Below are 124530 nucleotides of genomic sequence, written 5' to 3' on the forward strand. Positions count from 1 at the left end.
AGGAGTATTAGAGCACAGTGCCGGGCCCTCACAAGCCTCTGGTTACAGCCTCTAGGGAGCGGGCATGTCCGCCTATGCTCCCCACCTGTGGGCGAGGGCTTTCTCTGCTACTACGGGGAAGCGCTTTGTAGGGGGGGATTGGAATCACACAACACAAGGCAATTGGTTGGAGCTATTAGTAACCTTAAACCATATGACCTGTGACTAAGGTCCTGTGCCGATTCCCACTGATGCAGAAAAAAAACATGCACGCAGTTTAAATTTATAAAGACCTTTGTCGCACATTCAAAAGTGAGAGATAATGCCCCTTTTTTTGTTAATGTATGCACTGTCACAGGAGAGGCAAGGCATTCAGAGGACAGAGCTTTTAGGCTCATCTGCCTGGGCTCTCAACCAGCGAGCCTGCCCACACACACACACACACACACACACACACACACACACACACACACACACACACACACACACACACACACACACACACACACACACACACACACACACACACACACACACACACACACATATACTCAACAGCACTCTGACTAATGCTGCTACGCACACATACAAAGCACAGTCAAGAGGTCTGAGACACAGACAGTTATGCAAGCCGCATTTCCATTTCATTTACCTATGTACGCATTTACGCACTGAAATTCAAGAAGGTGATAGAAGTTAATTAAATCCGGGGGAGGAACAACGAAGTGCTTTATTATCATGCCTGTAATTTGAATAATTCACTATTTGAAGAGGTGCATTAAATGAAATGAAATTCATTAGGTCTGTGTGTGTGTGTGTGTGTGTGTGAGAGAGAGAGAGAGAGAGAGAGAGAGAGAGAGAAAGATCCTTTTGTACAGAGGTCAGACTCCTGTTATATCACAGCCTTGCATAAACAACTTGTATAAATCCCTCAGTGGGAATTTTTTGCTTTTCTGTGTTTTTTTTTGTTTTTTTTTAAACCTCCTACTGAAATCCTGTAAAAGTCATGTGTTTACACTGAGCAGGGATCATTTTATTAATGCTGTGTTTTTCTTCTGAGGTTTCCATTCCAGATGATGGACATCTGAGAATGTTTAGAGCGAGGCCCTGGGTATGCGAGTCAAATTAAAGGTGATGTGAATACTGAGATTGATTATTAAGATTGCTGAAAATTAAGATGATTAATTACGAATGATTAAAGTTACACTTGATGTTTGATGGCACTGTAACAATTAGATTTCATAATTACTGCTTTCTGGCTGGCATGCTGTCTTACATCTCCAACAGTTCCTGATTCGTTCCAGGATTTCCACCATGTTCTCCGGTTTTCTTCCCATTGTCTAAGCCCTACAATGTACATCAAAGCTGAAGACCAACAAAGAAAACCCAGCTTACCATCCTGTTTTCTCAACCCCTTCCTCAAGCCTATATGAACAATACCAAGACATTTCTGACCTTTTGGGCTATGGATCAAACCACATTTGCAAAATTTCAAAGTAGATCTGAGCATTCTGGAACAGATACACTTCTGTATATTCCTCCCCTGGAACTTAAAAAAAAAAAAAAAAAACTAAAATAGTTTTAGACCTAACAAGAAACAAACAAAAAAAAATCTGAAACCCACCAAAATGACTTTCAACAATAACTCTTCTACATTAGAGAAATATATCCATCACATACTGCTATATATACAGATGGATCAAAATCTGAATCATCTGCATTTGTGATCAACCACCAAAAAAAGCAATGTTCATCCCCAACCACAACTCAATTTTTACAGCAGAGGCAAACGCTATCGTCATAGCACTGGACTTCATAAAGACTAAGCAACAGAAAAACTTTCTGATAATTACAGATTCAAAATCTGATTCAGAATCAGATTCAGATCCTTCAAGCAATGTCATCCCTAAAAAATTATCATCTAATGGTTGTAAAGATTGTTTGCAAATTGCTGGATCTGGAGACCCAAAATTGTAAGGTCTACTTCTGCTGGGTACCTGGACACTGTGTAATCCCGGGAAATGAAGAAGCAGACACTGCTGCAATAGAAGCACTATCAGCTGATTTAAAAAATTGTCCAATATCTCCCACTGACCTAAAACCCATAATAAACTTGTACATTAACAACAAATGGCAAACCACTGCATGAATGGGACTGATGCACCATGAACAAACTCCATGAAATCAGCCCCATTGTTGGCAAAATCAACATTTCTCTGTTTTCAAATCGCTGGGACCAGATCGTCCACACCCGCTGTCGAATAGACCACTCCAGGATGACGCACAAGTTTTTAATATTAGGAGAAGACTCGCCAACATTTACCTTTTGCCAGAATCCATTATCCTTGAAACATGTTTTATTAGACTGCACTGGTCTTAACCCTGTGAGAAACCTTTTTTATACAGTCAACACGCTGGAAGGAATTACCTAACGCAATTTTAGAATTTTTAGGAAAAATAGATTTTAAAAACTTTATATAGAGTTCCTTACACATTTCTCGCCATGGAAGTGGCCATAGAAGTTGGCATGCTGTTAAAAAGCAAACAAACAAACAAACAAATTCCCACTGTCTAAAAACTGAGCCAAAAGCCACATTGCACCTAGGTGTGAATTTGTGTGGGGTCATTCCATCTGACATGGTCCAATAATTGCAAAGTTATTTGCGTGACCATTTTTAATTTCTCAATTTTTTTGAGCGATTAACTATATGTATTGGCATTGCAAATTCACCAGTTTTATTTTACTTGGTTAAACTGCGACAGCCATCTTTGTGTCATGGCGCACATTTTGGTTATACAGCTGTTTACGGTACCCTCAGTATCTCAGCCTCAGTCCTAGCTCCTGATCTCTACAGCACATTACAAGGTACATACACATATATAAACATTTTGTACATTCTTGTTCCTTAGACTTGCAACTTACAAAGTGTAAGTTGTATAACAGACTTACAAAATGTAATGCTTAAGATTGCACACAGTTCCACGTTTAGGGTCAATTTATAATGGGAAGGGTTCAAATCTCAGTCTAAAATTTTTTAGGGGTTACCTAAATAATTGTAGTGTGCATGCAGAGCATTTCAGGTTTGAGACTTCTCTTATATTTTTATGTGCGTGAGAGAGTGCAAAATTCCACTCATTTTCGGGTTGAATATCTCTGGTGGGGGACCAGATACAAACCTAAAATTTTCATTGAAATACCTCCTCTATGGTAACATTCTGCTGTAAATTTTTGAGTTTGAGATTCCACTGGCTACAGAGCTGGCCTAGTAGAAGTCTGGGGAAAAGTCTACTTTATTCATGCATTTTGAGAAAAGAACAGATGGTAATATAATCATAACAAATAATTAAAAGGAATAGTATTTCACATTAATTGTGTGATAAATGTATGAAAGAATTACATTTTGTAGTTGAATTGCATCAATCCATTCATCAACATTGTGTTCAGGGGGACACAATGTTCCTTTCTTTTTCCCTTTTTTGTAAAAAAACAAAACAAAAACAAAACAATGCAGAGAAACCCAGAGGGACAATATATATCAGCTTTCACGACAGCTCGGCTTTCACGTCCATATTTGAGATGTCAAAGTCAATTTGCGGGAATCCCTGCATAAATTTAAGAAATGTGCCAAAATATCATGGCCATGATAGGTTTCCTACAAACTGTGTTATCCAAAATTTTTTCACTCATTCTTTTTTTTTTTTTAAACACCTTGCAACATCATTTTGAATATTTGCAAAACAAGATTTGTTAAATAAGCATTTACCAGTGGTAGAAGCTAGAAAACATTCATCTTCTGTCTGATCAGAACCATGTGGGAACGTCAGATGTCAGTGATTGACAGTGGCATGTCTCCTAACAACACATCAAGTGCTAGTTCTAGAAAAGTGCATAGGAAAGACATTTTTGCTTTTACGGCATGAACGTAGTGTGTTGAATGTTTAGAAGAAGAAGAAGAAAGCCTTTATTGTCATATGAATTGTTATTCTTTGCATATCCCAGCTTGTTAGGAAATTGGGGTCAGAGTGCAGGGTCAGCCGTGATACAGAGAGGGTTAAGGGCCTGACAATGTCAGCTTGGAGGTGCTGGATTTGAACTTTTGTACATATTTCTAGCAGAAAGCAGTAAAGTAAGGTAAATTGTGTACTCCATTGCTGTTTTGCCTTTTGTCAGCTAGTTCAAAAGACTGCACTGATCAAAAGCATGGCACTGCAGCACACAAAGTGCACATGTCATAGCTGGATTTAAAAAATGAGCTTTACTTTCCATTCATTTCCCTTTCTACGACCACACAGCAGCGAGATTAGCCTTTAGCTGGTGAAGCTTGGTAAAATCAGATTAACTTTGATGTATTTTTCTGTTTATTCATTTGTGAGATTTTATCACACAAACATGAGTAACATCATCGGAAACTGTAGTCTCTTTATTTCAGTGTGCCCAAGTATAAATAATAAGTATTATAAATATTAAGGGTGGTAAAATACATTACAGCTCGTCTATCTTTTATCAGTACTAAGTGTAGATCATGAATATCCAGGCTGAAAACATATTTTACATATAAACCAAACAAATATATAAACATATAAACATAGTCAAGCCTTTTGCGAATAGTTTTTTTCTTAGGTGAAGGAGCAGACCTAGAGGGCTCATAGGCATAGAGTGTTGTGGTGAACTGGGGTATTTGGATGCCCCCACACACACAATTTCACACATTCCCCCAGGTTTGTTGATGGTGTCCCGGGGTGCCCTCATGTCTGTGTTACCTTCTGGCTCTCCCTTTTAGTTATACTGTCATAGCTAGTCTTGCCGGATTCCCAGCTTGCACTCACGCAATGTACATTGTCCTTAAACTTACGACACAATAAGCATACCTAATAATCTCTCCCTCTCTTTCCATCTCTCTCCCTCTCTCTTTCTGTCAAGCTACAAATGATACTCCTGAGATGCCAGTGATCGTGACTCCTTCTGCATCCTGATGAATCTCCATCCTGATGAATCTCCATCCTGATGCATTACTTCTGGTTGGAGTTCTCATCAATTGGAAGTCACATGTTGCTGCTGAGGATGGCCCCACATGGTGCAGTCTAAAGATCATTGAGATTGCTGAGGATGGTACCACTTAGTATTTGCACATTTATAGGGATTTATTTATAATCGCACTATCTAATGTCACCCAGATGAGGATGGGTTCCCTTTTGAGTCTGGTTCCTGTCAAGGTTTCTTCCTCATATCGTCTCAGGGAGTTTTTCCTTGCCATCATCGCTTCTGGCTTGCTCATTAGGGACAAAATCTATATTATGAATTTATATATTCTGTAAATCTGTTTTGGGACAATGTCCATTGTTAAAAGTGCTATACAAATAAAACTGAATTGAATTGTCATCCCATTGATTGTAATCACCTGACGCTATTTTCACCTTCAAATTAACTGCTAATCCTAGAGATTCACATACTTTTGCCACTCACAGATATGTAATATTGGATTATTTGCCTTAATAAATAAATGACCCAGAATAATATTTTGTCTCATTTGTTTGTCAACTTTTAGAACTTTTAGGTTGCTGATGCTGATGTTTAGGTCATATTTATGCAGAAATATAGAAAGCTCTAAACAAAATTTTCAAGCACCATTTGTTCTTTTTGTTAATTCAATCGAAGTAACAGTTTCTTTCTTTGTCTGTCCAAACAGTGCACGAGTCCATCAAGACCATGTTTGCAATTAGATATATAGCTGTGAAATTGACATCATCTGTGTCATCATACTGTAGATAGTAAAAAAGAACCCTTTAATTTCAGTGGTTGAGGTAAAATGGGAGCCGTGGTATTTTGGTAGTCTGTACTCGATTTGTCCAGAGGAAATTCAGAATTCTCTCTGCAGAAAAACAAAACAACAATGTTCTTTCTTTTGCAGTGAGAGGTAAATTGACCACAGAACTCACTTTATGCTGGTCCTGGATCCAGAGCTTCTGGGAACACTTGGTGTGAGGCCCGAATACATACTGGATGGGATAGCGGCACCATAATGTTGTACATATTTAATACACATTTGTATTATGTACATGTTTAATAGTATTATGTACGTGTTTAATAATTTAGTCATTATTTGTCATAGAGACTAGATAGCTTGTCAAAGAAATCTATGCATTAATGGGAAACAAGCAAAAAAAAAAAAATATATATCATGATGGCAAATTTTCTTTATTTTAAAAGTTTTTATTCATTAGTTGGACTAAGCAGAAGGTCCACAGCTTTCAAAACAAGACCTTTTGACTAAGCATTTTGATATCCAATCCCTACACCATTCAGCAACAGGCTTGTGTGCATTAAGAGTCTATACAGGAGAGTTTTTTTTGTGATTGTTGCGGCCCAAAGTGCTTAATTTTACTGCGGCTTCTTTTCAAAATTTGCGATTCAACTAGTGGAAGCTTTTTGTGCTTTTTTTGTATTTTCAGAAAACTTTCGCAGTGATGTTTGTTGGTAAATGAGACCTTTCAGCTGTACTTCCATTTGACTCACGTGAATCGAAGCGGGCTTTGGCTGAATGCACGTTGTGATGATGTCACATGATGCGTCTTGGCCCAAATCTACGGAAAATCATTGGTGATTTTGAAAAATTGCAAGCTTCTTAGAAGAAAAACTATTCAGGAACTCCATTTGACATAACATGAGCTGTTTCTGAAGAATCCTCACTCACTTTTAAAATTAGCCAAATCCTTTAAGTGATTAAAATGGAACACAAATAGGAGGCCATCAAGAAGCCATAGCAATGTTGGATAAATGAACTTTATTCACATCTCATACATATATTTTCATTATATGCATATATTCATATAAAAATACAGAATACAGTAGACTGTCACCCAGATATCACATCACCTGGGCCACAATTACTTATTTGCTTTTGGCACCCTGACTATCTTCCTTGACTAAGAGCCTTCTTACTGCATGACAGTCCAAATGTGCAGGAACAGGGATTTTACTGCAGATGATGTGTGCCACATGAGTTTCTCTTCTCGTTCCTGTGAATCTACGAAGGACTTTACCTCTTGTCCAGACATGAGGATTTGTCCTGGATGAAATGTTCTTATACATATGTGGCAGAAATAAGTCTCAGATTCATGACAGCCCTCAATAAGTCCGTGGCATGTCACATATCTCATGCTGTCCACAGGTTCGAGGTCAGAGGCTCTTAGGTGGGTCGATTTAAAAAAAGAAAAAAAAGAGGATGCCATCATATAAGGTTTCACAGCTTAGGCCTATCTCCACACCAACAAAATGAAAATAATATGCAATAACAACTGTAAAAACGTCTATGATGATTAGTGTTCTGGTAAAACTATTCTTCTTAACGTGTTACATGTGGTTGTGTTGTTTTTTTTTATAATTTTTTTTCCACAGTTGCAAAGAACAATGAAACCACATTCATGCATTGCTCCTGAATGTGACTTGTTAACATTTTTTTTGTCTGATGAGACACACACATACACACTCACATACACACACACACACACAAACACAGGCGTTAACATCAAAACTAAGCCAAGTGAAACACAACATGACACTTCTCAAACAACATGCGCATACACACTTCTAAGGTTTTTTTTCTACAACTATAAAAAGCAGTATTGCAAAATTTCTAAACATATTTCACGTCCGATGGGTAAATAGTTCGCACGCAACCTTGTCGTCCTAATTCCATTACTGATATAGAAGTCAATACGTTGATTAGTTCTGGTGAAAGAGGGTAGTTTTAAAAATGTATACAAAAAGAAACAGTTTTGAGTTGCTGCCGTAATGAATATAAGGCTGTAAACGTTCAATAACGGACAGATTTCAATTTCAGACTTCCTGGTGTTGTTCCAGGCCGTCCTTGAGAGGAAACTTAGTTGTCATGTATGGGGATCAGGAGAACAGATTTTTACATTTATAAGTTATTATAAAAGTGGCAAAAATGCATTGAAGCAGCAGCTCAGGTCATTCCCACACAGATCATTACAACCAATGAGAGAACGCAGGATCATTCTGGGTATGAAGAAAAATATAACAAATCACAGAGCTGCATCTGAAATGTGTTAAAGTGTAGTATGTTGTCGATAGCTGTTACAAAATCAATATGTACAGATTAGTTCTGAGGATGAGAATAAGAACAGAAAAGAGCATGCACATTTCTGGCATTCATGAACAGACAACAGCATGCTGGAGATGAGTCATACTGAGCCTGAAGCTAGGAGCAAACTTGAGAGGAGCAAACTGAAACACTGTTTGGTAACACTTGACTTCAAGGGTTTACATAACTAACATTATTTACAGGCTTTATAAGCCAGAAGCAATATTTATGGTTAATATTCATCTGAAGGTGGCTCATTTTCAAGAATAATTCAAATCGCAGGTTTATAATGAATTCATTCTAATAATTATTGTTTCCAAAGTAACAACTCAATCACAGGCGGACGCACTACGTAATCTAGGGCGAACGAATTACGAAAACGTCTTGCTGTTCAACAAAGAACAGTGTGTCATCGCCGACATGATGAAGTTACATTAATGTAAGCTTTACGGAAGGAGTCTCCAGTGTCGGCGCTCATATTCAGGAAGGAGGACTTTACGCTTTTTGCGGTGTCTCGGTAACATGGTGTTTTTTGTCTTTATGCACAGAAGACTGGCTGTTGAGTTAACAATTCTTTGTAGACATTCCACAATGTTAAATGTAGCTATAATTTGTTAAAAAGCTCAAAAAATGCTAATTAAAAAAAAAAAATCTGAAAATTGTAATCGTCAGCACAAAACCCCGACATAAAACATTTTTGGAGGTGATGTAAAAGGAAAATGATTAACTTTCTGCAATTTTGTTGATTATTTTTCCTGAAAGAGCATATCCCCCCCGAGTTTTTTTTTTAGTCCTTACTAGGGCTGCAACAAAAAAAAAAACGATAAAATCGACAATAATTGATCATTAAATTAATTGACACCAAATTTCATTATGGATTAATTGGGTCTGTGACGTCACTTCACAATGGTGAAATGGTGTAAAACGCATTTCTGCGCACATCTGAGAAATAGCGGAGGTCACAGAGTGAGCTGCTGCGGGAAAAGTGCACAATCCAGATCGTCCAAAACATGAGAATGTTTTATATTAAGCACTTCAAACAAACCCGTAAGTGTATTAACGTGGCTTGTCGTGTCAGATGCTGTGGCAGATGTGTGTGCTGTTTAATGTGTTCCAGACATGTTTTCTTCAGAGGAGAAATTACATTTTTACATTTATATCCTTATCTGTAAATGTTAGAAATTCACGTCAGTATTTCCATTTGACAAAAATGCTCGTCCTGACAGCAAGCGAGTCTCCGTTAAACCTCACTCAAACAGCGTGCAATAGAAAGGAAGCACAATAACTCTGACTAAAATATTCATTTTGATCAAATATGTTGATCTATATTTAGCGATATTTAGAAACAAAAGTAATGGTGTTTTTATGAGAGCAGTAACTGTAATGGGTTTATAACATGTAATTGTATATAAATGTAAGAAATGTCATACATTTACAGAATAAAGTAACATGTTACTATGTTCAGATGAGTGAATGTGTGTGTTACTGCAGAACATCTCTTACCAGTTAGTACTTAGTTTGTGCTTTTGCTTTTCTTTTTTACCATTTTAATATAGTGATTTAACTTCTGCTTTAAAGCTTGTGGACAATCAGTTGTTTTTTTGTTATCAAAATATAATGTTAATATATATATATATATATATATATATATATATATATATATATATATAAAATCCTTTGCACAATGTATAGCTTAGCCCACATAGATACATTTAATACCTTTTTTATAACCTTCAATTTGCACAATGTTTGAAGGACAACATTGGGCAGAATGTGAAATAATGTTTTTTTTCTCTCGAAAAAATACAGAAAATAAAAAATGGCCTTTTAATCCAACTAATCAATTAATCAAAGAAATAAGTGACTATAAAAATAATCGTTAGTTGCAGCCCTAGTCCTTACTCATGCCTTACTCCACCCACAAGTAAAACTCAATGTGCATTTAACAAACATTGTATAATTCACGTTGTACCTACTATTAGTCTTATAGATGGAGAATATATATATATATATATATATATGGTCTGGATTAGAACAAAATGGTTGTCTGGGACTCGAAAGATTCGACTTGTGGTCCTTGGTGAACCAAATGATTTGACTCACTGATTTGATTTGATTAGTATTAGTTAAGGGAACCTTGATGTTAAGTGTTACACAGTGTTTTAATGAATGCTCTGCTATCGCACGCTCATGCACACGTACACACAGACTCTCCAGGATCAGTGTAATTGGGACTTGCTTTAACAAAAGGCACAGGATTAAAAAAGTTAAATCCTAATTTAAGATATCAGATACATGGCCTTTTGTGAAATGTTCCGAGCGAAAAGATACAGCTGCATGTGATATTGAACTATAGTAAAAAATGTAAATTACTTCTGCATTTAGTTTTTGTGGCGCAGAAATATACACATGCCTTGTTTTTTTTGAGAACTGGATCAGCTATTAATAACATTTATTAAAATGTAATAACATAAATTATAAACTATTAGGAAACAGAATATGTTGATCAATATGTTGATTGTCCTGTAAGACTGGCAGCCATTAAAGTTTATCTATGATATTTAAAATATCACACTAGTGTGTGAAACTGAATTGAAAGTTGAAGTGAATCTTGGGTTGAACTCATGATTCACAACAATGTGACTCTTGTAAGGCTAGCTGATGCATCTGTAATGAATTCTGTAAATGGAGTGAACAGGTTTTAAAAGTAAGAAAGATTAGATAATAATTAAATGGCCCGAGGCCTAGCATTAGTGTGACAACTGCAGTTTAAGTAGCACGGGATTCAAGCGTAGCACTTCTACGATCATCTCATTCACTACTCATGAAGGAGCAGCAAAAAAATTAAAAAATAAAAATCTTTCACTTTTATAACATTCTGAGAAACAAATAAATAAATTAAGTCCATACCACCAGTTAAGCGACATTAATACAACGATACACAATTCAGATGATACAACAAGAATAATTTTTTTGCTGTTATGGATTAGAACAAGTAGGATGCCCAAAGCTCAGACGCAAAGAGCGAGAGGACTCTACAAAACAAGAAACAGGAGGGAAGAGGACGAGATGTAGTCGGTTCTGCCTTCCGTTCTTCTTCGCGTTCGATCCGGCTCGTTCTGTTCACATCAAAACCAGAACTAACACTCTTCAGGTGGATCTGACGGGGGGGTTATTTGCACCACTTTCCTCCTGTACGATCTCCATGCATGGATCACAGTCAAGCCATCGATAAGCCATCAATCCTCTGAAGGAACAACGATCACAAACACCCCTCCTCCTCCTCCTCCTCCACCCTCCTACCACAGAAAAGGTCTGACCATTGTTCTAAGAAACATCATCGTAACTCTTCAGTTCTTCGTTGGAGATCAGTACTTGTCCCTCATAGCTGAGAGAATAGGAAGTTGCATGTGTGGATCTCGAGTTGCTGCCTTTTCGTCTGCTGTACAATCTGTAAAAAGGGATGGATACCGTGAGAACCTGGGAACATACTGTATATTGAGTGTGAAGCGATTAATATCTTTAAACCAATCTCACCGGTGGTGATGCAGACAATCAGATTGAGTTACACTGTGCAGATGTTTAATCGTTTGCTGCATGAACACACAAAAAAAGTTAAATTTTTTTTTTATTTCTTACTTCACTCCTTGCATTCACACTAACGTTATTTTTCTTAAAGTGCATGTGGGCTGACGTTTCTTAGTTCCCTTCTTACAACTTTAGTTCCTAGCTGCAATTAGTTCCCATTTACTGTTTTAAAAAAAACATATAACCATAACGTATAATGTTACAAAGAGAAATCAAATTTGGAAGGAAGTAGCAGAGATTGTCAGTACCCCCGATGAGTGTATGCAGCTGGTACAGTCTCTCAGTTAACTTGCTTTGCTAATCGAATCTGAGAATGACGCTAGCATACAGTAGAAGCCAAACACATAATGCAAGATTAAACATTCACATTGTGTTTAATTTGTGTTTACTACTAAAGCATAGCTACTAATGTTATTCATCAGAACTACAAAAAAAAAAGCCACACAGGCCACGCCCACAAAAGACACATTACAAGCGATTATGAGAGACCTGTGCCCTGTGAGTGTGAGTGTAAGGGTTACACTGTAGAGCTAATTCATAAAGTCAATTACTTTTCAGATATTTCATCATCTAAGGGTGGTGCGCTGGGCTCGGCTCCGATAAACAGCGGCGGGGCTTCTGTACTACTCTGCGCCGATGGGGTGTTTCTTCTAGATTTCACCTGTGTGATGAAAACAGACAGGAAGTCAACCATGTTATCGATTACGGGGGAAAAAATTTGGGATTTAGGACAGAAACTCACACACCTTCCAGACGAGCAGCAACACGGCAACGACGGCGGGAATGAAAAGGAGCGAAAAGAGACTCCTCTTCACAATTGGTGGAAAGGTCATCGGCTTCATGAAGCCTGTAGACAAAGTGGATTCACACTGGTGAGAAGATGTCGTTTAATTTCCTATAACAGCAGCTCTGACAGTAGTGCATATCACAGGTTTATATCAATGCACTTGTTCTAAAACATAATTTTTTCTACAGTAGCTAATTCTATAGTAAAGACACGCCACATAAGTGGATTTTTAAAACCTTTAATCGTTGATTTTTTTAGGTTTTCTGTAAGGAGATATTTAACATTTATGAAAGAGTCTCCAGTGTCAGCACTTTGTAACAGAGGTAAAGCATGTCGCGGTTTCTTCAAGAAGGGGAAAGCAACCTCGCGACAACATGACTGTTTATAGCTCCTACAACAGGAAGTAACTTGTTTTGTGGACGTAAACTGGAACTAAGAATAGATAAAAAACATGACGTTCTTTTTACTAAAACATATTGTGTAACTGCTGTGGTATAAAGAGACTAAAACGCTTCACAACGAGCTGTTTTAAGACAACCCTGAATCCACTTTATCATACCACCCCGTTGTTGATTATTTTCAGCAAACAGCAAAAGCATGGATTGTTTTATTCCTTATTTTGCTGATTCACATAGAGTCCAAGTTTACCCTGTTAGATCTCTCAAGTGGTTTGGATGTCAATAAAGTCTGTTTTTCCCCCCACAAATGACAAAACCACATTTCACTTGTTCTCTGTTTTGCCTCAATTATATTATATGCCTCAGTTTGTTCCTTTAATGAGCATTATTCACTCTATTATGTGAACAAATGATAAACTTCATCATTAATACAGCATTGGGAATATTAAGAAAGTAACAAAGTAAGGAATAATGCTTGTGGGCATGCTGTTATAGGAAAATAATCCACGTTGGCTCGTCAGAACAATGCATCTTACAGTATTTTATAGCCTCTTATACAAAATTGATTTGCCAACAATTGCCATTTTTATTTACTAATGAGTGAATTTTTATCCATTTATGGTTGTTCTTATGTTACCAAGAACTCCTCAGTGCCATGTAATGGAGTCGGAGACCGTTAAGAGCTTTATTTAAAGAGAGGCAGGTAGACAAATCTAAACAATGGGCAAACACATAGTCAGAAAACAAGCGAGGGGTCAGGCGATCGGCAATCAGGCAGAAACAGGGCATAAACGAGAATCAGAAACAGGCAGACGAAAACAAGATCCAAAACCATGGAATGAGAAACACAGTGATCAAAGGCTTGGTACGAGTCTGGCGGAAAACACAGAAACACACAGAACTTCACCCCGAACAAAGACACACGAGGTGTTTCAATACTAAACGTAATCTAAGGGGATAACACAAAACAGCTGGGATGTATTAGGAAATAACCGATAACATAACAGGGGTGGAGACAGAACAGAAACCAAAACAAAACTTGTAACAGTAAATAAAGTCAATGACAACCGGAGGCGTGTGCCATCATGCTTCGGCAGTTCACGCTGTATGCTCCGGCACTCAGTGAGAGGGGAAATCCGTGACACTCAGTTGTCTGAAAACTCAAAGTAGCTCACAAAACGCTGACTTTCACAAAGCGCTCACACTGGAGACTCCTTCCATAAATGTTAAATAAACATCTCCTTACAGAAGACCTCACAATATCAAGGATTAGATGTTTTGGGTCCCTGTGAATGAGCTATTACCATAGAAACGATAACGTATTACAACAGAAATGAGAATCAGAAAGCAGAATTCAACACCGTTATAAAGTAACATTTGTTTTAAATGTTAATGAAATACTCCAGCATTGATTAATGGTTTATTCAATCCAACACTAAAAATCCACATCAATTTAGTTACTCAATGTTCCAAAAACTCTTAGATATTAATTACAAGTTTTAGGGATTTTTAAAAAAAAACAAAACACATGATATTCAGCCTCAGTTCTGAATTTTCCTGAATTTCACCAGTTAACAACCTTTTTTACTCAGTGACAGGATGAACAGTGGTTAATGAAAGTGTTTATTATCAGCTTATTTGGTTTATTATTTAACCAAAAAAAAGTTAATTACTTTGTTAATGTTACTGATGGTGTCAATATCTCTTGGGGAAAAAAGGAGATTGATGAAGTGGAAACATGACATATCTCTTTGGAGAGCCCAAAGGACTGACCTTAACCTTGCAAATGGCCAAGCAAACAAAGTAAATCTGTAGCCAAGAGAGTTTGACATCAACACACTGGCACTTGGCTTTGCCTGAACAGTTTTTACCAGAGTTACACATCTGGAGAGCATATAGAGTTGAGCAAGTAATTTGAAGTAAAATAAAACTAATAAATAATAATAAATGTGTTGTAGTCACAAGTTTATTATCTAGTGGGGGTCAAAAACAACACACTGATGTTATGGGCACAAGTTCAAAATTCCTGAACCCCCTGCGATGCATATTTGTGGAAATGACCACAATAAGTTAGAATAACGTCAATAAAAATCAAAATCAAATGAACTCTTTCAGTTTTGGGTGATTCCTCACCTTCGCTTTGGTTTGTGTTCTCAATAGATGAGCTACCTGGAGGGAGAGAGAGAGAGAGAGAGAGAGAGAGAGAGAGCGAGAGAAAAGAAAGGGTGGAGCGTTAATACACTTAGATGAAAAACACTTCACTGAAAGAAGAGTCCATCACGGCCCCCTTTTCTTTCCGTCCCAACAAAAGATTCCATGTGTCTGCTTTCTGAGAGAATGAATCTGTGCTTGGGAAGATCTGAAGATTGCTCGGCTGTCACCGCACTGACAATTGTGCGTCGGCTCTTTTCTTCTTTTCATGCCGTCCGCCAGGGAACATCTTGTGGTTTTCGGCTTTGGCGCTAAAATGGCACTGACAAAAAAAAAAAAAAAAAGAAAAAAAAAGAAAAAACAAAACCCCCGCATGGAACCGTTCATGTATCCTGTGGATTTCTTTGTAAAGGTGGCTATGCACAGGACAGTGTGTACACATCACCCCAGGGGGGAGTGCTAATTTATGACAATTTAGTAAAATTTACTCGTCCTATGGAGCTCTTATTGTTACATAATCTTTGCATGTATCAGGATCAGTATCTGCATTCAGATTGAACCCCAAAGTGGGCGTGGCCTAAAAAGAAAAGGGGATTTATTTCCTTCAGGTATTGTTTTTGAATCCTCCCTCTGTGTCCCTAGAAACAGTGGAAAATAACTCGGAGAGAGAAATCCCAGTAAATTCAGGCTCTGACAGTTCCTCAGACTCAGCTACATCACTGTAGTGTGTAATTTATCTCAACTAAAGATGTGCTTGCTGTTTTTTTTGTTTTTCTATGTGCAATAATTTATGTAACATTTTTTTGGTTATATTTCCTGGAAACTAGCCTAAATGTAACCATTGTGACCCTGACCAGGCAGTTATTAAAGATGAATAAGTTAATGCTGTAAATGCATCACATTAGCGTTAATGAACGTTAGTGAACATTAATGATTGTTAATTTATGCTGCGATCTTCATATCTGATATTTTTTCCAGTCCTATGGGATCCAATCCTGATAAAGATTGCTAGTCTCAATCAGATACTTTGTGAAACTTTCCCACAAAAAAACTCCAAAAACAAACAACCTATACAAAACAAAAAAAAAACACAATAGTCCACCTCCTATTTGTATCTGTAATTGTATTTGTTTACAATTCTGCTCATTATGAATAATAGATTTGTATTTGGTTACATCATTAACACAATCTCTAATCTAATGCCAAATCAAAATCTCCTCACCGCCTTGCGAATGTTGCTGTGTCGGCGCCGCTGTTGCTGTAGTTGTCGTTACTTTCGTTTTAATCGTCGTTGGGCATGGTGGAGGTTCGCAGTCTTCTACTTCTCTCGAAGAATTGGCTGTGTTGAAAAAGTCTTCTACAAATTTGAAATAGCGTGGCGTGAGCCATTTCTCCTCTCTGTAGTGGCACTGAAACTCCAGCATGGAATTCTCCTGAAAAACCAAAGAAAAATTAACCCGAACCACCAAAAAAAAAATAAATAAATAAAACAAAGAAAAAGAAAAATAATAAACCACAATTTAAGCTAAAGAAAAAAAAATGAGAGTGAGATGCGAAAGACACACAAATCCTCGACAGTGAATGCTTTTGGTGTTGCTAAGAATAAATGCAATCTCACGTAGCAATTGTAATTGGAATCATGTGGCAAAGTCTCTAGCTTTCAGCCTCTTCACTATTTGGTGGTGAATTCTTTTGTGATGTGCTTTGAAGAAGCAAAAATGTTTCTGAAACTTGAGCCAAGTTGGAAGGCAAGCAGTATTTTTGCGGCTGATTTTAATATATGGAGAATAACGCACCGAACATTGGGGCTTGTCTAGCTTTACTCTCTGTCTCACATTCTGAAGGTGTATGCCATCTTGTTCTCTGCAGCAATTTATCAAACTTTCTCAGACTTCTCATGAAATCATTTAGAATAGCCAATGTTGCACGTCAAAGGATTTCCCAACTTCAAGACAATCAGCAACATCTCAACATGTTTTCTCTACGGGTCTAAATATGAAAACAGCTAATGGCCTGGAAATAAGCAGGAAATAAAAGATACATCCATTTGTTCCTAAGGCTGCTTTGTCACTTACGAACACTGTCGGTCTATAATTACTTATTTTAAAATTTGAGGGAAATATGGCTCTGCTAAATCTGTTTCCGAGGTGTAGCTGGGGGTAGTTGGAATTTTAAGGTTGAACTTAACTGAAATATTTGATAACAAATGCTCTGCATGTTTCGCGAAGTAATTACAATATAACCACGTTCGTTAAAAAGTCCGACAAAGTCATCATTATGACTCCTCCATATGTATATTCCTCCACAGACCTGAAACAAACATTAGTTTATTTCATTGTGTTTTATTAAGAATGGCTGTGGCGAGAAACAGGATTAACCAATCAGGATCCTATAATTTCGGTTTGTATTTCTGTTGGGAAAGCTATTACCCAGCTAGCTACACTATCTTTACAATTCAGTAAGCTCTCCACCCTGGTCAGAGCCACAGATCTGGAGTGTTTCCTGAGAAAGTTGGAGGCAAGGCTGGAGAATTCACCCTGTATGGGACTGAAGTAAATCTCAGGGCACCATGCACACACACACTCACACACTCATTGACACCGAAGTTTAGCATAGCCAATCCACCTACTGCAATGTTTTCAGACTCTTCTAATCAGTGGCATCTGCGAAGCAGAAAAACCTGTCCTTCTTAAGTAGCAACACCTGCATGTCACACCAAAGACAACAATGTTCTTAAGGTAAATGTGCACGGTGCTCTCTGCAAAGATGCAGCGTACTGATAGTCCTTTGTACTCATGTAAGAGACTAATTAAAGCGGCTGTCCAACATGAACAAAAAACCAAACATCTAGCTTGCATTTCTGCAAGCTTTAATACCGTATATGTCGAAAATACAAAAAAAAAAAGCATTTGAGTCAACAACACAAATTTCACGAAATATGTCAAAACATGCATGACACAGCCACTTTGGGGATTCTCAAGAATCTGAGAACATTTTTCAGGATTTGCAAGAAGCAAAGGTTAAAACTGGATGATCTGGTGTAAACTTTAAGCCAGAGATTGGTCAGATGATTGATTAATTCTCAAGGTTTCTTCCGCATATCATCTTAGGGAGTTTTTCCTTGCTCAATAGGGGTAGAAGAATAATAAGAAGAAGCCTTTATTTGTCACGTATACCATTACAGCACAGTAAAATTCTTTTTTCACATACTCCAGCTTGTTAGGATGCTGGGGTCAGAGCACATGGTCAGCCATGATAAAGTGTCCCTGGAGCAGAGAGGGTTAAGGGCTTTGCTCAAAGCCCCAAAAGTAGCAGCTTGGTGGAGCTGGGGCTTGAATCCCCGACCTTCTGATCCCAGTAACATTTTTAAAAGTTTTTTGATGGAGAAGAATCTGGGCTCAGTGCCGGATGATTAACAGTCCAGCTAATGCCCCTGCTAACAGCTCATTCACAGCGACTTCAATGTTGCATGCATCACATAAACTGATTTTAAAAACGTGTGTAATCACTGATATAGTGAAGTTTTCTGTACTGAGATATTTATGTAACATTTATGGAAGGAGTCTCCATTTTCCGTGCTTGGTAACAGTTAGAGTTCTTTAACTAATTCTCCCTCCCTCATTGTGTTTTATTCCTTACTTATCTCATCTTATCAGACATACAGTACATGATATATAACATAGAAATTCACCTTAAGTGAAATGATGAGTTTATATGTTGCATGTTAAATAATCAATATAACAGTGAAATAACAACTCACCAAGTCATGTCCAATGATATATCGCATCTCTTTCAACATTTGGACAAACGTTTCTATGTAATCTTTGTTGGAGGAAATATTCCCAAACTTCTGGGACAGGTCTTTTAAGCTCTCCTCCAAGTGGAATACGTTGAGCTTCACCCAGCACATACCACTCTGGAGGAAAAAAACCCCAAAACAAAACAAAAACAAAGCAACATTTTCCCACATTAGCACACAGTTTTATTAGGAAGTTGACTATACCATAGTGATGAGATATATAGTCATAAGATACTATACTAACATGATATTATAATAATATGGTAGGGGTTGGCGATATGACCAAAATATCACATCACGATCCTAACACATGAAATGTATCATGAAATATATTTTTATATTTAAGTGTTAAATAAGTGTTACTGTATCTATTAAGTTTGAGATATATCGCCCAGCCCTATCACTTGCTCCATTCTTTAACAGCGGACAACATTTATTTTTGTTTGACATGTATAACGTTAAATTTTTTGTCTAGAAATTTTCCATTTCTGTTGTGTCCTTTTACACAAGTGCATTCATATTAGCACACAAAAAAGAAAACATCTAAATGACTTACCACTTCTTTAGGCAAATATTGTACAGTGATCTTGTAGTCTTTCGGAATATTCTGTTTCTGGTGGAAAGAAGAAAATACAGTATAAACCTGCCAGTGTGTTTTATAACAATCAGCTTCCTTCTGGAAAGGAAGGAAGTTCTGGAGAATAAGGGCAGAACACACACCCAAACACTCCAGCAGGAACAACGCTCCCAAACGAAACAATTTCTTAAAGCAGCCACAAAAATGTTTACAGCTTCCATCAGTGGGTCTGAGAGGTTTTTACTGCAAATGTTAATGACATTAGTGCTGTATTTATTATGTATTATTTATACTTAGTATAACGGGAAGAACAACCATTAGCAAGTATTAGCTTAAACCAGACTGTTAAATGCTAATCACTGAAAAAGATTTAGCTTGTGCTTTTAAGCTAATGGAGAATCTATAGACGGCAGTAGTGATAATCATTATTCCTTCTTCATAGTCTCCACAACTAATTCTAAATTAATACAACTTTCTGACTGACTCATGACTGACAGTTAAGCTAATATGAGCCTAGCATGATTTAGCTAGCTAAGTTAGTTCTCCAGTGCACCATTCTGTCATCTGCTGTCAGATTTGATGATGATCACGGCATAAGAAAAGTAAGCACTAATATCATGTATTTCTGCACCGTTGAACTGTGAAGAAAATAATATTTTATTCCATATCGAAAACTTACAGCTATTTACAGATATTACGTGAGCTTGGCTAAACTTGTATAATGGACTAGCTTACTATAATGGCTTTATGCATTTCATTATTTTGAGTCTAACCGTGTTTATATTCAACATTTAATGCATTAACACAAAATTAACCGAGTGACCAAGGACTTATTGTGATTGAAATCTGAAAGAAAAGGCTGTTTTCTTTAAAAATGAATAAATGCTATTTAGCCTATAACTGTGATTTCAGTGTTAAGCCAATTATTATTAAGCAGATTATCATATTGGTCCTTATCATGAAGACCAAGTTGATTTAGGTGTTTTTTCAAATTAATAAATTATATATTATACATATTGCTTACAGTAACATTAAACGTTCATTAATATTTAGTTTGCCAACAGCCCATTTCTTGGTCGGAGTGTTGAAATGTAATCATTTAGAAGGTCAGGGGAGAAAAAATTTAACACTAAGAACAAAACAATTGAGACACAAGACAGGACAAAAGGAGAGACAATGCGAAAAGAGACTGTCTGCACTTTTTTTTTTTAAAGCATGTTCAACTTCTGGTTTCTAGAAATACTGAATACTGTTTTAAGCGCAAGTCTGGTACAAATGCAAAATACACAAAAATGCTTATCTTGGGTCAGTCCAATCCACTATTTAAAGAAAAAATATCTATCCAAAATTTCAAATGATTTTTTTAACGTGTCCACCTGTGGGCATAAAGATGTGAATTTTATAAATCCCACTGAAAATCACTGACTTTTAAACTTTTAAAAGTTTTTAAAATTGGAAAGTTAAACTTTCCAATTCAGTGCTTTAATCCCTTAAAAGCTCCACAGATGACAGTTCAGCTCCCTGTCTGTCACAATCTCCTGTATTGATGCAAAAAAACGAACGAGCACACAATAGGATAGCGATCACTAATCTCTTTGAAGCTCGAAAAAAGTGAATTCCCCCACCACTATCCACATAGCCCCCCACCCCCCACCCCCCTGGGCCATGAGCGGACCCGATTGAACGTTTAACTCTTACCAGTAATGAAATTTTCTTGATGTCATCTGTTATGGGATTTCCGATTTCACTCGAATAGGCAGCAACTGTGATGTAAAGCAACAAATGGACACAGGTACGTATCCAAATCTAAAAAAGACAACCACAAAAAAGAGGATATATTTAGACAAAAATGATAGTTATACACTGAAATATAAGAATCCGTATCTCTGCACTGCACAAAATTTAAGATGCATCAGTCATTTATATTATGGAACTCGTTTTTGCTGCCAATATTGCTGCTATACTTGTGCTGTTAGACTACGCAATAATTTACAGTTTACAGCCCATGTTCTATATATTTATTGTCCTGTGTATTTATTGTTCTGTTCAGTGTATTTTTGGTCTTGCACTCGTCTTACACTGTATTAGCACTTTATGTCGACCTGCATGCTATTCTGTGTTGCACCTTGGTCCTGAAGAAATGACATTTTGTTCCAGTACATACAAGCTAGGGCTGGACGATATGACAAAAATATTATATCACAATACTTAAGGACATTTCTATCTTACATGATGAGTATCATGAAATATAATTTAGTTAACTGTCTGCAAAACAATAGTAAAATAAACAAACAAAAAAAAGAGTTAAACTGGATTTGAAAATTAGGGAAAAAAACACATCAAATCAAGGGTTTCTATTCAGTACCATTTAATTTGTAATTATTAAAAACGTTAAAAAAAATACATCACCATACCAACGATATCTCAGAAAAGTACAGCAAGTAATCATTTATCATGATACCGATATTAAATCGAGATATCACCCAGCCTTAATACAAGCTACACAGAGGAAAGACAATAAAATTTCTTTGATTACGTGCACAATTTTGCTCATTTTGGCTTTCCCTCTAAAGGCTTTCCCTCTAAAGGCTTTCCCTCTAAAGGTTTTTTTTAAGCTGAAATTTCAACATAGACCTTTAACCATTAACCTTGAGATAAAAATATTTTTTTAACTTCATGAGAGAGCTTGGTTATGGAGGAAGTGAGGGTAGGGAACTCTACATTTCAAGTGCCACTTCAACACAAGAGTTGTTTTTTTTATCAATAAAATAGACAACAATACATTCATTATGTTTGGTATTATTTTGTCCTTGTCCTTGTCAAAGCTTGGTGTGAATGCAACCCTATTTCTGTAAGATCGCATTTAATTCAAACTAAAATTACTGTGTATATACTCTTAGGGAAAAAAAATACTATATAAAAAAGTGTACCTTTCCTTGTTTTCTTGGTAACATTAAGCATACGTCTTTTGTACCTTTAATATTCGGACTTATTGATCATTTTTATTTCACCAGCATAGTTACAAACACCGAGATTAAAAAATATATATATTTTACAAGGTAAAGACGTCAACATTCAGACACAAGAAATCACACTTAAAACATTGCTGCAGAACAAGTGAAGACATGAGCATATGTACTGAACAAATAGCTTTAAATCGGATAATGTGATTAATTTCACTTGCTTTAGATGCTTCTGCAAGTCATTCCATAATGATGGGATGGTATAACTTCAAACTTATGGAAATTCAGTTCAATAAGATAAAAAACAACAAACAAAAAAGCAGCCTTCATTCTTTTTACCTTGAGATGTGGATATAGTGTTTATATATCATATCTAGCTTATTCATAGACACCTTCAGTAGAACTGTAGCTGGAAATGCATCGTTTGATACTGCTATTCTAGGTAACAGTTTTTTGAATCCTTACCCACTTCTTCACGTAATCAGGAAGTAAACAGATCTATGGTTCTGATCTTGTCATTTTTGTCATGCCTCTCTGCTCATGCAATGTCAAATATGCTGTGAGTTTTACTGATTTAATGTAAAATTAATCTATGACACCTGCAAAACCTGAATGCTGTAAATAATATCTGATCCTGAATGGTCCTAACAAAGTCATGAGCATGTTGACTCTACAAGTTTGTGTAAACTTACAAGTTTGTGTCTTTACATCAAATCCCTCAGAGAAAACATTTTAAATCATGATCTAGAAATAGTAATGAACATTGAAATTATTGAACATTTCCTTTCTTTGTTTTGTCAGCGTGGTCTCAGACTTTTTTTGATCCCACTGTATTTACTGAATTTATTAACGTAGAAGTCAAGCACATAAAATAATCACAATTTAGTTATCTAATATTGCTCTATTTTTAATAAGGCTTTTAGCAAGGTTAAATTGGTATCCATAATCATTAAGTTTTGCAGTTTGACCGTTTCTCATTACAAAGGACGTTTAAATTTATTTATTTATTTTTTAACAAATTCTGTAATTACAACATGTTTCTGAATCACCTGGAATGGAAATTCTGATATTATTTTCTTTAATTAGGCCATGTAAACCCAAACTATAATGTATACCAGACTTTTCCCCCTGAGGAGTGAAAAAAAATAATTCAAAATTCACTTGTAATTCACAGTGAAACATGAGGAAATGGTCAATGGCCACGGCTAATGAGAACCTAACGAAAACATTGCTGTAAACGGGGTCAAGTTGCTTTAGCTACTATTACCCAATTCTTAATAAAATATTTAATGAAATGCACCTGATTGTAGTTAAAAGTTACAAAAAATCTAAACATAACATTATTGCTACTTTATTGAACTTTTCGGCCATCTCAAACTCCCCACTTTGCCATAAACTATAAATCTGTCAAAAAAACTGAGGAAAAACTGCAGAATTTTATTGGGTACTTCCTGAGGGATCACAAATCCAGCTTTTTTTTTGTATTTTCTATTTGTATTTTTTTATATGTATTTCTTTAAAACTCAATATGCAAGTCAGGTCTTTTACCCAAGCTAACAGATCTTGGGATCTTTGAAAATCAAAACAAAACATAAAGAGGCATATTGGAACACTTTTAGTGAAGACAGACAGGAGTGAGATATGGATATGGACACAAGAGTCTGAATTACGTCTTCTGTTTGAAAACAAGAGCCAGTCATTTGCATAACAGCCATAAAACAACTAGGGGGCCAAGCACTTCACGCAAACGCTGACAGTCAAATGGACAAGGAACAAGGAGAAGAAGCGGAGAAGTGAATCACAACTAATTTCCTAGACTGTAAGTTGCTCCAGGAAACAAGATACATGACGCTTAATATTTCATCTGCCCAAAGATTAACAAACTTAACTATGTAAATAAAGTTGACATGAGGAATGGAAAAAGTGTGTGGTCCTTGGACAGTTTTCCAGACTCCAGGGAATAAAACAATCTAATAAAAACAGCTCAGCCATTTTAAACATGTTTCAAATTAAAGAATTAATTTATTTTTAAAAATCTGCTTTCTAAGCCTAAACCAACCCAACCTTGAAAGTGAGACACTGTTTCTAAATGCAAAAACCTAGAACTTCTGCGATTAATTTTTTTTTTTTTTTTGGTCTTTAATTTATTTATTCATTTTCATATGATTAATTTACATGTGATTCATTTACATTTGATTCATTTATGTATGATTCATTTACACGTGATTCATTTTCATGCGATTCATATATAATTTCTTTAATTAGAGTCAGTAAACTCAAACCAGAATGCATTTTTAAAAAAATATCCATCTGGAGATGCTTGTTGATATTTCAAAAAAGGTCCATGACTGACCAAACTTTTTGAAGAAAATAGTCAAGTCAAATGGACAAGACAGAAATAGGTATAACATCAATTCTTTTACAATAATGAAATCTTACTGTTAATGTTTATTTGAATAAAAAGAAAGAAAGAAAGAAATATAGAAGTGTTATATAGTGTTATATTTAAGTGTTAAATAAGTGTTACTGTATATATTAACATTTGGTAGATCTACCAAATTCAAATAAACTCTTAAAAAATAATGAAATTCTGACCCCCCCCCCAAAAAAAAAAACACACACAAAAAAAAAAAAAACCCCATTAACAGTAGAATACAGGGGTGGGGCAATATGACCAAAATCTCATATCATGATACTAGAAGATATTTCTGTAATACATGTTATGTATTACAAAATGCACGTTCTCAAATTAACTGTCGTGTTGCATTTGATTAAAAACTACAAAAAGAAATTCACCGAAAAGTGTAAGAAAAAAAAAATCTGTAAAAATGTTAAACATTAGCAGTTACAAGTTTGAAAGGTTTGAAATTCTTTAAAATCAAACCAGCTGCTTCCAGTCTGAGTTAGTCAATGTTAGTTAAAAATCTAAATGTTTTACAAAGATTTCACGATACACACAATATCTCAGAGAACTGTATCGTTACATCATTTATCATATTGATATCATATCATCATATCGCCCAGCCCTAGTAGCCCTAGTTTTTTTTCCCCCTCATGATGTCTGATCTAGGATTTTACACCCATATTGCTACTACCAATACTTCGCAGTAATGAATGAAAGAAGATACAAAAAGACACCCCCACCCCATTTCATTAAATCAATGGAAGACAATAAGATTTCCCGCCCCTGGTCTCTGCTGGGATAATAAAATTTAGTTTTTGTGCCTTTAAAGTTGCCCGTTTGCCGAGAGATCTGATTGTAATTCTGACAGCCCTGAAAAAAAAAAATTTGGTTTGTACAGCATTAGAACGAAGTCATTATGTAGCTTTGTGACTCACTGGATAATTTGCGTTGTGTTTTCTCAAACACTATGAAAAGGCCCATGCTTCTACATACTATATGGTAGTTATGTGCCAGAATCAGGCATCTACTGTATATAACGTAACACAACGCAACGTAAGGCAACATAAAATATTTCTGGAACGTCTTACTTATTTCTGGAAATATGAGAATGAAAGTCTGGATTTAGTGATATCTGTTTGTCACTACAATGTCGTCGTCCCCCCCCCCCCCCCCGCCCCCCCCCCCCTCTGAAGCCTTTTTAATTTCTTAATGTTCTATTGGCAATATGTAAATTAGCCTATTACAATGTTGCAATTGTCTGATGGAGGGAAATAAACAGCAGCACAAGACTGATATTTGTGTTAGCCTTTATGCAGAACTTTTTCTGATTTCATTATATGTGCTTACATGTGAATGATTTTAAAACCTGCAAGAGTAACGGTGTGCTAGTTTAGACCTGCTTGTCTCCCGATCGTGCGCGTGAAGATTGTGGAGCTACCTTGAGGGAATCTTCTGTCTTTTCCTTTTCTTTTTCGTCTTGACTCACATTCTAGACGGCACTTTAAACATAAAAACGTGCTGTTGAATAAAGAACACGAGAGAAAAAAGCTCCAATAATGGCTGAATTAAGATGGTAATGAGAAATGTGAGATGTTTGATAGCAGGCACGTAGTTAAAACACGCAGAACAGAAACAAACACAGATGCCAACTTCTTTTTTTTCCTTTTCGAAGCTTTTGTTTAATTGAGCTTAACAAAGACCTTATCCTGGCTGTAAGAACACTGAACAGGATCTCGGAGCAGTGTGGATGGAATTAACATGGGAAGAAAGAGTTTAGTTTTCCATCCTTTTGTCCATCACTGAGATAACGGTGAGATAATGCCGGAGAGCACCTGGACTAGATAACTGTCAGGAATTCATGAACAGCTGACGCTTTGATCGTTACGCTTCAGTAATTTAGCAAGCCGTCCAGACACAGGCTCTGAATTCATGATGAACAAAGTGCCATTCAGTCCATAATCTCATTGACATAATCAGGCTGAAGAACAACAGCAGTGACAAAGAGCGGTGCATGTTCCATTAGTCATACAGCCATGAACTTCTTTTTGGCTTTGGACAGCTAATACTTTGGTGTGGGAAAAAATATCATGCTAGAAATCAGTCCAACCGCTAATAATAACCAGAAGAAGGTGTGCAATAGCAGGGTGGGATGATATGGCATGATATGGCTATGAGATATGGCAATATGTATCATGCTATATATAAGCAGGTTTGCTTAAAACAGTCAGCAATACAGTATCACATAGAAAAAAAACTTTGACACTTGATGAAACCTTACTAGTATTTTTTATATAATTCATAAATTTCCTATATTAAATGATACATAAAAGAACTGAAAAGGAGAAAATTGTCATTTAAAATTTTTTATTTATTTATAAGACCTAAAATATGTATAAATAAAAATCTGTAGACTTATTTATGTATTTTTATTTATAAAATCAAAAAAGGACAATGTTATAAAAAAAAAAATAGAAAATGATGTCATGATAGCCCCGATATCTCAGAAAAGTTACACAATTTATCACAATATTGATAGTTTATAGTCGCCCAGCTCTAGTATGGAATTTGTTTATATTGTGTTCTCTATTAGATTTTTATATGTTTTTTTTAATGATTTTTATTTATTACAAACATACTGGAAGCAGCTGATGTTATGTTAAAAGTTTTGTCCTTAATTGTTAAAGTTTATTTTTCTTCTTTTCAGTGTTGAAAACATTGAAATAATTTTATACATAGTGTTATTTTTAAATATAAAAAAAATAAAAATCCGATTTTTATAGACTTTATATAAAGTAGCATTAAAAAGGCTTTGTGACAAAACTGAGCACAAATTATTATATTATATCCTATTGCCGGCTCTAGCATGGATATCATGACATCTTTTTAAAAAAAAAATTATTTATTTATTTAAAAATAATGACAAACTAACTAGAAACAGCTGTTGTTTCAGTGATAAATATTCTTAGTTAAAAAAATAAATAAAAATAAAGCCATTTTGTAGACTTTAAATAAAGTCTATCTTGGAACATTTTCTCCCTCTCTCTCTCTCTCTCTCCCACTTTATTTATTTATTTATTTATTTTAATAAATGCTCCACCTCTCTATTGTTGGCACCCTGTGAGCATAACTACATATTGTGTTACACATCGTATACTGCAGAAATACCTTCGAGAATGATATTTTTCTCTTATCGCCCCACCCCTTGTGTGCACACCAGCTAGCATATAGCTATGGGGGAGGGGGGGGGGGGTGTTATGGTGAAAATGAACGATCATGAAACCTTTTACTAAGCCAGAGTCCTGAAGAGCATTGTCCATCCATCCCAACCATCATGGTTAACCGGAAAGTCATAATCGTTTCATCCTCTGATACAGACAGAGATCCACTCGAAAAGTTCCCGAATTCAATTTGCTTGCACAAATTGCACTCAGTCTGTCTGTTTCCTTTCAGATGCACTTAAAGGGCTTCACACTAACTGAATAAAACACATCAAAGATGGCATATCGCATGTCCCGAGAACACATACTTTCTCACTTGGCCCTCAGAAGAAAGCACCACAAACACCGAGCTTCCTCCAGGACACCAGATGAATTCGTTTTGAAACAGTAGCTGAGATTTTAAATGTAAAAACTTAAATATGAACTTAAATATGAAATGAATCTACTTCACACCACAGTGCTGTTGAATTCTGGTGGATTCTGACTGGTCAGAAGGTGTTGATTAATTCTCTGTAACAGCAGCTCTGAAAGTAGTGCAGCTGCAAATCACAGATTTATATTAATGAGCTCGTTCTAATACTTTATTGTCCCCATATCGTATTAGAAAAAACATAAAATGATCATTCACAGGGACTTGTACGGTGGACGGATAAAAAAATAAAGAAAGAAAGACGTATAATTGTTGAAGATTTCTTTAAGGAGATTAACATTTATGGACGAAGAATTCAGTCAGTATCAGAATTTTGAAGCAAAAAAAACATTTTCTACTGCAAAGAAAGTGATGAGCTGCAGTTTAAAAAATCAACGACTATAAACGACTGTTTATAGCTATTATAACAAGTGATTTGGGTTTTTTTGGACGTTCCACAACGTTAAATTTAGCTATAAAAGAATAAAAATGAATAAATGTAAAATTAATAAATTAAAAATATCTTAAAAAGTAAATGTTGACAAATTGTAAGAGGAATAAAACACTTTGGGAGGTGCCGTTACTGGAGAATAACAGGAAGTAACTCGCTTCCTGGACATTCCACAGCATTAAATGTAGCTATAAATGGATAAAAAGTGTTTGTGTAAAATGTGATGCGCTTCAGTAAAAGTAAAAATGTTGTTAAAATGTTGACAAATTGCTGTGGAGTAAGAGGAATAAAACACTTCAGGACATCGTGTTTAATTCAGCCAAATTTTTTATTAGCTACATTTAATTCAACAATAAATGTAGCTATACAGTAAATGGATACAATGTACTTGTGTAAAATGTAAAAAGAAAAAAAAAAACGACAGAAATTTAGGAAAATAATCAACTTTGTAACAAGTTTTATTCCATAGTTTTATAGATATTTTATATCTCAATGCATTCTGGGCAATCAGAAGAAGTGTGCAAATTTTATATTTAGTAATTTGTATAAAGCGAATGCGGCCCATGCTTAATGGAATTTTGGATTATATAGTACGTACGACATTAAAAAAAGAAGATGCATTAAAAATGCACTTAATCCAGACGAGCGGTTTCCATGAGCTGAATGCGCGTAAAGCACTAAAGAAAATAATAAAAGACCGTTTAGTTGCATATTGCAGCACAGTACGTAAACTCATGGAATTCATATAAAACGTGTTAAACGGTAAACATAACAGTGTTACCGAGATCCGAGCGAGCCAAGCCACCTGGGTAATAAATGTCTGTCTAGACGTATATCTGACAAAGACTGTCTTAAAAAACAAACAAAAAACCCCTAATGCTAAAATTAGTTTTTTAGCAGCTAGTAAAAAAAAATCATTAATAAATAAAAAGCATACTGCACATGCAGTATTGTAGACAAAGTATTGTGTGTTAACACAAAGGTGGGACAGTCTTACCATCAGTCCTACAGTCACACACAGATATCCAGATATCACATTCATCACCTGAGTGCCTCACATAACAGAAAAGTAACAATAACGAACCCTGTAGCTTTTTGTTCTCATTCACACGGGCCGACAAAAAAGCCTCATGAAAAAGGAAAGAGGCACAATGGGCGAGGGCGACGTTTGAAATTAGTAGAAATTAGTTCGAGATCATTCCTAGCATCGATGACTAGAGCTGGGCGATGAGACGATGTAATATTGATATCGTGATAGAACATGTCAGTACATTTCTGAGATATTGTAGATATCATATTTATATTTATTTATTTTCAATCATTAGAAACCACTGTTAAAACGTTGTAATAAGTTTTTTTATTTCTCCTTTTTTAGTGTTTTTAAAATAAATAAAACATGCATTTTGGGGGGAAAATATAAATAACCATTAAATATTTCAAATATTGATTTGATTGGAAGGTCGTGAGTTCAAATCCCTGCACTGTCAAGCTGCGCTTCACCCTAAACTGCTTAGTGTAGATGAGAAAAATGTAAAAACATAATGTCCTTTTGCTTCTGTAAGTCGCTCTGGATAAAATCTGTAAATGCAACACTTTTTCTGGTCATTTGTGACCAAATCTGTATATGCTGGGTGATATCATGTCGTGTATCGTGAAACCTCTGTGAGACTGGTGATACGATGTCTTCATACGATGTTTTCATCGTATCACTCTGCTCCCTAACACGTGTACTCCTTTTTACTCTGTAGTACAGGTGCATTTACCCAAATCTTGATTTAAAACAGAACAAAGTTGCCCGAGGCTACAGATTAGCTAACAGGTAAAAAATGCATAGGGAATATTAATTACTGTGTATTTCATCATCAATGATATTTATGACATTTCCAAACCTGCAAAAAATAACTATGAGAAAATGATGTGATTTGTCGGTTAAATAGTTTGAAGGCTTATTTTGCAAGAATAGGATTTGGTCTGGAAGGGATTTTTGGTGCTCAATCCATTTCAGAGATCAGGCTCAGTTCATGCATGAGGAAAAACAATACGAAATAAAATAAAACTAGTGGTGAAAATAAATAAACAAACAAATGAATAAATAAATTCCAGCATCTACAAGCTGCTTGGTGTAACCAGCTATGCCCAAAAGCGCTGTATGTAAAGCCAATCGCTAGACAAACCTGGACTGTAATTAAGGCAAATGTTTAAACCTAATGCATGATCAGCCTTTTTTCCAGATTGTTGTGTGTTCTCACGTCTCCGGGAGACTCAGACCGGCTCGGACTCTGGCCAGTTTAGCATGATTGCTGGATCACGTGGACTTTGGAAGAAAAACAATTACAGGAACTACACAGACACACCACAACGATGTGTGTGCAGTAAAGTTGGCCATTCTGTATGGTTTGTGAATAGAAATCATACAAGTGAACACTTTTTTTCCTGAAAATATTTTTTAAATAAGTTTTAAGTTGTGTAAGTGCAGAATTTGTTATTTACCGTATAATGTAAAACTGATAATACCTCCATTTCATATTCCTCCAGCATGAGAACAAATAAAGACAGTTACAAGGAAGAAACAACAACAACAACAACAAAGTAATCATGAAATAATAACCTTAAAGTAATCGTGCTCTTAAAATCCCTATTTGTAATGTTTCATCCACCCTCACCCCCCATGTGAACTGCAAATCTAGTGACTCATGAAGAGGAAATAACTTTAAAAAAAACCCTCATGTACTCCATCTTAGCCAGACTTCGAATGCTTCCGCATGCTTCTGTTCACATCTGAAACATGAAGCAATTTGTACAGTATATCATAATTCAACATCTTAAACAGTTGCTGAGTGTGTGTGTGTGTGTGTGTGTGTATGTGTGTGTGTCCTATACTCGAATGCTTGTTGTCCTTATCAGGAAAAACCAGACACGTTTCCTCTTCGTAACCTACTTTCACCTACTGCAGCATGTTATCACTTTGCAATTAAAGCACAGAGTAAACACTCCTGGGCACATTTTGACTACACGGCTTTCACCGAGATGCTCATTATTCACAGATTAACCGTAACTCTTTTTTTCTTTTCCCTTTTTACAACTGTGGTCAAAGTTTAATCAGCGGTTGAGAATGTTCAGAACATGTTAAAGAAATTCAGGGAATGGGATGCTGTCAGCAAGGCAGGATCTTAATCTTTGCACAATATAACGACAGGCATAATCAGGATGGGTGGTCTCCATAGTCTAAACAATCCTAGCATATATATATATATATATATATATATATATATATATATATATATATATATATATACACTATGGACACCACCCATCCTGATTACACCTGTCATTATATATAATGTTCACCCCCACACTCATGCTCAAAAGTTTAGAGACAGTCAATTGAAATGTTTCTCATGATCTTAAAAACCTATTGATCTGAAGGTGTATGATTAAATGTTTGAAATCTGCATTGAATATAATTATGCCAACATATTCAGTTCTTTCATTAGAAAACTAACATTTCATTTACAAAAAAAAAAATAAAAATTTTTAAACGGATGACTTGGAGCGAAATATTGAGGAAAGTAGCCAATAAGAGTCCAGCATAGGTGGGACCTCCTTTAATACTGTTTAAAAAGCATCTCAGGGAGATTCCTCAAGAAACCGGTTGAGAACATGTCAAGAATAAATTTCTGGAAATTCTAGACAAAAAAGGTGTCTACTCTGAAGATGCTAAAATACTAAATTATTTGTATTTATTTTATTTATTTATTTATTTATCACAACATAATTCCCATAGTTAAATTTGTGTTACTCCAGAGATTTGATGATCTCAGGGTGAGTCAGATGAAAACATTTTTATTTTTTAAAATTATTTTGCACTGTTTATTGCATGAGGGCATCACAAATGTGTATCAGATTTGAGGTAGAAACAGGAAGGGATATGAAAGGAATGAAGGACTACTGTAGGAATGCATTAAAAATGTTTTTTTTTTTTTACTTTTGCGAGTACAAATTTAAATCCAAAATCAGAATTAGTTGCATTTTTTGTGTGTGTGTGTGTGTGTGTGTGTGTGGTTGTGTGTGTGTGGTTGTGTAAGTAAATACATCAGTAGCCAAACAGCAGCTGTGTGGATTAAGAGATTTGAGGGTTTTTGTGTGTGTGTGTCTTTTTATGAGTAGCTCAGATTTCTCTTTCTTGCACATTACCACTCAGGAAATATCACATTATTTCTGATGTTTTCCAGATTCCAGTTGATCCAGCCTCAAGCTCGGGGCTCCACCGAGATGTAAATCTTAAACCTTCTTGAAACCTCCTAATTACTTGCAAAATGCTGCACTCACTAAAAGACATTAAGTGCTTAAGAAATTCGCTGTGTTTGAAAATTATATAGCCCCTAATAATGAGCAGACTTGGTGTATCACTCTGCCAGCCTTCCCGTGCCTGCATCTGCCTCTGGGGGCCAAACTGCAGCAGGACATCACCACTCTCCACAAGCTGTTGTGCAAAGCCTGCATTACAGCTTCTGAAGTTTTGAGATGCACGTTTCGGATATTATGTCTGAACGCTGACCCAGGATCCTTATCTCACACATTATCCTGACAAGCCCATGAGCAGGATGAGCGATAAACAGACTGCTCTATCTTCTAAACAATCCTTAATGCCTCCCTTGAAAACATTCGTCTGATGAACCTCCTAAACCTGAAAAACGGTTTGTGTGCCACGGCCTGGCAGGAGATCCATATTCAGCAGGCTAAAACTTGTTCCATGATACCTGCATGGATCTTTTGAACCTTTCCAACTAATTAACAATTACATTCATTCAAGTATATGTTCCAAGAGTTCCACCTTTTCTCAGAGCAAATTATTAAGACAAAACAAAACAAAACAAAACAATTCCACAATGCTTGGTACATACATACATACATACATACATACATACATACATACATACATACATACATACATACATACATACATATATACATACATATATATATATATATATATATATATATATATATATATATATATATATATATATATATATAAATCCTCTGCTTGAGAGCCACTTTTTATTGTCGCTTTGTTTTCAACTCCAAAGAGCAACCCATGTTTTAAAAAATAATAATAAAAAAAAATAAAAGTCTGTCTTGGCTGAATTAATGACCTGAACACAATTTCGTGATAAGGTGCTACTGGATGGATGTAAGGTATGGAGTGGTAGCTATGACTCACTTGATATGTGTCTGAAATCACAGATTAATATCCAAAGGCTTGCTAAGGTGCATGCAGATATATAGTTGGTGAATTATTCATCCAAATGAATGAATAAATTAATACATCTGGTCCTATAATCATAAATGAAACGAGTTCATTTACATACTGAAAATTGCATACTGTAAATACATAAATACAATATCTACGGCCAATGATATCGAATGAAACGATATATTATGTAGCTCTTTTTCCTGAAGTTTCCTTGGACAACATTTTTAACGCTTTAATTGAAGGCTGGAGAACTCATACAGAAGTGACACAGAGTGCGAATAAATATATAAACAAATACACTGCATAAACAAACAAACAAACAAATAAATATGTGCAAGTCCAAAGCCACACCTCCACATTCTGTCAAATAAATTCCTCAAAAAATGAAATGCAATTAAGTCTAATTGCAGACACGCAACAGGCTGTTGAGGCAGCCGTGCGCAAGGCAAAAGATGTTTGCGCTGAACAAAATAATAAATACAATGACAAGTGAAAACAAGACGCACATGCATGACTTACTTTTGACTTCTTCATAGGGAACGAGAGGATTAAGTCCGCTGTGAATGAAACCCTATTTTATCTTACTTCGGCGGGCAGGAAAGGACTTCTCTTCATCCCGTTCGTGCATATCCAAAACCATTATAAGTAAAATCCAATTCAACCCGGGGAAGAAGAAAAAGACAAGCTTGAAATGACACTTTCCGCCCCCCCCCAAAAAAAGAAAAAAAAAAAAAAAAAAAAACCCACACAGGTTGTTATCCAGGCGCGCGCTTCATAACGCACGTTGACCGACGAACCGGACACTAAAACAGCGTGTGTGTCTGTGCGTGTGTAAGTGTGTGTGTGTGCGCGCGCGCGCGTATGTATGTATGTATGTATTTATGTGTGTGTGTGTGTGTGTGTGTGCGTGTGTATGTACGTGTCAACGTTCGGACGTGTGTCACTCTGTAGCTGTGTGTGGGTCCGTTTTCAAGCACTATCCCTTTTTATGGTGGCTGAACCCGCCCACTAACCATAAACCCCGCCTCATGTCAGTGGCAACCCCGCCCTTTTTTATAGACCGCATTTCATAGTTTCTGAGAGATTTAATCCAGCCGTGATTGATGCAGCAGTTCTGCTGTAATTCTATGTGGGTTTTTTTCTTGCCCTCTAATCCTGAATGTGTAAGAGAGTAACCCCAGGCTTCATCTTTTAACTGGATCCAAGCTTCTGAGATCCTAATGATCATTCGGATTAAGGAATAGCTCATATCAGCTCTGGTATAAAAAATCAAGATAAATTCATCATAAATCATAAATCATAAACCACTGAGATTACGTTTCAACTCATCACGTAATCAAGGTCACGGTGAATCCGGAGTCTACTCCAGGAACGCTTGGTGTGAGGAGTGAACACCCCGGATGAAACGGCAGTCCGTTCTGTACACACGTTCATACACTCATGCATGTTTTTGAAAGGTAGGAGGAAATCAGAGAACCCAGAGGAACCCACACAGACTTGGAGAGAATATGTAAAATTCCACGCAGACAGTCTGTGCCTTTAAGTCCTCCTGGGAAATTCATATTTATGAGTTGGAAATTCAAAATTGCGATGTCAGGTGCGTTCAAGTCACTTTGGTCATAGTAATTAACTACTTGTGTGTTTTGCTTATTTATATTTATAGTCATATATCATACAATGTTATCATATTTTGTGCAGAAAATTAAGTTTAAACTAATTTATGTTGATTTTTATGTTGATTTTGATGCATGTTTTGGATCATTGTCCTGCTGGAAGATCCAACAATGGCCCATTTTAATCTTTCTGTCAGAGGCAGTCAGGTTTTCATTTAATATCCGTTGTTATTTGATAGAGTCCATGAAGCCATGTATCCTAACAAAATGTCCAGGTCCTCTGGTAGAAAAACAGCCCCAAAACATTAAAGAGCCTCCACCATATTTAACCGTGGGCATGAGGTACTTTTCCATATGGCTACCTCTCTGTGTTCACCAAAAACCACCTCTGTGTTTATTACCAAAAAGCTCTATTTTGGTTTCATCTGACCACATAACCCGATCCCATTTGAAGTTCCAGTAGTTTCTGGGAAACTGAAGATGCTTGAGTTTGTTTTTGGATAAGAGTAGAGGCCTTTTTCTTGAAATCCTTCCAAACAGCTTGTGGTGATGTAGGTGACTTCAGATTGTAGTTTTGGAGACTTTCTGACCCCAAGACACAACTTCTGCAATTCTCCAGCTGTGATCCTTGGAAGTTTTTTGGCCACTCGAGCCATCCTCTTCACAGTGCGTTGAGGTATTATAGACACATGTCCAATTCCAGGTTGATTCCTAACATTTCCAGTTGACTGGAACTTCGTAATTATTGCCCTGATGGTGGAAATGGGCATTTTCAATGCTTGTGCTATTTTCTTAAAGCCACTTCCCATTTTGTGAAGCTCAACAACCTTTTTCTGCACATCACAGCTATATTCCTTGATTTTACCCATTGTTATGAACGACTAAGGGAATTTGGCCTATGTGTTACCTCATATTTATACCCCTGTGAAACAGGAAGCCATGGTTGAACAATTTCCTGTTCATACTCACCCAGGTGTACTAAAAATATCTAAAATATCAATGGGAATATACTTCAAATATATTTTTCTCATATGAATTCAAAGCAATGCCAATAATTGTTGCACACCTGTATTTAACAAATATAAATATATTTTGATAAACCTATGTTGTGTTTGCAATTGTTTGTTATCCATGAGCGCAGAGTATTTTTGACATTCTTTTGAACAAAAGATCAAAAAGTTAAACAATAAAGACAATATATATATATATATATATATATATATATATATATATATATATATATATATATATATATATATATATATATATATATATATTGTTAGACATACAAGGTGTCTAACATCCACCAGCTCCATGATGTCGTCATGGAGGAGTGGAAGAGGACTCCAGTGGCAACCTGTGAAGCTCTGCTGAACTCCATGCCCAAGAGGGTTAAGGCAGTGCTGGAAAATAATGGTGGCCACACAAAATCTTGACACTTTGGGCCCAATTTGGACATTTTCACTTAGGGGTGTACTCACTTTTGTTGCCAGCAGTTTAGACATTAATGGCTGTGTGTTGAGTTATTTTGAGGGGACAGCAAATTTACACTGTTGCACAAGCTGTACACTCACTACTTTACATTGTAGCAAAGTGTCATTTCTTCAGTGTTGTCACATGAAAAGATATAATCAAATATTTACAAAAATGTGAGGGGTATACTCACTTTTGTGAGATACTGTATATGTATATATATATATATATATATATATATATATATATATATATATACATTATACAGTACAATTTTTTTTATACAGTATAGATGTCAAAAACAATATCACAGCAGTCAGTTTAGATCTTATGAGGCAATTTAACAAGGTTGAACAGTTTTTAATAGCTTCAATACTTATATACATATGTTTAACCACCAAATGGATGAAAATATTTAAGCTGTTTGTGAATAACAGAGAGGAAGGTCTGGAAGCCTGAGACACAGCTTGTTACCAGAAAACACAAAAACAATAAAACAGCACCACAATGGCAGTGTGAGGAAACCATGCTCTTGGATATGGTACAATATTTTGCGCTTGAGTAATCAGTTTAATCAAAAGGCCCTTTGTAGTTTATGGTTTATCCGGTTTGGAAGGTTTCATATACTGGATTGCACAGAAAATAATGAATGAAACTGCCAGACGCAATTTAGTGCCTGGTCTCTGACTGCTAATTTAATTTTCCTTACACCAGTTATCGCTTACACAATCACAATCAGCTGAGAGGAATGTTGCTCCTGCTTTCAGAACTGCACACTGTATATTTATAACACAGCATTCCTGGATTCTGATTATGTGTAATTGTCTGACATACAGTATCTCACAAAAGTGAGTACACCCCTCACATTTTTGTAAATATCTGATTATATCTTTTCATGTGACAACACTGAAGAAATGACACTTTGCTACAATGTAAAGTAGTGAGTGTACAGCTTGTATAACAGTGTAAATTTTCTGTCTCCTCAAAAAACTCAACACATAGCCATTAATGTCTAAACCGCTGGTAACAAAAGTGAGTACACCCCTAAGTGAAAATGTCCAAATTGGGCCCAGTTAGCTATTTTCCCTTCCTGGTGTCATGTGACTTGTTAGTGTTACAAGGTCTCAGGTGTGAATGGGGAGCAGGTGTGTTAAATTTGGTGTCATCGCTCTCACACTCCCTAATACTGGTCACTGGACGTTCAACATGGCACCTCATGGCAAAGAACTCTTGGAGGATCTGATAAAAACTAATAAATGTATACAGTATATTGTAGGCAAATTGCTGTCAGTCCCTCCAGGATTTTTGTGATTGCAGAAATTAATGCAAAATCAAGCAAACTCAGAAATATTTGGAGGAACTAACAATTTTTCAAAATGACCACAGATTTTCCACAGATTTTGGGCCAACACATTCAGTCAAAGAATAATTGTTATACAGCAGAACAGGAAATGATGACTCAAAAAAGAATAATAATTTGAAGGTATGGCATGATGCTTGTTTTTGAAACACAAACACAGCAGGTGAAAATCAGAGATATCTGTATTTCTATAGACATAAATGAATTAGAAACTGCTAAAGATTTTTAAAAAGTAGTTTGCATAAGCCAAAGAAATCAAAAGTTGTACTTATAATTTCATTAGTTGCTTGGTGAATTTTTGATAAAGTTGTGGAGGCTGAAACTCCCTGGCCAGGGGAAGCATTTCTTTCCGATGTAGACGTCTCCTCCCTGCGAATCTGATACATTTCCTGAGATAAGGAAGTGACCCAATAATTAACCCAAGCAAAAACATGATCTTATAACTCAGGAAAAGTACTTAAGTGTTTTAGATCATAATGGGAACAAACACAGAATCAGTTTCTGTTAATGAATAAATATGATAAATGAAAGGCTGAAAGATTTACAAAAGATTGTGTATTATAATTTTTTACACCATTCCTTGGTAGCTAAATATATTAAGAGGTCACATTTCAATCGCAGGTCAAGTCTAGTCTAAATCAAAACAGATTTTTTTTTGTCCTAGCAAAGTTATTTCCTGGTACATTTCTCTTTACTAACTCTATGGAATGTTCTCGTGAGAATGTACAATTTACCATGAAACGCACAGTTAGATGTGTCTTTGACCTGAAACTAGGATGGCTAAATATTAAATGTCTTGCATGTAAGCTTACTGTACATGAAGCTATAAGTGAAATTTGAAATGTTTCATCTTCATTAAATAGAAAATTTAAAACACTACACAGAAAATTCAGAGTACTAAAAAAAAACCTTTGCAACTGTTTGTATTAATATGATTTCTGTTTTTTCATTACTTTATTAAAACCATTATTATTCAGTAGTTACAATTACAAATATACCATTTTAAAGGCATTTATAATGCATAATAAGCAATTCTTCATGATTTCTTAACATTTGCATTATGGAAACTGCATCCTTTGCTTTCATTTTACTTAAGGCCACAAATGATGCATTTATAAAGGATAATAATTGTGTTATAACTCACAATAAGTATGTATAAGGCAGCACAACATACCTATCAACAAAAATATATAACAATTCACTTACTGGACATAGAAATTAAATCTGTATTACTAATAAGTCATTACATACATGTACTACATGATAGTACGTGCAGGACGTGTCTGGTGTGAATTGAGGGAAAGATTGGGCCTGAGAGAGAGAGAGAGAGAGAGAGAGAGAGAGAGACAGAGACAGAGACAGAGAGAGAGACAGAGACAGAGAGAGAGATCAATATCAATGCATGCAGCTGAAGTAGAATTTTGTGGTCAGCACAAAGTTCTAAGGTCTCTAGTTTCCCTAATGATTTTATACAGTTGTTCTAGTTAAAGGAAACTACATAAATCACCGCCTTTCACAAAGTTGAACTCTTCACTCTTAACAGTTGTTATTTGCGGCTATGAAAAACCTGGCAAGAGTAGGTAATGGCTAGTCTCGTTGTGCCTTCATAAGTAATGCACTGACAGGATGCAGCCTTCCAATGAGCCGCTTGTGTGTGTTCTTATTTATGAAGCCTGATTTATTACATTAAGTAATACCACATGGCAGGTGGTAGAAAGAATGAGTGCTTTAGTGAGAAAAGGGGGAAGACAATGTCTGGGGAATGTCTACTTTGTGTCAGAGTAGACCACATCGAATAAAACAAAATAGCAAAAACATTCTGCAAAAAAAACCAAATCACATGATATTCACTATTCACTAAGGTATTGCAATATGGAAATGTTTAGATGCCTTTATCCAGAGGTGCTTTATGGTGTATACCTGTGGTCACTGTTGTGGATAAATCCACCTTCTTAGCCTAAGTCAAAAACTTCAGAGACAGAGAGATTAGTAAATGTCAAAAAGTAAATAAACTTTATTGAAAACCAATAAAGTATGACAGTCTGCAGAAAGTCCGAATTATGCAAACACACACAGCACTTTATATACCTTTCTCCACAGCGTAGTCATTGTAGGTGGGGTTTTGCCTTTCCTCATTAAAACAGACCAATCTTCTTTGCCACAATTAAATATTCATGTCTGGGTGTTATCTTAAATTTGTGGAGCATGCACAGTTAGTTTTTTTTTCTTTTTTTTTCTCAAAACGATTTTATGAGATCATGGTTTCTTCTTATTTTAAAAAAAAAAATAGGTTTCACACAGGCTTGTGTGTCCTGACCTTGATCCACACTCACCTTTTTTTAAGTCTTATCCTAGCTCGTTAATTGGTGTCGGGCCTCAAAGTTAACTGCTTCTGTGGAGGAATATAGAGGCTGGTACAATTATTGTACAATAAGACATAGAGTTCAACCAACTCAATCCACACTCAGAATATAGTGGATTAAACATTGTTCTATGGATTTAGATTATGTTTCTAACTACTGATTATACATATAGGTTATGCTTTTTAACCAATATTGATTATTCGATTATGCTTAAGTAATAATTCTAAATGTTGGTTTTACATATTGAATACACTTCAATAACATACCCAAATGTTAGTTACACATATTGATTATACTTCATAAATATTTTCAATATCACCAACCCTGTTCCTGGAGATCTCCCTGCCTCCAACTATAATCATGCCAAGCTGACCATCTCATTATTGCCTTAAGAAGTTCTTGATCAACTAAAACAGGTGTGTTCTAATTTGGTGGGAGATGAAACCTGCAGGAAGGTAGATCTCCAGGAACAGGGTTGGTGACCACTGTTCTACATCAACAAATGTACGCTCATGCTAGTTAAATACAGCATTTAATGGTCCAACTAACTAAAACCCTGTAAGAGAAGAGCTAATACTGAAGACTGCATGACTACAAAATGCATGGAAGTAAATTGGTGCAATAAATGTGCAAAATTAGAAATCTGTGTATTACACTAAAGATGTACCAGTTCTTAAAGAGCACTCATGAAACTTCTTATATAGATTCTGTGATACAGCAGCATTTAGAATGTTTTTGTTGCTGTCATGTACCGCTGATCTGTATAGCCTAGTAGGATTGGAAAGTGATGTGTAACCCGCAGCTGAAAGTGTTCTTTCACACAGTGCTGGTCATTCAATTTTTATTAATAGCTTCTTCTTTTTTTTTTTTTTTAACAATGTCACAAAGCAGTTTTATGGAAATCCAGATATGGATTTAGATTGAGATACCTATTCTGTCATTACGGAATTCACTCTGCTGCATTGTAGTTTTACTTAGCTTTAAAGAACAAAAATAATAACTGTGGCGTTGCTTTTGGTGGGAGTGCGAGGTGGGATTTTTATAAACACCTCTACACTTCATGCCAAGTGATATCAAAGTGTTAACAATCCGTCCATCCAGGGTCAGGGGGAGCCTGCAGCCTATCACAGGGGACTCGGACACAAGGTGAGGGAAACCGTGGATGGGGTGCCAACCCATTGCAGGGTACAATCACACATCCATTAACACAGTACGGACAATTTGGAAATGCCAATTAGCCTATAGGACATGTTTTAGGACTGTGAGAATATACCGGAGTACCCAGAGGACACTCTGAAGCACGGGAGAACATGCAAACTCTGCTCACACAAAGTGGAGGTGGGAATCGAATTAGAATATAGCTTTATTTACTCTGAAATATTTTAAAACTTATAAAGCAGCTGCTTTTATTCCACTGCCCTGATTAGATGACTAGTCTATGCAACCCAAACTAAGTTGGTACAGCAACAAAAACTGTACATGTCAAGATTTTAAAAAATGTATTTAGTGCTTGGTTAATTGCTTAGTGAAGATGTGGGTATTCAGTCTTTGTTTGAACACAGTGTCTCAGCTGTTCTTGGAAGTGGGAAGTTCATTCCACCACTTGGGTGTCAATACAGAAAAGAGTCTTGATGTATGTCTTCTTTGTACCTTGAAAGACAGTGGGTCAAGTCGAGCCATGCTTGTAACTCATAGGGAACATGGTGCAGAGCAAGGTTTGATAAGGCAGGTGGGGGTCCAGTCTTGGCTTTGCATGGAATCATCAACTACAGGAAGCTAGTGGAGAGAACACAGCAATGGGGAACTTGGAGAAAGTCTTGCAGCTGCATTATAGATCAGTTGCAAGGGCTCAGAGGAAGAGTTGCAGCAGTCCAATCTCAAGATGACAAGAGACTGAACAGAGCACCTGAGTGGCCTCTGTGGAGAGCAAAGGCCAGATTCTCTTGGCGATTCTGCATGACCAAGTCAAGTTGGTTGTCCAGAACTACACTAACATTGTCTGGTGATGGAATCTGAGGGTGTTCCAGAAAGTTGACAAGAACTTGGTGTGGGGGTACTGCTTTAGGGATATACACCACCTACGTCTTGCTGGGAATTAGTTTCAGCTATGGTTGACCCTGATTGATTGACCCTTGGAATTGTCAGTGAACAATGTTTTGCCCACTGTCCAAGCTCCAAACTCCACATTTTTTGCATTCTGTCATAAAATTAAAGGTGCATATCAAACTTCTTTTGATTCAGTGAACAAAAATCAGTTATTGAGCAAGTAAAACATGTTCAAAACTGTCTCCTTACCTTACCCTGATTCACAATGGTAAGCTTGTAATAATGATTTATAATTTGAGCTTATTTGCACTTTTACCCTGTAATGACAGCCATTATCAGGGCAGTAGTAGCTCAGTGGTTAAGCCATTGGACTACTGTGTAGAAGGTCATAAGTTCAAATCCCAGAACTGCCAAGTGTTCATTGTGGGGCCCTTGACCAAGGCCTTTACCTGTTCAGTTGAATAAATGTAAGTCACTCTGGAAAAGGGCAGCTGGCAAAATTATGGTTTATAACATTTTCAAAACCATAAGGTATAGCTTGTTCTTCTTAAACAAAATAGGTCAGTAAAATGTGTAGACACATTTTTCTGGTTGCTAAACCTGAATATGCTGCCAAACTGATGGAGAGAATGGGTTTGCTCCAGTGTAAAAAAAATTGTGCAGAGATGATAAGAGGATCATTCAGAAATTTTTGACATGACAGTTAACCTATGACTATTTTGGAGAAAGCACATCAGGTGTTCATTTGGTCAGCCAGAACTTGGGTCTCAAATGAACATTATTACCTATGCAGAAATGATTCGTTAACAGTTTCCTACAACTGGATCACTTAATGGCAATATGATCATTACATGTGCTTATCCATGTGGGATCGCAAGACACCAGCTGGTGAGCCTCAGGTCCAATAGAGATAATGCAATATGATGTTCTCTGGGCTAAAGCTGGATAAAGACTCTTTTTATGCCCGAGACAGGAGCATGTTTGGCTGCAATCCAACTCAAGGCTTTCTGCTTTGAAGGGACTAAGACAGTTGAGACAATGTCCCATGGTGATGCATGCACCACTGTTTGGGTATCACTCTGAGCTCCTGCAGAGAGAAAGAGAGAGTAAATAAGACAAGCTAATAAGGATGGAATAAACTGTTTGTTTGAAGTTGTTTGAAGGAGTCTCCAGTGTCAGTGCTTTTTTATAACAGTCAGAGGAAAAGCTATAAATGTAAGTTTTCCGACATCTTCTGGACGGCAGAGTTTATGCTTTGAGGTTTCTCTGAAACATGACAAGCTGCGTATTTTTACTCTTTTTAACTTCAAGAGACAGTAAAAAAGAGAGGCTGATGAGGAAATTACATTGTTTATGTTAATAGCTGCTATAACATAAATGAGAACAGGAATTAACTAGTTTTACAAACATTCCACTATGTAAGGAAGAAGGAAGAAGGATAAAAAAAGTATGTAATTTTTTAATTAATACTTTTTTTTATGGCAATTTGCGGTGATATGAGTAAAACACTTTGGGATGTGCTCTTATAGGAAAATAATAAACTCTGGTGTGGTAACAGTAACAATTTCAAGAAATATGTTGTTAAATGATTAGTAGAAAAGTTTGATGAAATACATCTGGTTAATTATTGAACTGATTAGTAATATATTATAAGTTGTTTTTGTCTGTGTAAACCAGCTGAGCTCTTCCCAGCATTCCTGAGAGAAAAAGAACATTAAGAATTTCTGACGAATCGTTCTGGCTCAATCAGCTGAGATTTCATGAGTCCCATGAGTAGAAATACATGCATGTTTTTTAACAGAAACATTGAATAAACATAATGCTTATCTTGAGACTGTGCATCCTAACAGATGCATATACATATATATACGCGAATGCATTGGAATGAGAAGTCTCCAGTTTCTGATATGCTACTTTAAATTGGCACCATGTGTGAATGTGTGTGTGAGGCCCTGTATTAGACCGGTGTCTCGTCCAGGGTGTATTGCCACCTGACATTCCCACCAGAATTCCCAGACCATACTTTGGATGCACTACCAGCACCCTGACCAGGAAAAAAGTTCCTACTGCATAGAATTAGCATCGGAGGTAGTCTGGTCTGATGAATTACAGAAGAAAAATTATTGTTTTCTTCTTTTACAGAAGAAAATGGCTGGGTGCATGTGCGCTGCTTACCTGGTGAAGAGATGGCACCAGGATGCACTATGGGAAGATTGTCATGTATTATGACGTAACGGAGATAAGGTAGGATGCAATCGCAGTATGAACAGTTTTATTTAAGAGAGAGACAGGCAGACAAATCCAAAACGTGATCCACAAACGTAATCCAGTAACATGCAAAGTTCAGGCGATCGGCAAACAGGCATAAAGGGGCGAGGCAGGAATCAAGGTCGCGGTCACGGAAATACAGGGTTGAGAAACAAAACAAGAAACATGAACAATAGCGCGGGACTGGTAGCAGAGAAACCAGCATGAACAAAACTAACTAACCTAAACATGAACCATGAAACATGACATGAACTATGACTATGGTTATCTATTGTAAGGACTCTAAACTAAGATACTATAACTCATTCAATATCCCGCGCCATGTGCTGGGAGGCGCGCGGTATATATACAAACATAATCAGCCTCGTAATGGCTGACGGCTAAGGGTGATTCAGACACACATGAAACATTAACCGATGACAGAATGGGGAGGAGACATAACAGAAACATAAACAAATGCACGTGTCGAAATGTCACGATTGTCCACAAGGGAAAAGCAGGTGCTCGCTCACATGGTCCACAGCGCGCTGCTTAAAGGAGAACTCGCGACAGAACCCCCCCCCCCCCCCCCCCCCAAGGGCACTCCTCCCGGAGTGCCATGAAACATCCATCTCCATTGGCGGCCCCGGCCTCCTGGGTAGAATGTCCCAAGCAGAGCTAGGAGACCACACAGCGTTCTTGGCGAAACAAAAAAGCAGAGCGACGTACACGGCAGAGCAGGAAAGCAGAGCGACGTCCTCGGCGGAGCAGGAAAGCAGAGCGACGTCCTCGGCTGAACAGGGAAACAGAGCGACGACCACAGCCGGGCAGACAGGCTGAGCGAAGTCCTCGGCGGAGCATGAAGGCAGAGCGATGACCACAGCTGGGCAGGCAGGCTGAGCGACGTCCTCGGCGGAGCATGAAAGCGGAGCGACATCCTCGGCGGAGCAGGAAAGCAGGGCGACGTCCTCGGCGGAGCAGGAAAGCGGAGCGACATCCTCGGCAGAGCAGGAAAGCAGAGCGACGTCCTTGGCGGAGCAGGGAAACAGAGCGACGTCCTTGGCGGAGCAGGGAAGCAGAGCGACGTCCTCAGCGGAGTAGGAAAGCAGAGCGACGTCCTCGGCTGAACAGGGAAACAGAGCACTGTACTCAGGAGTGCAGGAAAGCGAAGCGAAGTCCCCTGTAAGGCCAAGGAGAGGAGCGTGGGTCTCCATGAGGACAGGGAGAGGAGCGTGGGTCTCCGTGAGGCCAGGGAGAGGAGCGTGGGTCTCCTCGAAGCAGGAGGGGGGAACGAGGTTTGCCATGGAGCAGGAAGGCTGAGCGACGACCACAGATGAACAGGAAGGCTGAGCGATGTCCACAACTGAGCAGGGAGGCTGAGTGACGTCCTCAGCTGAACAGGGAGGCTGAGCGACAACCTCAGCTAAACAGGAAGGCTGAGCGACGTCCACAGTTGAACAGGAAGGTTGCAGCTCTGGAGCTGAGATCTCCTAGTAGATCTCAGGCTGGGGCTCTGAGGTCACCAGGTGAACCCTGGGCATGGGCAGAACTTGGGCGGCTGTCTCTGTAGACTCGGGCGTGAGCAGAACTTGGCTGTACGTGTCAGCAGACTCGGGCGTGAGCAGAACTTGGCTGTGCGTATCAGCAGACTCGGGCATGAGCAGAACTTGGCTGTGCGTGTCAGCAGACTCGGGCGTGAGCAGAACTTGGCTGTGCGTTTCAGCAGACTCGGGCGTGAGCAGAACTTGGGTTGTCGTGTCGGTAGTCTTGGGCGTGGGCTGAACTTGGGCGACCGGGTCGGTAGACTTGGGCATGGGCTGAACTTGGTCAGCAGGTTTGGACTTGAGCATGACTTGGTTAGCAGGCTTGGACATAAGCATGACTTGGTCAGCAGGCTTGGACATGAGCATGACTTGGTCAACTGGGTCAGCAGGCTTGGACGTGAACAGAACTTGGTTAACAGGCTTGGGTGTGCGCCGAGCTTGGTTGTCCGTGTTAACATCAACTTGGTGGCTCATCCACTCATAATGCATGTGGAATGGAAGATCAGCACTGTTCGCCACATTAACTCCCTTCAACAGCTCATCCAAGTTGTAGCTCTGCTCTGGTTCTCCAAACTCCCTCAGGAACAGGTCCGAAAACTGCCTACTGTCCTCCAGTACCCGGGGTCTCATGGCTGCTACTCGCTGTGCCCACTTGCGAGCTGGGCCAAAAAATCGGGACATCATGAACTTAATCCGTTGTCTCTCCCTTGGCTTCGGTTCAAACAGGCTTGAGAAGTAACTCTGGCAGTCTATCATAAAATAGTCCGGATAACCAAAGAAGCCATCATGCCGATCGGGAAGGTCCATGAAAGTCCATTGTGAAAACTGCATAGAATCCAAAGCGGGGATGATTGGCGTGGACCTCCTGGTTCTGCGTCCTCTTCGTTCTCGTGCTGCATCCATGATGGGTGGAATATTCTGTCACATATCGTGACGTAACGGAGATAAGGTAGGATGCAATCGCAGTATGAACAGTTTTATTTAAGAGAGAGACAGGCAGACAAATCCAAAACGTGATCCACAAACGTAATCCAGTAACATGCAAAGTTCAGGCGATCGGCAAACAGGCATAAAGGGGCGAGGCAGGAATCAAGGTCGCGGTCACGGAAATACAGGGTCGAGGAACAAAACAAGAAACATGAACAATAGCACGGGACTGGTAGCGGAGAAACCAGCGTGAACTAAACTAACTAACCTAAACATGAACCATGAAACATGACATGAACTATGACTATGGTTCTCTATCGTAAGGACTCTAAACTAAGATACTATAACTCATTCAATATTCCGCGCCGTGTGCTGGGAGGCGCGCGGTATATATACAAACATAATCAGTTTCGTAATGGCTGACGGCTGAGGGCGATTCAGACACACATGAAACAACAACCAATGACAGAACGGGGAGGAGACATAACAGAAACATAAACAAATGCACATGTTGAAATGTCACGATTGTCCACAAGGGAAAAGCAGGTGCTCACGCACCTGCTCGTGCACGCGCGCTCACATGCTCCACAGCGCGCTGCTTAAAGGGGAACAAAGAAGGCAAGCCAGTGGAGGCAGTGTGATGCTTTGGGCAATGTTCTGCTGGGAAACCTTGGGTCCTGGCATTCATGTGCATGTTATTTTGACACCCACCTAAACATGTTGTGGAGCAAGTACACCCCTTCATGGCAACAATATTCCCTAATGGCAGTGGCCTCTTTCATCAGGATAAATCAAAATTGTTCAGGAATCGTTTGAGGAACATGACCAAGAGTTCAAGGTGTTGACTTGGCCTCCAAATTCCTCAGATCTCAGTCCGATCAAGCATCTGTGGGACATGCTGGACAAACAAGTACGATCCACAGAGGTCCCACCTCACAATATACAGGACTTTAAGGATCTGCTGCTAACATCTTGGTGCCAGATACCACAGCACACCTTCAGAAGTCTTGTGGAGTCCATGCCTCAATGGGTTAGAGCTGTTTTGGTGGTTCGATATTTTTGACTGGTAGTGTATTTAGAAAAAGGGATGCATTTGCCATCATACTGCATGTAATGAACCAATTATTCATTGATCAAAAGATGATCAAAAGATGCAGGCTATTTGACGGTACCTTGAATAGTGAAGGCTACAGCAGGGGGGAGAGCTTTCGCTTATAGAGCCCCACAGTTATGGAACAGTCTTCCTATTAGTGTTCGGGACTCAGACACAGTCTCAGTGTTTAAGTCTAGGCTTAAAACATATTTGTTTACTCAAGCCTACCCTGACTAGATTCTGTGCTACTACTTCGCAGTCATAATAATCTTTTTTCTCCCTCTCTCCTTTCGCCAAGCCCCACACAAATTTATGGAGATACTAGAGATCCAGATCCTTTCTGCCTCTGGATGCAGCTCAAATCTTCTCTAATTCCAGACTGCTGGGATTATGGCTGCTCCTAGGACCATACAGACTTCATATAAATCCATAATGAACTTTTTCACACTAACTGTTGTTACCCAAATGAGGATGGGTTCCCTTATGAGTCGGGTTCCTCTCAAGGTTTCTTCCTCTTAAAACATCTTATTGAGTTTTTCCTTGCCACCGTCGCCACTCAGTGGCTTGCTCAGTTGGGATAAATTCACACCTTTAATATCTGTATACCATGTTGATATTTCTGTAAAGCTGCTTTGAGACAATGTCTATTGTAAAAAGCGCTATACAAATAAAACTGAATTGAAAATTGAATTGAATTGAATTCAATTACCAATAATTCAGGCTTTGAAGTGCTGACACTCCCTTAACTGCTAAATTGTTTAGACGTGTTTTGGTGCCTGTCATGTTACCGCTTGAGTCATAATTATCTTTTAGACCTGACGGGTGACCAACAAAATGATGTTGATGCAATAAATAATTAGTGAGGGGGGGGGGGGGGGGGGGGGGCTTCAACCAGTAAATTCACTTTGCAAACAATTAATCAGACCATTAAAGATGAAAAGCAAGAAATCAAACCAAATACCAAATAAAGCAAGCTTTATTTGATGCTGACAAGGCTGTTGTGCTTCACTGAACATGATTCACCAGTGGCTTAATGTTCTGATTTTAGTCACTAAAGCTTTCCTGCAACACTAGCTGAAAGATGATGAAAGATCTTTCACATGATGAAAGATTTTCAACTTAAAGTGGAACCTTTAAAAAAACGTTCATGCACAAACTATAAATGGTGAAACAAATGTGACAACACAATCATTTGATTTGGCATGACTGAAATATCATTGTCCTTCATGTCTGTCTGTTAGATAATGCTTTGTCACAAGTGCTGGAGGTTTAGGCATGCGACAGATGCATATGGTGTCACTTCACCTCAATTTAACCTTCACCATAACATCTCTTTTCAGTCAGTAAAATAGATTAAGATTAGGATTCTTTTTGGACATGTATTCATAGCTGTAGGATATTTCTTGATGTTATTTATAAAAATCTGGGCATGGATATATTGTATGCTATGTTAGAACATGTGTGTGTTTGTGATTAAAGAAATGAACAAGACATTTAACAGTACACCTTCAATCAAAAACCACCCACCGCAAGGTTCAGCATTTTGAGATGCTTTTCTGCTTTTCTGTGTGTGTGTGTGTGTGTGTGTGTGTGTGTGTGTGTGTGTGTGTGTGTGTGCATGGTTCCCTGCAATGGACTGGCATACCATCCCTAATTTCTCCATCTGGGGATTAATAAAGTTTTATCTTATCTTATCTTACCCAGTGTATATTCTGCGCCACCATGACCCTGGCCAGGATCAATTGTTTACTTAGTTGTAAAGAAAATGCCCCTAAAACGTAAAATTGTATTGAAGCACTTCTTCATTGTCCACTCACTCTCAGATTATAATGGGACTATAAATGAGTGCTTTGGTAATGTACACGTGTTTGGTGAAACTGTAAATTACTGTAAATCGAGATTTGTTTTAGAGTTCATTTTAGCATAAAATGTAAAACAAATATGTTTATAGTGGTGCTCGAACGTTCGCATCTGGGCGGGGACGGCTTGCCATCATTGATGGAACAATCAATTCTGAATTATACCAGCGAATTCTAAAGGAAAATGTCAGGACTGTCTGTGAACAGAATCTCAAGAGAAAGTGGGTCATGCAGCAAGACAACAGCCCTAAGCACACCAGTTGTTCTACCAAAAAATGGTTAAAGAAGAATAAAGTTATTGTTTTAGAATGGCCAAGTCAAAGTCCTGACCTGAAAAACACTAACTGAATCATGACTATACCATCATGATTCTATCATTCTACACCAGTATGAGATTTTAATCTGGATATAAACTAGATCTTGACAAAGAAATAAAAATCTTATATTCTGAATTTGATAAATAAAGCAGGAAGTAGGTGTGTGTGTCTGTTGATCCCTAATGAAAAGCATTATTCTCCTTAAGGGTATACAAACCATATGAAAATATTGAATATCTCTCATAAGAGATGTTATAAAAGAGCTGATTAACCAAATCAACACATCTTAAGGCAGGTTCAGTTAAAGATTTGTTCCTACTTATAGCAATAGTGCATAATAAATATTTGTACTGTCTTTTTCTATGATTAGTTTATTGTCCTTTGTGAATGTTAACATGACTATAAATTAAGTATTTTTAAGAGATTAACTGACAAAAGCTCATATCATATTACATAATGGATGGATGGAAAATTCATCCATCTTCTATAGCACTTAATCCTTTTCAGGGTCATGGGGAAGCCTGGAGCCTATCCCAGGGAGCATTGGGTACGAGGCGGGGTACACCCTGGACAGGGTGTCAAGCCATCGCAGGGCACACTCACACCCACATTCACACACCCATTCATACACTACAGACACTTTGGACATGCCAATCAGCCTACCATGCATGTCTTTGGACTGGGGGAGGAAACCGGAGTACCCGGAGGAAACTCCCACAGCATGGGGAGAACTTGCAAACTCCGCACACACAGGGCCACGGTGGGAATCGAACCCCTACTACAGCTAAATAGACGTGCATTCTTCCCTCTGTCTCAATTTCAGCAGCCACAACCTCAAATCTTATAAACTCGGATGAGGTTAAGCCTGTCACACAACAGATACTGTCCTCCCTAATGGATATGTACGCTAATGGTCCTGCATTAGAGGTGTGGTCATGGATTGACAAGGGTGCAAGCCTAGATTCTGCTGGTGTATGGACGAAAGGGGGAAGATATGTTGGTCCCAAAGCATTGCTGCCATACTTAGCTCAACAAATCCACAGTCTAGGACATGTGGGTGTCCAGAGTATGGTTCACCGATTTTCTTCCACATGGTGGAACCCTGTTCTGTGCATATGCATTTGATGTTGTGCGACAGTGTGTTCTGTGCCAGGCAAACAACAATGCAGCTGGGGTGCCAACACCTGCAGCTCACACCCCAGCACCTACAGGGCCATTCAAACACCTCCAGGCAGACTACATCACCCTTCCCCCATGTCAAGGTAAACGGAATGTGTTTGTAGTAGTTGATAAGTTTTCACGTTGCACACATCAATATCATTGGTCAAAGATTTCTTCTCTTACTGGAGAATTGCTGAATGAATTCATTCAGATCGTGGAACTCATTTCGCTGCCCAAGTCATGCAGGAGGTAATGAGAATGCTAAACGTTCAATGGAAGCTTCACTGTCCATACAGGTCTCAAGCTTCTGGACAGGTTGAACGTCAAAACCAGACATTGAAAAATCGATTGTCCAAGTTACATCGGAGTGGGTTATCATGGGTGGATGCATTGCCAGCTGTTCTGTGAAGTTTTCAATCCACACTCACGAGAGGGGTTGGTCTCATTCATTGTCCTGCTGGAAGATCCAACCACGGCCCATTTTATGCTTTCTGGCAGAGGCAGTCAGGTTTTCATTTAATATCTGTTGATATTTAATAGAGTCCATGATGCCATGTATCCTAACAAAATATCCAGGTCCTCTGGCAGAAAAACAGCCCCAAAACATTAAAGAGCCACCACCATATTTAACCGTGGGCATGAGGTACTTTTCCATATGGCTACCTCTCTGTGAGCGCCACAACCACCTCTGTGTTTATTGTCAAAAAACCTCAATTTGGTTTCATCTGACCACACGACCCAATCCCATTTGAAGTTCTAGTAGTGTTTGGCAAACTGAAGATGCTTGAGTTTGTTTTTGGATGAGAGTAGAGACTTTTTTCTTGAAACCCTTCCAAGCAGCTTGTGGTGATGTAGGTGACTTCAGATTGTAGTTTTGGAGACTTTCTGGCCCCAAGACACAATTGTCACGCAGGTGAGGCTTGACACGGATGTAATTGCAGTTAAAGTTTTTAGGTAATACAATTGCAGTTATGTCATGGTTAAACTATTTCCTGTTCCTAGCTACCCAGGTGTACAAAGTGTTTTTTTATTTTTTATTTTTTATTATTATTATTTTTTTAAATATCAATGGGTTTATACTTAAAATATATTTTTGGGAATTCATAGGGGTGCCAATAATTGTTGCACACAAATATTTTTTTTTGATAAACCTTTGTTGTGTTTGTAATTGTTTGATATCCACAAGACCAAAGTATTTTTGTGAATTTTTTTTAAACAAAAGATCAAAAAGTTAAACCATAAAAACTATTTTTCACAGCCTTCTTTGCTCATATTTACCAAGGACGCCAGTATTAGTGGATGGCACTGTATATTAGAAATATTTATACCACAACACTATTGAATTCTCAATCCTGATTAGTCAGAAGGTGTTAATTAAAAGTGAATTAGGTAAGATTAGTCTTTTTTCAAGATTAAGTCTTTAACAGTTAGGTGGGTTCAACATTTCAATGGTTCCTGCCCATGATCATGAAGCTCTGTCCCCAGGATCTATGGTGGCATGTAGAGAACAATTTCTATAAACTGGCTGACAGGAGGCGCATCCAAACGCAAACAAGCATTATGGACCCAAAGTCAGTTTTCCAAATGTGTTTTCTCAGCAACTTAACACTTTTGCTAAGGCCATGGCTTAATGCATTGTTGTTGTTTTTTTTAATCATGTTCTACAAATCTTCCTGTTTATTTGTACAAGTAAGGAATAAAAAATGCTTATTGCATCTTTAATCTGTTACAATAGCAGCTCTGATTACAGTGCAGCTGCAAATCACATTTTGATTGCCATATTAGAATGCGCTCATTCTAATAAGTTATCGTTTCTATATTTACAGTTTACTCTTGGATGTTTTCTTTGAGGAGACTTTTATGTAGCATTTATGGAAGGAGTCTCCAGTGTTAGCTCTTTGTAATAGTGACAGGTAAAGGTGTAATATGACAAGCTGCATGTTTTTCCTATTAAGTACAAGAGAGATAAAAAAAAAAGGAGAGGCTGGTGAGGGAACAACTTATTATTTTTTTTTAAAGCTGCATTAATGTAAGTTATAACTATGCGTTGTCGTGGAAATTAGACAACACTCGCAGACTCACCCTCTGAAGGTAAAAAAAGGTTTATTACAGAAAGATGGTTAATACAGGATAGAATAAAGCAGGATAGAATAATGAGAGCGCTCTGAAGCGCTTGTGCTGAACCACTACTATATATACAGAGCATGACACATTTTTGTGTACTGATACTAAGCAGTTTGAGGCAGTTCAAACAGGCTTTGTTTTAGGGTCTTGGAAGATGTGCAGACAAACATAAGAACATATTTGTGTCTCTGTAAACAGATAAACATTCTGTACTGATCTCAGTGACATGACATGGCCTTCTTAGGCGTTATCCTCAGATGAACATGAACAGAAGCAAAATTATTACAAAGTAAAAATGAATAATTTGCCTCACAATGTGCAACTATAAATTGATAAGTACTATAGCCATGTATCCACCAAAATTACCTGGAACAATTAGAGTCCTAGGAACTTTTTTCAAGGGACCATTTGGTTCCTCCAGACCTTTGTTGTCTGTGTTTCCATCACGGTCTAAAGTATCGTATAGCAATTGACCTTCTGATCAACTCAGAGCCTTCACCTCCAAACCACCTCTGCCCCCATGATCATAAAAAATCACAGTAAATTGTTCATTGTGTCCAGTAAGCAATGATTACAAAGAGTTCTACATCCTTTTAAAAAGGCTGAAAGTTTTACAGGTGTGTTCCAAGAAGGTCGACAGATTTAACAGATGGGAGGAATGGAAGGTTCTGGAGGAACCTGAATTTATGAAGGAAAGTCATGCAGAAAGGCAGATCGTAACATGACTGATTGCTGAAGATCTCTGAAGTACTGCCATCAATGGTTTTCCTCCAATGCTTTATTCCTCGTTCTTCATCCGTTCCTATAAACGTGAAGAGAACGTGAGGACGAGTCAGCTGACTTCTTTCTGTAACCCAACATTAATGAAATTCACGAAAGCTCATCAGGGATACTGTATGACTAACCTGGAATAGTGTTATCCAAGATGAATCCCAAGAAACCACCAATAAACATAGGGGTGGTGAAAAGCACCATAATGAGCTGATCCAGTTCTGTTATACCTGCAAAAACACACGTTGAAGACAAAAGGTTTTACAACACACACTGACACACACACAAACACACACACACACACACACACACACAGCCCATGTAATGTGCATATGTAATACATAAATTCTGTGTGATGAAGAAAATGTCTGTGGATCTGTAGATGCTCCCTGATTATCACTCATCTGACCAAGCCTACATGAGCTCAGTTGGTCAGGAGTTCAATGTGTCAGCTTAATATGCTAAAGCCAGACAACTGGACATAATGTGCTTAAGTGGTCTGTTTTAAGGACATGTTTGTTTACGGTGAAGCTTTTTCCCATGAAGCACTGTTTGCTAAGAACTCAGAGATTAATAGAGTAGACCTCTGATCATCATGAGGGCACACCAGTGACAAACAGAGGTAACTTTCCGAGAGGGGTCACTTCTACACAGACTGAAATTTAATCTACATCCAGTGAAGTGAAGAGATTATGCTCATACAGAGAAGTTCAAGGAGGATTTACAGATCAACAGGTTTGACCTTAAGAGCCCAGACAATGCTGCTCACTCCTGCAGATAATCCCTGTGTGCACCCAGTGACCCATCATTAGCCGTCATCATCATCATCACCAGAATGGTCTACTGCTGGCTAACAGGCTGGCTCCAGTTACATCATCAAAAGCATGATGGTGCTGCTATTAATACAACAGCACTATTGAATCCTTGAATCTGATTGGTTAATTAATTTTCTATAACAGCAGGTCAGACAGTAGTGTAGATGCAAATCACATGTTTATATTAATGCGCTTGTTCTTATATTAATGTAATCATTTCTACACTACCTACTTATTCACAGGGACTTGTACATCTCAATAGAAAAATAGACAACCTGTGTAAAATAGCAGTCTGTTGACTTTGATAATTGACTCTGGGCCAGCTGGCAACTTCATCGACCAGGAAACTGTGAACCACCAACGACCAATCAGATTCAAGAATTCAACCGCTTGACCAATCAAAGTACTGGACCGGAACTAACTGAAGCATGACTGTTTTCAAATATTACGATGGTGTCTGTGTGTGTGAGAGAGAGAGATGGTTGTCCAAGAAACTTATAAATCCGTAGGGTTGTATTTCCCTGATTCATTTATTTAAGAGCAGTCTGTACCAAGCTGCCGGAAGCTTAATGCCCTCCTATTAGATAAAAAATATCTTATTACTTTAGACAGCTCTAATGTAAAAGATGCTTGCTGATGTATGAAATGCTCAAGATGTCCCACAGAATATTGTTGAGTTTATTTCCTGAAATCTTTATCTCATTGATTCATCTTTAATTCATTTCCCACAAGGCACTTAACAGTAGATTCACTTCTTTATTACACGGTACCTCATTCACTCACTGTGTGTGTATATTACTCACTTACTCACATTCGCTCTTAGGAATAAAACACCAGGGGGTGTGCAGCTATGGGAAAATTCAACCCCAATTCCAAAAAAGTTGGGATGCTTTATATTAAAATTTATATGTTATAAAAATAGAATGCAATGATTTCAAATATCATAAACCCATATGTTATTCACGATAGAACATAGAAAAAAAATTAAATGTTTAAACTGAGGAAATGTACCATTTTAAAAGAAAAATTAGGTAATTTTGAATTTGATGGCCGCAAAATATCACTAAGTTGAGACGGGGGTAACAAAAGGTTGGAAAAGTAAGTGTTATTAAAAAGAAACAGCTGGAGGTTAATTGGCAACAGGTCAGTAACATGATTGGGTATAAAAAGAGTATCTTAGAGAGGTAGAGTCTTTCAGAAGTAAAGATTGGCAGAGTTTTTCACCATTCTGTGAAAAACTGGATCTACAATTTGTGGAACAATTTCAAAATAATGTTCCTCAACATAAAATTGTGAAGACTATTAACATATCATCAAAATATTCAGAGAATCTAGATAAATCTCTGTGCAAAAGGGACAAGGGTGAAAATCAATACTCCGTGCCCGTGATCTTCGGGCCCTCAGGTGGCACTGCATTAAAACAGGCATGATTCTGTAATGGAAATCACTGCATGGGCTCCGAAACACCTTCAGAACTCATTGTCTGTGAACAGAGTTTGCCGTGCGATGCACAAATGCTGGTGAAAGTTCTATCATGCAAAGAAAAAGCCATAAGTGAACATGATCCAGAAATGCCATCATCCTCTTTGGGACAAAGCTCATTTAAAATGGACCGAGGCAAAGTCGAAAACTTTTTATCAGTGCTCAGTTCAAAAACCTGAATCTCTGATGGTATGGAGGTGCATTAGTGCCTATGGAATGGGCAGCTTGCACATCTGGAAAGGCACCATCAATGCTGAAAGGTATATACAGGTTTTAGAGCAACATATTCTTCCATCCAGATTCCATCCCATATTTACTTCTGAGAGACTCTGTCTCTCTAAGATACACTTTTTATACCCAATCATGTTACTGACCTGTTGCCAATTAACCTAAGTAGTTGTAAAATGTTCCTCCAGATTATTTCTTTTTAGAAACACTTACTTTTTCCAGCCTTTTATTGCCCCATCCCAACTTTTTTGAGACGTGTCGCCATTAAATTCAAATTTACCTTATTTTTTTCCCTTAAAATGGTACATTTCCTCAGTTTAAACATTTGAAATACTTTCTATGTTTTACTGTGAATAATATATGGGTTTATGAGATTTGCAAAACATTGCATTCTTTTTATATTTAGATTTTACACAGCATCCCAACTTTTTTGGAATTGGGGTCGTAATCAACAATGTATTGTAGAGGACATATAGTTACCAGCCTGAGGTTTATTATTTTCCATTAACAGCATGTCCTGGAATGTTTCATTCTGCCCAACATTTTTCCAATGATTACAACTTCTGTTTATTAAATCATGACATGTCATACTATTTATCCAATTATAGTTACATTTACTGTAGTGCAACGTCCACGAAACAAGCTCTCACTTACATTATAGTAGCAATAAACAATTGTTCTCTCGCCACCCTCTCTTTTTTCTCGCTCTTGAAATAAATAAAACAAAAAAAAATGCATCAATAAATACGAAGCTCGTGTAAACAAACAAACAAACAAAAAAACTCCGCAAAAAATATCATAAACTCGTCTGTCCTGAGGATGTGGACAAACTTAGACTAACAGCTTTAACTCTGACTGTTACACAGCGCTGACACTGGAGACTCCTTCCATAAATGTTACATAAAAATGTGTAAGCTGGTACTATAAAACCAATAATGTATTAGAATGAGCACATTAATATAAACCTGTGAGAGCTGCTGTTATGGAAAATTAATCACTTTGTGACCAATCAGAATCCATAACTCAATAATGTATAAACATTATAAACATCTAATTAGTCTTTTTTTTTTTTTTTACTTTTTAGTTATGTTAAGCACAGTGAATTGCCTTTGTGTATGAAATTTGCTATATAAATATAGATTTTGTACTATAACTGTAATTATACAGGGTTCCTGTATTTAGTAACACTAGGTATGCTTTGTAAAGCACTCGTAGCACATGGACAATGCTACGTCCCGCTACGTGACTCATACCTGAACTGATGGTGTCTGGGTTTGAATGAAACCATGTTGGCAACACAAGTCCAGTGAAGACAGACACACCAAAGATTAGCAGATTTCTGGAGGAGTTTAAGTCCACGTACTGCAAGAAAGCAAAGCAATTTAATTAAGAATATTGTGTGTTACAGGACAAAAAGAGCAATCAGAATCAACATGCAGTCAGTCATGTATACAGCTAATTAGTGTATTTACTGTATTACATATGAAATTCATGTATAATGAAATTTTATTAATTAAGTACATGGTAATGGTTTTAAATTTTATTTTAGTTACAATGGTGGCAATCACAACCACCATTTATCAAAGCTACTTAATTTATTATTATATTCTTTGACTGGCCACTTATATTGAATTAATTTTAATCCCAAAGTCAATCTATAAATAATGTATGTAATAATGAGATGTACTTTCTGGAAGGAGATGTTTATTTAGCATTTATGGAAAAGTCTCTAGTGTCAGTGCTTTTTAACATGCAGGGTTAAAGCTGTAACTTTACATGTTCCGACATCTTCAGGATAGAGAAGTTTACGCTTTGCTGTTTCTCAGCAAGCTGCGATTTATTTTGCATTATTAATTATTACATGTCTTAACTTGTTGAGTGGACGTTCCACAACAAGTTATGGTGGGCCTGCAGCCCACACACATAAACATCGCACTCCTTGAGCAAACTGCCGGCCAGGTGCTGAACGGACAGCACCATTTCAGAACCCTGTTTGTTTTGGACAGCAAGAGAGTATGTGGCTGTGAGGCGGGGCGACAGAAACACACACGGATGGTGGCCAATGAGTGGAGCAGCTTCTCCTCACCGTCTGGCAGTAGACAGCCAGCTATAAAAGGAAACAGCAGGGACAGCGGTGTTAGTTTGTTCTCAGAATGCATGAGTATCGATGCATGTCTCGCTCTGGCCTCCAGATGCAGATGCCAACGACAACGCTGACAGTGGAGAAAAAGTTCCCTGGCTGCACTGCACCCCTCACTGGCACCCTCCACACCCCCTTGGTCCCCTCTCGCTGGTGCTCCAGTCTGCTCATTGCGGCCACCAACGGGAAGACATTGATCACCAACACCGCTCCCCTCACCTCCACACCTTCATCCCTCCACTTGATCCTAAATAAAAGAGCACCATATTTTCCACTACCACCGCCTCCAGTGTGTCTGTGTTCAGCCTGTCACAGCTAAACTGGTGGAGAATGCGGGTACTCTAGAACACAGACCCACCCACACCCACAATGGACCCCATGCTGCATGCGCATCACTTTAAGGTGGCTCCGGGCAGCACACCGCCACCAGCATGGTTGAGAGGATCATCATGGACTGCTTTCTGAGGGCTCTGCCACCCAAAGAACGCAAGGCGGTGGTGATGAGGAGCAGCCAAACACACAGGGAGATGGTGGAAGCCCTCAAGTGTGCCCTAGCCACCCTGAGCTTCGGCAGGGGTGAGCAGAGAGACAATCTGCTGGGACTCCATGGGGGCCAAGCCCCACGGTGGTCAGAGCCCAAGCTACAATGGGAGAGGAGACTTCCGGAAAGCCGCCCTACCTATGGGACATCCCGGGATGAGCCCATGCCAGTGGCCTTCTGTACTTCAGGACCAAATGCTGAAGCCAACCCTGTGATCCCCTGGTTGTGCCGAGCCCTAGAACCCGGCCCCTGATCCACCTGACCCCTAGCACCAGCAACTTTCCAGCTGCTGATGGCCCCACCACCAATCTGCAGCTGCATACTTGGACGATGTCATAATCCACTGCTGCACCTGGGCCGACCACCTTCACCACCTAAGAGAGGTACTCGGAAGCTTCCGGAAAGCCAGGCTGAAGGCCAACCCACAGAAGTGCTATCTGGGGCTGACAGAGACTCAGTACCTGGGGTACCTCATTGGCTGGGGCCTGCTAATACCACAGGAGAAGAAGCTGGGAGCAGTGAAAGGGTATCCCTGACCAATATAAAAAAAAACAGGTATGTGCCTTTTTGGGGCTGGTGGGATACTATAGGAAATTTGTCCCTATCTTCTCCTCTCTAGCTTCCCCCCTCTCAGACCTCACCAAGAAAGACCAACTGGACCAGGTGCGATGGACCGAGGATGCAGAGCGAGTTTCAGGCTCTCAAGCAGGCCCTAATTCTCCCAGCTCCCAGATCGCCCATTCTCAGGAACCCCGACTTCTCCCTTTTCTTCGTTGTTCATATGGATGCATCTGAGATAGGGCTGGGAGCCATCCCATCCCAGAACTTCAACAGTGAAGAGCACCTGGTCCTCTACATCAGCAGAAAGCTTACCCCTGCTGAGCAGACATATGCCACTGAGGAACGAGAAGCCCTCGCCATCAAGTGGGCCATTGAAGAGCTCTGGTATTACCTGGCTGGATGCCACTTCACACTGTTCACTGACCATGCCCGTCTACAATAGATGGCCTGGGCGAAAGACATGAATGCCAGGGTAACTCAATGGTTTCTCTCGCTGCAGGACTTCTTGTTCCAGGTCCAGCACCGAGCGGAAGCCCAACATGGAAATGCCGATGGCCAATCCCTTTGGGTACAACTCTCACCTGCAGTGGGCTCAGAGCTGAGGGAGATACTGCCACAGCAGGCCTGCAGCCTGCACACATACACACCACGCTCCACGTGCAACTGCTGGCTGGGTGTTGACATGCCGTTGTCCGTTTGTTTTGGACAGCAAGAGAGCGCATGGTTGTGAGGGGGGAAGGCAGAAACACACACATATTGCGGCCAATGAGTGGAGCAGCTTCTCCTCACTGTCTGGCCAAATACAGCTGGCTATAAAAGGGAGCAACAGGGACAGCGAGGTGAGTTTATTTTCTGAATGCATGATTATTGATGCACCCCAGACACTGATGCCAATGATGACAGTGGAAAAGAAGCTCCAACGGCTGCACTGCACCTCTTGACAGCACCCTCAGCCTACTCCATGCCCCCTGTGTCCCGTCTCACTTCTGCTCCACCCTGCTCATCACGGCCCCCACCTGCAAGACAGCAATCACCAATGCCACTCCGCTCACCTCCACACCTTCACCTCTCCACTCGATCCTAAATAAAAGAGCACATTATTTTCCACTACCACCTCCTCCAGTGTGTCTGTGTTCAGTCTTTCGCAGCCTAGAGTGTCCACAAACATTACATGTAACTATAAACGTATAAAAAGCTTTATGTAATATTTGGCAAAATGCTGTGGTATAAGAGGAATAAAACACATCAGGATAGGAACATAATGAATAGTATCAGGCTTCCACTTTGCACTGGGCCTCATTACACCACTGATTATTTTCCTATAACAGCATCTGCCTGGCTGAAAATTTTTTGAATACCCTTGGCATAAAAGATATCTGAAGGCTAAATATCAAACACCTTTGAAGGACAAAGGAGACAATCAAACTTGTAAGGCAAGGAATCAGTTGAAATTCATAAGTAATTAAAATTTAATTATACCTCCTAGCTGTGCAAATTAATATAAGCTGGGTTAATAAATTAATGCTCTATAAAAAGACTTTACATTACCAAGGTGTCACACAAGAAACATCTCATTATGGGTAAAAGCAAAGAGCTCTTTCAAGACCTTCGCAACCATTTTGCTGCGAAACATATTGATGGAATCGGATACAGACATATTTTAAAACTTCTGAATCCTCCAGTAAGCACCATTGGGGCCATTATCTGAAAGTGGAAGCAGCATCACTCCGTCATCAAACGGCCATTCACAGAAGATCCTCACAAGATTTCTGACTAGAGTGTCAGAAGGATAGTCAGAAGAGTAGCCCAATAGCCAAGGATCACTCAGAAAGAGCTCCAGAAACACTTGGCAAAACCTTTTGGCAGTCACACTATACACCATGTTTAGAGAAGAAATAGCACTGCACATCACCCTAAAAACACTATACCAAGTTTGGAGGTGGAAGTATCATGGTTTTTCATCACATGGTACTGGCGGACTTCATATAATTGAAGGAACAATGAATGGAGCCCTTTCCAGGAGATTCTTGAGAAGAATCTTCTGCCATCAATCAGAATGATGAAGGTAAGATATGGGTGGACCTTCCAGCAGGATAATGATCCAATGCATACAGCAATTGGTTTCAGAGTGTATATATATATATATATATATATATAGTGTTTTTGGTTCCATGAAAAGAAAAGCAGTTAAAACAGTTTTGAGTGTGCGCTGACAGGAACACAACAGCGTGCACCTTCACTCACTCACTGGAAAGTTCTTGCCTCTGACTCAGACCTGCGTGTTGCCTTGTGTAGCCTGCAGCTCTGATCTCCAGGGTTATTTCCTGCAATGACATGTCTCATGCAGATCACATACGGAACTCTTATGAGAGAGAGAGAGAGTGTGTGTGTGTGTGTACATTGTGTGTGTGAGAGAGAGCGCAGGAGGGTAAAGCCTAAAGGGTCATAAAATGGTCACGTGTGAAACCTGCCATTATGTAAGATCTATCTATCTATCTATGTATCTATCTATCTATCTTGGCTGCTTTTAACATATTCCACTGAAATGATGTTGTGTGTTTCTTTACACTGTACTGTATGTAATATTTTCTTTCCAGCTCTATTTTTACTGTTAAGCTGCATTCATGTTATATAAGATTTTATTTTTTAGCAATTTATTGGCATATTTTGTTTATTTATTTATCAACTATATCAAGTACTTGCTATCTATCTCAACTCTAAAACACCAATCACTGGTGCCCATTCCATGACAGATCACGTTCCACATTGCTTAAGAATATAATTAGTGAATTATTTGGTTTACTTTAAATTGTGTTTTGGTGCAGAGATACGTGGTCTAATGAGGAAAAAAATCCTCATACTGTAGCATTATTTTTTTATTATTATAAATTAGCGCTCGGCAGGTCCACAGCTTTTAAACAACGATTTGACCAAAACTACGGATTGTACGACTCATTTGAAAATGTATTATTTAATAATTTGTGATGTCACAGGAACTGCTAGCCACATCAGTTAAAAAGTTGTGCTGCTGTATTAAAAACCAGATAAAAACTCATTCATTCACCATCCAGAACTTCTTTAACTTCATGAATCATTTATTTTCACGTGATTTCTACATGAGTCATTCATTTTCTACATGTGATTTTTACACATGAGTAATTTATACATGATTCATTTTCCCCACATGATTCACTTATTTTCCATGTGTGATTTTTAAATATGAATAATTTATTCCATATAACAAATCATTTATACATGATTCATTTTATTCCCACATGACACATGATTCATTAATTTCCACGTGACATTCCTTGATTTCTTTTCCCGTAAGAGGTGATTATATTGAATTGAGGTGGGATTTTTTTTTTTTTTTGGTATGTCACCATTTAAGGGAAAGTGTCTTTTGATTGCAAACATACAATCATTTTCTAGTCACATGTAGGGTTAACTCGATCGCTTATAAATGACATTTAAAATATTGATAAATAACACTGTGAGATAAACAACACTGACAAATACCATTGTGGGAAAGGGAAACCTTCAGTGCAGTCCTCACTGTGAATCAATCATGTGTTTTCATGCCATCATTCTTTTGATCTAGCATGACTGACATTAACAACCATAGGCATAAAAATAATTACTATTTGCCACAAACCTGTTCTGCCAAGCGTATCACAGCTTGAACCTTTTAAACTTAAAAAGTCAGGTAACAATTCAATTTTTCCAATTTGAAAATAAATGACTTGTGAAGTAGTAATAAAAAAAACACCATATATTTAAGTTACATTTACAGTGCTCATTAATCCTTCATCACAGTACAGCTGTGAGATCTTTCTCCATTCTCTCAAGTGAATGCATTTAGTGCATCAATCGCTGTGTGAGGTGAACACCTCCATTTACCTGCAGGTTTGATATTCCCACAGCAGCAACCATCCTGAACATAACCAGGAACATGCCTCCGATCACGGGCTCCGGGATGATGATGAAAACGGCACTGAACTTCCCAAATACTCCCAGGACGACCATGAGGAGGCCGGCCGTCTGCAGGACCAGCCTGCTTCCAACCTGGTGCCGTTAATCACAAAAGGTAATCAGTCAAACTCTGCTTGACACATTTGGGTGTACCAAGCAAAATTTAATCTTTAAGAGATAGGGTTGTCATGGTATCATGGACAGAGTCGAATTTGTCCATTTCTGCATTTATAAATAACAGAAGTAGGGATGTGAACAAGGCGTCCTGCACTTTCAGGATTCCCTTAATTGCATCTGAAATAATAATAATAATAATAATAATAATAATAATAATAATAATAATAATAATAATAACAAAGAACTAAACAAACTTTAAGACTGATTATTTTGAGTAGTTTTTGAGTTTGTACATCAGATGTACTGTATTATACCAAAGCAATTTCCCAACAATTGCACTTAATTTTTTTTTAAAGAATGCCACAGAACGTCTGCAAGACTCGAGTATTCGAGACTCGAGTATGAGCCTTGTCTCATTAACTTCAAAACAGAGATAAAAGGAAATCCTAGTGATGGAATGTCTATTTATAGCTGCTATAACATAATCCATAACAGGAAGTAGTCAGGAAACCTACTGTTAGAAAGCACTTACACTCGAAACTCCTTCTATAAATGTTAACAGTGTCAACGCTTTAAATGTCCAGTGTCCGTGCTTTGTAACAGCCAGGGGTAAAGCTGTAACTTTAGGTTTTCCATCACAGGACAGTGGACACTGCTTATTAACTACTTATTAACTACACAAGAGAGAACAGATGGCTGCTTGATTTATAGCTACTTGATTCATGGACATTCCACAACATTAAATGTAACTATGAATGGATAAAAACACAATGTGTGGTTCTTCAATAAATAAAAAAAATTGTGGTGTGAGAGGACTAAAACACATCGGGATGTGCTGTTACAGGAAACCATAATGGTGGTAATAGTAAGTCCATAATGACTGGCACCCTGTCTAGGGTGTACACCGCCTTGTGCCTGATGCTCCCTGGGATAGGCTCCAGGTTCCCCGTGACCCTGAAAAGTAGTAAGTGGTAGAAGATGGATGGATGGATGGATGGAGTAAGTCCATAATTGATATGTGTGTGACCTATAAAACACTGAATGGTCTCGCACCACAGTATCTGAGCGAAATTTTATTCTTTTATGATCCACCACACCTACTTCGATCAAAAGCTGAAGGCTATTTTTTGGTACCTCGAATAGTGAAGGCAACAGCAGGGGAAGAGCTTTCTCTTCCAAAGCCCCACAGTTATAGAACAGCCTTCTAATTAGTGTTCGGGACTCAGACAGTCTCAATGTTTAAGTCTAGGTTGAAAACATAATTGTTTATTCAAGTTTACCATTAATAGACATTTTTTATGTAAAGTACACAGTATTATTACCATTATAGGATGGTAAGTATACCTAACAATCTCTCCCTCTCTTTACCTCCCTCTCTCCTTCTGTCGAGCCACAAATGATATATTGGGCACAAGGCGGGGTACACCCTGGACAAGGTGCCAATCCATCGCAGGGCACACTCACACACATATTCACACACTCATTCATACACAACGGACACTTTGGACATGCCAGTCAGCCTACCATGCATGTCTTTGGACTGGGGGAGGAAACCGGAGTACCCGGAGGAAACACCCGCAGCACAGGGAGAACATGCAACCTCCGCACACACAGGGCCACGGTGGGAATCGAACCCCTGACCCTGAATGTGTGAGGCAAACGTGCTAACCACTAAGCCACCATGCACCCTATTATTATTATTATTATTATTATTATTATTATTATTATTATTATTATTATTATTATTATTATTATTATTATTATCTCAACACCTACCCTGGTGATCCCCAAGGCAGCAATGTTCTGGCTGAATGATGTCGTCCCATTGCCGCTGCCCCACAGCCCCGCCAGGATGCAGCCCAGTCCCTCAACTGCAATACCACGGTTAATAGCGTGGGCGGGCGGAGTCGGGGCACCAGAGAGCCGTGCACAGGCGTAGTAATCCCCGATGGACTCCATGGTAGATGCCAATACCCCTGCCATCATGCCCAGGACGGAGGAGACACTCACGTTCGGGAGACCCCACTGCCCTAGAGACGAGATTTCAGAGGATTGATGAAAGGAATAGGAGAGACTCAGTAGACAGAAATACTAAAAGTAGGTACACATGAACTTTTCATAATTTTTCTCTTTTTTTTAACCTAAAAGAAGATAAGGTATATGCAAGCAAGATGGCATCTTCTGGCTTTAAAACAATAAATATTGCAAAAAGCTCTCGTGTTTCTCCTTTGCTTGTTTTTTTTTCTTAACTATTTCAAATTAATGTAAAATTAATTCATTAAAAATCTTGAATGACCCGGATGTGCATCAGTGGTTATTGGGAAGGATCTAAATCTAAATCCAAATCCGGATTTCTCTAAAGCTGCTTTGTGACAATGCCCATTGTTAAAAGTGCTTTATAAATAAAATTGTATTGAATATGATTAAGTTCAACAACTTACAGGAGCAGATTACAGCTCCAGAGTGGTGCAACATTGTGTGGAGATTGTGACTTCAAATGGCCTGGAGAGCAAAACTGTCCATAATCTCAGGATGGGAATGGCATACTCTCTCTTCTCTGTCAATCACAGTGACACTAGCCGATCGTAGGTGTCTGTGAACTCATGTATGTGGAAGAGAGTGGATAGATAGCACTTTCCTCTGAGTTATGTCTCCCTGTGGCACTGCATGAGCAGCAGTTTGAAAAGATGCAGTTGTCTGGCTTCATGTGTCTCAGAGGAAGCTCATGCTGAACTGCTGGTGAGGGGAAATTTGCAGATGACCAATTTAGGGAAAAAAACAGAGGAAAAAAGATTATAGATTGTCATGATTGCCTGAAGTACTGCTAATAGGGAGCTCTACACTCTTTACGCATGTTCGTCCCATGTTTATAATGTGTTGGATGAAACAACTAAAACTGACATGAATTTATTGTTTAAAAATAATTTTATAAAAACTATAAAATACATTCACTGTTTTACTGTATGCTTTCCATGAGTGTGAATGTGAGAAAAATCTCGTAGTCTATAAACATCCTTAAATGCACCATTTTCCAACTTCGGCATCAATAAAGAATTGTAAAAAGTGCTTAAATCCCTGTGAGCTACTGAATAACTGGTTAAACTGGATTGTTGTGCCAAGATTTACACACATCATCACTAAAGAATAGTGCTATAACGTGTGTTTATCACAGTTCACTGCCAAGTACAGCTAAAATAAAGAGTAATACTTCATTCACATATAGACATATTAATTGATAGCTGCATGTACATAATGAATGCAGCACTTGTGTGGGAACATTAGCAAATTTTATTTGGTGTCCTCATATTCTCATACTGTTTCTGGATAAATACTGATTAGTAAAACTTTTATTCATTCATTCATTCAATTGTTAGTAAGTCCGTGGTCCTGGTCAGGGTTGTGGTGGATCCCAGTCTAACACTGGGAGTGAGGAGAGAATATATCCTGATTGATACAACAAGACCCAGCGCTGCCAAGCGGCCACTCTTGGGCCCTTGAGCAAGGCCCTTAACCCTCTCTGCACTGACCCCAACTTCTTAACAAGCTGGGTTATGTGAAGACAGGAATTTCAATCTTCTGTAATGTATATGTGACAAATAAAGGCTTCTTCTTTTAACAGTCCATTGCATGGCCAATAGACTCCATGAGACATTATTTATAGGTAGATAACTGTGATTTGTGATTTCCATCTGTGTAGATAACTGTTAAAAAAAACAACTCCAGACCCCCTGGCTATGCATCACAGATCCTTGGAACTTGGAAGGTTCTTGTTATGGATAAGCTTTATATGAGACTTCTGGCTGGAACGTAAGATACAATTAAATCCTCTGTTCCGCTTGAACACAACTACTTGACTAGATCAGCAGTTCTCAAAGTGAGGTCCAGGGATCCTCAGGGGTCTGTGAAGCATAGCCAGGGGGGTCTGTGAATTTTATTCATTTATTATTCAGTTCTTATTGTAGTAAACTTCTGACTGGTCACTTGAATCGAATGCCTCTGGTTTGCGCAATCTAAATTTACTTCCACATTTCTTTCAAGGTGTTTTTTTTTTGACAATATTCACTGTTGAATGTGCCATACAAAATAAAAGAACTAATAATAAATAAATAAATCTCAATAATTTAGAAACAACTAGAATAAATAATGTCCTAATAATTGGACGTAGTGTGATAGATAGACAGACAGACAGATAGATAGATAGATAGATAGATAGATCACTTTATTCATCCCAGATCATAATTGACCTATTACAGCAGCAAGTGAAATTCAAAATTATTATTGTACACATTTAAATAATGTTTATGAAATAAATCTGTACTGAGGCAGTCAGTGGAATTGATTGATTCATTGATTGATTGATTTCACCAATTTTCTCCATAATTTAGTTTTGGCTGGTGGTTGGGAATTGGCCAAAACTACATTATGGAGAAAACTGGGGAAATCAATCAGTCAATAAATCAATCAATTCCACTGACTGCCTCAGTATCAATCCAATAGAAATCAATCAATTTCACTGACAGCTCTCCTCTATCAAATGACAACCACCAACCAGGGGAAGGTGAACTACATGCTTCCTCCAAGTCACATGAGCCGCATCTTATCGAACTACTGCTCATGGTGCATCACAGGGCAGTGTAACATACACAGAGGAAAGTGCTGTCCCCTTCTTCCACATACATGAGCTCATAAATGCTGACGATTGGCTAGTGTTGCTATGATTGACACTGGAGAGAGTATACCCCCCCACACAGACAGCATGGCCAGCTCTTGGATTCCTGGCAACGGATCTCTCTGGAATCTCGGGTTTCGTACTCAAGATCTCCTGATGATAAGGTGAACATTTTTTTTTTGTTCCTGGTTCCTGGTTTTTTGTTTCCTGGCTACAGGTTTGAAAAGCCCTAGACTAGATTATTCCTTATGACATTAAATTAAAGAGAAAAACAATTCTTAACATTTAAAATAATAATGAAAGTATATCATAGACTACCTAACCTGCTGAGGAAATTGAATAGCCACGACCTATAATATACAATAAAAATAAAAACACTTATTTAATAAAGCACTAATAAGTTGATAATATCTCCAGATAACAATTGTATCCACTATTTATATGGTATGTTCACTTATTGGCTATGAATTATTATGTAATATGTGATCACTACAATGAAACAATACCAAAAATCTAATAAACCACTAAACAGATATAGAGAGCATTAACAAGCATATGGCTTTATCAGCTTTAATGGAGTGTTATCAGCTCTAATTTCTGAAATCTATGAGAAATCTGAAGTGAAAACTCTTGGGACAATTTACTGAGCCTTATGAAAATTCAGTTAGTAATTGTAAGACAAATGCACTTCAGTAGATTTAAAATCATTCATTTGTAGTATCATCTTTAAAAAAAACAAACAGTTTGAGACTTTGAGGAAAAAACTGTTACAAAAAAATGAAGCTCAACATGTATGAACAAGCTGTGGAAAGACAATAATACAGGTGTAACACAATGCCACTATCTGCATTTCTTTAGGTTTCTAAATATGCATACTATCTGCTTTAAATAGGAGCTTGGCTTGGTTTATTTTTTTGTTTCTTTTCCTGGTACCACTATGCCCCATATAGTGAAACACTGAAACACAGAGTTAAACTCTTTCAAATAAAAATCACTCACATTTTAAAAATAATAAATAGAATATCTTATAAAGTATAATGATAATAAAATCAATCCTAACAAAAAAAAATAACAGTCAAAACTCTTTATATACAGTACGTAACCATTTTCAATTCCAGCAATATTTTTCCTCCAAATCCAATGCTATTCATTGCCATTTGTAATAGGATCCTGATATCCGAATTCTGATATCTGCTCCATACTGGGCATAGGATTGCTGAGATCTCTAATAAATAATCGTATCTCCTAATCATTTCTGTATTTGCATCCATCTAGAACACATTATCTGTTCACTCTGAATAATGTATTCATATTCATTTATAAATAACCAGGAAATGTTCTCATGGGACTACATAATGGGAATTTTAACAAGAAATTTTTTTTTCCCACTAAACGGTCTGATAGGGAAGCCCTAAAATGCAGAATAAACCTGTGGAATATTCAGATGTGTTGTGGAGTTGTTTTTAAGTTACATTTTAGGATATTACTGAGTACATCATTGTAATGCATCCTTCCACACTTCCACTGTAGTGATGGTAATATAAAATTGAATGTGACCACCAAAACTGGTACAAGTAATTTAATCTACTTGGTACAAAATAAATCTCATGGTCTTGGTAATTAGATTGGAGAAAGAGGCAGCCTGGCCAAAAGACCACTTCATTGTATTTGAAGTTGCTTGGATAAACTGTGTAATTTTAGATTCCCTAAATATCCATATTTGTATTAACGCTATAATTTATCCATCATCAATTATCAATCTCCATGATGATTTCTCTCTTCAGGTTGACACATCCAGCATACTTTTATTTTTAAGCCATTATTTTCTTAAGCATTGTGACTACACCCACTACAATAATATTTGGTGAAGACTCCAGTGGAGAGAATAGCAACACTCAATCTCTTCCTGTAAAATCTACCAAGGTTGGAGGTATCTGTATTGAGGACTTGGACCATTCTTAAATTCTTCCATTCGACAATTCAGGTGCCATGTGTGTACCACTGGTTTTACATTTACAAATACTTATGTAAAGTAAAGGTTAAATACTTTAAAAAACAAAACAAAAAACAAAACAAAACAAAACAAAACAAAAAAAACATTAATGAGCTCAGTGCATGTGTCAGATAAATCACTTAAAACCTTAATAAAACCTACAGAACTTTGAAAACAGAGTTTTTGCCCAGTCAAACCTACTATAATGGCACTTTACTTCAAAATATAATTGTTAAAAATACTTTTATTTGTGCATTAATGTGTGAATCTGTTTAACATATCAAGCTTGAAACATCATTTTCCATGAGTTGTACATTAATGATTATGAAAAATGTAACATTTTTCACACTCATTCACATTCACCTGAACACATTCAGCTCTATGAAATATTTACAATATTCTACAAGTTCAACAGGAAGTTGCTTCATTTGAATTTCCTGAAGACCACTATCAGAAGAAAAATAAGTTCTATCATTATTTTTTTTCTCAATTCAGTTGTAACATTGACTGAAAAGGTCAAATTATACACTTTACGTAAATTATTTATATAACAAAAATATTTTAAGTACAGTGCTGTGAAAAAGTTTTTGCCCCATCCTGATTTCCTCATCCTAGTTTTAGATCTTCAAACAAAATACAGCATAAAACGAACGCAACCTGAGTAAACACACAATACAATTTTTAGTTATGTATTTTTTTTACTGAAGCAAAAAAAAAAGTTATTCAACACCTATCACCATGTGAAAAACGAATTGCCCCCTTAAACTTAAAATCTAATTGTGCCACCTTTAGCAGCGATAACTGCAACCAACTGCTTCAGTCTTTCTTACGTACTCCTATGCTTTAGGTCATTGTCCTGCAGCATAATCCAGTTGCACTTGAGGTCCAATTTACAGACTGAAGACCAGATATTCTCCTTTAGGATTTTCTGGTAGAAAGCAGAATTCATGTTTCCCTTAATTATTGTAAGTTGCCCAGGCCCTGAAACAGCAAAGCATCCCCACACCATCACACTTCCACCACCATGCTTGACCGTAGGTATGATGTTCTTTTTGTGGAATTCTGTGTTTGGTTTACACCAGATGTAACGGGACCCCTGTCTTCCGGACAGTTCCACTTCCGACTCATCAATCCTCTGAACTTTCTCCCAAAGGTTTCCTTTATTTTACCTTAGATTTCTGAAAAAAATTGTATTAGATATACACAAAAACAGAAGAAATCAGGAATAAATCAAATTCTTTTTCACAGAACTGTAAATGATTAGAATGCTTTCGGTGCCCTCATGCTATTAGCATTCATGCTAGTTAACCATATTTTGTGCATATGCTCATTTCTATACTTGAAATCCAAACCTGTTACTTATTTAAGAGCAAAATGCAGCACAGAAACCTTGTAAAAAATAATATTTTTGTCTGAGATAACACATTTTTTAATCACCCACATTATCAGAGACAGAGATCAGGCTTTGGGTTAAAATCTCCTAGTACTACAGAATTTATGAAATTATCACATCAAAAGCCACACAAACAGGCCCAAAGCATCAATAATCCACCACCACATTGTACCAGTGGGACTGGAGGAATTGTCTAGCTCATTAGCTCATTGTTAGCTTCAAAGAGGCTTGATTGAAGTTCAGGCTCTGGATTGTGGGTTCTTTTGTGCAACCCTTTAAAACTGAATTGTGCAAAAGTCAGACTGATTTGCTGGTATGGCAGTGGTATCCAACAGCAATTTTTTTTTTGGTAAGTGTTCATTATAAATATTCTTTAGGGTAGCCAGTAGTTTTTCCATTAACGATTTTTGAGAGAAAATCCTATTATTTATGAGGACATTGTTATAAAAAAAAATTATTCCATGAAAGGTAAATAGTTTCACCAACTGTAGTCATTTGAATCAATTTATTTTATAATCAATCAGTTTTGCACATGATCTTGGAAAAGTGGCAATTAAGGATGTATTGATATTTTTTTTCCCCCAGACAGAGTATGAGTACATGTTTGTCGGTACCTGATACTGATATTGAAATATGTAACATACCTAGTATTAATGAATCAGGGGCATCATGGAGCATTTTATCTAGCTCTGTTTACATCTCTTGTTGCCATGTGCTGTAGCAATTAACTCCTCATGCAAAGTTTATGTACAAGGCATTTAAAGAGTATCTTATGTCATTTACACACCTGAGCAGTTGCAATCGAATGTCTTAACCACTGATCTACTACTGCTCCAATGTGTCTCAGTGCTCAGTACTCGCAGAAGTGAAATGCTTTCTCTGGTGATTGTTCTGTTCTAGTTTTATGGGATCTCAGTGCTGAATTTGACACTGTGGATCATGCTCTGCTCATTGAGCCTTACATTTCTTATCTCACAGACAGAACATTTTCTGTCAACATAGGCAACCACTGTTCTTCAACTGCCACTGTCACTTCAGGGGTTCCCCAGGGTTCCATCCTGGGACCTGTACTTTTTCCATGCACATCCTCCAATTGGGACAAATTATATGCAAATGTGATATCCTGTACCATTGTTATGCTGATGACATGCAGCTGTATCTTCCTCTGCAAACTGGCAACCAGGGCTCCTTAAAGAGGCTTAATGAGTCTATAGTGTATGTTAATTTTTTTTTTTTAAATTGTCTTCAAATAAATGGAAACCAAACAGAAATCTTTGCAAATTTATAAGAAATAAAAAATATAAAAAGCACATGTACATAAGTATTCACAGCCTTTGCTCAATACTTTGTTGAAGCACCTTTGGCACCAATTACAGCCTCAAGTCTTTTTGAGAATGATGGTACAAGCTTGGCACACCTATTTTTGGGCAGTTTCTCCCATTCTTCTTTGCAAGACCTCTCAAGCTCCATCAGGTTGGATGGGAGAGTGTCAGTGCACAGCCATTTTCAGATCTCTCCAGAGATGTTCAATCGGGTTCTAGTCTGGGCTCTGGCTGGGTCAGTCAAGGACATTCACAGAGTTGTCCTGTAGCCACTCCATTGTTATCTTGGCTGTGTGCTTAGGGTCGTTGTCCTGTTGGAAGATGAACCTTCTCGCCAGTCTGAGATCCAAAGAGCTCTGGAGCAGATTTTCATCAAGGATGTCTCTGTACATTGCTGCATTCATCTTTCCCTCGATCCTGACTATTCTCCCAGTTCCTGCCGCTGAAAAACATCCCCACAGCATGATGCTGCCACCACCATGCTTCACTGTAGGGATGATATTGGCCAGGTGATGAGTGGTGCCTGGTTTCCTCCAGAAATGACGCTTGCCATTCAGGCCAAAGAGTTCAATCTTTGTTTCATCATGGTCTGAGAGTCCTTCAGGTGCCTTTTGGCAAACTCCAGGCAGGCTGTCATGTGCCTTTTTCTGAGGAGTGGCTTCCGTCTGGCCACTCTACCATACAGGTCTGATTAATGGAGTTCTGCAGAGATGGTTGTTCTTCTGGAAGGTTCTCCTTTCATCACAGAGACACACTGGAGCTCTGGCAGAGTGACCATCGGGTTTTTGGTCACCTCCCCAACTAAGGCCCTTCTCCCCCGAGTGCTCAGTTTGGCCGGGCAGCCAGCTCTAGGAAGAGACCTGCTGGTTCCAAACTTCTTCCATTTACAGATGATGGAGGCCACTGTGCTCATTGGGACTTTCAATGCTGCAGAAATGTTTCTGTACCCTTCCCCAGATCTGTGCCTCGATACAATCCTGTCTTGGAGGTCTCCAGACAATTCCTTGGACTTCATGGTTTGGTTTGTGCTCTGACATGCATTGTTAACTGTGGGACCTTATATAGACAGGTGTGTGCCTCTCCAAATCATGTCCAATCAACTGAATTTACCACAGGTGGACTCCAATCAAGTTGTACAAACATCTCAAGGATGATCAGTGGAAAAAGGATGCACCTGAGCTCAATTTTGAGTGTCATAGCAAAGGCTGTGAATACTTATGTACATGTGCTTTTTTTTTCCTTCTTTTTAAAAAAAAAAAAAAAATTTGCAAAGATTTCAAACAAACTTCTTTCATGTTGTCATTATGGGGTATTGTTTGTAGAATTTTGAGGAAAATAATGAATTTAATCCATTTTGGAATAACATAACAAAAAAATGTGGAAAAAGTGAAGCGCTGTGAATACTTTCCGGATACACTGTACATCTTATGTCAAACACAGAGGTGGGTAGAGTAGCCAAAAATTTTACTCAAGTACAAGTAAAACCACATAGAAAAATAATTACTCAAGTAATTATGTTAAAAGTAATAATGTTACTAATTACTTGAGTAAGAGTAATCAAGTATCCATTGAGAAGACTACTCAAATAGGAAGTTACTAGTTACTTCGGATCTGATTAAAATGAAAGGAAAATCCTGAATCTCAGACTACATGGAGAACTGCAAGTCACACCTCTCCTTGAAAGTTTGTCTGTTCTGTTTATATTACATAAAACCTGGGATCAAGATGAAGCAGCATATCCCTGTCCTGTGATGGGTATAATAACACAGAACCTGTCAATGTCAACACAAAATCTCACACACACCGCAAAATAACATTTTCCCAATAGTTGACTGTCTTTATTTACACACAGTGTTAACAACACAAACTTGTCAGTATCTGCATTTAAACAAGACAACAGAGAACAAAAGGAACTATGGACTATGGAATAGAACAGAAGAGAACGTGTTCGTATTTGTGCTACATGTATATATGTGTGTGTCTACTCGCACACGTGTGTGTGTCCCCTGCCTCCCTTCTTCCACTACCCGCTTCTTCCCCCACTTCAGGACTGAGCCTCTAAAAACGTGAGTGGTTGTTGCAGATGCATTCAGACCACTTCAGCATATCTCAAGACTTGTGATCTCATTATACATGATAGAAATTAATTATTAAAGCTACAGATATTCATTAATATTTAACAGTAACAGAGGAATGCCACCAAATGTAACGAAGTAAAAGTTCATTTCTGTGATTAAAAATTAACTTGAGTAAGTGTATAAATACGACCAGTTAAACCTACTCTTAAAAGTACAATTTTTTCAAAAAGTTACTCAAGTAAATGTAACAAAGTAAATGTAATGCATTACTACCCATGTCTGGTCAAACATAATGCAAAATTGTTTTACTTTTTTTTTTTTTTACCATGAGCTAAAATTTGAAAAGTAAAATTCAGCTCAGAACAATCAAATAATTTCTATCATAACATGACCTAGAAAAAGCTGTGCATGTGTCACGTAATTCACGTAATGGAGGTTGAGGACAGATGGAAGTGCAGATAAGAGCTTTTATTAAAGAGAGGCAGGCAGACAAATCCAAATCATGAGATAATAGCGTGGTCAAAAAACAGGCAATGTGTCAGGCGATTAGCAAACGGGCATAAACGAGGCAAAACAGGAATCGAGAACGACGGTGAGAACAAGAACAAAACAATAACACATGAACTGAGAAACAAACGCTTGGTATATGGAAAACTCATGTAATACTTCGTGAAGTGCAAAGAGACATTAATGGTTTAAATGACAAACGTAATCAAGGGTGAACACAAAACAGCTGAGACTAATCATAGTACATATACGGGAAACAACCAATGACAATACAGTGGCGGAGACAGGACATAAACCATAGCAAATACACGTATCGAAAGAAAACAAAGTCAGTGTCACTGAATATCCAAAAGCATGCGCACGTTTTGAGCTTGTGCATCGAGCTTGCGCATCGAGCTCACGCTTTGGGTTTCCGAGCATGCTGTATGCTACAGCGCTTAGCTTGAGGGGAAATTGTGACAGCATGCTTTATCTCATACCGGTTGGACTATTGTAATTCCTTGTATGTTGGGGTCAGCAGGTCAACTCTTGCATGTCTGCAACTCGTTCAAAACCCTGCAGCTTGTCTGCTTACAAAAGAAGCGGGATCACATTACCCAAGTTTTTGCTTACCTTCACTGGCTTCCAGTGAAATTCAGTATTCAGTGTAATGTTTTATTGTTTGTTTTTACTGCTGAATGTTCCTTGATCTCAGTTGAAATAGAACACCGATTGTGCATTTGCAATCTGTGCGCCAACATGCTTTTTCTGTGGCCACTTTTAAATCAAAGCTTAAAACATATTTATATTCCACAGCCTTTGAGAATGGTTAAATCTTATTATAAGATTTATAAAATATTACAGAGTATGTGTATGATTTGTATTTCATTTACTTACTTACTTACTTAAGTGCTTACTTAAGTAAGTAAGTAAATGAGTCCGGCAAGGGATTTCAAAAATCAAATTATCTCCAAATTATTTCAAATACATCGTTCCACTGTAAGGAGAATAATCTACAAATGGCACAGATTTCAAATGACTGGCAGTTTGTCCAGGACTGACCATCCCAGCAAATTGAGCCCAAGAGCAGACTATCTGATGCAAAAAGAGATCTCCAAGAACCCCAAAAGTTAATCACAGGATCTGCTAGTAAGTCTTGTAACTGTTGGTGTCAAAGTGCATGCTTCTAAAATCAGAAAGAGATTGCACACATTTGACCTGTATGGGAGGCGTGCTGGGAAAAAGCCTTTGCAAGACTACAGTTTGCCAATGAGCATATAGGCAAAGACCAAGCCTTTTGGAAAAATGTTCTCTGGACAGACGAATCAAAGATAGAGTTGTTTGGCCACAGTAACGGCAGACATGTTTGGTGCAGACCAAAGAAAGCTTTTCAGGAGAAGCCCCTCATACCAACTGTGAAGCATGGTGGTGGAAATGTTATAATTTGGGGTTGCTTTGCTACCTCGGGGACTGGGCAGCTTGCATCTATTGAATCAACTATGAATTCTGCATCTTATCAAAGAGTACTTGAAGATAATGTGAGGCCATCGGTCCGAAAGTTGAAGTTGAACCCAAAATGGACCTTTCAACAGATGATAATGATTCTAAACACACTAGCAAATCCACCAAGGAATGGCTCAAAAAGAAGAAATGGAGGGTTATGGAATGGCCTAGTCAAAGCCTGGATTTGAATCCCGTTGAGATGTTGTGGGGGTATTTGAAACGGGCAGTACATGCAAGAAAACCCTCAAACATCTCGCAACTGAAAGAATTTTCATAGAAGAGTGGTCAAAAATTCCAGCAAGTCTGGTGGACAGTTATGCAAAACGCCTACAAGAAGTTATTTCTGCTAAAGGGGGCAATATTAGCTTCTGAGGCTAAGGGTGTACTTACTTTTTTCCACAGAAGAATATCACATCTATTGATATTTCTGTTGAATAACTGATTGAAAAAGCAAATTTTCCTTTTTTTTCTTCTTTTTTTCAAGTATATCAACTTTATTAACAGGCACTGTTTCAAAGATGATAAAATTTTTGCTTGTGCAATTTCCATGGGGTGTACTTATTTTTTTTACATGACCGTAAATCATAAAATATGTCCATTTTGTGTCGCATATTCATTGGCGCTTGGATTATGTCAAATGCTATAGGTTGTTCGTATCTGAACATATTTTTTAACAGTAGGAATTCAAATAAATGAGCATTGGTATTGGACCAATATCATTATCATTGCTTCCTTTGTGCCAGTAATTCTGAAGTTGTTGGCATTCCATGGTACATGTGGAAGTTTTACTAACACACCCATCTGGGTAAGGCATGAAGAACCACTCAGCACTGCTAACCGCGTCCAGGTTTATGTCTGTCCGGGCCTGGTAGCCGTACCCATGCGGTGAAGTGGGCAGAACATTGAAGTATGTCAGAAGAAAGCACACCAGCCAAGCTCCAGACATCCCGAACAAAGCCTGCAAAAGAGGAAACAGCATATTCCTTGACTTTTCCTCAAAGCCTAATGGAACTAATAGGAATGCTGAAGGAGCATTTTTAAATTTTTTAAAAAGGCAAATCAGCCCTGTCTTCAGTCATGAAACAGGAATGTGTTTGTATACAACAAATTAAAAGCATTCGCCTTTTTCTGTAAACTGTGATGTAAAATATGGCAGTGACGGGGCCAAGTCACTGGCCTAGGAAGTATAGTTGGTGAATATTCTTGTTGTCAGAAATCAGCGAAGGTTTTCTAAATACTAACAGACGGGTTCAGTTTAAAACAAGAATTCCAGTCTCAAATCCCCCGACCAACACCCTCTCCATTCCAAAACTTGTGTTACCATTGTTCTGAAAAATGACACATAATACTTCCTCAATTTTATTTGTGCACCCACCAGAAACTAATGAGATTTTAAATGACACTAAGCTGACATTTAAATCCAGCCAAAACGCTCCCTTTTAGCGGCTTTCTCCCTTATATTCGAAGAAATCTCCTGGAGCATACCACGCTATAAACACCATAAACATAAGCATCTATAGGAAACCCAAAATGGAAAATTACTGCCTTGAGGGATGCACATTTTACTAAAAGGGCCATGGTTCACTAAAACTTGTAAGCTATTTAATGGCTATAACAAAAGTGGTAGACAAGGAGACTGCACAGTGTAATAAAAATATATTTAAAAAAGCTCAACAAACAAAATAAAACTCACAGAGAATAGACTAAAGAGAGGGTACTGAAACACTTTCCACTTCTTGTCCCTGTAAGCAATGAGAGGGACTTTGACCTTGCTGAGATATTGGGAGAAGAGAATGATAAGAAACACTGTCCTGCAAAGAAAAAAAGAGAAATTTTAATAAATACATTCTGATGTTAAAGTTATTCCAAATTTCTAACTTACTATTTAAAACTACAGTATACACAAACAGTGTAACAGTTTTGTGGTCATAATGTAGTATATGGTCATTTTATACAGTGCTATTGAATTCTGGATTCTGGTTTGGTCAGAAGGTGTTGATTAATTTTCATATGCAGGAAATGAAGCTGACAGCGTTAATTAAATATTGGAAAAATTCAGACATTGCTCCACTGCTCAGATGCTGTATTGGTGCAACAGCTTTGTGTCAACACAAGCCATTAATCCGTCAGCACATGTATGGGCTTCTCTTCAGATGCAGAAAATACTCACTGTGCCTTAGGAAAGAAAAAGAAAAATAACTGCCATGTACCAGTTACTTTTTTTCTTCATCAATGTTAAGATAAACTGTTTATTATTAATGCTGAAATTTGCTCCTGGGCATGCGCCCTGCAAATGCAAGTATTATAGTTAATGGCTCAAGGCAGCTGCATTTTGGATGGAATGCGGTTTGATGAAAGCAGCCTGATGAAAAGTACAAAGTCCATAAAGTGGAAATGAGGAAATGTCTTTTTCTTTCCCCCCTTATGCTAACTGCACTCAGCCAAGCGGCATGCTGTGATATGGATGTGAGCATTGAGCGTATTGAATGGACCTCAGTGATTGGCCTCAGGCTACAAGTCTACAACAGGGACAAACAAACTCGCATGCACATCCACTCAGACAAAGCAGTGAACACAAAGACGTACACTGTGAGACACATACACACACAGAGGCATCTGGAGTGGCAAGCTAATGGGCTGGTAAACAGAGATGTGTAGACTGCCGTTCAATGAATGCATTGCTCTGTGTTACACCTGGCAGACCTTTAAATGTTCTTTTATACGTCAGTAATGAAACAGGACAAACTGGAACCATGCACTAAAAGCCCTCCTTCCTCTCTGTATCCGATTTGTTCCTGATTTGCATTAAAGAACACTGCACTGAATATACTGCTCAAGAACTGCAGTGTTTATAAAATAATGTTTTGCTGATAGATTTATTGCCCTTCTATGGCTTCATAAACAAATTACACACATCACTGAGGTCAACCTTTACAATGGGATTAAATCAAGAATGTTTGGGAGATTTCTGAGTGTGGTAATATGGAGTCTTTACCACCAATGCACTCGGTGTAAACTGCTACTGCTACTATATTATTTAGGATGCTGCCTCAAAGTTGCTGCCTCAAAGTCTTAGGTTACCATCTTTGAGGAATGGACCAAAGGCACGTGATTGTTTTCTCTCAGTATTAAACAGATAAGAGTTTCTTTATGGTTAACTGGCTCACACATCTGCCTCTTCGGGAATTAATACATGCCTTAAAGTTGGTTAATGGCTTCAAAAACTCCTGCCTCAATTTGAGTTAATTGCTGTCTCAAAAATTTTCCTTGGTTTGAGTTAATGGGTACAGTTTCTGCCTCAGCTTGAGTTTTTCGCTGTCTCGATTAACATCCGGTCACATATGGCTCAATTTGAGTTAATGTGTCTGCTAATTTAATCAGTTTGAGCTATTTGCTGCCCTAAATTTCTGCCTTGAACATTTGCCTGAGCTTCAGTTAATGGGTCCTCAAATTTCTGGCTCAGATTGAAGCAATGTGTCCTCAAACTTCTGCCTCGACTTTAGTTAAATTCTGCCTCAAATTCCTGCTTCAGCTTGAGATAATAATTCCTCATGTTCCTCAACATTAACCTTTGCATGGGCTTGAGTTGACCGTTGCCCTAAATGTCTACCTCAGGTTGAATTAATGGTTCCTCAAGGTTCTCGGCTTGAATTACCTGCTGCCCCTACCTTCTACCTAGTGTCTCAGCAACTACAAGCTGACTCACCGAGCTGAAATGCCCCACTGTGCTCCTGATTTCTTCCCAGCTTGGATGAAGAGTGACAGCCCAATCAGATTGATGGTTGGTGCGATAGACAGTGGTCCGAACTTCAGCACAAACCCCACCAGCCCTGAGAGTCCGAGCAGGACTTGAAGCAGCGACGCCACCAGGATCGCTCCCTGGATCTGGGAAGGGTGCATACATTAAACACAAGCACTTTTCCTAACAGTAGTGATTGGAGGTTCTCAAACCCAGTTTAGTCCTGTTCATATTACAGTCCAGAACTGATACATCTAATTAGCCTTGGATCAGGTATTTATCAAGGGTATTTTGAGGAAGTCCTTAATAGTGAACTTGAAAGTTTGTAAGAATTGTTTTGTTTCTTGTTTCTAAACCAGCTAGATACAAATATGTTTCATTTAAGTTGTATGGTTCTTACATTTCACTGATCTCACAGAGGATTCTTCAGCTCTCTCGCTCTGTATGGGTGTGTGTGTAGGTCTCATTGGGTGTGTCCTTTCTTGCCATGAGATTGCCTTTGGGGTAAACCTGTGGTTTACCAATGGTATTATTCCAATATTACATCCTTTGCACTGCAACTGTATTGTGACTGGTGTGCAGAATTCTACCACTTTACTCTAAACCTTATGTTATTTGTGCTTCCCTCTGTTCTTCCTACGAAGAGTTTACACTTGTTTCTTGTTTATTGGTGGAAATCTACTCCTTCAGCACTTCACCTGTAAGTCATTCTGAAATACAGAATCTGCCAAACAGGGGCCTGAGAGAGGGTGTGCTGAGGATGCTACACCACCCCCTAGTGGAATAGTGCTAGAAATATTTTTGGGAATGTAGTTGAAATAAATTTTTGAAATTTTTTTTTTTTACATATTCTTTAATTAACTTCAGTCTTAAGTCGGTTTAAAAATCAATATAACGGCCATGAATTTAATTTAATTTAAGTAAATTTTATATATATGTATGTATGTATGTATTTATGTGTGTGTGTGTGTGTGTGTGTGTGTGTGTGTGTTAATATTTTATATATATATATATATATATATATATATATATATATATATATATATATATATATATATATATATATATATATATACACACACACACATACATACACAATTTACGTGCGTACTTATTAACTTTTTATCTACTCATATTTGTAAACTTGTTTGTTAATGAGGTGGCTGTGGCTCAGGTGGTAGAGTGGGTTGTCCACTAATCGTAGGGTTGGAGATTCGATTCCCTTCCCACATGACTCCACATGCCGAAGTGTCTTGGGCAAGACACTGAACCCCAAGTTGCTCCTGATGGCAAGTTAGCGCCTTGCATGGCAGCTCTGCTACCATTGGTGTGTGAGTGTGTGTGAATGGGTGAATGAGACACAGTGTAAAGCGCTTTTGATAAAAGTGCTATATAAGTGCGCCATTTACTTATTAATTTACCTAATTATTAAGTATTTATTATTATTATTATTATTATTATTATTATTATTATTATTATTATTATTATTTATTTATTTAATTACTTACTTATCTACCTACTTATTTATTTACATATTTACTTACTTGACATTTACTTACTTTACTAATTTACTTTATTTATTTACTCACATCATTATTTAATTATCTATGTATTTATGTACTTACTTGTGTAATTGCATACTTATTTATGTACTTACTTATGTGTTCACTTATTTCTTTCTTACCTCACTCACTCTCTTATTTGCCTACTTATTTACTTACTTATATATGTATTTATGTACTTACTTATTTACGTACTTTATTTACTTACTTATTTACTTAATTACTTATTAACTTATTTACTTATTTAATTACTTACATACTTACTTCTTGGCAAATGATTAAATGTTAATGTACGTTTTCGTTTAATATTTTAGCATTCTAATTTAGGGAAATATTTTTCTTGAAGAAACACCAAGATATTAGTCAACACATTAGATAGTAGTAGGGTATACCAAATAGCTAGGTTTTCATGCAAAAAATGTGGATTAAATGCTGCAAAAAACAAGTAACAAAATAGACATTTCTTCAATATAAACAATCAAATTGTCAGAAAAGTTATTTTAGCTTTTTCTTCTACTCCTTGGCTAAACAATGCTACATGTGTACCTCTTGTATGCGCATTTTCCATATTTCCTCAGGGTCTATATTGGAGACAGACGCTACTGTGGCATTGAGGTCAGGAGTCAAGCTCCCCTTTGGGCATTTCCACTTTGGCAGTGCCAGGACAGCCAGCGTTGGTGTGATAAAAGTAAACGTTCCTCCTTGCAAGATAGGCAACCTGAAATGGACAAATGTGGATACTTCTTAAATATTTGTTTTATTTTGAATTAGTGCATACTACTTAAATAACAAGGAGAGCATGAATATGTATGAGTAAATGAGGCATTCAGGCAACCTGGTCCCAATAGTGGTCTGAAGCATGGTGCAAATTCCTGACACAAAGAAGATGGTGGAGACGAGCTGGCTCTTGGCTGCATTGTTGTCCTTAATGCATAACGGCTCTGCAAGGATTAAAGGGATGGCCAAGATCCCACCAAAAGCCAGTATGTAATGCTTAAGGAGACAAGGGAAATACTAATCAGCCAGGCAGACATTGGCTGAATAAAAACGAAAAGAGTTTTCAATGAGTGATTTACTTTAGTTCAATTTTACAACAGAAGTGGGATATGAATGTAAGGCAAAGAGAAGTCTCTAATAAGAGTCCCTCAGGAATTTCCCATTGACATAAAATACCCTGCACTCTTTCAGTCCTAACCTCCCTCTGCACTTTTGATTTTAGTGAAGTGTTTGGAGGAGCATGACCCCTCTCTTCCTGCCTAACAGCCCCTCCTCAGATCACACGTGGAAGCGGATCTCCCATGTATTCCTTTCCCAGAACTTTGACATGATCGCCTTTGAGGGCAAGCTAAGCTTTGAGGAAGTTTTGGCTCATGTTCTATTCCCCTCAGACTCAACCAATAAAAGAGAACAACGTGCTCTATAGTGGACCCAATTAATTTGTCTCCATCAACAACAACAACACTAAATAATAAATATAGCTGCAATTGCAATTGGCAAGCAATTGGCAAGCCCAAGCACCAAGTGATCTGCAATGTCTGTTTCATGAGCCAGTATTGGGATGAGGATAATATTGTGCTGCATCACTTGTGAACATTCTTCCTGTTGGAGTGACATGTTATTTATTGTCTCACTATGGCAAGACCAAAAAAAAAGTCATTAGTGAATTTAGCATCTTGGATATCTTTACATCATGCTGATCAAATTTTGATCTGAATCTGATGAACTTGTACGAGGATTATTTAAAGGTTTGGTAGTTGTCAAAACATATAAACTCCAAAATGCATCCTGTTGGACTTCTGTGAGTTAATGGATGTGATGGTGAAATCTTTAGAAGACCCTTTGGTGCATGTACAGGTACGGGTATTTGAAACTGGATGGTAACAATTAAGGAAAATGTCACAGGGGACTGATCAAGCCACACTTGGGTAGAAGAAGAAGAAGAAGAAGAAGAAGAAGAAGAAGAAGAAGAAGAAGAGCAAGAAGAAGAGGAGGATAAAGAAGATGAAGATGGCACAAAACCATATTGATACTGACACCTTGAGTATCAGCTGATCAGTAGTTTTTAAAGAAAAAAAGAATACCAAGTGAAAAAAAAGGAAAACTACAGGAAAAATACATTACATACAATAATTACAGTACTTACACAAAAATGAACTTCAAAAAATAAAATAACCAAAACATCCAATCCAAAATCCAATCAAGTCTCATTATAAATATATATTTAAAAAATATATATTTTCCAAATCCAATTCCAATCTTTTACATTTATTACAGGATTCGATTTTTTTTTTCATTTGGGTATTGGATTAGTAATAGTAATTAATTAAGTAGTAGTAGTAATAATAATAATAATAATAATAATAATAATAATAGTAATAATAATAATAACAACAACAACAACAATTAGTGTTGGGTGCAAGTCCACCTTTGTCGAGTTCGAGTCGAGACCAAATCCTTAACCAATCGTGTCCAAGTTTGAGTCCAAGGAAAGACGGGCTGAGTTCAAAGATTTGAAATTGCAATTGTAAACTCCACACTGAGCTGTTAAATTAATATTTTAACCTTCACAAACCAATAGCAACATAAATGTAACAAAAAATACCACTATTACATCTTGCCTTTGCCATTTAATATTTTTATTTCATTTCATCAGCACCTCAACTAGTTTAATACCAAAAATGTTTTCAAAGAAAAAAGGGATATAGAGGTATATGTAGAAACAAGTGTATGAAAATTCAGCTTAATCTGTTTTGTTATTGTATCACACTATATTGTGTCCTCCAGTTGGAGATGACATTTCAATGATTTGATGCGTCTTCCCCACAGTTATATAGACTGAGAGAGAGAGAGAAAGAGAGAGAGAGAGAGAGAGTAGAGTTATATTTAGCAGCAGGTCATAACATCAAACTTAATGCTTTGTTACTGCTTTTAATCTGTCTATGAATAACAACAAACTCATTTCTGAACACAGCTCTGTTCTTGTACCTTTTTTAAAATTTTAAATCCTAAAATGAAAAAAAAAAAATCCCTATCAGCAGGGTTTATGATATTTACTATATTAAGAAGTACATTTCACATTTTACATGAAATTCAAGACTGGTATCACCAAATGCTAATGTTTACAGGTGGGCGATATGACTACAATCTTATTTCACGATAACAATACGTTTTCTCAGGTACTGTAGTATTAGTATTAAGTATCAGTAGTATTCAAGTAAGAAATACTACGGGAATTGAATAAAGCAATAAATGTAAAATAAAATAGACTTCACTGTATGATATTTATAGTGATTCTTATTAAATTTACTGAAGTTATTCAGTCAAATGAGTGAGTGAGTGATTTTCTCTTTGTCTTTTGTGTTTGATGAACATTAATGACACAGACAGCAGCAGGTTTATTAGACTGCTGTCATTTTAAGACCTAATGCACAGATCCAATAAACTGTATTGACACACCTCGATTTTTTCCTCAACTGTTTACATTCACTTAAGACATAACTGTCTGTGTTTGCATGAATCCTTGGCCAGACCTGCATTTTGACATGATGTGTGTGTATTTATTTGACCGTCCAACATAATAAGCCACTAAAGAGAACTCAATTCGGTACTCGGACAATGAGGCGGCTTTCTGTGTGCACGTTTCAAGTGTGTGCACACAGAAAGCCCCTGGTCAGGCAGGGAGACATTCATTAACTTCTTGTTATCTTAATTTTATGTTATTCATTTTTTTATCTTTCTTTTCATGAAACACATGACGTGGACTGGACTGTACTTGGAAAAATGTCAGAGTCCGTGTAAAATTCGAGTACAAATTTACACTAATGGCTGACAAGTCCAAGTTCATTCATAATTGGACTCGAGTCTGGGATTGAGTACCCCAACTCTAATAACAACAACGATAATAATAATAATAATAATAATAATAATAATAATAATAATAATCCCTCTGAGATATTTTTTATTACATGTAAAGCTTGAACAGAAGTTTTTCAGATCTGTTCTTCATCTTTGCTGTTTATTTTTTATTTTTGTCCACACACTTGCAGGACAGTGCTATGAGTATAACTCAGGAAAGGCTTTCTGCAGTGTACATGAAGAACTCATGTTTCATGCTATTTTAAAAGTTTGCATTACTGCTGCTATCCTTCATCCTTCACGGCCCATCCTAAAACTCTAGCATCTGCGCAAATGCTTACGATCAGCGATGTTTAAAAGGTGAACGCAAGTCCTTCCATGAAAGATCATAAAAAGAATTGGGGGTTTGGTCCACATGGTGGGGTGGGGTGTGCACAAGTGAAATCTGCTCCACACTAGCATACTTTAAACAGATGTTTTATTTCAGCCATGAACTAATATTGTGTTTCCCTGGTAGCCTTCAGACAAACATTCATCTGGGTAAAAGAAATCTCCTCAACAATAAAAAGTCCATACTGTATTGCTGAAAGCCTGAGTGATTCATGCGCTTAAATTTGATTCTAGTTAAACATCTAAGCACTGAGGCTGTTAAGGAAATCCGTCAGAGAACTGATGTTAAGAATCTTCTGGAAAGTAATTTGCCTGTATTTTATTAAGATGAAATATAACCAGATTTTTTATTAGCATACAAAAGCTTCAATAAATATAGAACAAATGTAATACAGTTTAAAGATTTGGATTCTATTAAAAATGCCTAACTGTTTAAAGTTCAGGTCTCCAAATAATTCAGCTTAATGATCTGGTTATGTTAATCACATTATTTTAATTACTCAATAAATCCTTGGCTGAATTCTGTCACTGTGCGATGTTGTATCCAGCCAAAAAACATACTCAAGTGAAAATGTTTCTATTTTTAAATGTACTAAAGTATTAAGTATTAAAAGACAAATGGTACAAGAAAATTAACTGATGAAATTCCTTTGGTCATGATTTCATGTGATTATTACCAGAGTACTTCTTGTATTAAATTTTTTTATTTTTCTTGTATCTGGAAAGGTTACTCCATATTTTACTCCACATGCCCTACAACAAGCGTTTATAATAAAGGACAAAACAGACAATTTGCATTAAATGAAGTGTATGACATTTCTAACATGACAAGCATACATACATCGTGAAGACACGCCCAAATCTTGATTTTTTTTTTAATATAGAGATCACTTATCCCAATGTGAATCACTCACAATAACTACAGACAGACTTTCCAGAAATCTCGAATAGTACTCTAGTATCTTAAAAGAAATATATCTTTTGGTTTTAGTTGGCTTACACTCTCAGGAAGGATGTGTTAATATCCTGCACACTTTTTGTCTTATTACTATTTCAACACGTTCTGTTAAATTATCCAATAAATGTGTTAAAAATTTTTTTTAAAAATTTCACACGAGTGACCAACATAACGTTAAATTATTGGTCAATCACATTGCAGACTGCACTGCCAACGTCATCATCCAACTCTGAACTCGCCTCAAAGTGAATATTTGTTGCTTTGACTTTTTGATTGTGACAGTAGAGTCCTGAGGCGAGGAAACCACATGAATGACCACATGTAATTTAGCGTGCATCACCATTTAGCATTAATGCTGCTGAAAATGCCTGGATGAGTTTGTGATCTTTAGACAGGGAGCACTTGAAAAAGTATTTATTGGAAAACAGTAACTCAGCAAGTGAAAATGAACTTTACCTATCACAACGGCTTCAAAAATGGATATCATGTACTGCTTCCTCAGTGCTGACGTTACACTACTAGTGTCATGTTTATGTTGGCTGTGAAATATGGACTGAGGTTATTCTATAATTCTCTGGGTCCGCATCATATCTGAGGCTCTGAGTTAGGGTTAGCTAGCTGGATGCTGTCAACAATCACAGTAGGGATGAGTGATGCTAACCTAGACTCTCACTTGAGTTGATAACATTACTTTAGCATAAAACTCATAGTAAAGTTAGACATTCCCATTTCCTTTTTGAGAGTTAACGATAACCTAGCATTACAGCTGTTCACCATGATGTAATACAGAGAGTGGGTTAATCTTACTTACATTTATCAAGTGTTTTGGACAAGGCAAACTGTAGTAATTAGCATTAGCAGGATGGGTTAGGGCCATGTTTCTTCATGCATTCGGTGAATGTTAATTCTGGGTAACAGGTGCAGACAGTCAGTGGCTAACGGAACTTCACTAGCTCAGTAATGTCGAGGCCAAAAGTTCTTCACAGGGTTAACTTCAAAGAGAGGATGAGGGTTACAGTAGGTTGTAATGAATTCCACTATCTCTGTAATGTTGGTTGACTTAATTAGGTTGTGCAAAAAAAAATAGGCGGTGAGGTGCTAAAGGCTGGAAAATAAACATTCGCAAGTCAGCTAGATTTTCCTGGTGAGTCTACAGCGCCCTTTTGTTCATTAGGCGAGTGGAGGTCACATTTCTAAAATGACACAATTTGGGATTCTGTAAGGCAATTTCTCAGTTAAAACCCAAAGGCATTTGTTCATATTTTGTAGCTAACAACTAACCAAAACTCTTTTACAGCTTTTCAAATGGCAGGGAATGGGACTCTTGTCTTCCCAGATGGCAGGGAGATTTGTAAGAAGATACATCAACTCCAATTCTTACATCTGTTCAAATGTTTAAATGATTTTAATAAATATCACCTGAATTTCATGCAATTGTTTGTTTATTTTGTGAGTATTTTCGAATTTTAGCACACAAATTGCATTTTAGGATAATTGTACGGGAAAAAGTATAAACAACACATCTCTGTGTTATTTTGTGTTATTTTTTAACACAACATTGTGTGGAAAGGTACTAACACGAAGCATGTGTTACATGCACTAACACACTGATTGTGTTGAAAGCAACACAAAATATGTTGTCCTTAACTAGGTGTGTTACAAATTAACACATTATGTGCTATTTTTCACACATCTGTTTTAAGAGTGTATGATTACTTGGTTGTGTGTGTCATACAAAGTAAAATACATTATTTATGAAGTCTTCGCACAAATGCATCTGACAGTGATTTCTATGACAGTGTTTTTTGCATTCCCAGTTGTTGTTAAAATTTTTGAAAGTTTGCACGCCTTTTCCAGGTAGCAGGCATAACAGAGATCTTGTCATGACTCAGTGCACCTCAAACACGGACACACCACAACAAATAATACAATGGAAGATGAATACATTTACGAATCCTGGAAGTAAAGTATGGAGTTAAGGCTATTTTTTAAAAGCCATTTGTGAAACAGGTTTCTTTTGTTATGCTAGCAGAGCCTTTTCTTTATTCAGGTTTTGAACAAAATGGCAATAGCAGCAAGTGATTAGCCTATTAAGGTTGCTAGCTAAAGGATTGGGTGTTCTGAAACTTGACAGACTTGTGTTACTAGTTAGTTGCTAGGTAGGCAAGTTACACTTTCATGTTAGTTTTCTTAAAGTCACCCAGCTGAGGAAATAAAAAGAAAAATAATAGGACATACAGTGGATTTAGCTTGGTTTATAGTTATCTGGGCATCATCTGTAGACATTTCTAGGTTACAGAAAAGGCTGGGAATTTCTAACGGCTCAAGAAAGGTGGTTACCCTTGGCTTGATTCCAGCTTAATTCTAAAGGGGGTTGTGTGTATCTACTACGTGAAGGCACGCAGAGATAAAAGCTCAGGCCTCACAGGAAAAAGACATAAAAACAATCCAGCACATATTTTGGTTGGCTTCCTAAAGGGTTTTTGACATGTGAATATTCACTGTAAAAGTTAATGTAACGACGCTGTTTTCAAATCGTTGACAGCTAAAAAATTTTTTGAAATAAAATAAAAAGCAGAGCATGGCTCCATCCTTGAGAGAGAACTCTAGAAAGTAACAAAATAATATTTACGCATGGTGGATTAAGGAGATCAGGGCAAAAGTGTGATTTTGCGATTTGTCACTTCATTTTTCAGTTTTCTTTTTTCTTTCATCGACACTTGTATTCCTTAAGATGCTAAACTTATGATGGTGCTGCCAATGTGTCTGGCAAACTCAGTGGAACACAAGCCATCATTAAAGCGCCTTTAATGTTCATTGTGTTGTTCATTGCACCTACCTGATCACCCAGAAGCCTTCAGTTCCTCTGTTATCATGAAGATTGGGTTTACAAGCTAGGGGCAGTAAAGGAAGGTTAAAACCATGTTACTGAATGTACTGGATGTAGACAGCCACTACATCCAACATGATGGACTACCCAAAGGTGTTGCAAGTATGTGTTGACTGCTCTGAATTTAGATTTTAATAGAGGTTCTACAAATACTGCTTCAACAGCTATTGGTTTGAAAGATCAGTTTCAGAAAGGCAAGACTGTACTAGGACTCGTCACTGCGTCTGTTATTATCGGAGAGCTGGAGTACCTGAAGACCTTCCTTCAGAGCAGAACAAGAAACTGTATCCAACTGTATGGGATCTGATGCCAACTGTGTAAAGAAGTCCATGAGGTGAAAAAGAAATGATAGATAGCTTTCAAAAACTGTTTAACAAAGAATCTGGAATAACTGAATCCTTAGATTTGACACCAATTGATGTCGCAAATAACAGATGGCCATCAAAACTCTTGTCAGCACAAGCCGCTATCTAAAGAGAGATTCTAAAGAACAGGGTTTGTTTGTGGTTGAAACACACTTACAAGACCGGTTCCAACAAGATGGTCTCTTAATTTTACAGTCAGAAAACACAGTTCTTATTGAAAAAAGTGATTCAGCAGTCATAGAGACATCCCCAGAACTGAAGACAATCAAAGTATCCACTGCAGTATATTTTGGAGTCTACAAAAATCATTCAGTGCCTATCGATAGATGTCTAATTTTTATTCAGTCAAATGCAAGGCATACTTCCATTCATTTGAAGAAAATGTTGTCTTGTAGATCTTGACTTGGATTTGAAGTTTAATCAAGACAACCGTAATTCTAACCATTAAAGTTGATATAAATATGATTCTCAGTTATGCTTTTTGTCATTAACTGGGTCCCTCCCAATATCAAAATCCATCCTGCGCCCTTGGCTATATATATATATATATATATATATAATTACATATCTAACACGGGCTAAAGACTGTAGGATGCATCACAACATAATATTAAATAAAATTACAGAGTGTAGACATAAGAGTGTGTGTGTAAGACATGAGAGTAAGTGACAACCTTTTCACCGCCTCTCTTTGATTGCTACTGGCAATGGAGGTGCAAATGAGCGACGGATATTGAACATAAAGCTGTCATAATACTGAAAACTGGAATTCTTTTTTCAATGCAACTGAGTGAGGCAATTGTAAGGCAATAAATTGTGTAGCTGCCTGAACAAATGGGACAGCAAAACTACATTAGGTAGTTTTTTTTTTCCTTTTCGAAAGCTTTTCAAGAATACATCCTGCATACCAGTGATCACGAAATCATACTTTTGCCCTCAATCAAACGGAAACCCTCTTTGAGATAACTGGTGGCAGCATGTGTCCAGGTCTAATTGTTGGAACCTTGAAGTCCTCAATGTTCTATCCTTAGTCCGTGGTGCTTCTGTGGCACAATGAGTAGCACACTGGGTTCAATCCTGAGCTCAGGTTACTGTCTGTGTGGAGTTACTTTTCATGTTCTCCTAGTGATTTTTTGGGTTTCCACCAGGTTATCTGTTTCCTCTCTTGTCCCAAAATCATGCCAATAAGTTAAATTACCCTTATGTGTGAGTGTGTGAGGGCATGGTGCCCTGTGATGGACTGGCATCCCATCCAGGGTGTATTACTGGCTCAAGCCCAGTGTTCCTGGAACAGGCTCCGGAAACAATGCAACCCTGAACAGGATAAAGCACTTGAAAACACTTTTATTGATTATATTTTTTATTTCAAATGCACTGTTTACAGTTTTGTTATTCTGTTTGCTAACCAAACAGATGAACTGGCAGTGGAAGTGCCATTCCCTGTCTACCTAGATTGCCTGACATCACGCCCTGAGAATTCTTTCTTTGGGGAATCATTAAAGATGAAGGGTACGATGCTCGGGGCATTTGGATTAACACTTAGATGTTTTGGGTACATTAAGGAAAGAAATTGGGTTTTGTGTGTCTAAATTTGCTTGACTGGTTATTCTGTGTGTGTTAGTAAATGTTTCACTTAGTGTCACAGTTGTACAAAGAATTTTTGGACAACCTGCATTCGTAGATGATATATTTCAGAATTTGTCAATTAATGAATCACACTAAAGGCCAGAAACCTTTGATTTGGTCTGCTTTACATCAAACACAGCAGGTACAGGTGTTGATTTTAATTAGTGCTTCAGCCGTGTGAGCCATGAGAGCGAAACGCAGGAGGTCCTTGTGCTACGATCTGCTGTGAATCCTAGATGTGAAAATGTTCAGAACTACAGCCAGTTTAAATATTATTCTTAATAAGTTTGCATGTGCTGAATGAATTGTGGCAGCGAGCCATGTTTTGGCCTGCAGGCCTTAGGTTTGACACCTGTGGTGCAGTGTCTGAGGATCTTAAGGGTACAGAGGAGGCACATCTAAAATACAAGCAGAGAATTTTTTTTATCTTAAAATGCTTCCAAAGGAGCTTCCCTATAAACTATGTATCAATCAATGAGCATCATTCCTTTTTATTTACAACTGAGGAGATTCTGGAAATGTGTATGGAGTGTGTGCTAAGAAAATAGCAAACCAGTGTAAGATTTACAAAAACTCACTTACCTCCTGCTGTCTATCACAACCTCAGAAGTCTGATTTCTTAAGAGATGACAAATAAGAATTCTCATTCTCTGAATCATCTTTAGATTTTGCTACTATAAAACATACAGTATCTCACAAAAGTGAGTACACCCCTCACATTTTTGTAAATATTTGATTATATCTTTTCATGTGACAACACTGAAGAAATGACACTTTGCTACTACGTAAAGTAGTGAGTGTACAACTTGTATAACAGTGTAAATTTGCTGGCCCCTCAAAATATTCAACACACAGCCATTAATGTCTAAACTGCTGGCAACAAAAGTGAGTACACCCCTAAGTGAAAATGTCCAAATTGGGCCCAAAGTGTCAATATTTTGTGTAGCCAAAATTATTTTCCAGCACTGCCTTAACCCTCTTAGGCATGGAGTTCACCAGAGCTTCACAGATTGCCACTAGAGTCCTTTTCCACTCCTCCATGACAACATCATGGACCTGGTGGATGTTAGAGACCTTGTGCTCCTTCACCTTCTATTTGAGGATGCCCCACAGATGCTCAATAGGGTTTAGATCTGGAGACATGCTTAGCCAGTCAGTCACCTTCACCCTCAGCTTCTTTAGCAAGGCAGTGGTCATCTTGGAGGTGTGTTTGGGGTCGTTATCATGCTGGAATACTGCATACTGATCATGCTCTGCTTCAGTATGTCACAGTACATGTTGGCATTCATGGTTCCCTCAATGAACTGTAGCTCCCCAGTGCCGGCAGCACTCATGCAGCCCCAGACCATGACACTCCCACCACCATGCTTGACTGTAGGCAAGAAACACTGTCTTTGTTTTCCTAACCTGGTTGCCGCCACACATGCTTGACACCATCTGAACCAAATAAGTTTATCTTGGTCTCATCAGACCACAGGACATGGTTCCAGTAATCCATGTCCTTAGTCTGCTTGTCTTCAGCAAACTGTTTGCGGGTTTTCTTGTTCATCATCTTTAGAAGAGGCTTCCTTCTGGGAGGACAGCCATGCAGACCAATTTGATGCAGCGTGCTTCGTATGGTCTGAGCACTGACAGGCTGACCCCCCTTCAACCTCTGCAGCAATGCTGGCAGCACTCATACGTCTATTTCCCGAAGACAACCTCTGGATATGACGCTGAGTACGTGCACTCAGTTTGGACATTTTCACTTACGGATGTACTCACTTTTGTTGCCAGCAGTTTAGACATTAATAGCTGTGTGTTCAGTTATTTTGAGGGGACAGCAAATTTACACTGTTACACAAGCTGTACACTCACTATTTTACATTGTAGCAAAGTGTCATTTTTTCAGTGTTGTCACATGAAAAGATATAATCAAATATTTACAAAAATGTGAAGGGTGTACTCACTTTTGTGAGATACTGTATATATCTATCCCAAATGTGTTTTGCTTTTAGGGAATTCTCATTAGCTAATATTCAATTCCACCTGAAATCAAATCAAACTGTGTGCCCATCTATCATGATGATAGATTTATAATAGATAGGCCTAACATTGTATGCCTTAAATACCAGAAAATGTGTCTGCAGTTTTAAAGATTGTTCACCCAGCAGGTAGCTATTTCTTTCTGAATTCCTCTCATGTGGTTACCTGACAACAAGGCTAAGTATACTAGACTTTATCCAGTGCACTGTCTGGTTCCCAACATATGAACATTTCTTTCTAATTGCTAACATTTCTTTAGGGACTGCTAGACAAGGAAAGTCATCACCTTGGAGTGAATCTCTCTGGCCCTAGATTCTCCAAGAGTCTGGTGCAGGATCCCCACCTTGTGCTGGGGTCTTTTAATGTAGTCTAATTGTTTTTTGCTAGCAATAACCTCAGGAAAAAAGAGTGGAAGAACTGCATCTTAAGCTCATTTCATGCGTCGTGTGACTATAAAACAGCACCTGAATACGTCATCAGCCTTTACTATCTGAAGCCAAGACATAATTCACAGGCATGCCCCAGTATGACAAAGCTATGCAACGTCTCGTTCCCTTCTCATGCCTAACCCAGACGTTCTCTTTCAAAGGGAACTCAACCTTGTGTAAGCTTCATGCTGTGAGAACAAGAATACCCACTCCATCATACTGAGGATATGGGGATATATGGTCTGTCCAAAAAGATCTTTATCTGAGGATCACTGCAAGACACTCAAGCCCAGGGTGGAATCCATGTCCAAACTGTAATACCGAATGAATGTGTGTGGCATAGACCACCCTGCCACAGCACACACATCCTGTAATAGTACCCCTTTAGATAAAGCCTCTGAGGACCCCCTAGTGCAATGAGCCCTTATGTCCAGAGGCGTAGCGTGACCACACACCTCATAAACAATAGAGATTGCTTGTAGATCTCCTACTTGCTTGAGAGATGTCAGGGCCAGCAGAAGAGCTACCTTTAGAGTCAGAAGATTCTCTGAGGCTGACTCTAAGGGTTCAAATGAGGCAACTGACAGACCTTCCAGGACCACAGACAGGTCCCAAGAAGGTATGCGTGGTCTGCAGCTGGGCCTCAGACGCCTGACACCACGCAAAATCCTCAATGTTAGAGGATGTTGCCCCACAGAGGCACCATCAATAGGGGCATGTCTAGCTGAAATGGTTGCCATTCAGAACCTGATTGTGGAAACCTTGCTGAGAAATGTCCCTGTTAGAACTCCAGGACTGTTACGCAGTTTACTGGGTCTGAGTGACATTCCTCACACCATGAGACAAAAAGTCCTGAGCGCATACAATTTTCCTGTGGATGGTGCTCTAGCATTCAACTAGTGGGGCCAGGGGCCAGACCTACAGTTTCCATAGTTCCAGCCGAGGTTGATAAATCAACCCTCTGGTTTGAGACAGTAGATTTGCTGTGAAAAGGAGTGCTTTCTAGCAGGGATATTATATCTAAGAACCATATTCAAGCTGGCCAATAAGATGCTACTAGCAGCAGACGTAGACGGTCTTGGTGAACTCTCGCTAGAACTTTTGGGAGCAGGGCGATCAGGGGAAACTCGTACAGATGTGACCTGGGCCATGTATGCACCATGGCATCCAGCCCCAATGGTGCAGGAGGAATGAGGGTGAACCACAGTGGGGAGTGTGTTGTCTCCTCAAAGGTGAACACATCCACTTCATCTTGGCCGAACCTCCACCATACGGACTCCACCACTTGTGGATGGAGTCTTCAATCCCCGGGCCTCACCTCCTGTCTCGACAGGATGTCTGCCCCCACATTCTGGTTTCCCACAATGTACAATTGCACTCAGTGACAAAAACTTTCCCTCCGACCAATAGAAGAATTATTTGTACCTGCCTGAACAGGGTGTGCGGATAAAATCCTCCCTGGTGGTTGACATATGAGACCACCGCTGTGTTATCTGTCACAACTAACACATGGTGACCTCTCAATTGAGGAAGAAAGAATATCAGTGCTAGAAATATGGTCCGCATTTCTAGGCAATTTATATTCCACTCCAGATAAGGGCCGCTCCAGAGACCTTGAGCTGGATGGCCATCTAAAACTGCACCCCAGCCCATGGGGGAGGTGTCTGTCATTGCTGTCTTGCGATAAGGAGAGAGCATTAGAGTGTGACCTGAGGCTAGAAATCTGGGACAGCTCCAAATTTTCAGAGCACGTAGGCATTGCCACATGACACTTATTACTCTCAGGGGTTTCATCCTCTGATGAAATACATGCTTTTTGAGCCACCACTAAAAAGGTCTCATGTGCAATAGGCCCAATGGTATGATGTTGGCTGATGCTACCATATGCCCCAACAGTCTCTTGTAGAGACTGGAATGGATGCCCAGACCCAGCTTTATCTTGCTCAATGCTTATAGGATTGACCCTTCACATATTGGTATAGAAATGCCCTCATCATAGTTGAATCCCATATAATCTCTAGAAAAGTTGTCCGCTGCAGTGGAGAAAACATACTTTTCTTGGGGTTCAACCTGAGCCCCAAGCTCCTCATGTGGGCAAGAACAACATCTTGATGTTGAATCACTAACTCTCTGGATTATGTGAGAATTAACCAGTTGTCCAGGTAGTTTAACACAAGGATGCCCTGGAGTCGCAGGGGTGCCAGAGCGGCATTCATGCACTTTGTGAAGTGGAAGACCCGGAAGACAGTGTCTCAAGCTCCTCCTCCAGATCCATACAAGATCCCCAGGACCTGAGCAGGCTGGCCGGCCCAGACACACGAGACTCCGAAACCTAAAAATCTTCGACTGAGAAGAGAGTGAGTCATGAGCGGAGCCGCCTGACTGAAAAGAATTCACAATGTGCACACCTAGCCCCTTCAAGGCTGCTGCGGCATGCTCCACCCCACACAGACACCTCACACAGAAAGTGTGTCTGTCCGTCCCTCTGAACTCTCTTTGATTCATACTTTTCTTTTCTTTTTTAAGGGACAGAAAAGTAAACAGATATGTATTTTTTTTTTTAAATGAAGCATATTTTTTGTGAGCATTCACACAAATGACCGACATGCAGTCTTTCACTGAAGATAATAAGGCTGATGACGTGGTTTACAGGTGCTGTTTTTTAGTTTTATATACACGACATGCAAAATGCCACATCACCTGACCACGGCAGGACTATAAATAGGCGTGATTTCACACAGACTTCAGATACTGGTCATGCGCGAGGGCACTTCCCACAGCGAGAAGCTCATGCAACATGGAGTTCCTTTGGAAAGGGAACTGTGCTTCTACTATCTGGATATCACCATGCACCTTCTCCAGGTTTTGTAGGGTCAAAGTCACCAAACCAATTAATCTCAACACCTTTTGAGTTTCTCAACATGTGTTATCCAGGTGATTCTCAGGAACATGATGCTAGTGATGGATGTAAGTATGCTTGTGTGAACCCCCTGTAGTAATCCCCAGGGCTCCTTGTCGTTCAGATCCAGAGGCAACTTGGCGAGAACTCAGTGAGAAATTTCCAGTGAAAGGTGACAATACAATAGCAATTTATTGCAAAAACTGCCATGCATTACTTTGTCACTTTGTTTCCTTTCTTGAAAAGTCTCAGCATGCATACACATGCACTCGAACAAGTATCAGGTTGATTCTCAATGCCCTTGGCAGTTACCCATGGTTCACAGAATCACAGTTACATTTATCAGAAAATTAAACTGGTACTATATCTATTGCTTGTTACAGGTTGCAACATGCAACTTATAATTTAAATGTGCTGTGAAGAGATAAATAACCAAAACAAAACATCTCGTGAAAAGCCAAGTCCTGCATCTCCTAACAGAGATTGTGGCTTACACACATAATTAAAGTTTATATGATGTTATTTGGAAAACCGAAAATATTTTTTTTTATATTGCTGAAAATATTTGAAGGGTTCCAGCTCAACAATTGCCTCATGTTTGTCCATTGTTTTTGCTCAGTTGTTTGAAAGACCTAACTGTCTTTATACCACAGCACTGTTGAATTCTCAAATCTGATCAGAAGATCATGAAGATGCTGAATCTAATCTGAGATTAATTTTTCCGACATCGTTAGGACAAAGGATTTGGTGCTAAGTATAAGTGGATAAAAGTTATGGTGGGTTGATTTTTAATAAATGAAATATTTTAAGTGTTGGCAAATTACTGTAGGGTAAAAGGAATGAAACACTATAAGATGCTGTAATTGGAAAATATTCAACACTGGGGCTGTAACAGTAACTTCACTTTTCATCAGGCCACATCCCACCATCCCATCTTTGATTACTTTGCTATAACAACACAGCCTCAAGTGCTTCATTCCTTACTTATATCCTTCTATGTACAGGTTGGGAAAATTCTTGAGAAAAAGAGGTTTCAGACAGACGGTCTTCATTATCTGTGCAAGCCGAGTGCTTCACAGCATACAATCTGAAAGTATGAAATATAAAAAGTTGTGATTTATTGTTCAAGTACAGTGCAGTTCTTTCCAACAAAATATGTAATCTGGTACTAATATTAAAGCTTTGAAAATACATGTAATAAGCCATTTGTATCAGCACACCCACAAAAGCAGTTGACCATTAGGTCACATAGTTTGTGATGCTGCACTGATCCCTGATCCTAACTTTCAATCATAGTATGATTTACATTCAGAGACAGCATGGGCCTCTCATGAGATCTTTTGTTTCCACTGACTCATACTATTCTCTTTGATCTCCTACAGGAACAGCAGTCCAGCCATCACTGTGCTGCCAAAGCCACCGCGGTAGTCCACAAAGGGGTTCAAATACATGTATCTCCAAACATTTCTGGAAGGCAAGCATCCCACAGGCTATCATTCCAACGGTAATCTAACACACGTTGCAGAAGTATGCAGATGTTCTTAAAGAATTAGATTAGCTGGTTCAGGTGTGTTGGATTTGTGAGGGTTTCCAGCAACACAGGTGTGGGCTTTTTGATTGAAAAACAGATGTACTAATTAAGTTAGGTAATATAAGGTAAGGTTATGTAGGGCAGTTGTAGCTCAGAGGTTAAGCCATTGGACCCCTACTTAGAAGGGCATGAGTTCAAATCCTAGCACTGCTGTGCCCTTTAGCATGGCCCTTAATCCTCAACTGCTTAGTTGAATAAATGAGATAAATGTAAGTTGTTCTGGGTAAGGGTGTCTGGCAAATGCCATAAATTTAGGTGGTATGGATTGCTATGGCATGTACAGGGGTGCTTAAAAAACTTACTCAAATAAAAGTTTTTTTACTTGGCAAAAAATGTATAGTGAGTGAACTGTACCCATCCTAAATACTACTTCAAAAGGAATAAACTGGTAACTTGTCTGAAAGTACTTACATCTATGCTTTTCTTTAATTTAGAGATTGAATCATGATCTTTCAACAGGCTTTGGGAAACCAACATGACATGATAATGCTAGTGCCAAGGGCCTAGGACTGTAGGTCCTGTGAGATTTTCAACATTGAATTAGACTTGTCTCGAACTTAGTGGAATTTGCACCAGGACTTGTCTCAGTCTTGGACATTGTTCTTGCTCGTTTGTAAAAATAATGTCTGTGTAATTTCTTTTCACAAGCACAAAATTTGACAGGAAGCAACACTTTCTTCTACAAAACATCCGATTCGATGACACAATGCACAAATGAAGCCAACTAGTTGAAGTTATGGCATGGCCTCGAAAAGGATTTGATGGTTTTCGGGCTTTATCTTGACCCAGTCTCATTTTCATTTGGACTCGAGCTTGACCTGATCTCAGCTAGTCCTGGTCTTGGACTTGTCTTGGATTTGATAATCCTGACTCCAGCCCCGGATAAGCGGTTGAGGATGGATGGATGGATGGATGGATGACTCCAGCCCTACTTTGAAGCTGCCACTGTTGGGCCCTTGATCAAAGCCCTTACCCCTCATGTGCTCAGCTCAACTGTAAGATGCTTTAGATCAAAGCTTCTGCCAAATAAATAAATCTAGATGTAGATGACTTCGAGTAGCTTATGCAGGTGTGGTCATGGTTATTCTTGTGTTGTAACGTTAATGTGACTTGAGTCATCATTCACATCTCCACCCATGTCCTCCATGTTTATTAGAAGTTCCACTGTTGCCACTTAAGTTTGCCATGCGATTTGATATGATTTGCTAAGAAGAATAAACAGTCTGATAACTATCAGTGAAGTAAAAAAAAAGTGGAAAGCAATGAGCAAACATATTTACACCATTGACCATTCCAGATTAATTTACTGGAAAAATTTCTCACCTGGAAGCCTAGTAGAAGGCAGAGGTACCATGGTGGCCGATCACTGATGGAGTAGATGAGGTTACACCCAGGCCGCTGGTTCAGATGTTCCTCCAAACCATCAGTGCTGGACTCTGCAGGAATGATATCGCTGGCCAGGTGGCTTCCATATGATATCTGGGGAAGAAAAATGGACATGAAACTTAAACCTGGATTAAATGTGCTTGTACATTACATGTGTTTTGATCATGAATTTTCTCCATTGCTATGAAAACAGAATCTTCTGGAATATCATACTGGCATTATAATGACATGCTGTTTAAAGAGTCCCATTTTAACTAGCTGAAGCACCTCATCCAATCTTCTGATAGCATGTCCAGTGAACTTTACTGATTTTCCTGAAATGAAACAAACCCCAAACTATAACTCTAAACTGCTTTGAAAGATCATTCCCTAGCTTACTCAGTCACATTAGATTAGAAATATTTACAGAACGTTCCACAGGACATCTGAGTAAGAGTTATTATGAAATCAAGTGATGGAGGTGAGGAACTGAAGAAGTTCAGATGTTCTGCTATTTGTTGTGAAATCCTTTTCTGGGGAAATAGCGGCAAGATTCACATTACTTAAAACAAAACAAAACAACAACAACAACAACAACAAAACAGCTCCCAGGCATTTGGTTTGTATCTGAATATAGATACAAACATTTAGAGCCTTAAACAGATACACACAGAGTTACACCCCTCCTTTTTATCTATACATTCCTCCAGTGCTTATTCCAATCTCAAAAACATGTGAATATAACTCACTTAAAACATTAAAAAAACCTTAAAGATATATATATATATATATATATATATATATATATATATATATATATATATATATATATATATATATATATATATATATATATATATATATACACACACACACACACACACACATACATATATATATATATATATATATATATATATATATATATATATATATATATATATATATATATATATATATATATATTGCATTATTATTACATTTAATATCTCATGCTTGAAACTACCTTTTAAACAAGTTATCAGTTATAGTGGTAACAAATGTATATTTTAGTTCATTCACGCCACACTGTTAGCTGAAGACATACTGAAATAATCTGACATAAAGTTGCAACATCCAAAATCCCTAAAGATCATGGGAAGAAGAAAATTAAGTTCCCTCCTTCTGTTTTTTTTTTTCAGTAATGCCATGATACTGGCTGAAAAGTTTGCTTTTCGGTTAATCATTAGAATGTCCTTAGTGTCCTCATCCTATTAACTGTGGATGCTAATTAAACATATTTTGTGTATGTGCTAATCCTATGATGAAAAAATTCAACCCTGTTACTCATTTAAAAGCAAAGAAAATTGTAAATTGTAAAAAATTAAAGAGTGGTTAAATGCATGTTTTCTTAGATTCAGTATTGAAAAATGATATTATATATATATAATATATCCAATATAAGAGTTACAAGGGGTTATATAGCACCACAATAAATGCAGTATCAATCCATCTAAATGACCCCCATTGTGTAGATTTACTTAAACTCATGGTTTTATACTTGTGATGGGTTGGCACCCTTGTCCATGGTGTCCTTCACCCCAAGGTCCCTGGGACAGGCTCCAGACTCCCTTGCAACCCTGTGTAGGATAAGCGGTATGGAAAATACATGGACAGATGGGTTTTATATTTATATTGTGACAGAGCAGTAATATGCTTTTGTTTATATGCTGATGTTATTGATCCCCCCCCCTTAAATCAGTGCATAATGCATAACAGAGTATAACAAATAACAACCCCTCTATAACCACACACACACACACACAAACACACACGCACACACACGCACACACACACACACACACACACACACACAGTTGTGCACAATTTACTCTTGAGATCTTTGTAGTTTCTGGGCCAAGAGCAGGAATAGCTGAAACTTTTTCCTGTTGGAATAACAATAGAAAAGCAACGCCCTTGCTTCTCATGCACCCACGCACACATGTGCACGAGCAGACTTCCACAGCACAGCAAACCAGGAGTGATGAACGCTTGAGGACGTACTGTCACCTACTGGTACAAAGTAGGAAACTGAAGTATAGAAATCCTGTGCCATGTTCAGCACATTGCTAAATAAATGCAGTTGCGTGTACGGAGTAAAATGCATGCTCTAATCTTGAATATGAGCACGTTTTGCATTTGAGAGTTTCACCCATTTACCAGCCTAGACAGCATTTTATTCATGTATTAGTTTATCTACATATATTTCACATTACTCTACACCTGCCATTACTCTACACCTTAGATTCACATCTTCACCCACTTATATATCAATGTGCATGTTCATATGTGTTTGCATGTGCAAGGGATAAAACCCTCTTGCCCTTAAGTTTCATTCCTTCACGAAGGCCCATCTGGAGCCTGGTTAATTGAGAACAACTCCATAAATCATATCGTCTCAGAACCTTTTCTCAGAGAACACACCACAGGAGGCTGGACCGAGACACCACTGCACTGTCCAATCCACAGTGTGGTTCCTGTCATTTGAATGATATTTATTATTCTACAAATTATTTTTAAACAACAACGTGCTGAGGAAGGATAAGGCCAATCTCCTGTTGTTGCAATTGTCCACGAGTTTGCATGCTAGAGACGACGTTGATAAGAAAAATAATTCAACACATGGCTAACACGTGTTACTGTGATAACAATCTGTGAATGTAAGCCTACTGCCTAGCCCTGCTTCGCACACAGGGTCATCGTTCATGCAAACTTCAAGAAACGCTTGGAGTCAAAGACCCGAGCTCTCTAAGGGAGCAGGCAGGCAGATATGAAGCTCGCAAGACAGAGAAAGGCCATGGATATGAAAATGCTGAAGTATTAGACAATGTGTATTGCTCATATGCATGTTTGCTGAGTTCATTCATTCATTAATTCATTCATTCATTCATCAGGGTCACTTTAGATGAAATATCCTAGAAAAGTCAGATGAAAGTCATATTTGAATGATCACATGATAAGGACAGGATTGCTTTACTTTAAATGGTTAGAACATTAGTTCATGTGTACATGCAAAAATAACTCCGGGAAAGGCATAATTGACCAGAATTCCTTTGAAATTAAACACATCATTATCCAGACTTCAGATGTAATTACAGGCTTAAGCTATACTAGGAATGCTATGCGAGAGGTACACACTCAGGGTGGAGTTTGCGGAAAACAGGAGCATGTTTCAGATGTGCACGATTCTCTCCTTCAACTGTTTGTCTTGTGCAGGGTTGGGAGGGTTACTTTAACAATTTATTATTATAATTTATTAATGTTACAGTTACAAATTACTTCATAAAAAATTAAATCAGTAACGTAATCCAAGTATCACAATGTGAAAGTAATGTAATCTAATTATATTCGGATTACTTCAAGGTCACGTACGTATGTAAATAAAGTCAAGAGAAAAGCAATATGATCTAAAATACTTTTATTTAGAGATTATTTTGCAGCTTTTTTGCTCATTTCAGTCACAACTGGCAAGAGAAAGCCAGAACTATAATCATGCAGCTGTCTATATTGTGCTGTGTCAAAAGCAGGGCTCCAAACAACAACAACAAAAAAATGTCTTATAGGAGGCATTGGCTCATTGGCACCAAATGATTTTTTAAAGTTCCACATGAGAATGAACTTACCTTTAAAAAATTTTTTTTTAAACATTTACTTCCAGTCATCCTGCCATGTGTGTACATCTGGCCTCCTTTTACAGCGTCAGCATTTTCATCCAAGTTCAAGACCATATCATGAATGAATTCTTTGTGTTGCACAATGACAGTAAAATTGCAATTTATCAGATCATTAGGGGCCCCCTGGAGCATCAGGGACCTGGGCATGTCCACACCTTGCCCATGCAATAATCTGTGTATGATAAAGGATTGTTAATTACCCAGAATCTGAGCCAGTGTCACTGGCCATCATTATGTCAGTATCACTTGGCCATTGAGTGTAGTTTGGCATCCTCCTTTATTTTGCAGAATGCCAGCGTTTGACACATGGTTCAGGAACAAACCGTTCAAGAGACTCTGTGCTGATCCTGACCAAGTCTTTCAAGGCTGAATTACGTACTTTTGGTTTTATCCTGTTTTGAGCTGAAAATCCATGTTCAAACTGAGCAGCCAAAATTGGTAAAACAAGCAAAATCTGAACTAGATGCATTCTGCTCAAAGCACATGCTGTGTCTTTGTCATACGTCTTGCACACATCAATATTTCTTCATTAGTAATATCTGAGAGATGAATTTGGTGAAAGGCAGCTCTTCACATGCAATCATATAGGCCATGCTGAATTTGATTTTTAGCTCCTTCCATACATTCTCTTCATGTTGTTCACATGCACGAGACACTGCTTGAGCTAAAAGTGTTTTCTGTGGAGCAGTTTGTGATTATATAGTCACTAGCTGTTTTCTATGCTTTTGACTATTGCCATGTTTTCTCACAGTCTCTTTCTTGAAATGGTTCTCTGCCCGCTTTGGAACAAAAGTCCCAAAACATTTTCATGTTTGTGATGATCATACCTGAGCCATGCAAACTCTTGAATCCAAAAAGTCTTAAAATGCCTTTCTGGACTTTTACTTGGGCATTCATTGATTGACACGAAAAGATGATCCTCTGTGTCTGTCATTTTCAATCTTTCTCATGCTGGCATAACTGGAGCCTGTTTTTTTATTAGCAGGTGTGGCATCAGCACTGGTGTTCAACAGAGATGAAGATTGTCTGAAAAAGTCTGATATTTTACTTTTTGATGTTTTCTGACATGGAAAGCTGATCCTCGCTTTCCCCGTGCGTATTTTGGCGCTCTGGATGAATCTGAACTGAAACTGCTTTTTTTCCCCCCACTGAAACTTTCATACGCAGCATCTCATTTTATTAAGTCAACACAACAAATTATGTGACAGGCTACTCATCACAGAACATGCAATTAAAAAGACATTACAAGGAAATTCTTTAAATCATAAAGTGTAAATTTATATTGTCGCCAGTGGCGATCTCATTTCAGCGCCACTGTCTGACAGTTTGAAGTAACCACAATATGATATGCTGAAGTTTACTTAGATAGGTCAGAAAGAAAGAAAAAAAAAACCCCTCAACACTACACACAAAAACATTAAAAGAACATGCATAAAGCATCAAACATGCTAAAAACACATAGTACAACCCTTTATATACAATCCCGACACTAATGTATGGGAGTAGTAAACATGCTGTATAACTACACATCATATCATCACTCCTGATTTCCAGCATTCAGAACTTTTTTATTTTTGAGAAAAGGCCTATGGGTTGCATGTCTATTAATCAGCAAGAAATTCATTCCAATTATTATCAGTCCATTTTCTGTACTGCTTATCCCACACAGGGTCACAGGGGAGCCTGGAGCCTATCCCGGGGAACTCGGGGCACAGGATAGGGTGCCAACTCATCACAGGGCACAATCACACACATTACAGACAATTTGGAAATTCAAATCAGCCCACTATGCATGTTTTTGGACTGGGGAGGGAAACCAGAGCACCCAGTGAAATAGCCAGAAGTACGGAGAGAACATGCAAACTCTGGGGAGGCAGAGTTCGAAGCCCAAGATTCATGGTTTGGGATGAAAAAAAAAATATATATATATATATATATATATATATATATATATATATATATATATATATATATATATATATATATATATATATATATGCCTTTAAATGCCATTTGAGACCATTACAAATTACATAAATATGGATTGATTAATTAATTAATTAATTCATTATATTTTCTCTTTAAAGTCTTGTTTTCTGCATGGAGGAGAAAGAACCTTAAATTAAGACATTGCTTATCTCAAGGACTAATTTTTTTAAATGTCATTTTTATTTTCCATTTTTAAATTGTCTCTGCGTTGTATTACATACAACGCAACAGAAAACTTTTTTTTTTTAAACAATGTGATCTGCTCCTTATATCTGCAAAGATCTGCTGAATAGAGAGACCAGAAAATCAAGTTAAGCAAGACCGTAACCTGACTGAATATGCAAAACCTTCTCAGTGTAAACATTGCTTGACTTTTGGACTCCTTGTGCTTAGTTGTTGCTCTTTCTCTCCTCTTAAAATAATCAGGCAATGCTGATAGCTTGATAAGAATGACTGGAAGAATTTGGCAGTCATGAATAGGCAGAATGTATGCATTGCCTTAACTGACATAGTCAAACCATGACAGTTTTCGCTGATTGCAATCCATTTGTACATATCATTAAAATCACATTACATCATTCCACCAGAGGCCATAATGTTGAAACTTCATCAGACTAAAATGATATATTTTTACTCAGCATATAATTATATCTTTATGTATTTTATTTGGCAGCAGCATTTCCCACCATAATGCAAGCTGTATGCTCTTAGACGAGTTCTCTGTTCGCTCATTTATCAGTGTCAAGAACCTGGACATTCAGACACTCAGACGCTCTGCAGGATTCTTTAGGATAAGTGATACATAACAAAATTACCCAATTGTCACGTATCAAGAAACTCTGGACTCCACTTCCCATCAGCCACTGCACTGCACTAGCTGTCACATGACTACCTGCACCTGATTCACGTTTTGTTAATGAGCACTCATGTGTATATATAGTCCTTGTCTGCACTGTTTGCTTGTCTTTCGTTGTCTTAGACGCTTGTTGTTCATGTCTCGGTGTTTTGTTTCGTGCCACAGTAGTTTTCCAAGTTGTCTTTGTGTCTTTGTTTCCTAGTACGTCTGTTTAAATAAATGTTATTATCTGCACTTGCTTCTGGCTCGACCTCGATTCGTGACAGAACGAAAGACCCACTATCAGAAGCAGCAGATCGCCATGATGGACGCCTGGTTTGCAGCATATGCAGAGTGGTATATAGGACTACTGGAGCAGGGAAGAAGGACAGATGAACTGCTCGCTCAGAATAACCGCATGCTAGGCCTGCCGCAGCTGGACAGACCATGCACCAGGCCACACCCGGTGTTCATAAAGGACTACGTCATGTCACGCCGACAGGAGGAGGAGTCTGTGGTCGGGGCTGAGACCAACTCCCACCCTCCCTCCCCTATAATGGCTCTCGATCTGCATTCCTGTTCGGCTGAGGACGTCGCTCCGCCTTCCGGCTCGGCTGAGGTCGTCGCTCCGCCTTCTGGCTCGGCTGAGGACGTCGCTCCCCCATCTTGTTCGGCTGAGGACGTCGCTCTGTCTCCATGTTCGGCTGAGGACGTCGCTCTGTCTCCATGTTCGGCTGAGGACGTCGCTCCTTTTCCTTGCTTCGCTCAGTGTGTCGCTCCCCCTTCCTGCTCCACGGAGGACACTGTTCCCCCCTCATGCTCCGCGGAGAACCTCGCTCCTCTCCCTGGCCTCACGGAGAACCTCGCTCCCTCCTTGAGTCTCATGGAGAACCTCGCTCCCATCTCCTGTCCTGTGGAGGACGTTGCCCCGCTTTCATGCTCTGCCGAGGACGTTGCCCCGCTTTCATGTTCAGCTGAGGAAGTATCTCAGCCTCCCTGTGCCGTTGTGGAAGCCGCCCGGCCTCCTGGTTCTGCTGGGCACATTTTTCCCAGGTGGCCAGGACCACCAGATGGAGGACGTATAATTTTGGGCCCTCCGGGAGTAGCGCCCTTGGGGGAGGGTTCTGTCACATATCAAGAAACTCTGGAATCCACTTCCCATCAGCCACTGCACTGCACTAGCTGTCACATGACCACCTGCACTTGATTCACGTTTTGTTAATGAGCACTCGTGTGTGTATATATAGTCCTTGTCTGCACTGTTTGCTTGTCTTTCGTTGTCTTAGACTCTCGTTGTTCATGTCTCGGTGTTTTTTTTCGTGCCACAGTAGTTTTCCAAGTTGTCTTTGTTTCCTAGTACGTCTGTTTCAATAAATGTTATCTGCACTTGCTTCTGGCTCGACCTCGATTCGTGACACTAATGAGCTGTGAGGTATTTTAGACACACATTTTGACTGTGAAGACTCATAACATACAGAAACCAATAAGATACTGCCTAGCTGCCACTGCTGGGCCCTTGAGCAAGGCCCTTAAAGCTCATATGCTCAGTTGTATAAATGACTTAAATGTAAGTCGCTCTGGATAAGGGCATCATAAAATGTAAGATTACCTTATTCCTTTCTCTAGTGAGACTATATGTCTGATCTTGTTCAGCTAGGCCATGCCATATACTGTAAAATGTGGAGGTTTCTTGGAGGCTGTTTTTATGGCTGGTGGTTCAGGGTTTCTTGTGAATACTATTAAACATTTCAACCAAATTACCAGACAACTCTAACAGCAGTTGAGGACTTCAGTGGGGATGGATCTTTTAGCCAGATAACTCCAAGCACACTCACAAATCAATGTAGAAACGATGTGCAAGCACAAAGCCAGTATTTTTGCAGTGACTATCTCAGTCAGTGGATTTGAGCCCTCTTGAATTGAAAATGAATGTTCACATACACAAATGTAAGAATAGACTATAAAGGAGGTTCTGCCAAGATCCAAAATGAGGCCAAGATCCTCTACAAGTGTCTCCAACATTGTTAAACATTATGGGGAAGTGCTGTCATTTTCTCCAGAGATGGCTTCACTAAATATTCACTGTAAAGGTGCCAATAGCTTTTGCAAAAAAAAAAAAAGTGTTTAAAAAAATAAAGCAAAACAGAATCCTTCTTGCACTTCATCAGTTTCATATATTGATTATTGCTCTTAATGTATTGGTCTTATTTTGCATAATTTTTTGTAATTCTGAAGTTGCCATTTGTTAATTTGTTTATGTCAGCAAGGTCCACGTAACTATGTTGATTTAAATAATTAGTTTGATTCATAAATGTTAAATATTGTTCAGTAAAATAATAAATAGTGTACTGCACTGCAGCTAGAGCGGGTCGAGTCAACTTTATTTGTATAATGACTCAATTAAAATTGTCAAATTGTCACAAAATCAAGAAATTCAAATACCATAAGAAATGTTAACTATGAAAGGTGCTAAAAAAAATTCTTAGAATTTAAGTTATTTTATTAACTTAATTCTTTTGCTGCACTAAAAAAAAATCCATCACATGCGTAGTCTTTTATCATTCTTTTCTCACAATTGTGAGTTCATATCATACAATTTTGACTTTATTTCTCACAATTACAAGTTTACATCTCACAATTCTGACTTTTTACTCATGATTTAGACATCCATTTGACATTTACTGAGTTACAAACAATGCAGCAACAAAACATCAATCATTCTCTTTAAATATGCTATATAAAAACATCACTCATCAGCTAGTCAAGACAAGGAAAACCAGACGGTAGAGTGCTCTCCTTACCTGAAGTTAGTTACATTTCATGTCTAAATTGTGAGTAAAATAAAAAGTCAGAATTGTGAGAAATAAATTCGCGATAACCTTTTAAAAAAAAAAAAAAAAAAAAAAAAAAAAATTCTGTGGTGGAACAATCAAATGTGTAATAAATAAATAAATAAATAAATAAATAAATAGAAGTTTATTTTTACGTGTTATTTAAATGTCCTCACATTAAATAATCTAAAATTAGAAAATCCAAGGAAAAGAACTGTTTATTATTAAATATTTAGTGAATTGAGAAATGTTAGAAATCTAATGTAATCCTTAGAAATGGGCCAAATCTTTAGCTTTCCTCGTTGGTTTATTTGCTGGTCTATGTCATGATGCTTGGTCTGGGGCAATAATTAAGGAATAAAACGTGCTGTAAAAGGAAAATAATCAACAACAGCGGGCTTACTGTTACCACCACAAACTGGATTACTCTCCAATACATCCTGAAGTGTTTTATGCCTCTTATAACACTTATAAAAAAAAGATTTTCAAAGAATAACACTTTACATTTGATCTGTTTAAAGTTAGATTCAATACTGAGGAATGTCCACAAAGCAAGTTAGTTCCTGTTCTGACTTACATCAACTATACACAGTTATTCCCTCAACAGCCCCTCAAAAATAAATAAATAAATAAATAAGCCACATTTTCTCTGTGTAACATTAGACCCAAAGAATGAAAATGGCTGATTTTTATCTTAAAACGAAACTTTACATCAATTACAGAAATATGAGGATTCTCGTCTGCAGCAGGTCATAGCAGCAAAAGGGTGCTCTACTAAGTACTAAAGATGCTTGCCATGAAGGGGTTGAATAATTTTGAAACTGGAGAAGTCATGATAAGTTGCATTTTCAGTTGAATTTGGGGAAACCACATGAAGCATTTGTTGTGTTGAACTATTTCAATTGGCTTTGTTTAATTAGTTCATTGAAAACAGCTGAAAGTCTGTACATTTTGACAATAAATCTGATTTGCAATGGGGGATGAATGGTTTGGATTGCAACTGTATATATTCATACATACACACAGTAATATAAGCTTATATATATATATATATATATATATATATATATATATATATATATATATATATATATATATATATATATATATATATATCTTCCAATGGATCAGTGCCTTATCGATGGCGGAAGGGTTTGCGTGTGCTAATGACACTGAGAGCTATGCTGTCGGGAGTATATACTCCCAGAAGGGCCACCCAAGGCAGATAGGTCAAAGCTGAAGCACCAGACTAAATCTGATCCATTCGCCAATACGCATTGGACAAGCGCGGCGAATTGACGTCCATTCCTGTTGTATGCTGACACAAACGAAATTATGGCCCTTATTCCCCGGAGGCCAGCGAGCACCTACCTACGGCAGCGGGAAGAAAAGCTCAATGGCAGAGGGTGCTAAAAATCGCCGGGTACATTTAGGCCGCTTACGGACTCTGAACCTAGGAACGCTAAATATTAGAACTATGACAACGAATGACCGACTCGAAGAACTAATGATTGAACTTGAAAACATCAATTGGGATATAATTGGCTTGGGTGAAATTCGGCGCAAGGATGAAGAAATTTTGAAGCTGAAAAGTGGTCATATCCTTTACTACAAAGGCAACACATCAGGTAGAACAAATGGAGTAGGATTCCTAGTAAACAAAAGACTAAATAACAATGTGGTGTCATTTGAAGGAATATCAGATCGAATATCAAAACTCACGGTTCAGCTAACCAAAAGATATACAATGCAAATCCTACAGGTGTATGCACCAACTATTAGTCATGATGATGAAACGGTCGAAAGATTCTATGAAAATATTTGTATGCACCACAATAATACCACAAACCATTTAAAAATAATAATGGGAGATTTCAATGCGAGAATTGGCGATCATCGAGATACGAAAATTACTGGTCAACATGGTTTTGGAACAAGAGATGAACGAGGAACCAGACTAGTCGAATTTTGTGCTTCTGAGCAGCTCTACATTATGAATTCATTCTTCAAAAAGAAACCGATAATGAAATGGACTTGGAAAAACCCAAATGGAGGAAAAAGTGAAATCGACTATATCTTATCAAACAAAAAGGATATCTTTAAAGTTTGCTGCCCTATAAACCGATTCAATGTAGGGAGTGACCATCATCTAGTACGTGCTAAGCTAGGAATAAACTACCACAAAGAACGAACAAAATTAATTCAACAAATATCAACAAAAGTCAGTGCAGAACAATTATTCATAAAACAAAAAGACTTTCAACTAAAACTATCCAATAGATTTGAAATTTTACAAAAATTAAATGATATGGACATTTCATCTCAGAATGAGGCCATCACTCAAAACCTGTTAGACGCTGCACATGAGATGGCTCCACCTACAAAATGCAATAAAACTCCAAGGATATCGACGAAAACCAAACAAATGATGAACAAGCGAAGAGAAATTAAACAATCCAGAATAACTGACAAAATCGAATATGCGGAACTGTGCAAAACAGTCAGGAAATGCATCAAATCAGACATTCGAAGGTTTAATACTCAATTAATCACCAAAACCCTAGAAGAAAATCTCAGCCTGAAAAAACTGAAAAGACGACTCATATTTGCCAAAAAACTCATACCATCATTGAAACTGGAAGATGGCTCCCACACAACAACCAAACAACAGTTGATGGATAGAATAAAATCATTCTATTCAGATCTGTATAATGATGATACCCCATTAACTGACCTACCCAATCCATTTGAAATGGTCCCTGACATACTAGCAGATGAAGTTGATTGGGCTATTAAAACAACTATGAATGAAACAGCAGCAGGACCTGATCAAATCTCAATTGAAATGTTGAAAGCAGGTGGAGAACCCATAGTTAAAATACTTGCTAAACTTTTTACTACCTGTTTCAACAAATATACAATACCTGACCAATGGAAAAACGCCGATGTCATACTACTGCACAAAAAAGGAGATGCTAAAGACCTGAAAAATTACCGTCCAATAAGCCTTCTATCTATAATTTACAAAATTTTCACAAAAATCATCAACAAAAGACTTGAATCATCATTAGATTTTGCACAACCACAGGAACAAGCTGGGTTTAGGAAAAATTTTAGTACATTAGATCACATACAAGCCCTTCAACAGGTCATTGAGCGCCACAATGAGTTTAATCTACCACTTTGTCTAGCTTTTGTCGACTATGAAAAAGCTTTGGACACTGTCAAAACTTGCTCAATACTTCAGGCCCTACAAAACCAAGGGATCAATCCGGTTTGTATAAAAATCCTGTTTGAAATCTATAAAAATGCAAAAGCTACAATTCAGTTAAATGATGATAAAGTGGAAATCAAAATACAAAAAGGCGCCCGCCAAGGAGATACCATATCGCCCAAACTTTTTTCGGCCTGCCTAGAAGAAATCTTCAAAAAACTCAACTGGGAGGACAAAGGAATCAAGATCAGTGGCTCCCACCTCTCCAACCTACGTTTTGCCGATGACATAATTCTATTCTCAGAAACCCCAGAAGAACTACAACAGCTACTACTAGACTTAAATGAAGCAAACAATTCATCAGGGCTAAAAATTACCCGACAAAAAAAACAAGTTATGTTCAACAATAGGGTTCAACCAATACCAATTAAAATACAGGGAAAACTATTGGATCAAGTAAACAGGTACATATATCTAGGACAAAACATATCAATGGAACTGAATGGCCTTGACGAAGTCAACAGGAGGTCAAGATCAGGATGGCAAACTTTTGGCCGCCTCAATTTCATCTTCAAACACAACTTTCCTCTATGTCTCAAAAGAAAAGTGTTTGATCATTGTGTTCTCCCTGCTCTTACATATGTATGTGAAACCGGGACCTCAAATGCTAAAATAATTCAAAAACTAAGGGTCACTCAACGAAGCATGGAACGCCGCATGCTTAACATATCGCTATTAGACCACAAGACTAATGTGTGGGTGCGAAGTCAAACCAAAGTAATGGACATAATCAGAAGGGTGAAAACATTAAAGTGGAAGTGGGCAGGACACGTAGCAAGAATGAAAGACCAAAAATGGACGTCTGCAGTCCTAAATTGGACTCCACTGGAAGCCAAACGCCCAAAAAGACGACCTAAGGCCAGGTGGGCTGATGACATCAGAAAGTTCGCTGGAATCAATTGGCAACAAAGGGCACAGGATCGTAGTTGGTGGCGGCATTCAACAGAGGCCTACGCCCTGCAGTGGGCCGAGAACGGCTGAAGACGAAGACGATATTATATATATATATATATATATATATATATATATATATATATATATATATATATATATATATATATAACTCAACGCCGAAACTCCTGCTTCGCTGCTGACTCACTTCCGGTGTAAGATTTTAGCAGTGCAGAGTTACAGAGCTTACAAACTACAGTTTTGTCATCATTCCACACAAGAGACATCTTCTTTACACACAGCATGAAATCGATGTGTTTTCCCGCCCTCTTTTGATTGACAGGATATAATCGGCCCTGATCATCGGATGTTTTTAAACTATCGGCTGATGGTGTGAAAAATAGCCTTTATTGACCAATACTTCGGTGCATCTCTAGTTTTTGGACAAAACAGCCACAAAGTGTTTTCAGTATAATACAGGGTGAATTGAATTTTCAAATGACTTTTTTTTTTTTTTTTGTATTTTCCATACTGTCCCAACCTTTTTGGAATTGGGGTTGTACAACATCAACAGATTTTCAGCACAAAAAAATCTCTCACATTCAACTGCTTTAATTTCCAGCAAACTTCTTAAAATGTGTAAATATTTGTGTTAACATAAAAACATTCAACAACATTCTATAAACATTATACATATATATTTACAGTTTTTTAAAGAGTTTACAATGGCTTCGAATTAGGGCTGCAACTAACGATTATTATCGTAATAGATTAGTTGGCTGATTCATTTTTTCGATTAATTGATTATTTGGATGTGGGCAAACTTTCAGTGCCTTTTTTTGTTGTTGTTTATTTAAAATAAAATCCACAAACTGCGTGTTACAAACAGAAACTTCAGACTAAAACTTTACACAACTGTTTGTCCAAAACAGAAAAGAACCCAATACACACACAGACAGACAGACAGACACACACACACAAGAATATATATTATTAATTTAGGACTGTAGTTTAATTTGGTGCTATTTGTGAATCCATATATATATATATATATATATATATATATATATATATATATATATATATATATATATATCTGAAATAAATATAAAAATATAAGTATTTATATATAAATATAAACTAAATAAATAAGAAACATCTATCTATCTATCTATCTATCTACATACATACATACATACATACATATACATACATATATATATATATATATATATATATATGATTATAGTATTTATGCACTATTTTTATGGACGCACAAGAAGCACTGAATTAAACTACAGTCCTAAATTAACAATAAAATCTCCCTTTCACTGCACCTTGTGGTTTCTGTTACTGGCTGCCTTTAGGGACTTTATTTTACTTGTGTTTACTTTTGATCTTAGGGTGGGTTGCATCAATAAGTATTAAATTAAGCACAGTTTAGAGCTAATCTAGGATTTGTTGATCTGGGCTTTATTTTAAATCGAGTTGTGTTGCACCATTTAGTTTTAAACACAGATTATCAAATCGGGGATTAGAATTCTAACCTACGATTAAAACCTCCATATACGATTCATTTTCTCCATCATGATGAATTAGTCATTGACAACATTGCGGCAGTGCGTGTGGATTTCATAAACGTGGAAATATATGAATTCTCCAGTGTAACTAAACAGCAACAATGTAACTCTTTCACTTCCACTGGACTGACTACAAACGGGTCGTGAACTTTAAACTTTGAATGAAAAAAAAATTCAACCGCCATTATTAACCGCTCATTCTCATTCATAAAAAATTCGAATAAAATTTTTTAAAATCTGAGTTTAAAGTGATGGAGCAACAAGATTATAGTTAATCCAGGTTTATTGTGAAATTAAATCCAGGATTAACGTAATGGTTTAAATGTAAACCTGCTTATTTTAAACAAGGTTTAAAGTTTGGTGCAAAAGAATTATTAGATAAACCTTGATTTAAGCTAGACTTAAGCTTAATCCTTATTGGTGCAACCCACCCATAATGTTTAATTAGACATTACAGATCTTACTTGTGCTACACTGTGTATCACCGCGCCTGCATCGCACGTGAGGAGCAACACGGCCTCGTTACTAATAAATCACTTCCGTTATAATAAACAACAGAAGTTACACCGCAAGCGCGCAAATACAACATATAATGACAATAAACTGGAATTAAATGAAACCTTTTAAGCAACTCACGACTGCATCACTGTCATGCTTCCGTGCTGCACAAACTCTGCTTTATAAAGTTTTATCTTCTCGGTGGTGTTTAATATAAAATGCTCCCCCTGCCTTAGAGGACTTAGAGGTCGCACACTTTCTTCCTCAGTCACGGGACGATTTCTCCTCCATCTGATGGTGACTGAGGTCATGTTGGGAATGAAAGGTAACATTGACATAAACAGTAAACTGAAGAAAGTCATTGTCTGTTATTCTGGGTATTAGGCTAAAGCTAGCGGTGTCGCATTACGTGCATATGACGTCGTGCACCGTCGACTAGGAAGCGGTTTATACTTCCGGTTAGTAAAAAAAACAAAAAAAAAAAACTGTTCTATTTGAGATGATATTGCCTTTCTAAAATCCACACACTACTTCAAATGGGCTCAGCCAGTCATATTTCAGAACCCAAACTATCCATTTGGGTAATTTCAGAACCCAAACCATCTAATGATAAATGTAGTGTTCTTTGTTTCCTTGAATACTTCATGTAACCTCTTATCCAATACATTGCAATGGATGATGATGATAGTGATGAAGATGCACAGAAATCAACTTAATATCATGAATATAATGTATAATGGATAATGTTGCTTCTCTTCTATAAACAACCACAAACGACACTAAACAGAACACAAGTTTGGTCATCACATACATCACCAACAAACAGTGGCATGAGTTTGCAGATTTGCTCTAAAAAAAAAAGCAATGCACTTACTGTGAACGACAGCTTGGGGGTTCCTTTTTCTTTCGGCTCATTGTCCATGGTTTGGTCCTCTTGAGAGAGATGCATGGCTGACCTGGCCTAAGGATAGAAGAGGAGCACCCAGCTTTGTGCACTCCACTCTAATGAGAAAATCTAAGCAAACGTCAGGGTTACAAGAGCAGCATATTGCTGGAGGCTGTAGTGTAGTGTTTAGGCTTTTTTTTTTTTTTTTTTTTTTTTTTTTAAATAATCCTAAATCAGTCATGTGCCTGGCTAACTCCTCCTCTAATGCTCAGTGGACTGAATGGACATATGGCTAGTGTTTATTCTTCATATGCTTTCAAATTCAAATCCAATCTTGATCCTTGATATGTGAAAAGACTTCCACTTGATGTTTCTACAACATCTAACCTAGTCAGAATGAATAATATTTTACCTACTTTTATAGGTAACTTATACTTGAATGTGTTTTCACACCAGTGAGAAGCATTTCATATTCCAGACACTATACTACAATGCCCGCAGAGGATAAAAACTCCATGATTCTCTTGAATCCTGGATTCTGATTGGTCGGAAGGTGTTGATTAGTTTTCTATAAGAGCAGCACTGATAGTGTAGTTCTACCTGTAAGGCAAATCACAGGTTTAAATTAATGTTATCATTATTTCTTCTGTAGTTTCTATAATAGTAGTATAGGGTTCTATAGTTACAGCTCATTCACTGGGACTTGTATGATGGATGCTTCACATAAACAAATTTAAAAAACATGTGATCATTAATATGGTAAGTTTTTGTAAGCAGATATTTATATAACATTTATGGAAGGAGTCTCCAGTGTCAGTGGTATGACAAGTTGCATGATTTTTTGTTTGTTTGTTTGTTTGTTTGTTTGTTTGTTTTATTAAGTTCAAGAAAGAAAAAAGAGAGGCTGGTGAGGGAATGGCTGTTCCCTTTCAAAGGAAACTTCGACGTTGCATTTAGCATAACAGTATGGGAAGCGCCTTGCGCGCGTGACCGGTATCTGAAGCTTGTGTAAACTCATGCCTCTACTTATAGGCCTGCCATGATAAGGTGACGTGGCAATTAAGCGCGTTGCATGATATATATATATATATGGCACCTGTGAACCACGCCGCCAGCCAAATTTATCTTCAGCGAAACTGCATGTCTGAGGTTTGTGTGACAAAAACGCTTCATTTCTACTCTATATTTTCTCAAAATCTCTAAACTTTTCTATCCATTTTTTTTAGAGAAAAAGATAAGAAAAGAGAGGGAAGTAATGAGCGAGAAAGGATTCAGGAAGTGTGTTACGGCTTGGTCCCGATTCATCACGGGAATAGTGCACACTTTCTGGGTGAAGTGTTTAGGAGTGTAGTATGCGATGGTGGCCTCGAGAGGCTGCGCATGGTAACGCCTACATTAAGCAGCTCGGCTCGCGACTCATGCTCTTCTCGGAAGCCGAAGCGAGTTGGGTTTCAGAGCCGGCCGCTGCCGAGGCAGCCAGCCGTCTCAGGTTCGGGGGATCGCTTATGGATCCGGAAGAGGAGCCGGAGACGAGCGCTGCTCTATCTCTTGCTCTGTCTTCCGGGTTCGGCTCTCAGCTCGATTTTGGAGCTCGTGTCGAGACTCCCCTTCAGCTATGGGAAGCCAAAAGGGAGGTAAAAACACACACACAAAAATAATAGTAATAATTTCTCCCTAACTCCGAGGAGCCAGAAGGATGTGCTAAAAACTGAGAGCAGCATATAAAGAGCTGCTTGAAGTGATTACTAAGGCTGGATGAGCCTTTTTCGCCCCAGTGAAAGTAAATCCCTCACATTGCAGAAACTCCCCTGTCTTCCAGAAGTGCATGACAAACTATCAGGCTTCTGGGGGAAAAGCATGCATAAACCGCATGGCTATTTAGCTATGGAAGGTGGAGAAGGCACTTGTGAGCTACCTCTCTCCATTGACAGCAGGTAATTAGGGGGGCCGGCTTTGCATCCAAACCACCGTATAAGGCCGCCCTGGCATTGGTGGGCAAGCCTATGCAATAGTAGTCTTGCTTGTGGGTCACAGCAGACAATGACAGTGTTGCAGGCTTACCAAGCAGACCTGCTGAGTGAGCTCGACATATGGCAGCATTCAAAAAAGCCAGTTCCTTCCCTGTTGTCTTGAGCTCACCTGGGCATCCACAAGTGGAGCCCGGGCCAGCACTAGTGCGAGGGAGACCCAGAAGGCGAGTATGGCAGCCCGCCAACCCCCGCAGACAGCCAGGGGAACTGGGCAGCCACAGTCGCGGTCTGCTACTAGGCCTGATCTGAGAATGGTCATAAAGGCCAAGCAGGCAAAGAAGAGCAGTCCTGAGGGTCCATGGAGGGACGTATCAGGGCACATGAGGTTGTTAGGGCAGGTAGCCCCCAGTGCTACTGTAGGGCCTCCCCTAGCCAAGGCGGTCCCCAAGTTTTCAGTGTTCGCTGGTCAGCGAGCTGTCACAGGGCAATGAAAATTTGATGCTTTCCCTCCAATAGAATGTGGAATAGTTAACGTCACTAAAAGACCATCGGGCAGCATGGAAACTACTGCCAAATGTGTCTCCATGGGTTCTGTGTACCATAGAAAAGGGTTACTGGGTCCAGTTTATAGCTTGACCCCCCCGGTTCAGAGGTGTGCTCACCACAGTAGTCAGCACAGACCAGAGCCCGATGTTAGCGCAGGAAGTAAGATCCCTTTTGGATAATGGGGCCATAGAACATGTACCCCATTCCCTAAGGGAGGGATCTTTTTACAGCCATTATTTCCTGGTCCACAAAAAAGATGGGAGTATGCAGCCAATTTTAGATCTGCGTCATCTGAACCGTACTCTTCAGACATACAGGTTCAAGATGCTGACGCTCAAACTTATCATGCCACAGATTCAGTTTGAGGACTGGTTTGTGGCGATAGATCTAAAAGGTGCATATTTCCACATAGAAATATCGCTAGCTTTATCTCCTTGCACCTTCACCAAGTGCATGGATGTCACTCTGGCTCCATTGTGACTCCAGGGCATCTGTGTAACAAACTACCTGGACGACTGGTTAATTCTAGCACGATCCAGGGAACTGGTAGTTCAACATCGAGATGTTGTTCTCGCACACATGAAGAGCTTGGGGCTCAGGTTGAATCTCAGAAAAGTATGCTTTCCCCAGTGCAGTGGACAACTTTTCTAGGGGTTATAAGGATTCTACTACGATGAGGGCGCGTCTATCTCCAACATGCGTAGAGTCAATCCTATCAACACTGAGCAAGATAAAGCTGGATCTTGGGAGACTTTTGGCGTTTATGGGCCTATTGCACAGGAGACCATTCAGTGGTGGCTGAGAAGTTGGGGGTTTTGTCTAAGGACGAAACCTCTGAGAATAATCAGTGTCACGCGGCGATGCCTACGTGCTCTGAGAATGAGTCTCCCCGGTTTCTAGCCTTGGGTCACACTCTAGGGGTGTCTCCTTAGCGCAAGGCGGTAATGAGATACACCTCCCTCACGGGCTGGAGCGCAGTCTTAGACAGCTGTCCAGCTCACGGTCTCTGGTGCGGCCCTCATCTGGAGCAGGGTGGGTCCATCCACAAGTGGTGGAGTCCATACGGCGAGGTTTGGCCAAGTGGGATGGCATGTGTTCGCCTCCGAGGAGACAACACATGGCCCGCTGTGGTTCGCCCTCACTCCTCCCGCACAATTAGGGCTGGATGCCATGGTGCACATGTGGCCAAGGTCACATCTGTACGCTGTTCCCCCATCTCTCCGCTCCCACAAGTTCTAGCGAGAGTTCGCCATCCGCAGGGATCCACTGAAGACCCAGTGAACTGCGCAATAGCTATAGTCCTAGAGTTCTTACAAGAACATTTCTCAGTGGGGCGGGCTCCTTCTACAATCAGGGTTGACGTGTCCGCCATTTCTGTGGGTCTGGCCCCTGAGGGGCACCAGCTCATAGACTCTGGTCTCACAACTGAGAGCATGCTAGAGCACCGTTCACAAGGAAATTGTATGCACTCAAGTGGCAACTTTTTGTCTTGTGGTGTGAGGAACGTCAGCTAGACCCAGTGAACTGTGCAATAGCTACAGTCCTGGAGTTCTTACAAGAACTTTTCTCAACGGGGTGGGCTCCTTCTACAATCAGAGTTTACTTGGCCACTGTTTCGGCCAGCCATGTCCCTGTTGATGGAGCCTCTGTGGGGCAACATCCTCTAACTTCGAGATTCATGCATGGTGTCAGGCGGCTTAGGCCAATCTGCAAGCCACGCATACCTTCCTGGGACCGTCTGTGGTCCTGGAAGGTCTGTCAGGTGCCCCATTTGAGCCCTTAGAGTGGATCTACTGTCTCAAGCTGGAGGGCTGATTTATCACCCTCGGCCAGAACTATGGAAATGGTGGGTCTGGCCCGTGAGGGGCACCAGCTCATAGATTCTGGTCTCACAACTGAGGTTGTAGAGACCAAGTTAAACACTAGAGCACCATCCACAAGGAGATTGTATGCGCTCAAGTGGCGGCTATTTTTCTTGTGGTGTGAGGAATGTCAGCTAGACCCAGTGAACTGCGCAATAGCTACAGTCCTGGAGTTCTTACAAGAACGGTTCTCGGCAGGGTTGGCTCCTTCTACAATCAGGGTTTATGTGGTCGCCGTATCGGCCAACCACGCCCCTGTTAATGGAGCCTCTGTGGGGCAACATCCTCTAACTTCGAGGTTCATGCGTGGTGTCAGACGGCTGAGGCCCATCTGCAGGCCACGCATACCTTCCTGGGACCTTTCTGTGGTCTTGGAAGGTCTGTCAGGGGCCCCATTTGAGCCCTTAGTGTCAAGACTCTGAGAAGCTTCTGACTCTAGGTAGCTCTCCTACTGGCCCTGACATTTCTCAAGTGAGTGGGAGATCTACATGCTCTCTCTGTTGCCCCTTCCTGAATTGACTTTGCCCCTGTATTAGTAACAAGGCCTATCTGTATCCTAGGCCGGATTATATTCCTAAAGTGCCTACATCGGCTGCCCACCCTGTGGTGTTGCAGGCTTTCTGCCCTCCTCCGTTGCTCACACCGGAACAAGAGAGGATGCGCCTGCTGTGTCCAGTAAGGGCTCTCTGTACTTACGTCCACCGCTCCGGCCAGTGGCGTAAGTCGGACCAGCTGCTGGTTTGCTTTGGCGGCGACAGTAAAGGTGATGCTGTGTCAAAGCAGCGCATCTCGAATTGGATAGTGGAAGCAGTCTCTATGGCTTACGAGGCGTACGATCTCACCACGCCTCTGGGCATAAGAGTTCATTCCACTAGGGCGGTCGCCTCCTCGAAGGCTTTGTCCAAAGGGGTATCCTTGCAGGATGTGTGTGCGGCTGCATGGTGGTCTACGCCACACACATTCATTCGTTATTACAGCCTGGATATTCATTCCACCCCGGGCTCGAGTGTCTTGCAGTGACCCTCGGGCTTGGGTATTTTTGAACAGGCCATACCCTCGGTATGACGGAGTGGGTATTCCCGTTCCCATACTGTTATGCTAAATGCAACGACCAAGTTCCCTTTGAAAGGGAACGTTGGGGGCAAAACCAGGGTTACATGGGTAACCCCGACGTTTACAGCTGCTATAACGTCATTAAGTGAGGACAGGAACTGACTTGTTTTATTGATGTTTTACAACATGAATGTAATTACAAATAGATAAATGTATGATGTTATACACTTTTATAGATACGCTATTATAGAAAAATAATCTACTGTGTGGTAACAGTAATAATAGAGAAGCTGTCTGTAAGATCTTGGCAGCAGCTAAGCACTCGTATTTTTGCATCGCAGTGCCAGATTTTCAGAACATTTGAAGCCTTTGAGACTGACCCCGAGGTGATTCTAGATTTTGACAAAACGAATAACTTTAGATTTTAATCTAATTTTATTTAAAACATTTGTTCAATCACTCAGTCCAGTCCTTCATGGGCTCAGAACTCATTATATTCTGCTTCACTAATTTCCCTTTTGGTAATAGATTTCGTCTGGACCCATCTTTCTTTGGTGTATTACTTCACTTGTAGAACATCTGTTTTTGTCACCAAGTGTGCTCTCAATGTCCTTTAACAGCTGTG

At 38.4% G+C, this 124530-nt stretch overlaps 2 protein-coding genes across 2 annotated transcripts; both read right to left on the minus strand.

Moving 5' to 3' along the window:
- Window positions 1-6741: 6741 nt before the first annotated feature.
- Window positions 6742-35047, minus strand: kitlga (kit ligand a). Its single transcript, XM_017475019.3, has 10 exons — window positions 34606-35047; window positions 21083-21190; window positions 19364-19420; window positions 18769-18924; window positions 16231-16441; window positions 14991-15026; window positions 12419-12519; window positions 12224-12333; window positions 11622-11677; window positions 6742-11535 (listed from the first exon to the last, which is right to left on the minus strand). The coding sequence occupies exons 1-9, from the start codon at window positions 34618-34620 to the stop codon at window positions 11650-11652; spliced, it is 822 nt and encodes a 273-aa protein (XP_017330508.1). The 5' UTR covers window positions 34621-35047; the 3' UTR covers window positions 6742-11535; window positions 11622-11649.
- Window positions 35048-54148: 19101 nt separating this feature from the next.
- si:dkey-106n21.1 (solute carrier family 23 member 2) lies at window positions 54149-103544 on the minus strand. The gene is made up of 12 exons (XM_053682377.1): window positions 103518-103544; window positions 101936-102091; window positions 84421-84578; window positions 84132-84303; window positions 81991-82169; window positions 79978-80095; window positions 79080-79242; window positions 66617-66870; window positions 64652-64816; window positions 58763-58871; window positions 55119-55214; window positions 54149-55015 (listed from the first exon to the last, which is right to left on the minus strand). Exons 1-12 carry the CDS (start codon window positions 103542-103544, stop codon window positions 54825-54827), a joined length of 1788 nt encoding a protein of 595 aa, XP_053538352.1. The 3' UTR covers window positions 54149-54824.
- Between the last annotated feature and the right edge of the window lie 20986 nt (window positions 103545-124530).

The sequence above is a fragment of the Ictalurus punctatus genome, chromosome 8 (genome assembly GCF_001660625.3).
Source record: "Ictalurus punctatus breed USDA103 chromosome 8, Coco_2.0, whole genome shotgun sequence".
Lineage (NCBI taxonomy): Eukaryota > Metazoa > Chordata > Actinopteri > Siluriformes > Ictaluridae > Ictalurus > Ictalurus punctatus.

What these genes read in the sequence shown, in the direction of transcription:
- kitlga (XM_017475019.3), bottom strand. An exon ending in TCAAGAAAATTTCATTACTG is followed by an intron (nt 19,421 to 21,082) that starts GTAAGAGTTAAA and finishes TCTTTCCACCAG; the next exon opens with AAACAGAATATTCCGAAAGA. An exon ending in GAACACAAACCAAAGCGAAG is followed by an intron (nt 12,520 to 14,990) that starts GTGAGGAATCAC and finishes CTTTGTCTACAG; the next exon opens with GCTTCATGAAGCCGATGACC.
- si:dkey-106n21.1 (XM_053682377.1), bottom strand. Translation starts at nt 103,544, where the DNA reads ATGGACAAGGGTGCCAACCCATCACAA. An exon ending in CAGTGGGGCATTTCAGCTCG is followed by an intron (nt 80,096 to 81,990) that starts GTGAGTCAGCTT and finishes TTTTCTTTGCAG; the next exon opens with GACAGTGTTTCTTATCATTC. An exon ending in TGGGAATATCAAACCTGCAG is followed by an intron (nt 58,872 to 64,651) that starts GTAAATGGAGGT and finishes GCTTTCTTGCAG; the next exon opens with TACGTGGACTTAAACTCCTC.